At 40.1% G+C, this 144179-nt stretch overlaps 2 protein-coding genes across 2 annotated transcripts; one reads left to right on the top strand and one right to left on the bottom strand.

Annotated features, from left to right (window-relative positions):
* The first annotated feature begins 13556 nt into the window (after positions 1-13556).
* Positions 13557-15197, top strand: LOC149298898 (protein FAM241B-like). Its single transcript, XM_089487000.1, has 2 exons — positions 13557-13634; positions 14937-15197. The coding sequence occupies exons 1-2, from the start codon at positions 13557-13559 to the stop codon at positions 15195-15197; spliced, it is 339 nt and encodes a 112-aa protein (XP_089343126.1).
* Positions 15198-66484: 51287 nt separating this feature from the next.
* LOC149298899 (cGMP-dependent protein kinase 2-like) lies at positions 66485-115210 on the bottom strand. The gene is made up of 18 exons (XM_089486761.1): positions 114765-115210; positions 113060-113226; positions 111994-112107; positions 109137-109242; positions 106897-106960; positions 104762-104839; positions 102267-102361; positions 100636-100704; positions 99525-99626; positions 83715-83865; positions 82710-82846; positions 79805-79894; positions 76232-76373; positions 75240-75403; positions 74645-74767; positions 68969-69031; positions 67052-67118; positions 66485-66580 (listed from the first exon to the last, which is right to left on the bottom strand). The coding sequence occupies exons 1-18, from the start codon at positions 115208-115210 to the stop codon at positions 66485-66487; spliced, it is 2274 nt and encodes a 757-aa protein (XP_089342887.1).
* Positions 115211-144179: the final 28969 nt, after the last annotated feature.

The raw sequence follows: 144179 nt of genomic DNA on the forward strand, positions 1-144179 counted from the left end.
TAAATACTTGAAAAAGAGTCTACATATAAATGTATTCCCCGATTTTCTTGTGCTTCCAAACACCTGTATTTGCAGCGGACTACACACAGCCGAAGTAGTATAAGGATGAACTGGGTGGAAAAAGCTAATAAACTTTTTAACAAGAATAAATTATAACCTATTATTGACCATTGTTTACACACTGATAAGAAGGTCAAAAGTGCTTTGGATCTGAAGGTCCAGCAAACCGTTTAAAGGTTCAGGGTTACTACAGGATGTGTGAAAGCAAATGTTTAACTCAAACTGCGAGTTAAAATATCTGTCCATTTATTGATTACAGAGTCATGAGTTCTCTGCTCTTCTTGTGTAAGGATACACAGTGGAGTATAAAAAGGACCTGTTATTAAAGGTCTACAGTCTTTGATGAGCAATGTTACCATTTTTAGCTGGTGATAAAGCACCTGCATACCCCATGCTTTTTAGTACATACGGTACTTTACAAGACAGGTTTATACCTGGAAGTATTAGACGCAAGTAATATGGACCCATGGCTGGATTCGGTGTAGGCAGAAATATTTACAGCAATTGTCATGCTTGAGTAGCTTTTACAGAGATTAACTAGCTGATACTGTTTTTTGTGTTTTTCCAAGAAAAGCCAGCCCCACTATATTGGTCACTTAGATAACTACCTAGCGTAATGACCTGGTGGAGACGCCACTGCCAGGTTCTCCCCTGTTAACAAACACATTAACAAATTCAAGGGGTGCTGGATATAAATCACACCTAGATCATTAGAAGCGTTAGGGTTTGCTCTGTTTCCAAGCAGAGCCCTAGAAGAAAGTGGTCTCCTGTAGCTCCACTCTCACAAAAGCAAAGCCTATATTGTTGTGCATTACACAAAATTTATTGGAACGCATTGGAACCCAATGAGGACCCTAAAGGGGTAAACTCTTGTTTGTGGTTTACAGTCAGAGCTGTATGAAAAATCTTGCCCATCTCTGAAAGTTGGTAGAAAGTAGCCCCTTATAATACTCGTATAAGAAAAAGCCATGTTTCCACATATGCATTTCTGTCAATTTATACATCATGAGCATCTTTGACTTTGAATAGATTGGCACTCTTCATTTGCAAAGACAATTAAATATAATATTTCTCTAGGACCATACAGTATTCTTGCTAAGATGTGCATTATAACACAATTAATCTTAGCCTTGTGCATGCTGACTAGGGTGGCCACATTTTATTTCTGCCATTCAGGGACACCCAATGAAAGGCATGAGATCACACACACAGGTGTAAATACATTTTATATATATCTCACATACACACTGATTCACATATACTATTATATATTAATTATTAGGAAGCCTTGGAAACCATATTGATTTCAGATTTAATAATATACATACACTCATTACAGACTTGAGCAAATTCAGAGTATTAACCCCTCTATTACCAGACATGAGCAGATTCAGAGAATTAACTCCTCTATTACCAGACATTACACACACGCCCCTTTGTCCCCTCATTTACTAAGCCATAAACTCTCTTTTACTTACTCCCTGTAGTTCAGGTATAGATCAAATAAACACATAAAACAGTACTTGCATGTATAGATCAACTGAATAAGACAAACCCTATATTTGCAGGTATACATAAACAATGTATGGAAAGATAGCATAACAGGTATAGGTCAACACATTAATACACAAACCCAGCTTTGCATGTATAGATCAATTGAAATTTACATGTGACATACAAATCCTGTATTTACAGGTATGCAATAATAATGTGTGGAAACAGCATTGCAGGTATAGATCAACTGGAAATCACATGTAAACTCAGCACTGAGGATATAAAGGGTATATTTTACACAAATCATTTACACATATTCATTAATGCATTCTCACAAATTCATTAATTCTCTCACTCATTCACACAATTCATACACAGATTCATTCTTTCATTCTCTCACTCATTCTCACTCTTTATTTATTTGAATATTCTCTATACTGAGAGTCAATAGTCAACACAACGTTACTGAACTGCCTATATCTATCTATCTATCTATCTATCTATCTACAAACCGTTGGCTCCTTGTAACTTCGATACCATTACTTCCCAGTGTGTCACAATCACATACATCACTAATTACCACTATATAGTTGATGATAACATTAACAGCAGTATTCTAATGTAATCTTATGAAAGTGGCATGTAGTATGTTGCAGAAATAACAAAATTACATAATCTCTTTCATGTGTATATAGAAAATGTGTCAAAGGTCTCCATGAAACCCTACAAGGAACCACCGAATGCCTAGCCTGGATACCTTGCTTTTAACCTTTTAACCTTTTCCAATGCAGTGTGAGACCATGGCTCATCCATCACTACTACGACTGAAAAAGGAGAATAATCCTCTCACAATTTAATTCTGAAGTCTCCCCTCCTTCCTTCCTTGCCTGTTATTCCCCTTATCCCTTTCCACTTGCCCCTCATTTATCTATTCATTCCAGAACAGGAGATTTCAATTAGTTCACTCATTCGTCAGCTGAAGTGAGATCACAATAGACCACATTGAGTGGACCTCACCCCAGCCTGCCATAGCTTTGAAGCAGTGATTTGCTCACCCAGTGGAGGACCAAACAAATGCTAATTTCACATGCGCCTTGGCCCTTTTTTTTTTTTTTTTTTTTTTTAAAGGGAACTCTTTCTTGATCTGTGCTTTTTTTAAATGAATTTACTTATTTTTCCCCAGACTGGCAGTAAATGGATGAGCAGTCACGCTGGCTCTAGCAATGACTATTGGACAAGGAGATTGCTTTTTAATAGATACCACACAAAATTCAACAAGCATTTGAAAAAGCCATTGGCAATTTTAACAAATGGTTGTGATGCATTCATGAGCAAGTTATATTATTTATTTCAGAAAACTACTGACTGTCTCATTGTATGCAATGTAATGCCAAAAAATATATTCTTCTTCCTCTTATTATTATTATTATTATTATTATTATTATTAACTCTGGTATGCTCCATTGCACTAGAATGAAAACAAGTTAGTTTTGTTTTATAGCACCATTATCCAAGGAACTGTATGAGCTTTAATAGGTGGGGTATAACAAGTTAAGGATAGTGTAAACACAACAGTATAGAGGCAATGGGTGAGATACTGTAGCTAGTGTTACACTTAAGGAGACAAAGGATAACGAACATGAAATTACGCATCTGCTACTATGTTAGGCTCTAGTAAATGATACTACATAAGCAAGATAGATTTATACCTGCAGGTATTACGCACAAAGAATATGGACCCATGGTTGGATTCAGAGCAGGCTGAAATATATAAGCTTTAATAGCTTTTACACAGACCCACTAACGGGTACTGTTGCAATATATAGACCACTTACGCAATAGCCTTTAATTCCATTTTTGGGGGGTGGGTGGCAGGGGTGGAGATCACCTGTGGTAGGTGTTACTAATGCCTATAGATATCTGGGATGCAGATCCAAGGCCGAGTGTTCTCCTATTATTGATGTAAGCATGTAACCTTAATATACACTTGTGAGAGACATAAACTATGCCTTAGAAGAGGGTAGACTCCTTCAAGCCTGAACTTAAAATCATTCTAGGTTCTCAAATGTAACACTTTTATTTATCACATTCTGTTATATATTTAGTGCATACTTGCATGTATACATATCAAGTGCATACTTGAAGTAAAGAGAGCTGTAACATACTGTGGATCACCGCATTTTGTACACTGAGCTCCTACAAGGCTGGCTTCTCCTGCTGAGTGCTAACATATGGCCCTAGCCCTCCCTCCTATTCATTCCCTTTGGATGGAAATGAAGGGACAGAGCTAGAGAGAGTCGTATCCATGGCTTCTATTCAAAGTGTTGTGTGTGGTGCTTGTGCAGAGAGAGAAATCAGCTCTTTTCAAATGAATGGAAGTAAAATATTTTTAATTGCAGGGAAAGTGATCTCGCTGTATGTTGGAAACATATGCATCAGGTTGTCTGCAGTAAATAACACCCAAGTCTAGTAAAAGCAAACTGCCAAGTAACGGAATATAATACTAAAGATTATTCATATTCATTGAGGAGAGAACAGCCATGTAATGTTGCCCAGGTATTATTTTTTAAAACAAGAAAAGTGTTTTTATTTGTGTGGTGTGGATCTTCCGCAGACTACTTTATATTTTATATGAAGACATTTACAGATACTCTTCAAATGGCATTAATCACTCTGTCCCGAGCTAGAAGATTGTGTCAACTAAACATTTCTGCATTACTTGTTACTAAGTCCCTATTCAGCTTTGTGTTGTGCCTAGTTGACAGGGTCCATAAGCCTTACTATTTGGACTATGGCACATTGCCCTTAAAAAAAGTCCAAGTTGTTCCTATATAATAATAATCTTGGAGAGCATTTTTTTTAATAATATCTACTGTGTCTGGTATTAGGGTGCTTCTATTGACTACATCACTTTGCCCAATCTGCTATTAGGGTGACCACATTGGCCATGTTTTCCAGGACATATAATTTTTACATATTGCTGATCAACCCAGATAAAATGCTTCCCTCCTATCTGCCTCAATATTTTGTTGTGCAATTTCAAATATGTAGTCCCTTTGGAAAGCTGTAAGCAATACAAGTCTTGGCTATCCGTTATATTTTCATGGACATGCCCACACACACGCTCAGCCAGGCAGGCATGAGTTGAATGCTATGTCCACTATTGACCCCCCACCCCTTTCCTAGCATCCCATGCTGAATGGTCTATTTGGTAATCCCTTTTGTGATGTAATTGGATTTCCCTCCTTGTTAGCTGCAATGAAAGTGTCATCTATATAGGTGGAGTCCAATTCATCTTAAATTAAGGTTGTTCATTTCTTTTGTGAGTTGTGAAACTATTCACCCTGACACAGCTGTAGAGAGGAGAAGCCTTGCACCAAAGACATATTCCCCCAAAGTTCCTATCCTGCACTATTGTTGTGAAACTGAATTGTGTGTGTAATTTACATCACCTGGTGATTCCCTCTCTGCTACATAGGAAACAGTGAATATGTCAAAGGATAATTGTATTAGTGCTTGCAAAACACACAGGAGTGCACATATTCATCTCCTTAAATGGTATTGTGCACTGGGCCACATTCCTGAATAGACAGTGACCGAAAAGGACACATTTTGAATGGGGCAAAGATGAAAGATGTGTGGACGTTAAGATCTGGGGCTAGAGATGCCATTTTTGTTGAAAACATGTTGCATTCATTTATAATTGTTTTCATAGTTTACTATTGGCCAGGACTGCTGGTTTCTGTGACAATAAGTACCATATTTGCTCGATTATAAGACAAGGTTTTTTCCAGAGCAAATGCTCTGAAAAATACCCCTCGTCTTATAATCGAGGTCGTCTTCTAATCAGACCTCAAAAAAAATGTCTGCTGGAGCCAAGCTGCTTACCGGGCTTTGGTCGCGAGCAGCGTCTCTGCTACTAGCAGCAGGAGAACAGGAAGCTAGCACAGTCCTCACATAACTCTACCTCCCCATCCTTCCTCTCGGGGCGGGGCCAGAGAAGTTGCTCGCACAGCCGGGCCCCTGCAGAAGTCTGCGAGTGGGAGATCTGCAGTTCAGGTAAGGGGGTGGTGGAGGGTTTTTGAGCAAGTATGTGTGATTAATGGAATGAGTGAGTATTTAAATATTTGTGAATGAGTGTGTGTGTGATAGCATGGATGCGTAAGGGGGGTGGGGGTGGTAGCATGGCATAGGGAGGCTGTAATCACACTACTATCATCCCCAGGTTCCAGCATGTACTGGCTGCCTTGGCTTGATAGGAGTGTGATTGCTGTTAGCAGTTTTTTATATATATATATATATACCTCCAGAAATGCACTTTAACCCCCTATATGCCACTCAGCCCCATGATATGCCTTTTAACCTCCTATATGCCAGAGTGGCATATAGGGGTATAAGGCATATTATGGGGCAGAGTGGCATATAAGCGGTTAAAAGGCACATCATGGGGCAGAGTGGCAAATAGGGGGGTATAAGGCATTTCTGGGGGCAGAGTGGCAAGCCTGGGGGCAGATGTGCATAACTGGGGGGGCAGGTTGGCAAATAAAAGGAAATAAAAAAAAAATATAGTTTTCTCAATCATAGCTTTTATTAAATATGAAAAAATAGTTTACATGAATTAATATTTACTAGTAAAACTTTTTTCCTATAGGGTAGTCTTATATTCAGGCTTTTTGTTTTTTCCTAAATTAATATTCAGATTTTGGGGGGACATTTTATAATCAGGGTCGTGTTATAATCAAGCAAATACGGTAGTTTAAATGACCCAGTGGCAATAGGGTCTATATGTCTCATTCCATTCCAGGGCCTTACAGATTCACTGACCATAGTCTGGCAGTAAAATAAGGACAGGATAGCAATCAATAGCAAAATGCACACCAGAACAGGGCTGAATAGACATGAAATAATCTGAAGTATGGAATTAATAAATAAAATGGTGGACTAAGGAACCCAGGCCAAAAGCATAGCCTTTAAACCCCTCCCTATGCATTGATGGAATAAACAAGACCCTTTTCCCATCATTTAAAAATCATGGGCCAAGTAGGATTACATCATGTCTACAGTGGGGTTGATGAAATGGGTATACAAATAAGTGCTCTATTTGACATTAAAGACCATCAATACATCAATGCCATGAACAGATTAATGATAGAGCTCTTTAGTCAAATACTAGTCTCATAGTTTTTATTAATTATAATCTGTAAAACAAAGAAAATGTGGATTTGGGATTGCACCCAGTTTTGTGACCCTTGGTAATTATTGATTGTCTAACCTTCCCAACATGATCTTATTTATGCATGAAAGATCACTATCCCATACATACCAGGCTTAATAGGGAAAGGGAACAAAGCTTCATGAACAAAATCGTATGTCTGGAAACCTAAACAAGTTAGAATAATGAAGTATAATTAACAGTATTACTATAGGCATGACAATAAAGTATTATAGTGGAATACTGTCCCATGACACTGTACTGTTGACGGTTTTTCAAGAGTACCTCACAAGGCGCTCAACTGTCAAGGAATTAAGGAAAGGTCCTGTCCTTTCTTTGTCCTCTGATTACTCTACTTAGTAAATCCTTGGGCGTTCAGGCGATCTGTGTGGGCCACCCCTGTGGCGCTCCCCTATCATCACCCCCCACAGTCCTTTTGACCCATCTTTCACTCTGCTACACCTCTATTTTTCCTCCCCCTTGTAGCATACATCCCCATATACCATATAGATCAGCTGAATTACACATGCAAAACCAGTATAGCAGATGTAGATCAACTGCATAACATATATTAAACTCTCTAGTTGAGGTATAGATCAAATACACAACATTTGGAAACACAGAATTGCAGGTATATATCAACTGAATAAGACATATGTCACAGTAACTGCCTGAGGAACATGAGGGTAGATTTGAGTTTGGGAGGAGGGTACTGATGGATTCCTGGGGAGACTCCTTGCCTGCCTGCCCACTCCTCTCTTATGTCTAAGTAACCCTGTGTTCATTGGGGGCACAGGGTGACCGGAAAACCGTGTCTGGTCTGCCCTAATCAGACTCCCATGAACTAGCTGGCTATGGTAGCCATCGACAGGGAGATATAGCAGCCGGTCCGTCTCTCCAGCAGCAGACCAAAATTCTGGGAGCAGAGGAACCTGTCCTCCCTCCCCAGCGGCAGTTACAACACCAGGGAGAGGATGCAGGCGGCATCACTCCCCAGCGGCTAAGTGGACTCCTGGGAGAAGGGGCAGTCGACACTTCTCTCCAGCGGCGAGTATTTTCATCGAGAGAGGCAGAGGTTGGCTGGGTGAGCAATTGGGCTAGGGGACCAACTGGGACTGCATAGACTGACTAACTTCAGAGTCAACCTGTCTGGGGCACATGGAGGTAAATTTAAGTTTGGGGGGGACACTGATTCCTGGGGGACTCCTTGTATTTGCAGGTATAGATTAACCCCTTAAAGACTAGGCTATTTTTTACATTTTGTGGACACTTTGGGACCAAGGCTGTTTTAACATTTTTGCAGTGCTCGTGTTTACCTGTAATTTTCTCCTTACCCATTTAGTATATAAGTTATGTATTGTTTTTTTCAGGACAAGAAGGGCTTTCATAATATACAATTTTTTTATCATATCATCTAATTTCCTATAGAAAAATAAAATAAAATAGGATGAAAAATCAAAAAAAATCCCACTTTTTCTCACTTTTATTTGAAAAATCTTTTACTCATCCAAAAAAGCTAATGAAAAAAACCTGCTAAATAGATTCTACTATTTGTCCTAAGTTTAGAAATACCCAATGTTTTTACAGTTTTTTTTTTGTTTTTTTGGCAAGTTATTGGGCAATAAGTACAAGTACCGTTTTGCTATTTCAAAACCAATTTTTTTTTCAAATCTGGTCATTCTGCCCCATGTGCTATTCTGGGTATTTTTAATGCCAGCCAATGCAATTTACCCCATCAAATCATATATTTTTGAAAACTAGACACCTCAAGGTATTTAAAATGATGGTATTTTAATCCTTCCCATGCACTAATTCTACTACTACCCTTTGTCAAACTTTGTGGCAGTAATTTATTTTGTGTTTTTTATCACACAAAATTGCCCTTCGAGTATGGATTTACAGCTCATGGTGTATGTCACTGTCAAACAAGACTCCAATATTTGTTCAGCAACATCTCATGAGTACAGTGATACCACTCATGCATGGTTTGTCAGGTTGTTTGGGAGGTAAAATTCCACATTTGGGAAGTGCGCATTTTTCCATTTGGAACTTTAACATCTGGTCCTACTGCCCCCATGTCCTAAGTGGGCCATCTTTGAAGCCGGCTAATTCAATTTACCCCATCAAACCATATACGCTTGAAAACTAGACACCCCAGGGCATTTGTTTTTCATCATACAAATTGTACTTCAGGTGTAAATTTACAGCTCCTGATATATGTCACTGTCAAACAACACCCCAATACGTGTACAGCAACATCTTTTGATTACAGTGATACTACTCATGCATGGGTTTGTCTGGTGTTTGGGGGCTAAAAGACCACATTTGGGAAGTGCGCTTTTTTCCCATTTTGGTCAGCCTGTGCCTGTGCCCTATCTTTGAACCTGGCCACTCCAATTTACCCCATCAAACCATTCATTTTTTTAAATTAGACCACCTTTGGGTATTTGAAATGCTTTTATTTTAACTGTATTTTGACACTTTACATGTCAAGATTTTTGGGTAGATACAGTAATTTGGATTTTACTTATTTTTTTTCTTTTTGGACTTTTTTTTTTACATTCTGCTGGTGACATCACTGCATAATTATTTTTTAATGTTACCACATTTATTTATTTTTAGCTATTTTTATTTTTTCTATATTTTTTTTATTATTTATTTTAATATTTTACTAATCACATTGTGGAGCTGGGCTCCATTGACTTGCATGGTTGAATGCAGTATTCAACCTGCAAGGGGAGCCACAGTTCTCAATAACCAACTTTTTTTTTTTGAAAGGATGCCCCACATCTTGTGAGTGGCAAAGTTTCTCACAGTGGCGGTTGTGATTGCTCTCCAGAGTGCTCACAGCGCATCCTGGGGTGGGAGTTCGGTGTTGCTGAATGCCTGGCATCGAGGCATTACAGCGACATCGTTGATCGTCTCCTCAACTCTTTTGAAACGGGCATCCACCTCCTTACATTGTAAGGCGGACATTGACACCCCAGGGATGAGCCAGGCATGGCCCCTGATGCCGATCTCGGGGTTGCTGAATGACGTCATTGGTCGTTACCTGATTGTTTTTGTGTGACGTGCCTGGCCCGTTATTGGACGTTAAGAGGTTAAACATATCATTGCATTCACATGCAAATTCAGCATTAAAGGTATGGATGAAATAAATACATTGGAATCCTAAATTCCAGGCTTACATCGCACACACCAAAGGCCAACTCCAGCACCCAATATTGCATTTACAGGACTTGCCTGTAAAACCACAATGGTCTCCTCTCAGAGCCTCAGGTCTCCTTTTAGTCAGACTCTAGTTGAGCTGTGCTCCCCGCACTCTCTGGAGTCTGTGCGCCTGGAGGTCATGTAACTCCTGACACTCTTACTTCTGCATAGGTGGGGGCAGAGTGGCATATCAGGGGGGGCAAAGTGGCATATCAGGGAGGCAGAGTGGCATATCAGGGAGGCAGAGTGGCATATCTAGGAGGCAGGGGGGCATAAAGCATATCAGGGGCAGAGTGGCATGTCTAGGGGGGTATAATGCATATCAGGGGGCAGAGTGGCATATCTGGGGGCAGAGTAGCATATCTGGGGCAGAGTGGCATATCTAGGGGGGTATAATGCATATCAGGGGGCAGAGTGGCATATCTGGGGGCAGAGTAGCATATCTGGGGCAGAGTGGCATATTTATGGGGGAAGAGTGGCATATCTAAGGGGGCAGAGTGGCATATCTGGAGGGTAGAGTGGCACACTTGTATGTGCTTTTATAGATGGAAAGACAACCAGGGAAGTTGCAAATATATTTCATTATATTTTAAATTTAATAATAATAGAATTAAAATGCACAATAAATGTAATGCACTTGAAACAAGCCCAAAATACCCCGTTCGCGGTCCGTGGAAAAATTGTCTTCCACAAACCGGTCCCTGGTGCCAAAAAGGTTATGCTATACACAGTGTGATTATTGTCAAAACTGAGAGCCCCATGTGTAGTGTTTGTGATTCTTCAAAATAGATGAAAGGAGAGGGCTTATAGCCCAACAGGAAGCCTAAAACAAACAAAAAACTCCCATCATCATACAGCTTATTATTCTGATGTTATCCAAGATGTTTTGATGATATGCACTGATATGCTCGTGCACTCTGTCTTGCATATTCAATTGCCCACATCTGACTTTGCTACAATGCCCCTGTATAATATCCAGTTGCAAGAATGAAAACCCCTCTAGACTGTAAGCTTGTTTGAGCAGGGCCCTCATCACCTGTTGTTTCTGCAAGGCAAATTATTATTTTATATACTACTTGTAATGTCATGTTACAGTGCAAAGGAATATGATGGCGCTATATAAAACAAATAATAAGAAATAATAAGAAACTACTTGTGGAGGAATTCTAAAATTGAAGCAGGAATTGTCTTTTCACTTGTCTTTTTTTTCTTATGGGAAAAAGACAAATACAATTTTTAGATACATTTAACGAAATTTACAATAGCATTTTCACAGTCCTAATGAAAATCAAATATAGTTTCAGTCATGCTTTAATGTGAAAACCACAGGGTTCTGGAACGCGGTCTTATCCTGATAAAAATTAAAGGAATCTTTTTGGCGATTGGACCATTTTCTTTTTTACCTCTGGTGGTAAAACCTGCTTTAACTCTTGCTGCAGGCTGCAGAATCCAATGATATGATGTCATATCTGGCACCCAGCAACAGGTGGCACACAAACCTCAGAGCAGGAAGTGTTAGTGGCGAGGTCTGTGCCATAGGATGACCACATCATCCAACACATATACATTTAACGTATTGACAACCAGCACAACTGCTGCTTTGCAGTATGAGTGATGTATAACCTAATAGTTGATTCACTTTTGTGAGTTTATTTTATACATTCAACATGCGACAGGGCAGCATTTTACATATGCTAGTCTACAACATGTGAAACGTATATACGTCCTGGAAAAATTGGTAGATGTGTTCACCCTAGGGCTCTGGCTTGGCAGTTGAATAGACCTCCATCTCCGTTGCCCTTTAAACTAATTGAGCCATAGCAGGGAAACGTGCCATAGGCCCCATTATGTGTAAAGATGTGATTAAAAATCTTATATGTACACAGTTTCATGTACACACCCAATTATTTGTACGCATAGTATTGTGCTTACGCATATAAATATCATGCACTTAGAGAAGAGGGGCATCACGGGAGGAACAAGGGAGTTAGCCATTTAGCCTTAAAGATAGACACCTGTGAGATTAGGGTCATCATTCTGGTTATTTTCTGGGGTATTGCAGAGAATGTTTTGGAACATAACTGGAACTCCACCCAAATATTCTTGGCAGAGGCAATTAACAGGACATTATATATACCTGGTCACACAAAGCTTATTCCTGTTACAACATTCAATACAAAAAAGTTGCAGTTGCAGTATACAAGAATGCCGGCAGAGGGAGGTGCTGAGCACAGCACTGAAAGGGAAGCTGTTGCAGTCAGCGTCGGCGAGGCCCGTCCCTACTTCCTGTATCGTAGCAGGAGCTGTAGAGCTGCGGCCTCTGTCAGGAAGTAAACGGCATTCCTGTGCGTGGTAAGCGTGTCCATTCTGTTAGAAAAAGTCCTGTCCTCGACACAGTGTCCGCGTGCCGTGCAATATGCGCTTCCGGTCAGGCTTTCGGTACCGTTCCATATGAGAATGTAGCTGTATTCCTCTCGGATCGTGCAAGTTAATCAATGTTACGGCCTCCCGTGAATTTAGGTTTTTATTAATTAAAATAAATTCATTTCATGGAGAGTTGAAGTATTGGTGATTTTAGCTAATGCACGTTACTGTATAAAGAGGGATTCTGGTGCAGCGTTTGGACAAAGGTCTTGTCGCCATAGGAACATAGCAACTTCCGCGGTTGTTATGGAGATAATACCTCTTCATTCAAACGCTGCACAGTAATCCCTTTTTATACATAAACGTGTAATAGCCAAAAATCCCCAAGCTGATATATGTTAAAACACGCTTGTGAATTTAAGTATATAAAAAGGGATGCTGGTGCAACATTTCGATGAAGAGACAGGACTGCAGATAGCTTGCAAGCAGGGCTCTCTCCACCTAATGTATCGGTTTGTCTTAGTCTGACAATTCTCGTCTTGTCATACCCCTTGAATATATGCATTGTATTAAGCGCTGCGTAAATTGTTAGCGCTATGTAAATAAAAGATAATAATAGTAATAGGATCGCTTCCTTGGTTGTTATGGTGATAAGATCACATTTTAAATTTGCACCAGAGCCTTTGCTAACGGCCTGCTGTAAGTTAGAGGTTGTCTACAGGTAGCGTTCCAGTTGAGCTTTATGTGAGTGGCAGTTGCACAACAGCTGGATAACTTGTGGACCGTACATTCTTACTAATTTTCACCCCAAGGGGCCTTAGCTGAGTTTGCTGTATTGTGAGAAACATTTCTGCGTGTGTTATTTTGTCACATTGTGCAGTATATCTTTTGATTGTTTTATACAAATATTTATCCGCAGCGCAAGCTAACATATGGGTATTAGGACTGTGTTCTTTCAAATAATCTGCTTTTCGTGCAAACAAAGAAATGCGCATAATGTGCAATAACGCTGAGACTCTGGGTACTATTACTGTTGCCGGTCCCAAAAAAATCACAAGATGCTACAATAACTATGTATGTTAATGAGAAAGTGACTATTGTAGGTTGCTGTTTTAATCTAGTAAATCATTAAGACTAATGGGCCAAAGTACACTGTAGTATCGGACATCATTAAATCAGTATTGAATCATTTTATATTTCACTAGGTACATAGAAAATGGTTCGAATTTTGGCCAATGGAGAAATTGTCCAAGACGATGACCCACGGGTGAGGTCAAGAGAGAACACTCGTCCGGTAAGTATTTAACAGTGGGAGATTTTTAAATTGAAGGATGTTTTAAATTAGCTGTAGCGTGTTTAATGTAAACTTATTTAGTTCCCCTGGCTCCTCCATTCCGTCTGCCTATAAAACAAGTCAGTTACTATTGTTTTTAGGGTACACATCGGCCAGTAGAATTTTCGACCTCCAATGTCTATAAAACCTAGCTGGGCTTCCTTGTGCAATAGGAGAGAAGACTGGAGCTCTGGATTTTTTAAACAGTCCTTTAAAGCAACAAAAATAATATATTTAATCCAAAAGAAGATGGAGAAAAAGTAGATTTTTTTTATTTGACAAATAAAAAAATAGATCTAATAATAACTTTATCTGAGGTTAAGCTCCTTAGGTCCAGAAACCATATGTGACTTCATGTTTTTATTTTTTGGGTTTTTTTTCTTTGGCGCCATGAAAGGTATCAAACTCAGCTAAAAAGCTTTAGAACAAAATTATTTAATAAGCATCCCTCTATTGCATTGATCACAGACAACAGAAGCAGCTCTTCATTCCTACTGGTTTTGCCATTTGTTGGCACGGATATAATTCTTTAATGCATTGCCTTGATGTGAAGGGTTTGAAGGATATGTCTTGGCTGTCCTCTTTTTAACTTGCTTATTGTTGCAGCAACAATATCTCAGAAAGATTCAGTCTGTGTTGTTTAGAACAATTCTTAGTGCTTAACAAGTTCAATCAGAAACATTGCTTGTTTATATTGCCAGCGCTACTTCATGTAAGCATTACCAGATCTTCTATGCATGCTTTCTCACCTTGACATTTGTGTATGACAAATCTTTTAAAATTATCTCAAATATTACTGTTTGTCTTTTCATTAAGTACTGTGCATTTTCTGAACTATATATGAAATAGTGCATGACATTTTTTCTCTGAATACCTTGCAACTTGTTCTGGGAATAGATGTATATATTACTATTATTTGCAGGCGTGATCATTGTGCCATCAATAATATACGCAGATATCTTACCCCTGCATACACAAACAAAACAAATTATATTATAATAGAGACATTTTTAACTTTTGGTTAAAAAAAAAAAAAAAAAAAGTACTAATCTTACTCTGTTCTGCTTTTCTTTAACATTGGCAGTCGGGAATTCCACAGAAACAAACAGTAGTTTCTCTTTTTTTTGTTTTGTAGTAGAAGTATTTGTTTTGTAGTGGCACTATTGTATATTTGTTTTTTATTAATCTTACCTTCAAACTGAGCACATAATTTCAGTTATAATACACTAGACCTTGGTTAGTAGTGTCTCTTATTTCCCATAGGGATTTTTTAACACAGCAAACAATGCTGGAGCAGGACGTCCGCAAGCTCCAGGAGATGGGGCAAGAGAGAACGGCCGATCTCCTTTCACTGATATTAACCAGCAGCTGGTCAACATGGGCTTCCCTCGATGGAACCTTGGCAATCAAGTGGTGGAGCCAGTCATGTCGATACTTCTGCTGTTCCTCATACTTATGTTGGGTGTCCGTGGTGTGCTTCTGATAGGCTTAATATATGTTGTTTCACACCTAAGCCAGCGATAAGCTAGGAGGAGGTACTTTGCATACTTGGTGGGGGTTTTTCCCACCATTTTTTTCTAAATCATGACAAATGCGATATTTTGATTTCTGCAGCACAGAGCTGCTACTGCCAAAAAGTATCACAATTGGATCTACTTTGAAATTTGTACTTTGAAGACCGATTCTACTATACCTTATAAGATATTGGATTATCCTATATATATATATAACCCTGCTCAAAACTTTTTTGTTTTTTTACAGATAAGATGTTGGCTCATTTATGTAACCCCTTTCATTTAATATGTATAGTGTACCTGTAAACAAAAACAAAGACATTGGTTAATTAGGAGTGCGTGCAAATTACTGATATTTTGTGTTATCATTTTTTTACCATACCGTTTGTTGGTATTTGTAATTAAAGATTTTGCTCAGCTGTTGTGAAAGTCATTGGGGATTTAAGACCTATTTCCCCTTTTTACAGTTTTTGTTTTGCATATATTGGAAAAAATGTTGCAGAGTTTAAAAAAAAAAAGCCATTAAATGAGCATTAGCCTTATTTCCATGTCAAAGACATTTTGGAGTCCATTATGCAGAGCAGGAACTTGGTATATACTTGGGATATATTATGTGCTTTTGTGCAAATTTTGGGTGCAATACGAACTGTTGCCTTTTGTGATTCTGTCACAATATGCTTAAGAAATGCAAAGGTATTCAAGCTGTACTCCCCTTAAGGAAAACACAAACATGGAAACCTATGCAGTACCACCAGAAAATGTTATGTAATGTCTGGGCCCAACAAACCCCAGATGCCAGGTTGCTATGGTGACAATAAATCACTTCCTGGCTAGTGTTTTGCATGCGACAGGCCAGGGCTGCCTTCAGGAGGGTATGCCCGGTGCATGGTCCTAAAAGCAATGACGCCAGGATGCACTGCTTGGCTACAGGGGGTCACTGAGGCGCCCAGTAGCTGAGGTGCCCAGTGGGACCACATAACTTGCGTTATGTTGTACTGTAATGTTAGAATCAGTGTCTATGTGTATATGTATAGTGCCAGAATCAGTGTGTGTATATAGTATTAAAGTGTGTATATTATGTATGTATAGTGTAAGTCAGTGGGTATACACACTATTATAACCAAAAGTATGTGGACATCCCACTCCAAGTCCATGAGTTAATATAGAGTTGGCCCTCTTTGCAACTAAAATATTTTCCACTCATCTGGGAAAGGTTTCCACGCGATTTTGGAGTGTTTCTGTGGGAAAAGAGCATTTCTGAGGTCAGGTGCTGAGAAGGCCCGGTCTGCGATCTGCTTTCCAATTCATCCCAGAGGTGTTCGATGGGGTTATGGTCAGGGCTGAAAGCAGGCCACTTGAGTTCCTCCATACCAAACTCCCTCAAACCATGTCTTTATAGACATTGCATTGTGAACAGGGAAAGGGCTCTCCCCACACTGGTGATACAAAGTTGGAAGTGTACAATTGTCTAAAATGTCTTTGCTGTATTATTAACTTCACTATAACTATGGAGCCTACCCCAAACCCTGAAAAACTGTCCCAGGTGATTGTCCCTCCTCCACCAAATTTTACAGTAGGCACTATGCATTCTGACATCTGCCAAACCCAGATTCATCCATTAGACTTCCACTTAGTGAACCGTGATTCATAATTCCAGAGAACATGTTTCCATTGATCGAGGGTCCAGTGGCGATGCGCTTTGCACCACTCCAGCTGACACTTGGCATTGTGCGTAGTTCCTTCCGCTTATGTACAGCTGCATGGCCATGGAAACCAACTTCATGATTTTTACAAACTTCACACCTCAGCCCTCAGTAGCAATACTCTGTGAGTGGTCTATTGCTTTGTGGCTGAGCTGTTGAAACTACTAAACACTTCAATAGCACTTACAATGGGCTGGGGCAGTTCTAGCAGGGCAGAAATTTCACAAACTGACTTGTGGCATCATATCACCCTTACGTATAACCCATTCCGCTGCCAATGTTCGTCTATGGATATGTCATGCCTATGTGCTTGATTCTTTTAACTCTGTTAGCAATGGGTGTAGCTGAAACAACAAAACTCGATAATAAAGAGGGGTGTTCACATACTATTGGTCATATTGTGTTAAAGTCCGTGTGTATGTTAGTGTATGTTGTTGGATAGTGTGTGTATGTTTATAAGAGTGTAGTGTTAGTGTGTATGAGAGCGTATGATCTTGCCTGTGTTACTATATCACATTAGTGTGAGTGCAAATGTCAGCATATGGTGTTAGTGTATGGTGTTTGCATCTGTATGTTACTGTAAGATGTTTGTAAGGATATGATGTTAGTGTGTGTGTGTAAGTGTATGTTAGGGTATGGTGTTAGCATAAGTGTGTGTTTAGTATTTGGTGTTAAAATGTGTATTGTCAGTGTATGGTGTTGGAGTGTTAGGGGTGAGCCCAGGGTTAATGGTGCCTGGGAGACGGGGAGAGAATGTATGTGTATGACATAAGAGCGAGTCTGGATGTTAGTATGTATGCATAGTTATGGGGTGCACCGAAGAAATACCCAGGCATTACTAGCCCTAACCTCGTCCTTGCTGTCAAAAGATGTGCTTATGAAAGGGGTAGAGCAGTGGACTGGATAATGGTATTGACATGGAAACCCAGGCTCTATGTCTGTACTGATGGTGGTCCTGACACTGGCTGTGAAACTGTGTAAAATAAACAACGTGCACCTTTACAGGTGGCTTGCTGCTGGTATGACCGGGGGCGGTAACACCTTATCACGTGACATGCAAGCACAGAGCATACAGAAGTGACAGGCACACTGAGCCCTGTTCCAGCTACATTCAGGTTGCATTTAATAATGTACTACTGCATTTGTCAACTTTATTTAATGAACATTGATTATTTATCAATTATTAAGAATAATTTACTGTATTAATGTATCGGCTTATTAAATGGATTCATGTTTTCATTAATTTATCAATACTTTATTAAAAGCTTTTTCTATTTATTACCTATATTTTGTAATAAATAATGTATACATTATCGTTAATATGTGGCATATTTCTTAATTATGATATATAATATTAAGGGGACTTGTGATGCTGTGACCAAAACTTTAAATATGTGAAGATAATACAAGGAAAAACTGGCTCCTGCATTCTTTGATCATTCCAAACCAAATTAGTCAAACCCTGTAATAGGTATATATTCTCTTTCCTTGTTGTTTCACAATGCCTGATTCTTTAATTCCAGAAATATTTATATAGCCTGAATTATAAGTATATTTTGTCTGCCTTTTTGATACAAGTAGGCATCATGTATGTACCCTTTAGCTAAATAATGTGATTTTCTTGTTAATAAAAGCTCTTCAGTTCAATCACAACTCTGGTAAGTGTTGCATATAATGGAATAGATAGACCTACAGGTTTATTAATTTTAACATGGGCATGTTCCCTTTACACTTCTCTTGTAATTTAAATCAACTCTCTCCATTAATTATGTTTCACAGGACTTCTCCATTCTTATGCACAAAGCTTGGGTAACATTTTATCTGAAAAGCACCAACATTTTATTTGATGCCAGATCAGAATATTGTCAAGAAGATATGTTGCTGCAACGTATATAGTTTTAAAAGTAATTTAAAACAAACAGGCAAGGATAATTAGAATTAGAAGTTGGGGCGCAATGACATGGAAGGGAAAACATTAAAATAGCGTAATATAGTTAGGTAAAAGGGTGAATATTTGTGAGTGGTACACCTCTACATAAAGTAGAAATATCAAGCCCATCTGATGATTCTTTAGAAAAATCTCTTTAATATCTTCTTAAAACTCTAAAAATTGATAAAACAGACCGCAATAGTGATAGTAACTCTGATCATGGAATTTCCAGGAAGTTGAATTGCACTTACAATTGGGTTAAGCGCAAATGGCAATAACCGTGTATAGTAATTTAATGTCCCTTGATCCTCTCAGAGTTCACAGCACAGTCCAGTAAAAAAAAAGGGTTAAAAATGTCTTTTAAAACTGTTCTCTCAACGCGTTTTGCTCTTGGCTTCCTAACTAAATTGTACTATTTAAATTTTTTTTCCCTTCCATGTCATTGCGCCCCAACTTTGGATTTATTCGTATTGTTGCACTCTGAGGAAGAGTGATATTTGGGCAGTCGTAGACACTGGGAAGTATTATATATTTATAGCACTTCTGTACATGTGTTGGTGGGGATCTGGGTGCGTTCTAATTTGAATTTTACATCTGTTTTCTTGCAAAGGCATTATGAACTGTTCAAGAAGGAAGGGTATTAGTAATACAAATCAAGAAAATTGAAATAGATACAGTCTCTCAGCAGAAGTGATAGAGGCTAATACAGTGAATGAATTTAAGCATGCATGGGATATGTATATATATCTATACAGTTGCTAGAAATCATAGAATCAGAATTACCAGCATTTATGTATAAATTTGTCTTAAAATATATGATCTTCATGTAAGCTATAATAATAAACAAACACAATTGTATTGTTCTTGTCCATATTCAAGACATCATTCAAATATTCAAAGTATTGGTTGGATAAAGAAAAGCATGTGAACCTCTTGGCTAATCACTTCAACAAAAACTAATTGGAGTCTTGGAAGCAAACCTTGAGTCCAATCAATAAAATTGGATTAGAGGTGTGTTTTTAGAGCTACCTGGTCTTAAAAAACAAAACAAAAAAAACAAAAACTGACATTTTGAGCTCGCTATTCTCAAGAAGCATCTGCTGATGTGAACCATGCCTAAGAAAAATAAATCTCAGAAGGCCTACAATCAAGAATTTTTGATTTGCATAAAGCTGAAAAGGGCTACAAAATAATCTCAAAAAGTTTATATATTCATCAGTTCACAGGTAGACATATTGTTTATAAATGGAGACGATTCAGTACTGTGGCTACTCTCCCTAAGAATGGCCATCCAGCCAAGATGACTACCATGGGCACAATGCTCAATGAAGTGAGAAAGAACCCATGAGTAATGTCTACAGGCTTGAAGGAATCATAGGAACCAATGAACAGCTCTGTCCATGAGTCTACCAAATGCAAAACATTAATCGGGCTTGGAGTTCATGGGAGAATACCACGTAGGAAGCCGCTGCTCTCCAATTTAACTGTGACTCGCCTGAAGATTGCAAAAGAACACATTGACACTCCACAACACTACTGGGGAAATGATTTGTGGACCGATGAAACTAAGGTTGAATTGTTCAGTAAGAATACACAGCACTATGTATTGCGTAAAAAGGGCACCACATACCCCGATGGAAGCTTCATCCCAATTGTGAAGTGTGGAAGAGGCATCATGATTTGGGGATGCTTTCTGAGGGCCTGGAAAGCTTGCCATCATTATGAGGACAATGAAATCCCAAGTTTATCAAGGTATCATACAGGTTAATTTTGGAGTGGCTGTTAGCTGAAGCTCAGCAGAAGTTGTGTAATGCAGCAACACAATGACCCTAAACATCTGCAGAATGGTTTCAAAAAAAAAATCGGGCATTTAAAGTAGTCCAGTCAGAGCCCAATAGAGATGCCGTGGAATTACCTCAAGAGAGCCGTTCACACCAGACATCCTAGGAATATGGCTGAGCTCATGCAGTCCTGTATGGAAGAATGGTCTAAAATTCCTCCTGAACATTGTGCAGGTTGGATTTGCAGCTACCGGAAGCACTTGGTTGATGTTATTGCCACCAAAGTAGGTTTGACAGTTAAATCCAAAGGTTCACTTAATTTTTCTGCCAGCACTGTGAATGATTAATGGGTGTGTTCAATGAAGACATGAAAGATTATCATTGTGTGTTATTAGCACATTGTGTTTGTCTATATTTGTTACTGTTGGTCAGATCACATTTTATGAACAATTAATGCAGAAAACCAGGTAATTCCAAAGGCTTTACTTACTGTTTCTTGCAACTGTATATCCTGAGTATAAGACGAGACCAAGGACTGATTATGGTGTGAAACTTTACGGTAGGGCCAGGGCCGGATTAAGGGTTGCCGTCCATTAGGGTGACCACAATGCATTGTCCCTGAAATGAAACGCCGTCTTTTTCAGCGACCGCTCAGTGCCCCTCAGTCTCCTCCACGAGGCCTTTAGCTCGGTCACGGTGCCGGTCTGTAATGCTGAGCTCAGCAGTGAAGCAGCTCGCACCGCAGCAGAGCAGGGAGACAGAGGCCTTGCGCTCCCACCGCACAACTTCTGGAAGGTAAGTGAACTACAAAGGGGGGAGATAGTGAGAAAGGTGGTAGTAAGAATATTGAAATAAAGCGTGAGAATGAAAGAATTAATGTGTGGATGAATTGTGTGAATGAGTGAGAGAATGAATGAATGTGTGGATGAATTGTGTGAATGAGTGAGAGTATGAATTAATGTGTGGATTAATTGTGTGAATGAGTGAGAATGAATGTGTGAATGAGTGAGAATGAATGTGTGAGAATGAATGCGTGAATGAGTGAGAATGAATGTGTGAGAATGAATGTGTGAACGAGTGAGAGAATGAATGTGTGGATGAATTGTGTGAATGAGGGAGAGAATGAATGTGTGGATGAATTGTGTGAATGAGTGAGATAATGAATTAACGTGAGGATGAATTTTGTGAATGAGTGAGTATGAATTAATGTGTGCATGAATTGAATGAGGGAGAGTATGAATTAATGTGTGGATGAATTGTCTGAATGAGGGAAAGTATGCATTACTGAATATGTGTAAATGATTTGTGTGAATGAGTTAGAGAATAAATGATTGTGTGAAAGAATTACGTGAATGAAAGTGTATATTAGTGAGTGACTGTAAAAGTGTTTGTGTGTATCATAGATGTATAATTGATTTGTGGAAAGGAAAAGATGGCACAAGCAGGGTGTTTGAGCCTTGTGGAGCAGTATGGCACAGGCAGGGTGTTTATATGACAAAGATGGCATAGGACAGGCTGTTTGGGGACAAAGTTGCCTCATGCTGGGCTGTTTGGGGACAAAGATGGCAAGTCTTGTGTGTGTTATCTGGGTGCTGGTCAGGTTCTTTGTGGGCAGTGTGGATGCTAGGGCTGGCTTTGGGTTGTGCAACCTGTGATCTATGCCTATAATTTAGGGGGTTTTATCTATACCTGAAATTCCAATTGCTCTATACCTGCAAAGCTGGGTTTGTGTGTTGTTCTGTTAATCCATATCTGCTATGCTACGTGTCCATACATTATTTATGTATACCTGCAAATACAGTGTTTGTGTGTCTTATTCAGTTGATTAATACCTGCAATGCTGTTTCCATGTGTTTATTTGATCTATACCCTCAGTGCTGAGTTTACATGTGATTTCCAGTTGATCTATACCTGCAATGCTGGGCTTGTGTGTTCTGTTGATCTATACGTGCAATGCTATGTTTCCATACACTGACTGCAGGATTGTTCAAGTTTAACCCTTCATTTGCTATGTAATTAATCCATGTTCTGTGTATTTATGTTCAGCTGTGTTTGGTTATGTTGTATCTGTCTCCCCCACCTGAAGCCTATTCCATTACCACACCTGACCTAACAAACAAGCTTTAGTACCCTGCCTCCCTCACCTGAGCCTATGTCATTCACACCTGACCTAATGACCAGGGCTATATCTGGACACTCCCCTGTTTGTTAGGTGCCTTTGCATTGAAGTTGGTGTACCATTTTGCTCTGGCCCTGTGTACCTGATTCCTGACTTGCTATTTGGCTTCCTGAGTACCTGATCCTGAATGCTTCCTGCCTTCAGCCCTGTCCAGTGGGCTGCCTGCCTTCAGCCCTGTCCGGTGGGCTTCCTGCCTTGTGCCCTGTCCAGTGGGCTTCCTGCCTTGTGCCCTGTCCAGTGGGCTTCCTGCCTTGTGCCCTGTCCAGTGGGCTTCCTGCCTTGTGCCCTGTCCAGTGGGCTTCCTGCCTTCAGCCCTGTCCAGTGGGCTTCCTGCCTTCAGCCCTGTCCGGTGGGCTTCCTGCCATACTTACAGTTTAAACAATCTCTTAGCAAGAAAATGTATTTGCTTGTCCTGCCATAATATACAATACAAAGCATTACCTGGAATTCTACCTGCAGTGTATTCCTTTGTGCCTATCTGTCTTATCCTTTGGTTAACATGCATCGCCGTGTGCAGAAAGAACCCCAAGTATCCCCTACCATGAGGCTCCTACCCAGCCTGATTACCCGGGCCCTGACACTATTATTGTATACCTGCAAATACAGGATTTGTATGTCTGATTCTATGCCTTCAGTACTGAGTTAACATGTGAATTTCAATCTATCTATACATGCAAAGCTGGGTTTGTGTGTGTTGATCTATACCTGCTATGCTATGTTTACATACATTAGTTATGTATACCTGCGAATATAAGGTGTGCATGTCTTTCAGTTGATCTATACATGTAAGTGCTGTTTTATGTGTTGTTTGATCTATACCTATTTGTTGGTGTGGGAGCGGAGGGAGTGATTGCATGCTAGGGAGCGTGGCATCAGAGTCTAATATATATATATATATATATATATATATGACAGCAGGGGCTAATATTAATATATATCGGCAGCAGGGTCTAATATTTATACATGAAAAGATATAAAATTTATGAAAATGCAAGGGGTGTACTCACTTTTGTGAGATACTGTATATATAAATATTCATACACACCTGTGTGTGTGACCTCATGCGCTTCATAGTGTGTCCCTGAATGGCAGAAATAAAATGTCCATATGTGTTTAGAGATGTCAAGCGTCTTTACCGGGGGCCTCACAGTACCTGTAGCCCAGGGGCCTACAATGTCTTACTCTGGCCCTGACTAGGGCAGACTAGATAGGGCAAATGATTGTTGTCAGATGTCAAATTCTGTTTCTGTAATTGTAAATATTACAGAGACTCTTTTCAGAAGATAACTGGAAGCAGCAGTATAAACATTTTTTTGCAGAGCGATACAAAACGTCTGTGTTGGCGTGGTGTTGTGTATATTCTTCTATAGAGTATGGATTCAGCATACAACATAACAGCTGATCAGAGTCAGTATAGCTGACAATTCATACAGGGTTCAGTCTAAGGCAGGGTTCGGTCTAAGGATACCTAGGAGTGGGCTAAACTTTATTGGATCTCTACATCAGGACGCCTAATCAACAACCTTAAGAATAAATTCATATTCAAATTGGCTGTGTGTAAATTGTGGTTTTGACTAGTCATGTGCCACATTTTGAAGAGCTTATCTCTTAGCATTGAAACAGATATTCTCTGTTTGTATTCCTCAAATCACAAGGGGAGGGGTGAAATGGGACTGGATTAATGAATTGGTTGGCTTTACAGAACCACTAAAGAGGCCAAAATATAGCCCATTGTTGTTAGTGGTCTTTTCCGAATCCTTTGGGCTATATGCTTGTTTTTCACGTTATTTAATTAATACATATTCCCCAAGGTCCTAGAAATGAGCCTGTTCCCAAAAGTGGTGTAGCTGAAGAAAAAATGGCGGTGCGCTAAGCTAGTCACGGGCTCAAATTATACAAATGTATAATACGAGGCCTACCAAACAGGTGTAAGCATGCTGCAAAAACAGTGTATTGGCTGTACAATGTATACAAAAAACAAAAACTGTCTGCGCTTCTTACCCTAATAAAGTTGGCAACAAATATATAAACATAATATAAATGAGAGGTTTTGGTTATATGAATTGGCCATAGCGTAATTAAGCTCACCCGCCACTTCAAGGCACACTCTCAATAGGGTGAGAACCTACTCTCACCTCTTACATAGTGGGCACACAAAGCAGTTTATACTGCTACCAAAACCTTATTAATGTGTTGGGGGAGGTGCAAGCAACAAATATATAAACATAATATAAATGAGAGGTTTTGCACCTCCCCCAGTTTACCCAGAAATTATCATGATAATATCTAATGTTCTAGAATTGAAATAATCACTCATCTGCATCATCAGCTTGGTAATCGGACAAAGGAGTATAAATCAAACCATTTAAATTGATTAATAATCTCTGTTTTATATAGCATAATGCCTTTTGACTGGTTTGTCATCTGTTTTTCTCATTGTTTAGGGATTAACATTAAGTTGTTGCATTTGAACTCTATAGTATTATGACCATTGAAGCAGACTGAGAAATCCTGGGTAGGGATTTGAAGCTTGGACCTCGCCATGTTTTCAGTGTCACAGCCTGGTATTGTCTAGTTTTACAAAAGGTTGTATGTAATAACTCATGGACACATGGGGATTGATTCAGTGACCCTTCTTTAGCTTAATTGATGTCAACTCCCTGACTAAACCTAAAATAGTCATTAAAGACGTGTATTTTTACTTTCATTCCAATATTTGATATTTTTTAGAGCTAACTATATGTTTACCACAGTGGTAAATCAACACGAAAACAAGCATCTGCACACAGCATGTAACTGGCTGTAATGAGCTGTTGTGACAATTATGAGATAATTTTACCAAGAATAAAAAGGGGTAGAGTACCAAAGGGATAGAGTGCCATTTTCATCTCGTACACATCCCTCACCGATCAATGTAAAAAATATTGCTCTGCATTAGACCCTTAACCAAGTACCACGAGCTGTCTATATTTGGGGCATATGTTTCTTCAGACACCTAAAAGGAGGATGCAGCTAAAATAATGAAGGAATACGATAAAATGTGAAGTCCTCATGTCATCTGGACAAAATATTCACTTGTATATGGTCTCTAAATCTGATGTTCAGCTGGTTAAATAAAAAAGGAACACTTTTAGTGAGAATATTAACCAATAACGTTTTTGAAGGTATTCTTAGATCGTGTTATTTTTCAAACTCCACATACTTTAGTGAGATTGTCACCAGTTTTGTGATGCAGAGGTCCTGGAGTAAAACCACCATGAGAAGGTGTTGTGTAAGGTGTTGTGTCTCATTGTATGCGGTCCCTATTATGAGCTGCAATGATGGCAGTAATCTTTCTCTAATTATTATTCCTGGAATGGCAGAGGGGAGGGCTCAGGGAGGTTAAACAGCCCATAGGGATTAAGGGGCATTAAATAGAGGTCTGTTTATCTCCTAACAATCTCTTTTTCACAAGTATGATGCCAGTGTCAGGTTGCATTTACAGCATGGTTGCTTACACGGCAAAGATTTCAAAAATAATTACGTTTGTCAGGAAAATAATCATTTACTACCCAGACTACATCCCATACTACCTGCAACAATAAATGGATTTGCGTGGCCCATTTTAACAATTAAGAAGACTATAATTTTGTGGAGCAAAATGTAATCTGCCTTGGTTAAGTATGTATTTTATAGTATGTATAAAACCACAGTTCCTGGCCTAAAAGAACATTATTAATTGTTGTTTCGTAGTGACCTGCTAGATCACAAGATCAGGGAGGGCTTACAAGTTATGTAACATTTGAATGTTATTAAGTACTAGAGTTGTGTCTCACCTCATTGAAATGTTCCATGTTGTAAAAGCACGTAGTAGCATTTCTTTGTGTGGTTTTTCACACACCTTGTGCTTCGGGTAGGAATTTACTGCTCCTAGTATATGTCACTGTCAATAAACACCCAAATATGAAATCAGCAACACTTCCTGAGTACATGGATATCTTACCAATTGAAATTTTGGCATGTGGTCATTCTGCCGCATGTGTTTCTGCCAATTCAATTTACCCGATCAAACCATATATTTTTGTAAACTAGACACCCCAAGGTATTTCAAATTCTGATATTTAACTCCTTCCATGCACTCATTTTATCACCATCCTTTGTCAAAGTTTGTGGTAGTAATTTTTTGAGTTTTTTCCACATACATTGTACTTCAAGTATGAACAGCTCCCGGCAAATGTGACTGTCAAACAACACCCCAATATGTATTCAGCAACATCTCCTGAGTGATCCCACCCATGCATAGGCATTTTGGGTTGTTTGGGGTCTAAAGGCCTCATTTGGTCAGTCTGTGCCTATGTCTTATTTGGGACATCTTTGAACCCAGCCAGTTCGGTTGACACTATATGATTTGATAGTGTCAATTCGATCGACGCTATAAATCATATAATTTTTTAAAACTAGACAACCTGTTTCAAATGCCAGTATCTTAACTCTTTCCATGCAAGGGTTTTTTTTTGAAGATTGGGCATTAATTTTAGTACTTGCTCATAAAAATACACTTTTTTGTGATATATATTTTTGTACATTTTGTTAAAACTGGTTTGTTCCCCCTGATAGTGACATGAGTGGGGAATTATTGTTTTATTTATTTTTTGTTTTATTTTTTCATTTATTTTACTAATCACATTATGCTTAGTGAGCTAGGCTCCATTGACTTCCATGGTGGAATGCAGTACCTGTATTCACTGTATTCAACCTGCAGGGGGAGCTCAGCATTCTCAGGAGGATCTAGAGGATCTAACTAGTTTTTTTTAAGGCAAGCAACTGCTAAATAGCATCCGTGTGATACTTGTGGTGGCATGGTAAGGTTTTATACTTTCACAGCGTGCAAGCGTGTGTATCCAGCTTAGAGACGCAAACTGCAACACCTAAATGTAAGGAAACGCTGCCATCAGCCTGTGGCCCACCATGCATTTGCCTGATGTGCCCAGTCTAGGCCTGGTTAATTCCACATTAAGCTGTAGTCTAAAAAGTTTATTTTTTTTTCTCTTTTTGCTACCACATTGCATCTTTATTCATGTCCCTTCCAGTCTTAAGTTGTTCCAAAGTGGTTGGGTTACGTTTCTCTAGCTAATACTAGCTAATGAGATAACCCTTTATTGAAAATGGTGGGGTTGAGACACAGAGGATAACCATACTTGGGAAAGGCCAGTCATGGGTATTTTTCTTTCTATACACATGAAAAGCTTCCTGCACAGGCAGCTGGCAGCAAAGTAAAATGTTCCACTGCTAACCCCTTAGAGACAGCCAAACTTTATTTGAGCAGAATGGATGCCCACCAATATAGATGACATTTTCATTGCAAGCTAACAAGGAGAGAAATCCAATTACATCACAAAAGGGGCTCACTAATAGACTATTTTCTGTGTGGTTCTGTTTTTGAGATGAAGGGGTTTTTTTTGTTTTTTTTAAAGATGGCTGCATCTAGCAGAGCGTAGGGGTAATCCATCAGCAGCACAAAGCAGACTGAAAAAAAACCTCACACTTTTGTCTTTTGTCAGTGTTTAGGGATAAAAGAGAATCATTGTAGCATTAAGCAAAGAAAAGCAGTTCTAAAATAAATAAAATTTTTATGGGAATTGGACCACATCTCTGAATTTCATTATTTGCTTGTCAAATTAACAAATTTGGCAAATGTACATTTGTTCTCATAACATGTGTTTTGGTGTGCTTTTAGCATTTTGGATAGCCTTAGTTGATCAGTCTCCATATGTTATAATTGTTTATTTAGTATAAAGAAATTTAAGTCGAAGCCTAAACGTGTTACTAATTAAATAATATGGTTTCCACCAACCGTGTTTCTGTCCATATATGGTATAAACTTGCAGATTATCCAACCATTGAATGTTCAAACAAGATACCGTGAAAAGTTAAAACAGAACTTGTTCTGGAAAACAAAATTTGTTGATGCAAAAATATGTATCAAAATATTCAAAAATCTACATCGTTGTCACCTGATTTTGCTTAAAGATGCTTAGATTCTTTCTTTGTAATTCTGTCAATGTAGACACTGTCATCGTTATCTTCCTCATCTTTATCTTTGTCAGTGGTGTCTGCTCCATCATCTGCAAATCATCTTCTGTTGCCACATACCCAGACACTAACATACCCAGGGCTGGACTGGTTGAGGAGCAGCATTGGGGCAAAGCTGACGGGCACCTAATGTTATTAATGCGACCAGTGATCTAACAACCACGCATGTAGTCCCACAGCAACCTCTCTTTTACCACCTCTCTTTTACCTCCCCCCTAAGGGGTAAAAGAGCTTGAAGCTGCAGGTGAGGTAGGGGGACTATGAGTAAATGAATGAATTAATATATGTGTATGTTAGCATGAATGTGGATGTATGAGTGTGTGTGGAGGTATAGGTATTAGGGGGCAAAGATGGTACAGGCAGACTTAGGGTACAGTTGGCAAAGACAGGCTTTTTTGGGGGGGATAAAGATGGCCCAAGCAGGCTGTTTGGGGGTAAATATGGCACAGACAGGCTATGTGTTGGGTAAAGGTAGCACAGACAAGCCTTTTGGGGTAAAAGGCGTTATAGACAAGCTATTTGGGGACAAATATTGCACAGAAAATCTGGGGAAACAGATGGCACATAGAAGCTGTTTGGGGAGCAAAGGTGGCCCTCACAACAGTTTGGGCGTTTTTAACACTTTTGGTTCCTGGGATTTGAATAAAGTAGTATTTTGTTATGATTAGGGAACGATTTAATATAATTTTTAAATTAATTTTTAAACACACTAACTGCATACACTAACACACACACTAGGACACACTAACAGACACACATTCAAACATGCTACTTACTTCAATGCAGCGCTCACAAAGGGCAAGCTGATGCACTACAGGGCCTGATCCCTACCCTCGAAGCATATGTCTTTCACCAAAAATCTGGAAAACACATTGTCCTGAATACCACATTCTAACCACCGTTTGTAAGAGTATTTCCCTTTGTATAATGGCAGTATATGCGGGTGTTGCACTTTTCTAGGGGACAAGTAGCCTGTAAAACTAAATGTAAAGGTTAATCCCCTCCTCCGTAACCATAAATATGCACTCCACCCCTCGATCCTCGGTTCTTTCAACAACACGGGTTGTTGTCTGGGGGTAGCCTTCCTCCGAGTGCTCACCAGATGTGAGCAGAGTGAGGTCTGGCCTGCCACGCGCTACGGAAGCAATCTCCATCACAATCTTTATGCGGCATGCAGTGGGAGCATGCGTACAGCGGTGGAACGCATCCCTGGGTGACGCTGTGTTCCACTGACGATCCGATCACACTACGTAAACGCAGGAGATCCAGATCCTCTAGGTCAGAATTCTCAGGGGAATGCTCACAATCTTCGGTTACCTTTTCATTTAGTGACAATTCTGAAGAAGAAGCAGGGTTTCTGTCTCAGGAACTAAGGAAGTTCATTAAAGAGGTGACAGAGGCATTTTTTAAACAAATATTTTAATTGTAATGCATCAAAATAGGAAAAATGTCCGCAAGTTGTGGGTTCACAGCAATAGCTTCCAAACGCGAATGCCGCACCTTGAATCGACTCCAGACCTTTTACCTGCCTAATTAATGAAGAAATAACTAAGAAATAGCCCACACCTGTCCATGAAACAGCTTTTGAGTCAATTGTCCAATTACCTTTGGTCCCTTGACTAAGAGGGGCTATATATTAGAGAACTGGAATTCCTAAACCCTTTCTTCAACCTGGATGTAAATACACTCAAATTAAAGCTGAGAGACTGAATTTATTTTGCTAAACAGCCAGAATTACAAAACTTGTGTCAGTGTCCACATATTCCCAGACCTAACTATGTGTTGAGCACTATAAACGCAAGGACAACTTATCCATAAAAGGAACCAGTTTCCATGACCTTTCTCGACAGTCCTGTTATATGCTAAATAATTTAACAGAAACAGAGCTACATAGATGCTTGTCAGGCTTTAAGGAGGAGTTGCATTTTTTCACTCAGCAAATTATGTTAGCCATGGTATAACTGAATCTTTAGTTAAAGCTGATATGTTTCATTGTGTGAACATCATTCCTTCTGAAGAAGAGGTCTCTACATTTTTTGTGTTGGCCCAATAAAAAGGTATCAACGTCAACTAAAGATTTCTCTTGGGCTAATATAGCCATATAAATTTTTCTTACTACAAATTTTTTTTAAATATGTAGGTTCATTTGGAGCACACTACAGATTAGCTTTTAGTTGCTTGTGACCTTGGAAATGCTATATTAAGAAGTTTTTAGGTTTGAGAAACTAAACCTAGACAATCATGGCTGTTCTTCTTGCACCCTCTAGTGGACATAATTTGAAACGGTCAAAATACATCCAATTGAATCAAGATACAGATGGTTATTCAGATATTCTGTAAGTTGTGAAACTCTTATTTAAATGTAATGCTTTACAGGCATTTTTTTGCTTAATTAATTGTATTTGATATAAAGCATGAAATCCTGAGGAATAATCAATAGGGCTAATGAACAATTATTGCATTATGTCCCCAGAGCTATGTAGAGGTGTGCATACCCTGCAGGTATATATGCTGCCCTTTTACTGCTCGTATATGGTATAGATCACAAAATTTTGATGTATAACGGGTATGTTAATTTAACACTCAGAGTTTACTTTATTCACTAAAGAGTGAGTGAGCAGTAGAGTTTGCAAGGTAATTGCCTTTTGAACTCACAGACATCACTATACATTTTGAAGGTCCACTCACAGACAGCTTCTGATCCAAGGTGTTTCATGGTATGATTGTCTGGCTCTGTAAAATGCATAGTGATGGATTAACTATTCATTATGCAAGGTCAGCTAACCCTTTCTTGCAGGAAAACCTTGACAGAGATGGCCATTTATCATGTGAAATTAACTCAGGTAGTTGAAACTCAACTTAAATATGCTTTATTAAATACCGTATTTTTACCAGTAAATGTTAATTCATCTAAACTATTTTTCTTTAATAAAAGCTATGATTGAGAAAAATATTTTGGTTTTATTTCCTTCTATTTTCCAACCTGCCCCCCAGTTATGCACATCTGCCCCAGAAATGCCTTATACCCCCTATATGCCACTGTGCCCCATGATATGCCTTTTAACCCTATATGCCACTGTGCCCCATGATATGCATTTTGACCCCCTATGTGCCACTCTGCCTCCAGAAATGCCTTATACCCCTATATGCCACTCTGGCATTTAGAGGGTTAAAAGGCATATTATGGGGAAGAGTGGCATATAGGGAGGTTTAAGGCATTCAGAGGGTTAAAAAGGCATTTCTGGAGTGGCATTAAGGAGGTTAAAAGGCATTTCACAGAACACTCTGCCTCCAGAAATGCCTTATGCTCCCATTTAACACCCCCCCTCCCTCCCTCCCTCCTCCAAACTTACCGGTGCTTCTGACTTCCCTGTCATGTAGCCGGGGTAGCGTGTAGATCCCACGCACTTACGCTGCAGCCGGAAGGAGGCGTGGCTAGCAGCGGGGGTTGTCTGCGTCCATTGCACCGGTGCGGGGAACTCTGATCTCTGACAGCCAGGGAAGGTCTGCGAGATGGACGCAGACAACCCTCGCTGCTAGCCACACCTCCTTCCTGCTGCAGCAGAAGTTATCTACGCGAATCGCGTAGACATCTACACGCTGCCCCAGCTACACACCGGGGACTCAGAAGTACCGGTAAGTGGGGCGGGGGAGGGGAGGAGACAGAAGGATCCAGGTCCCCTGCAGCTGCGGGGGATCTGGATCTTAGTCGTCTCATAGTCAGACCTATTTGAGGTCTGATTATAAGACGACCCCGATTATAAGACGAGGGGTATTTTTGAGAGCATTTGCTCTGAAAAAAACCTTGTCTTATAATCGAGCAAATACGGTATATTCTGACAGTGTAAACCCCAGGGAGATGCTTAGTTTGGCATTTGGGTACAGGTGCTATCCAGATCATAAATATGGGTCCCTAGGGTGGAGCAATTGGACAGCACGGTAGGCCAATGCGCTGTTTCCCCATTCTGTGGAAAATCCATGCTGGGTTTTCCAGGAGGCTAGAACTCTGCAGGATCCGGTCTGGGATTCCCATGGGGCCAGTATCAGGCACAGGTGCTGGGCATTAAAAACCCTAGAGTCTGATAATCAGGGGGACTGTTGGGGAAGAGGACATTTCCCTATGCTCCCAGAGCAAGGAGAGGCCCTGAAGATGACCACCCCTGAGCCAAGTGTGGCAATACCTGCCTGGACCTTTTGTGTGCTGTCTGGGGGAGGTTTTCCAGACCCTGGCTTAGCTGGGTCTGGCTGGGAGGTCAAGTTGATGGGTGATTAGGCTGGTCAGTCTGGGCCAGCATCGTACAGTTAGAGAGGGCTCCAGCTGGGAGCTAGGTGTTTCTTTTATGATTTTGTTTTGGGGTGTTGCAGTTAAAATAAAGCATTGTTTTGTTACAAGCTGGTGTTCCTGACTGAGTGTCCTAGAGGACTCCTAAATGTGACATGTATGGCCCTCATGCTGCAGGGTTTGTCACAATATATATATATATATATATATATATATATATATCTCAAAGTGTGGTGTGAGTAACCCAAATGTTTAGATAAATAAATAGTGAATAATTATCCCCCAACGTGCAACAGCCCTACTTATGCACTCTTCACTGGTATACACGAAGGAGCGGTCATACAAAGGGAAAGAAAAAAACAATAATATTGTAGAATCTCCAATGAAAATTTTATGCGATGAATAGTGGTGCACTCACAAAAGAAATTGTGCAAGTAAGATGAGCTATCTTACACAATTTCTTTTGTGAGTGCACTACTATTCATTACACTATTATTTTTATTAAATATGCTTTATACAGGACCATCCAATCTATTGTTGGAGCAGAATGTCACTGGGGTTTGCCCTTCATAATGTAAAATTAAGCCACTTCATCAAAGAAGTTGTACACTCCAGATTCAACACAGTGAGTTGTATGCACCGGCCACCTTGCTAGTATACATTCCTGTGAGATTTTGGTCCATATGGACATGATGGCATCACACAGTTGCTGCATATTTGTCAGCTGCACATCCACGATGCAAATCTACCTTTACACCAAATCCCAAAGGTGCTGTATTTCATTGAGTTCTGGTAATTGTGGAAGCCATTGGAGTACAGTGAACTTATTGTCATGTTCAAGAAACCAGTTGGAGATGATGGGAGCTTTGTGACATGGTCCATTATCCTGCTGGAAGTAGCCATTATTGTTACACTGTGGTCATTAAGGGATGGACATGGTCAGCAACAATACTCAGGTAAGCTGTCGCATTTAAACTATGCTCAGTTGGTACTAAGGGGCCCAAAATGTGCCAAGAAAATGTCCCCCATACCATTACACCACCACCATCCTGAACTGTTGGTACATTGTCTTATTTTGGGGAGCCTGTGCAAATTGTAGCCTCAGTTTCCTGTTCTTAGCTGACAGGAGTGGCACCGGGTGTGGTCTTCTGCTGCTGTAGCCCATCTGCTTCAAGGTTCGATGTGTTGTGCATTCAGAGATGGTATTCTCCATACCTTGGTTGTAACGAGTGGTTATTTGCGTTACTGTTGCCTTTCTGTCATCTCGAACCCATTCGTCTGCCCATTCTCCTTTCACCCCTGACATCAACAACGCATTTTTGTCCATGCAACTGCTGCTCAATGGATATTTTCTCTTTTTCAGGCCATTCTCTGTAAACCCTAGAGATGATTGTGAGCTAAAATCCCAGTAGATCATCAGTTTCTGAAATACCCAGACCAGCTCGTCTGGCACCAACAACCATGCCACATTAAAAGTTGCTTAAATCCCCTTTCTTCCCCATTGTGATGCTCTGTTTGAACTTCAGCAAGTTGTTTTTAACACATCTACATGCCTAAATGCATTGAGTTGCTGCAATGTGATTGGCTGATTAGCTACTTGTGTTAACAAGCAATTGAACAGGTGTACCTAATAAAGTGGCCAGTGAGTGTGTGTGTGTATATATACATAAATGAATAGGATAATGTAACGTTTGTAGTTCATCTGTGTTCTCGTTTGGGAAAATAATCTATCCGGTACAGAAATGTATAAATGATTTAGCATTAACCAAAAGTTTCTGGTTCAAAACATCAAAGACAAAGCATTATGGTTTCAACTAATTGGATAAGCTGTGTGCACAGTAGTGCAGTGAAGACTGTTTTAACACTTTAATTAGGATTTCTAGGAACTTAATAGGAAACATGTAGCGTGTTGTACATTTAACTGTCAGAGTGACAAAAGGGGATGTTATGCAATCATGTTATAGAGGTTTCATATATTTTCTACAGAATGCATGCCAGTCAAAAACATAAGGTATTCTGAATTAGCTATAGAGCTAAATCATGGGATGCTTTTTAGAGGTGAGCAGTGTGTTTGTATATCTGGATGATATAAGGATGTTTTACACTTTATGACCAAAAATATGCAGACACAACTACCGTATATTCCGGCGTATAAGACGACTGGGCGTATAAGACGACCCCGACTTTTGCAGTTAAAATATAGAGTTTGGGCTATACTAGCCGTATAAGACTACCCCTCTACCCAGTATACAACAACCAGCCAATCACGGCAAGCACTGTACCTTGTTGTTGTTGTATACAAAGCCTGCTTGGATTGGGTGGGTCAGCTCTCCCTAACATACGTACACACCAGCTTACAAACACACATATACACATACACTGCCCTTACACACACCTGTCCATACACATACACTGCCCATACACAGACATATACATACATACACTGCCCTTACACACACACACACACACATATATATATATATATATATATATATATATATATTACACACTAACATACGCCTGTCCATACATACACATTTATACACTGCCCTCACCACACACCCCTGCCTTTACACACACACACACATATATAAACACACACACACACACACGGTATATATATATACACATCAGCTTACAAACACACCTGACCATACACATACACTGACCATCTCACACCAACATATAGACACATACACTTACACCCCTTTTTCCCCATCTCTTACCTTTCTCATCTTCTATCTTCCATCCAGTTGTGGGAGCGTGAGGTCTGTCATTTCAGACCTCTGCTTTACTGCTCCCTCATCACTACGCGCCGGCAATTGATGCCGAGCGCCGGGACATGACTTCATCCCCTCGCTCGGCATCAATAGCCGGCGCATAGTGATTAGGGAGCACGGAAGCCGAGGTCTGAACAGCTCCCTGTTGGGCTAGTTAGAGGGAGGTCGTGATCTCCCCAACCAGCCCTGCTCATCTTGCACCTACCTCGGCGCGGCCCTGAAGACCGGCCCAGGGGAGGCGGCTTCTCCGCTCGCCCCTCCCCTAGAGATACGTGATTCTCCAGTCCGGCTTGGTAAGTACGGTAAGTATACCCGGCGTATAAGATGACCCCCGACTTTTGAGAAGATTTTCTCGGGTTAAAAAGTTGTCTTATACGCCGGAATATACGGTACTAATTATTGAGTTTATGTTTCAGCCACACCCATTGCTAACAGTTGTAGAAAATCAAGCCATCTCCACAGACAAACATTGGTAATAGGATGGGTCATACTGAAGAGCTCAGTGACTTGTCCAATTTCCGCCCAGCTAGATCTGCTTAGACCACTGAAAGTGCTATAATTGTGAAGTGGAAGCATCTAGCATACAGTGGACTCTGCAGCTGTAAAATCATGTCCTCTGGAGTGATGAATCATGCTTCATTATCCGAAAGCCGGATGGACGAATCTGGAATGCATAGTGCCTACTGAAACCCTTAGTTCCAGTGAAGGTTGATGTTAATGCTTCCACACATATACAGTGTCTCACAAAAGTGAGTACACCCCTGACATTTTTGTAAATATTTTATTATATCTTTTCATGTGATAACACTGAAGACAATATAAAGTGGCGAGTGTACAGCCTGTATACCAGTGTAAATGTGCTGTCCCCTCAAAATAACTCAACACACAGCCATTAATGTCTAACACCTTGGCAACAAAAGTGAGGTTTTTTTCTTCTCTCCACTCTCCAATAATTTTGCAAATTATCAAAACACAACAAAGTCAAGATGCCTCAGTGGACCATCTCTGCCATGATTAAAATCATCTTGTCAGATAATGTCTATTGGGAGTTAATAACACAGTTCATTTTTAAGCTTTTGTCACATTATTCCCTTTTGTGTATCAAGTCTGACAGAACGTCTTAATTAAATAAAATTCCAAACGTTCCGCAAATGCAGCCATTTGGTTCATAGAGACGTAAAAGGAATTTATGACTATGTGATGAAAATGTTGAAGCTCTGTTGCTGACCTATTTGGTCGATGATGGACCTGAAAAGTTTTTCTGTACCTTAGTCTACCAACTCTCTCCATAATATTTATGTTTTATTTTATAGCTCAAGAAAGCTAAGGACACCATAATATGTTTTCACTTCTGGTAAAATTTACTTTTTTATGGCTTGATTATGATGATGGTCTTGAGTAATGGGAAGGAATGTTGTACGCTTCCCTGAACAGGTGGGTTTTCAGAGAGGTTTTAAAAGTTGCGTATGAGGCAGAAAGTCTGATGGAACGGGGAGGGAATTCCACTGGAGGGGTGCGACGCGGGTGAAACCTTGAATACGGGAATGGGAAGAGGTAACAACAGTAGAAGATAGCCGCAGGTCGTGAGAGGAGTGAAGGGGCGGGTAGGGGTCTATTTAGATAGGAGGATAGAGATGTAAGGGGGTGCAGAGTTGTTGAGGGCTCTATAGGCCAGGCTCAGAAGTTTAAATTTGATTCTGAAGGGTATGGGGACCCAATGAAGTGATTGGCATAGTGCAGCAGCGGATGAGGAATGGCGGCAGAGAAAAATTAATCTAGATGCAGTGTTGAGAATGGATTGAAGCCCTGAAAGGCGGGAGAGGGGGAGTTGCAATAATCCAGGTGAGATATCACAAGGGAGTGGATTAGTAATTTGGTGGTTTCTTGTGTGAGGAAAGGGCGGATTCGGGAGATGTTTTTCAGGTGGAGGCAGCAGGATTTGGTGAGAGACTGGATGTTAGGGATGAAGGAGAGAGCAGAGTCAAGGCAGCGAACCTGGTCTGTTGGTTGGATAGTAGAGTTGTCAACAGTAATATAGATATCAGGAAAAGTGGGCAGAGCAGATGGCGGGACTGAGTTTCATCTTAGAAATGTTGAGCTTTACGTAACGGGACGCCATCCATGATGCAATTCCTGATAGACAGTAAGTGAAGCAAGTTTGAAGAGAGGGGGGGAGGTCAGGAGCAGAAATATAGATTAGGGTGTCATCTGCATATAGGTGATACTGGAAACCAAAGGAAGAAATAATTTGTCCGAGGGAAGAAGTGTAGATGGAGAATAGCAGAGGCCCAAGAACTGAGCCTTGAGGAACACCAATAGATAGCGGTAGGGGAGAGGAGCAAATTTCAGTGAATGAGACACTAAAAGTACGGTCAGAAAGGTATGATTTCAGCCATGAAAGAGCCGTGTCACGGAAGCCATGAGCATGGAGGGTTTGTAGGAGGAGGGGGTGGTTGACTGTGTCAAAGGCTGCTGAGAGGTCCAAGAGAATAGCCAGTGAGAACTGGCTTCTTGTTTTAGATGCGAGGAGGTCATTAATAATTTTAGTGAGTACAGTACTGAATGCTGTGGATGGAAACCAGATTGAAGAGGGTCAAGTAGAGAGTTTGAAGAGAGAAAGTTTGTTAGTTGATTGTAAGTTAATCGTTCCAGCAGTTTGGAAGCTAGCGGGAGAAGTGAAACTGGACGGTAGTTTGATGGGGATGTGGGATCAAGGGAAGGTTTCTTTAGGATGGGGGAGATGATGGCATGTTTGAATGAGGATGGGAATATATCAGAGGAAAATGAGAGATTAAAGATGTTGATTAGGGTTGGGGTAAGGACACTAGAGGGGGGGTAGAAGATGTGAAGGTGCAAGGTCAAGGGGACAGGTGGTGAGGTGGGAGGACAACAGGACCTTGGAAACCTCAAAGGGTGTAACTTGGCTGAAGCAGGTGAGGATGGATTGAGGTCAGGAGGGAGGTTGAGGTACCATATGATTGACACTATGGGAGAGGATGTTGTCCCTGATGGTGTCAGTTTTGTTTTTGAAGTAGGTGGCAAGCTCTTGGGCAGAGAAGTTGGAGGGCAAGGGAGGTGCTGTGGGCCTGAGAAGGGTGTAAAAAGTGGAGAATAGACGTTAAGGGTTATGGGAAAGAGAGGTGATTAATGAAATGAAATGAAATATGTTTGTTTAGAGAGATGGAGGGCCGATGTATAGGAACGGAGCATGAATTCCAGCTGCGACATTCAGATGACAGGGTCAGACTTTGGCGTAAACAACATGAAAGCATGGATCCATGCTGCCTTGTTCAGGCTGGTGGTGTAATGATATGGGGGACATTTTCTTGGCACACTTTGGGCCCCTTAGTACCAATTCAGCATTGTTTAAACGTGACAGCCTACCTGAGTATTGTTGCTGACCATGTCCATCCCTTTATGACCACAGTGTACCCATCATTTGATGGCTGCTTTCAGCAGGATAATGCACCATGTCACAAAACTTGCATCATCCCAAACTGGTTCCTTGAGCATGACAATGAATTCACTGAACTCTAATGGCCTCCACAGTCATCAGATCTCAATCCAATAGAGCACCTTTGGCATGAGCTGGAACGGGAAATTCCCATCATGGATGTGAAGCAACATATCTGCAGCAACTGCGTGATGCCATCATGTCCATATGGGCCAAAATCTCTGAGGAATGTTTCCAGCACCTTGTACAAAGTATGCCATGAAGAATGAAGGCAGTGGCCAGTGACTGTTGTAGTAAGGTACCTATTAGGACACTGCTAGAGTAGCAGGGACAGGAGGAGAACCAATATGTTCCCAGGCTTTTATTGCACCAAATCAATTGAACAAACACACAAAGAAAAACCTACTCCTATTTAGGAGGCCTACTAAACAGTAGTTTTCCCTGACTAACAAAGAACTGGACAGCTAAGCTGGTTTCCAGTATAATATAAAACAGAATATACATCAAACGGATTTCCAAAAGTCCTCTCTCCTACCAGCCCCCCTTGTAGCACACTGGAACTCAGGTACACCTCCTGTTCCTTCCAAGATGTAGACAAATTTGCAGTGGGATGCTCTCGGTCAGAGAGAGAGGCTGTTTCCTCCACCCTGCGTTTATCTCACAGTGCATAGTTAAACCGGGTGCACCTTTGTTAATAGGACCAGCAGTTAACCCATTAGTCACTGGGATAAACTTCTCTTTCCAATCTCCTGCTTACATAGACGCCATCTTTCACCCTGTCACAATGTATATGTGTATATATATATATATATATATGTGTGTGTGTGTGTGTGTTTATCCCATAACTTCCATAGAGTTCTAAGGAAGACCGTAACCATAGTGATCTAATTCCTTTACCAGACAAAAGCAGGAAACACTACACTAGCCTATACTATATAACATTTAAACTGTTATACTGTATGCATGTTTTAATAATAATATCTCTAGCCAACCTATGGCCCTATCAGGCAGAGACACTATGTTTAGGGCTGCATCATAGAACCCTTAGCTCCAGCCTTTGGGCTTTGGAGAACAAAGAATGTGTTACGAAAAATTATTATATATTCAGTTGTCTCCAAATGAAAATGCTATGTTCAAATTTGTAGCAACCCAAATAAACAACAATGAGCACTAGGATAATTAAAAAGAATAGCAATGAAGACCACAGCAGGGGCTTTCAACTGAAATTAGAGCTGAAACTGTGAGAATTATGTCTTTTGCAGCCTGCCGACAGAAAGCTATATTCTAATTGCTGGTGTAGATAACAGTTTAAATGTCTCTGTAAAAAGGAGCAGACATACCTTTATCTTATTAAGATGGCTGAAAAGCATGTGTTTCTGTGTTGCTAATTCCGAGATAGCAGAAACACATTAACTAGCTCATTGACCGCATATGTATTGATGCATATGCAAGCTACAAGTGTAGTACAAGATTTCTTTTCAGGTACGTTCCTAATAATATATATATATTTATACTATATTATAATATAATATACAACATTGTGTTTTCCACATACAAAATGGTGGACGCTAACCATTGGCAACCATCCTCCGTCCCCCAATCCACTCTTTGCACACTTGGAGACTCTCAGAGATAAACAAAAAATAAAAAAAAACAGAGAAAGTAGGAGATTGTCTAAACAAATAAGGATTGCTAGCTCTTTAGGACAGATTGGGGATATTAACAGTATGCGATATTCAGTAGGATTCCAGAGGACGGTAGCACCTGCGTCAGTGACTCTCCTGTAAAATTATGAGATGTTCTGGCAGTTTTAAATAAATTCACTTTGCAGCTGAAGACTGCCGATTCAAATCGTGTCAGAAGATGGTGCTATTATCATGGCCATATAATGCCAGTGAAACAGAAAATGTAGCCTACAGGTATTAATTATTGTTTTCATGCTCGTTGCATCAGGCTGCTGGAGGACCATCCAGTGCTGGGAAGCAGAAATGTGACACTATTCATGGCTGTTAATGCATATTTCACTGAGCAATCCAATTCTAATGCATATACTAAGTCTACTAAATAGCAGCTTCAGGTTATTTCATGTAGAGTTGAAATATATTCAGCTAATGGCCTTTCTTCCCAAGTCTGCCATAAGCATGGTCACGTAACACTTGTGTATACCTATCCTTTTTTTCCCTGAAATATAGATTATCAGGTTTGCTGTCAGAGGCAGAAATCATCAGGCAGCTGAGCAGATGTGCACTGTAACTCCGACAATCCTCAGTCAGCCAAGACACATGGTATTCATAATGTTGCATTGGCTAGAAGGGCAATGATAGTGCATAGCATCTGAGCTTATTTTGAGCGAAACCCTGCAAAACCCCACAAATGTCCGGATCATTGAATCCACTCCTACATCTTGGTCTTCCCAGGGATGGTCAGGTCATATGCAGGTCATTCTGTAAAGCTCCAGTTCCCACTGTAATTCCTGCTAAGGTAAAAGAGTGTATTTTAACCTTTTAGTGTCAGTAACATGAATAAGACCTGGTTAAAAAGTGGATCCAGAATGCCAACTATGTATGCCATATGTGGTGGCGCTGTAAGTTTCTTTGAGTGATATAAAAAAGAAAATATTTTGTCCCGTGCATCCCACTAATAAGCATGTTAAGGAAGAACCCTGGTTTATCACATGCTCCCAGCTTGACCTTCGATTGCATTCATTTAAGCAAGCAGGGCTCAGAAGAAGACAGATATATGTTAGCATTGATCTTAGCCCATTAATAGCTGCTGGGCCTAGAGTGACATATCAGCCATTTTTGTTCTAGTATGTGGTGATGGGTAACTAACTGATTCTTTCCTATGAGGTTATACATCGAATATACTACAGGTTAGCACATGTGTTGGTAACCTATGAAAAAATGGCCAACATCCTCACCCTAACCGGACCTATGGGGCTAGGTGAAGTTGTACCCCTGTCTCCCCTGCTTCTGAGAAGCCCACCCTGTTGAGAAACATCCAGTATTTAATATACGTCTAATCCAGAGGCGTATCTAGGGTATGGCAGCTATGGCTCCTGCCATAGGCGCCATTTGAAGGGGGCGCCAGTGAGCGGCTTTCAAACGCCGGCTTTTTTTTTTTTTTTTGATGCGGAGGAGAGAGAGGGCAGTTGCTCGGCGCCTCTCGTTCTCCCCCGCATCAAAAAAAAAAAGACAGCCTTTAAAAGCCGCTCGCTGGTGCCCACTGCTTCAGTGCTGAGCGCTGAAATATGACGTCATATTAAGGCGCTCAGCAGTGAAGCAGCGGGCACCGCAGCAGTGCAAGAAGGCAGAAGCCTCGTGCTCCCGTTGCTGGACCTCAAGGTGAGAACTACAAAGGGGGAGAGGGGTTAAGGAGTGATAAGGGAGGTAGAGGGGTTAGGGAGTGATGAGGGAGGGAGAGGGGTTAGGGAGTGATGAGGGAGGGAGAGGGGTTAGGGAGTGATGAGGGAAGGAGAGGGGTTAGGGAGTGATAAGGGAAGGAGAGGGGTTAGAGAGTGATAAGGGAAGGAGAGGGGTTAGAGAGTGATAAGGGAAGGAGAGGGGTTAGAGAGTGATAAGAGAGGGAGAGGGGTTAGAAAGTGGTAAGGGAGTGATAAGGGAGTGATAAGGGAGGGAGAGGGGTAAGGGAGGGAGAGGGGTTAGGGAGTGATAAGGGAGGGAGAGGGGTTAGAAAGTGATAAGGGAGGGAGAGGGGTAAGGGAGTGATAAGGGAGGGAGAGGGGTTAGAAAGTGATATAAGTAAAGAGTGGATAAATGTGTGCATGCATTGAGTGAATGAGGGAGTGCATGAGTTAATATGTGAATGTATTGTCTGAATGACGGAGAGCATGAGTTAATGTGTGGATGAATTGTCTGAATGAGGGAGAGCATGAGTTAATGTGTGGATGAATTGTCTGAATGAGGGAGAGCATGGGTTCATGTGTGGATGAGTTGTCTGAATGAAAGTGTGAATTAGTGAGTGACAGTAAAAGTGTTTGTGTGTATCATAGATGTATAATTGTGGAAGGGCAAAGATGCACTAGCAGGAGGTTTGAGCCTTGGGGACCAAGATGGCACAGGCAGGGTGTATATGGGACAAAGATGGCACAGGCCGGACTGTTTGGGGACAAAGTTTACTTGTGCTGGGCTATTTGGAGACAAAGATGGCAAATCTTATGTGTGTGTGATTTGGGTGCTGGTCAGGTTCTATGCAGGCGGTGTGGACGCCAGGGCTGGCTTTAAGGTGTGTAACCTGTGATCTATGTCTGTAATTTAGGGGGTTTTAAATATACCTTTTAATGCCGTGTGTGTGTTGATCTATACCTGCTATCGGCAGCAGGGACTAATATTTATATATATATATGGGCAGCAGGGGCTAATAAATGGGTTTTAGATATTTGGACAGGGGCACAATTTCAGTGCTTGCCATAGGCTCTATTTTCGGTAGATACGCCTCTGGTCTAATAATATATGTAGATGTAATTCTTTCTTCCCACCTTAAAGTGTTGGTTTGGTCACAAAAAAAAAAAAAAAAAAAAAATTCTACTTTTTTAGGGAAAACATCTGTTGTATATTCAAATCTATGCGTATGATTCATTTTAGCTAGTTGTCTACAAAAAAACCCCATAATGGTGAACAAAAACTCTCAGTTAGGTTGTAGCTAGATCTTTAGGTATGAATCCTTTAGAGAATGAGATCACCCAACAGCGATAACATTTTGGTGGCTAAAGTAACTTTGACCAGTGACACATAATGTGAGTAATAGATTTTTATAGTACTTGTTGAGCAGAGAATAGATTTACAATCTGAACTATAATTTGTGTTTTAATTACTTCAACTTCATCCTGTAGGATGTATATAATAAATATTTATATACACACAATATATTTTGATTTGACCTATAGTTTGTCCCATATAAAAGAAATGTTTAATCAGCCTATTGATCAAATGTCTATATTTTCTCCCTCCAAGCATGGAAAATACAGATCAATTAGGTGAATAGATTTTATTCACCCCTTCCATGCCATTCAGTGGCACTTGTCAAGTATGTGAGTATTGATACCCTGTCACTATGATGTGGTTTCTATAGCGATGACGCATCTCTCGTCCTCCATTTCTAGCTACTGGACCCCATCAGTGGGGGGTTGCCATGACGACTCTCACTTCATGTAAATAATTTCTTAGGTTTATTTGAAGAGTATCTTAACAGGACAGCTGTGGGGATTTTGTATGTTATGCTTTAACCCCTTAATTTGCAGTATTTCCAGCTGCAAAGCCTCTGGACGTAAGAGTCCTATCTGTAATCTATTGCTCATCACTTTTAGCCTTAAATACCGTATTTGCTCGATTATAAGACGACCCCCCAAAATCTAAATATTAATTTAGGAAAAAAAACAAAAAGCCTGAATATAAGACTACCCTATAGGAAAAAAAGTTTTACTAGTAAATATTAATTCATGTAAACAATTTTTTCATGTTTAATAAAAGCTATGATTGAGAAAAATATATATTTTTTATTTCCTTTTATTTGCCAACCTGCACCCCCCAGTTATGCACATCTGCCTCCAGGGTTGCCACTCTGCCCCCAGAAATGGCTTATACCCCTATTTGTCACTCTGCCCCATGATGTGCCTTTTAACCCTCTATATGCCACTCTGCCTCCAGAAATGTCGGATACCCTCCTATATGCCAGAGTGGCATATAGGGGGTTAAAAGGCATATCATGGGGCAGAGTGGCATATAGGGGGTTAAAAGGCATTTCTGGAGGTATATATATATATATATATAACTGCTAACAGCAATCACACTCCTATCAAGCCAAGGCAACAAGTACATGCTGGAACCTGGGGATGATAGGAGTGTGAGTACAGCCTCCCTATGCCATGCTACCACCACCACCCCCCTTACACATCCATGCTATCACACACACACACTCATTCACAAACATTTAAATACTCATTCATTCCATTAATCACACATACGTGCTCAAAAACCCTCCCCCACCCCCTTACCTGAACTGCAGATCTCTCACTCGAAGACTTCTGCAGGGGCCCGGCTGTGCGAGCAACTTCTCTGGCCCCGCCCCCAAAGAAGGAGGGGGAGGCAGAATTACGTGACGCTCTGCTAGCTTCCTGTTCTCCTGCTGCTAGCAGAAGAGACGCTGCTCGCGACCAAAGCACCGGTAAGCAGCCTGGCCCCAGCGGACATTTTTTTGAGGTCTGATTAGAAGAGCATTCGTCTTATGATCGAGCAAATATGGTACTTTTTTTTTCTAGCTATAAGCTATACATTCTTATTTGATTTTGATTATTTTAACCCTTTAAGAGACAGGGCAAAAAGTATTGGGAATATAATGTATATTATGCTGCCAAAATAAGGGTAATTTGGATTTTATTTTGAGTATTATTATGACAAACTGAATATGATATATTATGATCAATTAGCAGTAATAATTTACCAAGACTACATGTTGACAGTTGCAGGCACCCATATTTCCAATGATGCTCCCCTTAGAAACTTGTAGTATAGATAAGCCAGTATGTGGGGTTGCCTATGGATTCTCTTTACATTGCACATTCTTTTTTAAAATCAGAGTGAAAACATGCTGGTTGTCATAAATACTGCAAAATGGACAGGGAAAGCACATTTTAGAAACATCAGGGGTCTCTAAAAAGAAGTCAACTGAGGAAACAGAGTGAACATAGGTTCCTACTGAAAATAGAGAAATACAAGCACATCCTGGCAACCTTTACTTTAGGTATAAACTCATATTGTGCACTTTGCCCCCAGACTTACTTCAATTTCTATCAATTTCAGCTGTCTAGCCCTAACGGGACAATGTTCCAGAATTGCACATATGTGGCTTAAATCTATTGAATTATTTTGGAAAGTCTGCCTAACGTGCGACCTATAATGTAATTACCACTAGATATGTGTGGTTACATTCAATTTTTTTCAAGTAAGTCCAAACTGATTTATATGTATGTACGTCTGATTCAAGTCCATACTTTTATTGCTGTCATGTCTGTGTTTGGTAACTACATATAGTCATAATAGTCCGTAAAATAGTCAAATAGGGTTTATGATCTAGTTTATAGTAAGAATCAGGTAAAGGCACCTCCAGTCTTTTTGTTCGATGTCTTTATAATTGGTGTTCCAGGTGTCAAGGGAACCTCTGTGCTAATGATTGTGGTAGATATCTGTGTTCCATAATAATGATCTTCCTTCTCATCAGCTTTTGTTAATTAGGTGCAGTGAAAATCCTTAAATCTCCATAATAAGCATAAACAAACTTTGCATTTCTTGACAGTGTTCTGTTCCATCTAACTATAGTAACACATTGCTGTATCAAGCTTCCACTTTTTCTTACAATAAAAGCCTGATATGTTACAGTCCTTCTTGAGACATTGCTCATCTTTTGGTTCTTTATTGATTACATTCAAGATCCTAGGTTTTAGCTAACAATGTTTTATTAACCATAGTGATCTAATTTATTTTGTACTTTTCTGGCCATTTTAACTAAGTGTACGCTACTTGAACATTATCAGTAGTGCAACTGATCAGTGTTCAGATGTACACACTATAACTCTAACACAAACTTTCTCAAATGTTGACACAAACACACCTTCACTCACTCAGACTCTTACCTTGCACAGAACATGACCCCAATGACTGTCTCAGTTACAAGTGTGTGGTGTACATGCCTTAATGTGCATATGCCACTGATACTGTGTTTGGCCGAACACATCTCCTACACGGAAAATAGATGTGGGATAGGCAAAGAGGCAACCACATATGGGTGAATTCTGCAGAATGCTCCCATGCATTTTTACAGGGAAAATCATGTAACTTTAAAGGGTCCTGTCAGTTATCATATGCATTAAAGTGCATATGGTGGCTGGAGTGTTCCTTTAATTGATATAGAGAATGGATATACAAATCCAATCTGTCAGAATGCACAGTACATTATTTTAAATGCCCTCTAGACAAATGATAAAATACAATTTAAATGAATGTTCTTGGTAAGAAAATAAGGAAGGGCTCTGAAATCACCTAATATTAAAAAAGTTACAATTTAATACACACCTAGACATTATCAAATAATAATGACATGAGTATGTTATTTTTATATAATATACCAGAAACCTATGCAAACACACTAAGGATATGGATATACTGGATGCTTTTAATGTCAATGGCTACTACATTCATGTTTAGGGATAGTTTAAAATATTTCTATGCCACTTCACAGAGATACTTTCTGTTAAAATATGAGGAATATTTATTTAAAGCAACTAACACTCAATAGGTGCACAGATTACATATTCTGTCTGTATGTCCCCTGTATTATAAACAGTCGTATCATTTATGTTATATGGCTGACATGTTTCATACCAGTAAATACAAGCAGAAACACATTTCTACATATAAAAACTATACTAGAAGTATGCAAATGTAATTGAACCATTAAAGACAACATTATGTTGAATGAAAAAAATATGGTATCTTGTTTTCCTATGTAAATCAGGATTGGTTCACAGCAGTAACACAGCAGGACCCCTGGTTATATAGGATTATTCTTTAGGAAGTAGAGTATTTGAAAATGTTTAAGAAATCAGATGTTTTCATTACAGTGATGCTTTAGGCAACAGGCAGAAGAAGAAATGGCACAGCTCATTAACATGCTGTGTGGAATGCAGGGGGCCTTTAAGCAAACTACTCCCCCCAGAAAACATGTTTACTTGTGTATTTACTTATTTTTTTGTTATTGTATTTGATACCACGTTGGCTAGTAGCAGCTGTGTCATCTCATGGTTTAGGGGTAGGAGTTGATATGCAGGTGCCCCCTGTGGTGGAAATTAGAAATTGCTTTTCTTTGGTATCAATTTAAAGGATTATATGAAAAATGTTGACATAAAAAAATAATAATACTTGTAATATTAATGAAAATATTTATATGTAAATAACCATTTATATGTGAATAACCATTTACTATAACCATGCCTCTATATATATACATGTATCATTTATCATGATTTTTAGTATTCAAATCATGATCACATAGCAGCATATGTCTAGTACTCTGAATCCATGATCCATACATTTTCAGGGTCTTTAGTGTAATCTTACAGTAGCTAACTTTTTTTTTTTTTTTTAAATCACCATCCATAGTTGTCTTGGGCAGTATACAACTCTTCAGAATTAATTATTGAGTTTTTACTTTTACTGGTTTTGCCCATGTTCCAGACAGAGGAACCTAGTATCAGAAGGCTCAGCACAAAAGTATAACTAATACATATTTTCATAGTTTTGAAAGTAACATGGTCATAGGCTGTTTTATCTGTACAGAATAAAGGTTGTAATTATTAATACTGATGTGCGCTGCTCACAGGGAACTCTCACATAATCAATAAGCTTTTGAACTAATACCTTCAAGTTTTTTTAGCGTTGCTACTTTTTATTTGTTTTGACATTTGAATTCCTATGAAAATAGATAAGCAAACATAGCAACACGGTCAAAGGACGGTATTCTGCTATTAGAAGTCAGTGTAAATGTATGTCCTCAGGATATTCGTGTTCTTCGGGGATCAAAATTACGTCTTTCATCCAATATACAAATGTTTGTGTCCTGTATTTCTTTCTGATTTATTTATTTCTGTAAACCCACATATATGTCAATGGGTTCTTAGCAGGTTTCTGCTTAGTTGGCAAGAACCTACCATGCCTGCATAAATCTATGTACATTGCATTATACGTGGTTAGCGGCCACTAGACACTATTTTCCTCATGGCTTTTTAAACACATATTTACTTTTGGTCTTTTGTTAAAAGACAGGTCTTGCAGGTAATTTACTAAGCATATTAAGATAGCTACAATGTCAGTGGTTTTAGGCAACCATGCAAATAGATTGGATGCTTTGGGTGCTTTTGACGGCTCATGACCACCTAAACATTCTGAGTGCATTAATCAATACACATTCTGATTAAACATTACTATCTTTTCACAGAATGCAAGCCCTAAGATATATTTTATATATCCAACTGCATCTTAAAATAGATCTACATGCCTTATTTGCAAAGAAAGGATATACAATGGATAAAGACATCATAATTAGTATTGGATCCATAGTGTAATGGTTTGTTGACCAAAGAGTTCTCAAACATATCTCTTCACTTTATCTTTTTCAGTTCACGTGGTCACTTGGACTGCACCACTTATTTTATGTAATGTACCGCAACTGGTGCGATCACTTCTGGATTTACATGCATAATCTATGCCAAACACCAGTTCTTTACAAGCTGCTTCTCCCAGTAAAATGGATTTCACCTGTGTCCATATAATGGAATGCACTGCTACATTTTCTCTATTGATCAGTACAAAATACTGAAAGGTACTGGAATATATATATATAAATATATATTGACTTGTAACACAGAGCTTTGAGAGATTTATTGAAACCAAGTCCCATGAGTGCCGGCAACCATTTTTGGAATATATATATATATATATATATATATATATATATAGCAAAATATTGTCCTGATTCAATAACATATATTACTGGCTTTACTTCGGGAAAAGCCATGAAAGCATTCTTTTCTAATAATATAAAGCACTATTCCATGGAAGAAACCTACAAAAATAAATTTGTATCAACCAGATATCCTGCATAATGTAGGACACATGGCAAAATGTATAGTACATGTTTAAACTGTTCTCTGTGTTTAATCTCTTAAAATCCAATACCTAAAAGGTATCTTGTAGCAAGTAGTGCAAAGTCATAATGTCTCATTGAGAATGTACATACTGATGACCTCCTCTGTGATTAATGGGTTTATCCATTAAAAGGGGTATTTTACAGGAAAGTTGTAGTTTCATCTTAAAGACTTCACAGATAAGGACCAATCCCAGTGAGTTTCTGCTCATGAACATCAAAGATGGCCCTTTGTAAAGCTTATTTAAATAAAAAAATCTCCCCACAGACTAAAGTGTACATTATGCAGGGTAAATTCTGCCCTTCTCACAGAGAAATAACCAAAGGTTAAAATACATAGCAAATTCTGGAAATTGATACCACCACTTTAGTGAAGAAACATTTTTAAGACCATAAAATAAATTCCTATATCATCAATTTAGTGAACATTCACTGTGGGGTAGATTTTGTAAGCCCTGAAATGCTACAAAATGAAACAAAATGGAGCTCATTAAAGTTGTATTATCACAAAATGAAATATTTCAATGCTACCTTGTTTCAGTTTTGTTGTTTGGTGTTGTTAAACACATTGCCTCTATATACGTATCATATTAGAAATACATAGCTTTTATTTTCCAATTAAATTTCACAATTTTTTTCAATGCATGTAAGAGTCCATTTGTTGTGGACTCAAATGCACTTTACTACTGTCTCATTTTACTCCTCTCCTAGCTACCTCTACTTGAACCAGGAAGAGTAAATATTAAGCAAACTTAAGTCTACTTCCTGTCAAGTTCTCAATGCAATGGGTGTAGAAACATTCAGTTTCATGTATGGTCATTGAATGTCAGCCCAAGCATGACTGCTATAAGGGACTGGGCTAAAAAACAATACCGACAAAGACATACATTCAAAACATTTATTATATCAATGACAACATGACATAAATACATCATGCAATTGCATATATATAACCTGACATTGGAGCTAACATAACCTGCTATAAAGTGTGGGGTGGGAGCGGCCACAGCACCTGGCTTATGTCTTGCCTATAAAACCAAATTTTGTAATCACCATCAATAACCATGTTTATAACCATCTTTTAAATTCTACTCACCACATATAAAACTGCCCGCCACGAACCTTCGTGGGCGTGTAAAGAATGCCCGCCACTTGTCACTCAAGTGTGCATGTACCAAATTAACATAAGAGGCAAGAACAACCGCCACAGCGAGTTCTTCCTAACCCCTTAGGAAGAACTCTGCCCCCAACCCAGCACTAACAGCGCATTGTCAATCCCATCTTGTAGACCACTCAAAAAGATGTCCAAACCCACATCGTTTAAATGGACTCCATCTGGTCTGACAAACAGTCTGGAATCACCTTCCAGCTCCCGGTGACGGACCACAATTCCCCCAGAGCGACGCACAAATTTGGAAACCCGGACATTAAGTAATCGCCTAGCTTTTTCTATTGCCTGGTGACTTTTTGCCCAACGCCAATAACACCTTGGTATGACCTCTGACCACACCAACAGACAAGAGGGAAACATTGAAGAGAATTGACCAAAATCATAGCATATTTTATTCAACAGGTCAATAGTCTTGACTCTCCCCAAGTCATTACCCCCAGCATGAACCACGAGGATCAGCTGACCTTGAACCATACCTTTAAGAGCTGCTGCTACAGGGAGTAATTGTGGCCAAAGCAAACCTCTGACACCTTTCCAGAAAACGCGCAGGCCATTGAACCCCAATTGATTATCACCCGGACGTATTTTTGCCCTTTTTTCCGCCCAAAAAACAAATGAGTGTCCTAAAATCCATACACATGGGGAAAGGAGACCTGCAACGACAAAGATTTAATCATAGCATATACGGGCGCACATAACTCCTAAATCTGTGAGATCGCCAGCGACCACTCCTCCTAACATCATTCTCACATAAACCCGCCCGCACTGCCTCGGACGCTGCCCCAATGCGAAATGAATGTGACCCGAAATGCCCCGACGCACCCACCAACCGCAAGCATTTATGAAAGACCTTGTTAAATTGAAAGCGCGACAAAGGCACACCATCTGTCACGGTCAGGACTACTTGCCAAGCCGTGACTGTGTGGAGGGCGTGGGCATGAAGGGGTTAAAATCACCAGGCCTCTGGATTTACTAATTTGACCCCTTAACAAGGCATAAGCTATACCAAATTAACCCCCAAATCCTGCCTGTATCCCCCCAGGTAGTCTGCCACCACTCACGATTTTGATACCGGATTTGTGAGAAATCCGAATTAGAACCTTTATCTCTATATATATATCAACCCACCCCGGGCAACTAACACATATATATATATATATATATATATATATATATATATATATATATCTATATCTATATCCTGTAAAACTTAATAACAATATGGTAACGTGTTATCCTCTCTTAGGGTTTGTGGATATCGATACTAGAGCCCAAAGACAGACTTGGATTATGAATATTTTAATAACAAAAAGACAAAGATTACACAGTGCCAGAATTACAAAAACAAGACATACAAAAGAAAAATAAAACAGCAAACAGTTCTTAAAAACAAAGGACTTAAACACAGGACCCTCACTCACGAGTTTCTCCAATAAGTAGGCCTGTGGGAACTCCTTAAGTCCAGATGGTTTCTTACGATGTTGTTCCGATCAGAGTATATCATGGAGTTCTCCTTTGAGGTCGCTGCATTGTCCCTAAATCAGACTTTTGCAAGCAAACGCCCCTCTGACCACATGACTGATTATATGACACCATCCCCAAGAATTGGGTCCCATCTTTGATGTGCCAATAAGTTATGGTGGGGTAAAGGTGATGGAAACCCCTCCACTTAAGATAGGAATGGAATTCCTATAACTAAGGATCCTTATCAGTTAGGCCATGAATCACCACAGGGGTCCTTTGGGAAGATGACACCTCTAGCCAGAACAGATACAGAGGGCATGCACAAAAACACATTTACATCAACCTCAGATTAACTAATTGAATGCCTAAACAAAGAAACTAACCACCTCTGCTGGGTTACCCTTCCATGCATCCACTACGTTATATGAGTTAATCATGACACCATCCGCATGCGATAAAAAATTATCCCCTAAATTGGGAACCTGAAAAAATTCTGAAACTGCGCGCCACGGGCAACCAGGACCTTGAATGCGCATCAACACTAGACTGTGACCCTTACCAATTGTGTCTGTTTTAGACCGTCTAATAAAAATTGTCAAACAATTGGTCTCCAATCTCACGTCCTGTAACAGAAGACCCCCTGGCCTGTGTTTACTAGGTGCCACTAGCTCCCCAAGCCGTAGGGCCCCGAAAAAGGCTAAAATGAACGCTGTGCGAAACAGCAAAACCTCGAAATGGGACAGACAAACTTGAGGCAAAATAGCAAGTATTTGCAACAATAATGAAAATGAAACTGGCTTGCGTGAGTCAATCGACCTACAACAACGTTGCCAACCCTTTAAAACCCGAGTGATAAAAAAGAGTTTTGTGATGTCAGGTTGTGCAAACATTTTGAACCAAAAACTTAATGCTGACATATATCTTTTCTGTAGCCACTGCCTTACCCGACTGGCGCAAATCTTCTAAAAATGTCAACATCACATTCACCATCTTATGGTCTGTACCCAAACTTGCCCCATTGACAGTCTCAAGCCATAAACCCCATACTTTCCTGTAGAAGGACCAAGTACCCGGAGATAATGATGACTTTGCGAACCCCATTAAGTTCCTGAAGCGAGGGTCCCGGTGCCAACTTCCGAAACTCCTGCCAACGAAAACGTGACAAAGCATCGGCCATGCTGTTAAAAACCCCAGGGACATGCCTCGCTTTAAACCACACATTCCATTGCAAGCACCGCAAAACCAGATGTCGCAGCAACCGTATCACAGGCAATGAAGTAGAGGTCATCTTATTAATGGCATATACAACAGCCAAGTTGTCCGTCCAAAATACAATCTCTTTATCCTTCATCTGTTCACCCCACAACTCCACCGCTGCCACAATCGGGAATAACTCCAAAAGCGTAAGGTTACGTACTGCTCCTGACTCCCTCCAACTATCCGGCCAGGGTGCTGAACACCACTTAGAACCCAAAATTGCGCCAAAACCTGTAGACCCAGCAGCGTCGGTATAGAGCTGCAGATCACCATTCGGGATTTCCTGGTGCTGCCAACAGGACCTTCCATTGTAAGATCCCAAAAATTCTTGCCAGACTCTAAAGGTCCTCTTTGACCTCCCGAGTAACTCGCACAAAATGATTAGGATTAGCCAATTCTTTCATCAGTAATGACAGCCTGCGACCAAAAACCCGACCCATTGGCATAATGCGGCATGCAAAAACCAAATGGCAAACCAATGGATTGCAGCTGCCGAAGGGTAATCTTAACCGAAGACAAAGCCCTATCAACCAAGCATACTAATTGACTTAGTTTTTCTGCTGGTAACCGAAAAACCATTTCTACGGAATCAATCTCGATCCCCAGAAAAGACAAAGTAGTGCTAGGCCCTTTGGTCTTATCAGGAGCCAATGGCACCCCAAATTTCTTACATAGCTTCTGAAAGGAATGTAACAAGAAAAAACACTGAAAACTTCCACTTGGACCAACAAACAAGAAATCATCTAAATAATGAATGACAGCCTGACAACCTGTTTTAAAACGCAAGACCCATTCTAAAAAGGAACTAAAAACCTCAAAATAAGCACAGGATATAGAACAACCCATAGGCAGGCAGCAGTCCACGAAAAATTGATCACGAAACATACAACCAAGCAAGTGGTGACATTCTGGATGAATCGGGAGCAGGCGAAAGGCCGATTCAATGTCAGTTTTCGCCAACAAAGCCCCCTTGCCTGCATCCCAAACCAATGCCAGCGCCTTGTCAAAGGACGCATAATAAACCTGACAGTCCTCTTTACTTATCCCATCGTTCACTGACCCACCTTTAGGATAAGAAAGGTGATGAATTAATCTAAACTTGCCTGGTTCCTTCTTAGGGAGAACACCCATTGGAGATACCCGTAAGTTTGCAAAGGGGGCCACATCAAAAGGACCAACCATCCTCACAGCTGCAATTTCTTTTGACAATTTGTCAGCAACCACCTCTTCCTTGTCTCGTGCTGACTTCAAATTACCCGCAAATGACCCAACTGGGGAATACACAAATGGAATCCAGAACCCTACCATGAACCCATTTCTAATCAGGCTTGCGTCCTGTCTCCGTGGGTACCGCTCTAACCACCATAGCATCCCTTCCACGTTCACCGGGGATCTCCCCTTTGGAAAATTCACTTCCCCCACCTGGAGGCAGCAACTGACGTCCCTTTCTAAAACACCGCAAGGCTGAATGTCCCAAACCACAGAGGGAGCATTCGTGACGAAATTTGCAGGAACTGAAAAACTTGCAATGTGACTCATTATAGGCCCAACACGTCCCAGTTTTCCGGCCGGCCGATGCTCCACTAGCGGCACCAGCCGTTCCTGGAAAGGGGTGCTGTCCTGAAATTGAGTGCAGCTTCTGAGCCATCATGAGCCGCATCCAAACATCCGTTGCCTTCATGTTCCAACCCACACCCGGGCAAACCGCTAGCTTGCGCCGAAATTCCTCATCATATTTCCACCAAGCACTACCTCCAAAAACTTTACATACACTCCAAATGAGATCCACGTAAACAAACAGCTCGGAACATTTACCAGGAAACTTCTCACCGATCACACTAGCAAGCACACAAAATGCCTGTATCCAATTCCCAAACGTCTTAGCCACCCTGGGTTTACGATCATCCCCTTTTTCAAAACGCCTCTCTTTATCAACTGACACCTGATCAGCTGAGATTAACGACCACACATCCACATACTCATTCTCCAAAATTTTCATTTTTATCTCTTCAGACAAATGCATACCTAAGGGGGACACACCACAGAAAAAGGCTTCTTTATGGGTAGCGCTACTTACTAAACCTGTGTTATCTGGCGCCTGCGCAACTGTAACCACTGAGGACTGCAACTTCCCCAAAAGGTCCTGTAACAGGGTTTTAAGATCCCCAAGCCCCAAGCCCCGGTAAAGGCATACTCACTGGACTGCGAATTTAGGGGCTGCACAGTTACCCTGTGAGCTTGATTATGGACTCCATAAGGGGATGCCTCGGATTCAGTGTCATCTGAAGATTCTTTGTCCATCCTCAGTGAGGAGCGCCAAGGCTGCAGCTGGTGCCTCCTGTGCCCAGAATTCCCCTCATTCGTAGCCAATACTGGCTGTACTGCTTTGTGCCCAATAAAATAATGTGAGCGAGCTCCTCTAATTCTAGAGCCCTCAGACTGACTTAAACTGAATGATGCTGGCTGAGCCTGTAAAAGCCTCTGCAATGTGGCATGTGTTCTGTCATGCTCTGTATTCACCTGTAAAGGCCCCTGTGTGACATCCTGAAAGTCCTGTGCTGCTGCATTCACCTGTAAAGGCCCCAATGTGTAATCCTGACACCCTTGCGCTGGTGCATTCACTTGTATAGGCCCCTGCGAAGCACTCTGAGAACCCTGGGCAGAATATACCTGTAAAGGCCATTGTAAGCTTCCTTGTGAAACTTTTGTCCCTGCATCATCCTGTAAAAGCCTCTGTGATCTGACCTGAGACCCCTGTCCCTCCATATTTGCCTGCGAAGGCCATGGTGTTTCCATCTGGTTGTCAAAAGGCCCTCTGTAAGCCTGTGTGGGCCCACTTGACGAATCCTCGACCCCCACTATTAGTTCCTCTGGAAAGGCATGGGTATTCATCCGTGCAGACCCCATCAGAGTAGCAGGACCCCTGCTCCACCCTCCCTCTCCAATATAGAGACCCCTGCGACTGTTGAGGGACTTTGTATGCCTGTGTAGGCCCACGTGAGGCATGGTGCTAGGAATGGGAGGACTCACCCCTTCTCTGTCGCCGGTTACTCCCTCTCTCCTCTGCACCACTGCTCACTGGGTCCAGTGAGGTGCAGGCCTGTGCAGGCCTGATTGTTGCGGCTGCCTGTTTTCTCCCCCGGAGCTCCGATGTAGCCTTGACCTGTGTAGACCCCGCAGAGACTGCTTCCCCTTTGGAGCGACGGCTCTGTTGAGAACTGCTAGTCCCAGGACTGGGGCGCAGAAGTTTTCTCCGCCATGGAGGTCTTGAACGGGTCGGCACACGGACAGAAGGATTCTCCACAACAGGCTGCCCTTGATTTGAGGCAGCACCAAGCAAGCTCAGCAGCCAGCCAGTACCATCGCGTTGAATCTTCCCTTGTATAAGGGCAAGCAGGCCATCCTCATCTCCCAAGGCCGCCATGGTCTATTGACGCAGTAGGACTAGCTAACGGTAAGTACTATAAAGCGTTTACTACCATCCAAAGGTAAACTATAGCTAAATTAAATATATAGCAGAACAAACTGGGTTTAAAAATTATATACCTTAAAGGGTCCTACTCACTCAACTGCAAATTTCTTTCTGATTTAAAATCTAACTGACATATATTTAACCTATAAGCCCCTCCCCCTAGCAACTTCCTTATCTATTCTGCCCAGATACATACATTTAACCCTTTGCATCCCTGGCCCATTCCCCACAGTCATGAAAGACCTTCACAGGTCTCCCGGACAAGCGTGTTTGGGTACGTCGTTTGCGCAGGAAGCTTAAGTATGCTTCCTCTTTTAACTTCCTGGTTTGAATAAAGAGTGCAAGTACCGGTTTTCAGCAGAATGCATTTGAGTCCATGCAAAATGGGCTACAATATGCAAATTTTTACCTCAAAATATGGCTTATGTGGTTCTTTAAGTGGGTTGTTTCACTTGCAATAAATGCATGAATATTATCCAACACATCTGTGTGCAGCATGCACAACTTTAATGCCAATTAATATGTAAGATATAATCTATCCCAGATTGCGGAAATTATATTTTATACACATGCAAATGTGTGCATTCAAAAACTCCTTTGCCACCTTTACTTACTTGAGATGAATCCTTTTCATATGGCTAATTAAAGCAGAGCCTAATTGAGGAAACATCCCTTTTATAGATAAATCATTGTGTCTGTTTCTGTAATTTGTTCTTTCTTGAAAGCATATTTTCATAATATCATGGAGAGAGATGAAAATATACACTATATGGACAAAAGTATTGGGACACCTGACCATTACACCAACAGGGACTTATATAACATTGCATTCTAAATACATACACATTAGTTATGTAGTTGTTCCCCCCTTGCAGCTGTAAGAGTTTCCATTCTTCTGGGAAGGCTTTCCACAAGATTTTGGAGTGGTTCTGTGGGAATTTATGCCCATTTATCCAGTAGAGCATTTGTAAGGTCAGGCACTGACATATAAAATATGTCAGAAGAAAGTCTACACTCCTAACCATTATCAGCTATCCAATAACACCAACAGGCCTCGATTGACCATTGTTACTAAAGAGATGACTGGCTATGGCAAAATTGAGTAGGGTAATCTGATCAGAGTTTTTAACCAGTCTGTTTATGCAATTATATAGATAATTTAAAGATGATTGCTAGCATTATGCCCTGGTCCCTCAAAACAGGATGTGGATATGTGAATTGTGGGCAATTTAGCATCATGTTTTGTCAACATTGATTGATGTATTCAGACAGTTGATCACTACATTACCATCAGAGTTACTTTTGAAATAGACCACTGTGGCAGCCCATCTGTTTTTACCCTAGGTTATTTTGGCCCCATACCTGTTTTCCTGTGTTACACCCCATCCCTGTTGTTTTCACAAGGATTAAAGTTTCACAGACCCTGTATACCCCTAATGTTGGTCAGATTCCACATCCCCCCCCCCCCCCCGGGCTTGGCGCCTGACTGGGATCTAGCTGCAAATTCATGGAACTGTGTGCCGGCTAGAAAACCCGGGTGATGCCCGCCAACAATTGAAAGTGTGACGCTACGGACATCCTTTGTCCCACCACGTCGCTCTTTTGAGGTTACATTAAACACGTGGTGGGCAATACTTGGTGGTGGTCACTGAGAGGGAGCTCATTTGGGAACCCTGGTTTTTATTACGTCGCTGTATCTGGATCACCCTGAAAAAGTGACTCTTTGTCGGGTGGGCATTGCTGGCCATAGAACTGTATGGAAGCGCCAGGCTGTCTGGGTGGTGATGAGATTCTACCTTTAATTCTATCATATTTGTGTGTATAAATTCCTGTTCTGTCCTCAAAAAAGTCAGTTCTGTTTTTACCCCTACACTAAGTCTCGGCTAGTGCTTGGGGTAATATGAAGGGTTAATCCCTTGAACAATTAAGCTTTCAGTGGCACGGAAGATTTCTATGGCAGAGCTACTCAGTCCGAGGCACAACCACCTTTAGACTTAGAAAGGGATTCAAGGGCAAAAGTCACAATCTGGGGATGGTACAATGTAATTGGGGGACATTTGGTCACTCTAGATTAAAGGTTACTGTGACAACAATACATTTCTATATGGCTGTTTAACTGGAAAGAATATAATACTGCTCACCTCAAATCTGAAGTTATAGACCGGTGTTGATTTTAAAGATGTTAATAATGATTGCTCACATTCTCATATAACTACCTTACTAACTATAAGATATTTAAAGACATCCAAATCACCAAAACAATTGGAAATTGTTGAAAATCATCTCAGTTTCTCAGAAATGAATGTAATTTCAGAGCAGCATTGAGTATGATTTTTTTTTAGTCTGTTTACCAATAAAAGTGCCTCTCAAGCATTTTGTATCTAGTGGCCTCTTTACAATGGCTCTGGAATCAGAGGAATTTTCATAAAAATCTTTGGTATTCTGCTGACTGACCATATCCAGAACTGCCCCAAATTTATGTTGTGGCTTCTGATAATAAAAGTGGCAAGCCTCCAAAACAACTGTAAACCGAAACCATATTTTACAAGGAATTAAACCTTATTGCTGAAATGTCATATGAAAAGATATAGGAATTCTTGGCATATTGATATAAATGTTGTGCATATATTTTTCTATATCATGGCTCTCCTCATTTGTCTGGTAGCAGCTTTTTGGACTCAAAAAACACAGTTGTTGTTCTGAGTTTCAGAATGCAGTGGATAAATAGAAAATCCGTCTACTGTGCTCTGTATCTGAAACCTCTCCCTAACCCCATACGTGTTTCATGGAATGGAGATTTTTGTTCTACACACTATGAAGTGTATGTCTTCTAAATCACACTGATGTACACAGTCTAGAATATTTTTCTTGTTACTAAACAAATTATTTTAATGTTTCTCCATTTAAATATTACCATGATTTGTTTTCATTCTGTATGTAACTAGCACAAGGTTGGACATTACAAGATCAAAAGGCTTGTATGAGGCTGGGATTGTATCACTGGAGTTTGTGATACCATTTTTTCTATACATGTGAGATTGTAGATTAGGATGAAGAAAACCATACCACAGATATAAACATACAAAGACATTGCAAATGCACAAGAAAATATGTCACTGTTCTCCAGTGGAAAGTTAATATAAATAGCAAACAAGCTAAAGTTAGAACTTTTCAATCCCATTTGCTTCAATGTTCCGACAGCTGAAATGGATATGGTATAGTAAAAATAACTGCATTATTGATTTTCTCTTTTATGACCCCTGCACATCAGAAGATCAGTATTTTCTTAAAGCAACAAAGTCAGACAAAAAAAAAACGTGTTTTGTTTAAGACAATAAAATTACCCAAGGGTGTTAAGGTGAATCTTAAATCTAGAATTCTCTTGCATCTGGTTTAATCTTGTCACAGATCTTAAACCATTTCTTATTTGACTGCTGATGATTCCCTTGAGAAAAGCATTCTCCTACGTGCTTGGAATGATGATTAGTTAGGTTCATATTTCTTATTTCAGCTGGAGTTCATGGTAAATGTTCATTAAAGGGATACTCTAGTGTCTTAGGCAGTATATTCAATATATATATATATATACTTAGTGAGCATCTCAAACTTGCTTTGTATGGTATTTCCCCTTGTGCATGGGAAATTTACCTCACATCTCAGTTATGGACTGCCCTTGGGGAAGAATTAGACTTGTATGTTGATTGAGATTTTTCCTCTATAATGGCACAAGAGAGTTAAAACTTGAGATGCTCCCAAGCACAGACGCATTGTAGAACAGGCAAGAAGAGGCTGTCCATTCTTAGTGAGCATCTCAAACTTGCTTTGCATGGTATTCACCCTTCGAGGATCTCTTGGTGCCCACCATGAGTAGAGACATGGACCTCCTTGCTCTCTTGTGCCTACAGGGATATCACCCAGACCCCACTGACGAGGCTCATGAAGGCCTATGAACCTATGTCTGGGGTTGTTGCCCCCCCCTAGGTTATTCCTTGCCTCCCTGTTGCCCCCCTGCCGAATTTGTAACCACCCAGGACAGTCCCAGTCAGGTGCTAACGACGGCACCTTGCCGTCACTAGCACTACCTTACCTTGATGGAGGTCTGTGGACCTCCATCACCACCTACCCCGGCGATCTGCCCCTCAAACTGAAGGGCATCACCGGGGCCACCCGATCCGCCCGGTGCCATCTCGCGCAATGACGCGATGACGTCACCGCGCAACTTTATTAACAACTGACAATTGTCAGTTAAAGAGGTATGGGGGCATGCTGCTTAGATGCCTAACCTTTTCCGGTAGATAGATTGTAAAAAAGAATAACAAATATTAAGTTAAAAAAATAAAAATTGAAAAAAAATGATTTGGGGGTCTCTAAAGGCAGATAAAAAAAGATCAAAATTGCCTAGAGACCCCCAAATTAAATTATTTAAACATAAAGTAGTTTAACTTTAAAAAAAAAAAAAAAAAGTTTAAGTATTTCAGCTAAATGATCACTGTGGTAGCCAATGTTACCACAGTGATCATATAGCTATAAAAAGTTACATTCCCTTTTTAAAAATGGCCGATACTAATTTTAAATCCTATGATGCCTTTGATCATGGGGTTAAATTTAGCCAACGGTAGAGGGAGGCAATTTTTGAAATCCTGATGAACTGCAAATATTATTAAAATCAGCCATTTAGCCCGTGCGGTACTTGAGTAACCATCTCATCCCTGGAGCGCCTTGCATTTTTGCTGTAAAAGTGATTTTTTTTTTCTCCCTTTACCATCATTTCTTTGGGATTGTAACAGGAAAGAATGGTGTGTGCTTCTGCGAGTGAATGGAGATATGAAAGGCGTGTGAATGGTCAGTAATTAGGGTTAAAGCCTTGACGTGGCATTACTGCTCACGTAGGAAGTTAAATTATAGCACAAAAAGTACACATTTGCAAAAACGACATTCCCTTGGCGCATCAAATGAAGGGCTGCATGTGTTTCTAGTACAAACCTGGAGTGCGCAAGACAAAAATGAACATCTCGCTATGGTTAGAAAAAACATATTTTCTAGCCAAAGCGACATATTCCATCATTATTTGTGCACTCAACTTTTGTCCTAGAAATACATGTAGCCCCTCATTTGAAGCTCCAAGGGGTGTAGTTTCTTAAAATGGATGAATTGTGTGAATGAGGGAGAGCATGAGTTAATATGTGGATGATTTGCAGGGCCGGCCGAAGACTTAACGCCGCCTGGGGCGAAGTTTAAAATGCCGCCCCCCGCCGACGCCGGGGGGGGGCGGCATTATCTACCCCCCCGGTACTTACCCTTAAACAGTCCTGCGGCGAGTCTCCCTGTTCTGCCACGGTGCCGGCTTGTAATGCTGAGCGCCGGAAATTCGCGTCACTTCCGGTCGCTCTGCATTACAAGCCGGCACCGAGACCGAACAGGTAAACTCGCCGCAGAGGAGAGAGAGAGGGGCGCCGAGCGGGTAAGCGAAAATCCGCTTCAAAAAAAACAAAAAAAAAACGCTTGGGGCGGCAAAGTGCCGCCCCTTCTGAAGTGCCGCCTGGGGCAATTGTCCCAGTCGGCCCCATTGTAGGGCCGGCCCTGATGATTTGTCTGAATGAGGGAGAGCATGAGTTAATGTGTTTGTGTGTATCATAGATGTATAATTGTGTAAGGGCAAAGATGGCACTAGCAGGATGTTTGAGCCTTGGGGACCAAGATGGCACAGGCAGGGTGTATATGGGACAAAGATGGCAAATCTTATGTGTGTTATCTGGGTGCTGACCAGGTTCTATGTTGGCAGTGTGGTTGGGGTGTGCAACCTGTGATCTATCCCTGTAATTTAGGGGTTTTAAATATACCTTTAATGCCGTGTTTTTATGAGAATTCCAATTGATCTGTACCTGCAAAGCTGGGTTTGTGTGTTCTTCTGTAGATCCATATCTGCTATGCTATGTTTCCATACATTATTTATGTATACCTGCAAATACAGGGTTTGTATGTCTTGTTCAGTTGATTAATACCTGCAATGCTGTTTCCATGTATTTATTTGATCTATACCTGCAATGCTACATTTCATATATTATTATTGTATACCTGCAAATACAGGATTTGTATGTCTGATTCACTTTATTTGATATATACCTTCAGTGCTGAGATCACAAGTGAATTTCAATTGATCTATACATGCAAATCTGGGTTTGTGTGTTAATGTGTTGATCTATACCTGCTATCGGCAGCAGGGTCTAATATTTATATATATTTATATATATATCGGCAGCAGGGGCTAATATTAATATATATGGGCAGCAGGGGCTAATATATATATATCAGCAGCAGGATCTAATATTAGGCCCTGAAATCATTTAGTGCAAAAGTTAAGGTATTGTGTTGTTTAAAGGATTTCAAGGATTAGTCTTACTAAATTGTGGCTTCAGGCTTCCCATGTTGAATGTACAAGTATTGTATTGGCCAATAACAAAAGTATCATTCCATAGCACATTACTTTTGGCTATATATATATATATATACATATATATATATATATATATATATATATGTGTTTTTTCAGTGGTATGATTTAATGGTGGAAATTATTAATGCCCCCCCAGTTTGACTGTGGTATCTTGTGTGCCCCCCCCATATATTGTTTCTAGAGTCGCCACTGGTTGATTGTGATGCTCCCCAGCACAGACACATACTAGGACAGGCAAGAGGAGGCTGTCCATTCTTGGCGTGCATCTCAAACTTGCTTTGTATGATATATTCAATAAAGAATGAATATTAAGTAAGTACCTCAAAACACATTCTTGAAACCTACAGAAAAAAACCCCAAACCACTTATCTTTCTTAAGTGTCTTGACATTTCATGCCACTGATTCGTTGCTGGAGCTGACTATAGGTAAGTAAATCATTGAGTTATATATAATGCCTGGAGTGTCTGTTTAAACCACATTGTATATTTATCCCACCACCCACCCCCCTTTAATATTAGTATTTTTTATGTGATGCCCCAAGCCAGCACACCCTGTGGAATAGCCCCAGCCAGCCCCACATTGTGTAGTTAAGCCTACCTGTGGCATCTTTGCTTCCACTTACACATCTATGCTATCACACACATATTAATAAATTCAGTCATTCACAAATATGAATTCACTCATTCACAGATACTCATTCACAAATATTAATTCATTCAGATACTCATTCATTCACTCATTCACAGATACTCATTAATTCCCTCATCCACAGATACTCATTCATTCACTCAATCACCCATACTCATTCATACAGCCCCCTCCCATTACCTGAAAGGGAGATCTCTCTGTGCTGCTCACAGACTTCTGCAGGGGCCTGCTGCTTCCCTCTGTGTTGCTTGCACTCTATGCAAATAACTTGTTTTACTGCCCAGGGGAAGCAGGAACGCATCAGGGTCATGTGACGTAACCTAACGTGACGTGACTCCTCTGGGTTCCAACATGCCCTGGGAAGACGCTGCTCGCACAGTGCACAGGTAAGTAGCGGACACACGGGGAAGTGATCGCAAGGGTTGTCTGGGCCCCTTAGAGTGGCGGGCGTGGTCACAGTTGCAACCCCCACGACCATGGTTGCTGCCCCATTTGTCCCGCGAGCCAGACCAAATGATTTTGCAGGCCTTATACAGTCCGTGGACCGGACATTCACCACCGCTGGTTTAAAAAAGGATATAATGAGGCACCTCTTAGGTGGGTTATTTTTGAGAGATAACTGTTGGCTCTTATGGGATACTGGGCAAATATTGTTTATACAGTATTTATCATATACTTTCAAATCTGTTTGTTACACCACACTGAAGACTATGACACCTCTGTTTGGAAAATATGAAACACAACCATTTTTGTGATACATTGATTAAGTTAAAGCAAATATATGTCTGACATTTACCAGACCTTTATGTACACAATATTTCATATTACACAGGCATTAGTCTGTGCCTCAGCCCCATCTAGAAAAGGCACATTCATGAACACTTCTACCACACAATGAAACAAACCTGAGACACGTGTTGTGTTGTGACTGCAGAATAAACAAAACATTTGGTTCTACTTGAAATCAACAGATGGTTCTGCTCATCCATGATGATGGGCTATAGGCTATGAACGCAACAACATTAAATATAACCCAGTCACCCCTAGAGGGCCCTTTGAACTGTTGACGTCAAAAAGACAGAGAGCAATAGTAACTTTGCTCATGCAGCAAACATACAGCAAACAACTGTAGTAAATTTAATATGGAACTAAAGTTTTCATTAAAAACCCTGAAATTGTTTTAGCAGATATATGCCAAGGGTACCATTTACATGGAAAATGCAATTGGTAACCAAAAGAAGCAAGTAATGTTCTCTAAGAATAAGAACACACCATTATTGGCACAGACCAAAATGTAAACCTTGAAATGGCACAGTATATATGCAAAAACTGATGTGTGTCATCACTACTCCATACTGTAAGGTTTATGTATAAGGTAAGTTAGCGGTTGTCAGTTCCCTATAAATTATAGGCTTTAAATTTTGTGGAAATTATAAATGACTCACATACATTCAAAAAGGGTCATTAGCATTTGTAGATCACCAAAGTTGTTTAAAACACGGGCTCCTCATACTAAAAGCAGAAGAGGCAAATAAACAATATTTAATGTATCCTAATGGTTTGTATGTGTAAAAGTGAGATTAAAAAGCACTCCTGAGAAATACTCTTCTAGCATTACTTAACAAAATGGCTGCCTTTTATATGGCAGTGCATTTCTAGAAGCATCACTGGGCAATCATATTAAATGAGGTGGGAAGAAATGATGTTGGTATGTCTTATGATGCCACCATAAAATGTTTACTCTAGTCTGAGATGAAAAATATCTATGTTCTTTTTGCTAAGCTCATTCTTCATGTAGTCTTACTAATGCTGGATTTGTTTGAAATATGAGTTGTTCAACTGGTGCTGTAAGTTTTTGCTGTTCTCAGATCTAGATCCACTGTATGTTGTAAACAGGGATATCAGAGTTGCAAAATAGTCACAGCATATCTCTTCAGAAGTTTTTGTCCCATCCTGAAAGTTCATCTGGTGGGTCTTCAGCTTCAGGTAAGAAAGAGTCAAAGTAACTGTGATCTGTGATCCCTTTGATCTGCATGAGAAAAGATAAGTGGTCACAGCAACGTTATGATGATCTTTGCATTACTCTGACCTTTCAGGCAAAGGGACTTTAGGCTGTGAGTGGTTTAGCAGCAACATCTGTCTGAAAAACACTGTATTATCCATCTTAAGGTGTACTCTCTAAACAGACATACTGTATGTATGCTATTTACCACCAGTTCCATGCCACTTACATGACAGCAGTTATGATATGACAGCAATAAATAGAAGCCAACTGTCTGCAGGCCATCACTTATTAAATATGGTAATTATATGTTTAGGCTTTTGCCATATGTGTTCTAATGATTTCTAAGATTAATCAAGATTTATTGGTTACTACTCAGAGCAAATTATTAGATCTCATATAAAATATAGCTTTCATTCAATATTGAAAATGATACTTTAAATCTAGGAAACAAAATGTTTGAGAGACTATTTATAATAAAGCAAGACAAACACCCACCTCTCTTTTCAGTGGCGAGATCAATTTACGATTTCGCAAGCCCTCCCAATTAAATCCTTGGAACCACCTGTAAGACAACATTGCATTTACTTCCTATGTAGAGTTGGTTTTGCTCATTCAGTATAATTTACTTATTCTGTTTTCTAATGTTATCAGTTTAATTTGCTGCAAAAACCACCAGTACAGCTTTGTGTACTTCTCTACACTGATGGGAGACATGATTCTGTTGAACTGATATAATAGCAAGTAGAATAATACGTAAGGCAATGACCATGCATTATTTAACGCTATAATGCTAGGTTTGATATTGAAGCTGAATTATTCCAAAACTAATTTATATAATTTATATCATGTTAGATGCCATTGACAACATTTACAGGTCAATTATGATAAATGTTGGTATCGGTCTATCAAACAGAAATTCCTGAGCAGAGGCATTCATGTGCAAAATAATAGCAGGAAAGTAGTAAGTACTCAATAATTTAATATAGCCTTTACTATAATCCCAAATAACAACAGTACAACAGGTATATTACACATATGTGTAATGTATTTTGTTTTCCATACATCATTTAGTTTGCAAGTGTCTGTATAAAATTTTGTTGGATACTGTCAGAGCCGGCCTTAGGCGTTGTGGCGCCCTGTGCGGACTACTCCTCTGGCGCCCCCCCTCACTACCCGCCCTCTCTGCCCCTTCAAACTACCCGCCCTCTCTGCCCCTTCAAACTACCCCCCCATGCCCCTTCAAACTACCGCCCCTCAAACTACCCCTCCCCTCTGCCCCTTCAAACTACCCCCCCTGTCCCTTCAAACTACACCCCCCCTGTCCCTTCAAACTACACCCCCCTCCCTCTGCCCCTTCAAACTACACCCCCCCTCTGCCCCTTCAAACTACACCCCCCCTCTGCCCCTTCAAACTACCCCCCCCTCCAAACTACACCCCCCCCCACTTACCTTGTTGCCGGAGTCCTGCGGTGAGAGCGTGAGGCATAGTCCGGCGCTCAACATGAGATGCCGGCACAGCGACGGAGTCACGGAGAGTAAGGGGCGCCGAGCGGTTGCCGAGAACTTCACGAGCAACCGCTCGGCGCCCCTGACTGGGACATTGATTTAAGCATCGTTTTTTTTTTTAAACTTTATTTAACATGAATGATGTTAAATAAAGTTTAAAAAAAAAACACAAAAAAAAAACCTGATGCTTTAATCTAAGTCCCGGTCAGGCGCCCCTGCAACCATGGCGCCCTGTGCGGTCGCACAGGTCGCACACCCCTAAGGCCGGCCCTGGATACTGTACTGCTTTTGCAGGCAGTGGGGTCATGTGCCAGCTTGGGTATAGTCTGATTTCCCTTGACCAGCCTGAAGAGCTATAAAATCAATGGAGGACTGTGCTGTTACACCACAAACTTCCATTGTAGCTTCCACGTAGCCACCTCATAACATTCTGAAGATGAGTACTACGAGGTGGCAATTTGCGCAAGGTGGGCAGGGCAGGCATGCCTCTGACCTCAACCATGCACCTGCTCTTCCTTGCCTCTGGGGTAACCCAATACCGATTTGGACACCTTAAATGGGGGGGGGTGATATAATAGTCTAATGGCCAATTATAAGGTGATGGTTCGGCATCTTCTTTTAAAGACAAAGGGAATTACATGGGGTGCTCTCAGGTTATATTCATGATTATGCTGTTAGAACAATATTCCATTAACATTCTACTGAATTGGAAACTGTTGTATGCATTGGTGAAATCCACCCTTTCACTCGAATGAGTTTACATTGCACTTGCTTACTCTTGCATGTGCTTCCTATTTTAACCATATTTTAAATAGTCCACTGCATGAAATATACCAGAAATGTAATTATTTAGAATGTTACAAAACTCTTAAAGATTGATTGAGCAAATTTTGATAACACGCTTACTTGTGTTTTCTAATGTCACTGATGCCATTTTTCCGATTTCCAAGTCGTTCTGCTGGATTAATTCTGGAAAAAAGTGACATAAAATATTTAGTAGCAGATATTTACTGGTGAGGTTATTATGTGTGTTCTCTGTACAAAGGGTAAATTTTAAATAACATAAATTAGTGTTGCAATAGGAGCATATGCATCAGTGCTGCCATCTGCAGAAATGTAGAAATAAGGGAGAAAAAGACTCTATATAGCATGACAACTAGTATTTATATAGCACCTTTCTCCCAGTGGGACTGCAAGTGCTTTTTGGATCACACTCTCAGAATAAATAATGTTATAATTACCCAACCGATGGGTAATAATATTTATTTAAAGAGGGGCAGGCTATGGACCATGCCAAGCAGACTTCCAGTACATTCCCTGCAGGGCACAAAGCAACAGCCAGCCCAAACTGGCCACCCCATATTCCCAGTGTAAAAAGCCGGCACCACCAAGTTATTTTTTAGGATATAAAACCCTTGGATGGCTTTGGTCACCACCAATATACTTTTTTCCAATTATGGCAAATGTACTAAAAAAATTGCTTCGATAATCCAATTACCATACCTGGAAACTTCTGGGCTCAGGCTACCCGGAGCCTTCCCTTGTGGGACGTGGCCAGGACTGCACACTGACGTCAGCGGGCGGTCGCGCTGACGTTGGTGGGCAGTCCCGCTGATGGGCGGGGAGTGGGGCATGTCAAGACTCTGCTCCTGAGACCCGGAGGATTTGGGTCTTGAGCCGGAGAACCGGAGGAGCAGCGCTAAACCGGCAATCTCTGTGTCAAACCCTGGTAACGTGGGATAAAGGTCCTTCTCCGAGCTGAGTAAAATTAGAAAGCAAAGACAGAGCTGATTAATTTAATTTTTAATCCAAGTAAAATGTTACAGTGCTTTTTATGCAAAAATGCATACAAAAGAACACGTATACAAGTACCAGTAAATAAAAAAAAAACTCTTTCCAAAGTAAACAGGAATAATAGAATATAGGTAAGCCATACCAATGTATAGTTCTGTGGGAGTCTCATGCACTTTTGAGTGTCTGAAGAGCACACTGAGGTCTTATGAGATACTACATCATACTCTGTGTTGATTCAGTCACTTTTCCAAAGTATATCATTTCTAGGACCATGATGTTTGCACTATATATTCTAGTATAAATCTTTTTGGTGCTAGGCACAGAGATAAGTACAAGGCCACCAACTGAACCCCTAGGAACAGGTTGCCCTATTCTAAATGGTGTGAAATCCAACCCTGGGGTTGGGCATCACATTGCAATAGCCAGCTCATCTGTCTGGGACAGAAAGTACTAATGGAAGATGAATCTGAGACATTGGCACAATATCAACAACAAGAGAACCACATTTTATATTAACCTAGTGTAGCAAGATAGAAATGATATGCCTTGGCTACAGAATTTGAAAGTAGTTTACAGAAAGATAAATTTATAGAATAACCCACTTTCTTTGCTATTATGTGAAAGCTGGAACATTTGCACATTATGTGGATTTCACTTTCATGTTATTTTTAAGTAGTTTTCATATCCACACGAAAGAGGAATTACTCCTTGCATTGCAGATCTAATTCATATTGAATAATCAACCTCATCTCATCAAGAAACTGCAGCTTTAAACACCCTTATGTATGATATATATACCTTCTAAGAGTAATCTAAACTATATGACCATCCCACCTATATGAGCTTTTTCAATGTCCCATTCCAAAACCATGTGCATTAATATGGAGTTTCACCACCTTAGTGGCTATAACAGCCTCCACTCTTCTGGAAAAACTTTCCACAGGATTTTTGAGTGTGTCTGTGGGAATGTGTGCCCATTGAGCCAGAAGAGGTTTTGTGACGTCAAGCACTGGTGCTGGATAATAAGGGTCACTTGAGCTCTTCCATAACAAACTCGGAAAAACATGTCTTTATTGACCTTGCTTAATGCACAGTCATCCAGGAACAGAAAAGGGCCTTCACCAAACTGGCAGAAGTTGGACACGTAAATTGTCTAAAATTTCTATGTATGCTGTAGCATTAACATCACCCTTCACTGGTACCAGGAAGCCTAGCCAAAACCATAAAAAAACAACCCCTGACCATTATCTCTCCCTCCACCAAACTTTAGAGGTAGGTATCGTTCTCCTTGCATCCATCAACCCCACATTTGTCCATCAGACTTCCAGATAGTTAAATATGGTTCATCACTCCAGAGAACATGTTTCCACTGCTTTAAAGTCCAGTAGCTTTAACATATTAATGAATACTTTATTTAGGATATTGAAAATAGTATATGCAACAACAAAAATGATTTCTTCAAAAATCTAATATCTAATATATAGATATTGTAGAATTTAGGGCTTATTCCAAATCTCTAGTTTTATTAATTTCTCTAAAAAGATACCCTTTGTCTAATGTAATTATTTTAGTTCCATTCAGTGCAATTGCTTGCATTGCCTTCTGTTCAATGTCTATACTCAATATGCATCCTTGGACATTTGTAAATAACCTCTGTGTTTTCTATCTTTGGGAAAGGGACTGAAAAGCCTAATAGAAAAAGCTTTTCAGTCCCTTTTTTTCATTTTATTTTTTTCTGCACAGCCAAGCGCTCATTTTGATTTTATGATAGAGCCAGCAGTTACATCACATGTAGAGTATAGCTCTAAAATCAGCAGGTAAATTGCCTAACGGGCAGAATGGAGCTAGGCTTGCTATCATAAAGGGAAAGAGTAATTAGAAGAGTGATGTGGCCTCGTAAAATTAATAGTTTACATTTATGTATCCCATTCTACATAGATTTTGAATTGATATTGTTGTGAAGAATTTCACACTGTCAGTAATTGAAGTCCTCGAGATTGAGGGCATCAAGTACACTCAACGAAATGGTGTTCAAGCAACCAAGACTGTGACACTGGCCATAGTTTCTCAACAGTACATCTGATCTCTGTTTTTCAAACCTGTATGAATAGTCACTCTTTAAGAGGTACTTCAGGACACAGAGGAGCTTTGGTAACTCCAAAAGTGTATTCATTAACAGTTACTATGTTCAGTCAAACAACTTCCACATTAGTCAATTAAACTTTTTTCGAACTAGTTAATAAGATTGACTTGTCCAAGCTGTGCAGAATGGTCTTCAGTTTTTGCTATCTACAGTAACACCATACCTGCAACTCAAGGCATAGCAACCTCCGGAAAGCATGTGTGTTGTATTTCCTTCAAGTGCAATAAAAAAAAACAACCCAGAGCACCTCAAATGCATTCAAGTTGTATTCCTCTGTGTTTTTGTATGCTGTGAATGACACTCGTAACACACTTTGAAGATTATGACTGATTCTTTTGGTACAGGTTCTTAGTGGTTCTTTATTGTTTCATTAATTAACAATCTCTTGTGATGCCTTGCTAACTGCTGTTTACATGTCTAGTAATATCTTCATATTAATGGATACATTCCCAAGACCAATTTTGCTGTAATTAGCAAATCCCAAGTCCTTTGTTTAAATGTGTGTACAGAATACCGGTAATATAAAGACTTATTTGAGTGGATATGGGCTGGTGACTCATACTGCCATTTTTTTCCAGTATAAGTTTTAATTCCCATGAAAAATAATTTAATCTTTGTGCATTGATTACTTATTACATATTCTGCAGTGACTCATATTTGCTACGCTGTGTCTGAAGCCAACCTCTCCTTAAGTACTGTTTAGGAATATTAATTGTACAATGAACCGATTTAATGATAGCCTAAAATAGATGCTAAAAATTGTGATTTAAATTCAACTACTGTTACAATACTAATGAATGCCACATTAAAATTTATCGCAAGGTTTCCAAGGACTTTTAACTGCCAGTAAATTGACTGGGTAAAGAAAACAATGAAAAAGTTAAAACTGGAAATGTCAATAGGAATGTTTATTTTGGAATAAAAATGTTATTTTTATTGGAAGGTTTGGAATTTTATCCACAGACACCTTCACTATATTGCCAAGGGAAGGGAAGGACCTGTTGCAATTAACCAATCTTTACTTTAATATGAATTCTTCTTTAGTGGAGTTATCAGGGGCAGGTAATGCATCCCTCTTAAACGCATACAGTACAGATGGAGAAATGGTGGTTTGAATGTCCATGCTTTCAACAAAGAAAAATCATGGTTTAGTGTTCCTTTAAGGTCACTGAAAAGTTTTTATTAAAATAAAAAGGTTTTGTTTCAAAGAATCAAGGTACACAGAGTAAATAATTGAGTTACCAACAATAGGATGGCAAAATGCATTAAAAGTGATGTGAAGCTTGAAATGCATTAAGGTAGAATGCTTTATAAATATATTTTGCTTCTGTGTTTCCCATAGTGTTTTGTTTATGGGCTTATTCAGAGATAAGGACAACAGTGTGTTTCAATTTCATTAAATACAGGAAGCATACAAGTATTGCTCTCCATTTGCTGTTGTATTTTAATGAGGATGATGGGAGTTGTGGCTGTACTATGATTTGTATACATATCCACATATGCACATCAATAGACAGACAGTTGGTATAAGGATACTGTTTTGGATCCTGCACACGTTTTATAAATATTTTTGCTCATTTCCCTAGTTTATGGCTACTGACATGGTTCAATCGACACCAGCTGCCAGTGTTTGTGAAGAATCCAGTAACCGTGCACAGAAAGCATTAACTGTGTTATGTTCAGCTTTTCGAAGCACAACTCAATTGAAAAAAGCACTCACTCCCTAAAATGTAATCATATTTATAATATTGTGAGTTTTGCTTTAAACATTTTTTTTTAGCTATCAAGTAAAAAGCTGAATTAAAAGATCTACCTTATTTTGTTCCTTTGAATGTTTGAGTACTTTGAGTGTTTGTAGGGGCACTCAAATTAATTTTCAATCGGATGTTAGACATGCTTGCATGAAAAATACACAATTTACCCCCCTCAACAATACAACATTTAAAAGTTGATTAAAAATGGTGTCCTCAGGACCCCCTTTTAGCCAGGGGGATGCTGGGTGGTAATAAACCCGGGGGTTATATTCCCCATATATACTCAGGTGAAATGGGGGATCTTAAAACAAAATACATGTTTTGAAGGCTCTGGTTGCGTAAATATGTATTTGTGTACCAGGGGCCACCATTGTTTGAAAGCTATCCTCTATAGACTGGAATAGGCCCCATTAAAGACTGTTAAGATATCTCAAACTGGAAGATAATCTGCATTGGACCCACTGACATCAGAGTGTACATTGACCAACTTTATTACTATAGGTCTGATGGATCTAATCAGGTAGTCTTTCCAGTCTCGTAGCAAAAGGAAGATAGCTTTTCACACTCCCAAGCGGGGCCTTAATATTTCCCTCTGGTGGTGGTAGCTACGTTTGTATTTTGTAGTATATAATGTAAGTGTTGGAGAGCTGAGCTAATTGGCTTTAATTATAACGATAGCGGTTTATTTTTTACAATGTAATTTCTATTTTTGTCTTCTCAACCACAGCATCAAGTTTTTATATTTTTGAGAAGCAGCCTGGCGAACATTCCCACTTCCTCAGGGATAGTCTTTGAAAGAACCATTAACCTTTCAGCGAAGAAGCTCTTCTTACATTTCCCCTGAGTATGCTATCTTTCCAGACTCAGAACATGCAATTTAGCCACAATTACCTGCACAGCCTACGGATTAGGTCCTCAGACCGCCGTCCGACGCGATGTGGGAAGTCTACCTTCTCAATTCCTTTCAACACCATGTTATAAATTTTGATGGGATCTGTTCCGGAAAATGGAGGGCTAAGGAAATAGATTGATAGGTAATCTGAATGTGTGAGTACCAACATCTGATTATTTAATGAAACATATTAGCTCTTTAATTTTACCTAATATTTAAAATTTCTACAGCAAAGGAGGAAACCAACGTTGCAGTTTAAATTTTTTTTTTTTTTTTTTTTTTTAAAGTTTAAAATTATGTCTGCCTTTACACCAAATTTAATGTTCTGTTAATAGTTAGTCATGACCAAAAATGAATATGTAAGTATCAGAGATACTGACCCAGTTACATTGCGAAGGTCTGTGCGAGCTTCCATACCAATCTTACTTGGCGTTGAGGAAATAAGACAAGGAGCGCTCCGCTTAGAGAATAGTTGCTGTGGAGGTAAGTGTCTCGGGATGGCTGGTGGTGCACCCTGGGTCAGGCCTAGGGTAGCGGTCAGAATATGCCATTGCCTGACAAATAATTGTGTGTGACATAAATAAGGAAGCTCACCTTCCTGTCAGTAGCTCGTAGATGAGTATTCCAAGAGACCAGTAATCTGCCCCAAAGTCATGCCCTCTGTTCATGATAATTTCGGGAGCCACATATTCAGGGGTTCCACAGAACGTCCAAGTTTTCTTTCCTGCCCCAATCTTTTTTGCAAACCCAAAGTCCACCTACAAAAAATTACTTATTTCAGTAGGAAATAATGTTGGTAAGGCAGAGCAAATTAGGTCTCTAATACACACAAAGAATTTCTACCAATGTAAAACTGATCGAAAAGGCTCCGCTTACAAATAATTTGACAGCAGATAAAAACCATTTGTATGACAACTTCATCCTTCTGTTAACAAAAAAAAAAACCTGGCTCATTCTTCTTGACTTGTATTAAGGTCAGCTTTATGGCAAGCCATGTATGTTTTAATTCCCTCACTGCTTTAACTTCTATCCTTTCTGCTTGAAGGCATTTAATACCCTCTCAGTGAGTAAAACTTCCCCTCTCAATGTGTATGTTCAATTTATACAAATTTAAACCAAAAAACTTCACATAAACATATTCTTTCAATCCTTTTGCCTGCTGTTTGTTTATGAGAAAATATAAAGGTTTTTTTCATGTATAACACCATCTCTGTGCGTTTTCCATTTGATTAAAATTTGTATTTTTAATCAAAATATCTTTGTTTTTGTTGCTATAAAAAAATCTGAAACATAACACAACATTTTGTAATTATGCAGTTTTCTTCCAAGCTTGAAGATAAACAACCTTTCAGGCTAGAGCTTATCAACTATTTAAATAGCTTCAAAGATGCAGAAGCAATATTCCCGCAAATTGTCTTAAAAGCGTTGCTAAGTAAACATAACCTTAGGTGTCTCGAAACACATTCTTAATAATGGAGATATTAAGCTTGTTCTCTATGGAGAATACAGGCTTTGGAATGTATAATTAAGATTCATTGTCTCCTCCAATAACCTTTTTTTTAACGTAAGACATTTCAAAAACCAACCATCTTTATATATCCTTCAGAATCCAGAAGAAGGTTTTCAGGTTTGAGGTCTCTGTAGACAATTCCTCGATTGTGTAGGTAATCAAAGGCCTCGAGAACACAGCCAATGCAGAATCTAGCAGTGCCTTCCTCGAAGGAGCCCCTTGTGTATAACATAGAATACAAAAAAAATACATCTTAATCTCTTCAAGACCTAAGATAAAAACTTTGCAAGTTTGAATTTCTGCTAATCATAGTACTGTTCCATAATTTCCAACATTTTGTTTTACACTGTTATGTACCACCCACATTGCATGGAATCATCGTGTCATACCATACCCACACTCCATGCACATGAGTCCCTCTTTTAATACTGTGCTGACCACTATGCTAGTTTACAGATAATGAATACCTATTTTTAACTAATAAAATGTGAGGTCTACAGGCTAGATCAATGGATGCTTATACCCAAGACAAACTGTAAATGTAATCTGGGTTTGGTGTCCAGCAGATCTGACTACCTTCCCGTGGTTTTCACAACCCATATAACGTATGTTTATTTGTTCATATGCTCATTGAGAAATACACAGTCAATGCACCTATATAAGTACATGTATCAGTGGAACAATTAGTTATCTTGCTTATCAAGAGTTTTGTTATACTGTTAATCTGAGGGACAGACATTTGCATTGCACATTTAAAACTCACTAAATTGATCTTTAAACCATTCCCATTGATGGGAACCCTTGATGCACTTACATGCATTGACAGACAGTACATACATAAATAACAAATGTTACATAAATAATATTCTGCCTCAGATGTTAGTTTTTCTTAAATATGCACCAAACAATATATATCGATACTGTAAATTATTCAAAACAATAATGTCAACATGTTGAAACCAAAACTCTTCTGCAAACTGTCCTGATATCCCTCCCTTTGGTTGATACATGGAAGTAAGGCCCCCTAAACAGCTTATTGTTCATAGTTATTCACTAAGAAACTGAGTGGTCAGTCTATGGGTTACTGACTACACTTGCCTGAGGTTGTATGCTTTTGCATACTAATACTCGCATAACAATGCACATCCACTTAAATGGACGATCTTTTTAAGTCCTTAGGACTTAAAAATTTTAACATTTCAGGTATCAAAGCCTGAAACCCATCAATCCTCTCTTTCTGTCCAAGAAAAGAGACCATCCAAAATGGATAAAGGCCAAAAAAAGTAAGTCCTTTGTGCCCAATGGTGATGAATAATAAAATGGCTACTGGTTGTACAGTAGCATGTGTATGTAATCCTGTTCTTTTTCTAGTGTCCTAATTGTCTCCATAGGACAGTGATGGGGGAAGGCTAAGGTCATGGGATGGAGCCCTTGCCTCTCTAAAGGCTTTTATAGGCAGACAATATGTAATCAGAAAAATAGTCAAAGACAGGATTAATTGCCAAGCCACCTCAAAATACCTGATTGAATTTGCCAAATTAAATAAAATGATAGGTTTTTAATGTCATCTGTGATATACCGGCATTTGTATCTTCCAATACTGAGGTTATGAGGGAGCACCTAATTAAAGCTAGCAATTATTGAATCACAAACCATCGTTATTGCTTTTCTTCATTTTTTGCAATGAAAGTGTAGTTTTTTCCAGAAAATTATCTGCATCAATGCATGGATGTATAATATAATAATATAACTCATATTGTATGCATCTGTTGTAATGGCATTATCTACCATCTGGAGCCAGTCAGCTGAACAGGTAATCTGTCATCATGTACACTCAGCGCATTAACTCCTGCTCCTTATGGTTAAAGTTTAAGGTCATTTTGCAGTCACTAACACTAACCATAATGCTTAAAAACTAGAAGACTTCACTTTTTTTTCAATTAGCTTATATGGTCTAAGAAATTATTGGAGCCTGTGGAGTTCCAATCATGTTATCATTTATTTTTATGGTCATTCTAGTCGGTCACTGCACACTTCTACTGACACCACAAAATGGAACATGTATGTGGTTTTGTTGTAGGCAAATTCTAACTATTTTGTTTTCATTTTAGACATTAATGTGAATTTTTACATTAAGCACTAGATATATTGGCACCCTCATTACAAATAAATCATATAATGGCTGCCTCCACCAAGTCACTGGTCTACATCGCTTGTAATGCATTATTGCAGTGTGTGCGCAGAAGAATATGTGATCTTTGCTGGTTACTGTTGGCTTTCATTGGCTGTCGGGCTCCATGTCTGGCGTGATGCCTCTGTGGTGTTCATTCAGTTGCCTCTATGTCCGTACCTGTTTTTGTCTCTCTGTTGCTTGTATTTAACCTGCCCCACCCTGCTCCTCTGTTTCCTACCTGCTACTGGCAAGGACCTTGGTCTGTTTCGCCTGTTAAGGTTTTGGTGTTCTGTTGTTTAGTTAAGGGTAGGTTTTAGAGCTTGCCTAATTTGAAGTGGCATCATGCTTACATCTTACAGCCAGTGTTCCCTCTAAGCTGTGTGGGTTGTTTTTTTCAGTTTCAGTCAAGTGAATGCTGAATTTTTTAGTCCAGAATTTTCATTTCAGTGCATCCCTATATACTAAGCCAGACACTGAAGCGGTAGGCCTACACCACATCAATGTTTGGCTTAGTATATAGTGATAGGGGTTATGCTACATCATTGGCAATGTCTGGCTCAATGTATAGTGATAGGTGTTGTGCTGTACCACTGTCAATGTTTGCCTCAGTATATTGTGATAGCAGTTATGCTGTACCACCGTCAATGAGTGCCTCAGTATAAAATGATAGCAGTTATGCTGCAACACCGTCAATGTCTGCCTCAGTATATAGTGATAGGTGTTATGCTGTACCCCAGTCAATGTGTGCCTCAGTATATAGTGATAGGTGTTATGCTGTACCCCTGTCAATGGTTGCCTAACGACAGAAAATATATAGCTCCACCCTCCTTGCAATGTGATTTTTTTTCAGCTCCACCAATTTCGCTTTATATGGTCTGTAGAAGCATATTGTGCGCACAAAATTTTGGCTCTGGAATTTTCTGCGCACACCACCCAAGAAAAATTAGAGGGAACATTGCTTACAGCCATATGATAAACGAAATCTTCAGATATTTGCAGTAGTGTCAGATACTAGAGCTAGCCGGTACTTTTCTTGTTTTGTGTTTGCCTGTATGCCTGTCTTTCGCTCTTGTTTACCATACTTGGTTGTCACCTGGATCCGCCTACATACCTGTACCACCAGCACTAAACATGGATCCTACAGGTATAGCTTATATTAATCTTTGTTTCTGTAGTAGATACCTACTGCTATGTACCCCTCTGCTTCCTGGACTCCCTCTCACAACACCAAGATCCCTTGAATGTTGTAAATCGTCAATTAACTATTGTATATGAGTTCCCATAATGTCAGTCTAAGAAAACTAAAGGATACCAGAAATGTGAACCTATTTCATAGTGTTTATATTTTTATAATGTACACTGATTTCTTTATAAGAAGCACTCACACATCAGCTGTGTATACTCTTGGATTTAGACTACCAAGCTAGCATTGTTAAGAAACAGTAGATAAAGTATTTTTTCAAGTTAATAACTCACGTGTCTCTGAGAATAGTCCAGAGCTCTCCCCCAAGACATACCTCCAGCAGCATGTAAACATACTTGGCATCCCTGAAAGTTCTGTAGAGCCTAAAACAGAAGCACAAAAAAAAACACTTAACATCTGCCACCCGCATTAAGCTGCCAAGATTCAGCAAAAGTAAACGGCAAAGTCCTGTTTTAAAGTCATTCATATCCCACTGAGCCTAGTGTATGCATAAGCAGGCTTGTGTATTTACTGTACAGTCTTATAATTATTAAGGATGCCTATTGTACAAGCATCTGCACAGGCTGAAAATGAATTATTCTGCCATGAATTCTTTCCCAACACTTGTGTCAGGGAAAATGACATATGTCTGGTAGTTTGTTACAATGCAGTCTGACAGGCTTATTGTCTACACGAAAATTACACTATATACGTAACAGTTGGAAAAGTGAAGCAAAAAAATCTATACAGGCGGTTCTTCTTTTCATAGTATTTAGCAATAGTGATTTCTAGTAGACTTGTGCATTCGTCTTCGGGCAAACATGAAAACGAACACGAAGAGTGCGTTTTCGTGTTCGTTCCGAAGACACGCCGAAGAGAAGACAGCGGCGGTAAAACGTAGGCGAAGACGAAGACACACACCACGAAGATCTTCATGATCGTCTTCGTCTACTATTCCCCCCCCCCTTCTAACTTACCTTGTCTTCGCGGCATCGCGGCAGTTCCCGTAAGTGGAACGGCAGTTCACGGCAGTTCGCTGTCACGGGTTACAGGGCAGTGCGAATGAGCCTATTTGTCGCCTACAGGGACCTCCTCTGGCATCAACCAATTGGTTGATGCCAGAGGAAGACCCTGCAGGTGACCAATAGGCTCATCCCACTGGTCTCCCTCCATGTTCAATTAGTTAAATGTCCGTACGAGCGACCAATAAAGTCGCTCGTACGGACATTTAACTAATTGAACAGGGAGGGAGACCAGTGGGATGTGCCGGGTAAGTTACGGCACCAGGAGTTTAACAGTCCGTACGAGCGACCCTATTGGTCGCCAGCAGGGGGCTCGTCTGCCATCAACCAATGGCAGACGAGCCCCCTGCTGACGACCAATAGAGTTGCTCATACGTACATTTAAACTCCTGGCGCCAGACCTGCGTTAACCCCGTATTAACCCCTTAACCGGGGAAACGAAGAAAAACCGAACACAAAGAATGTCCACGAATATTCGCCCGAAGAGAAGACAGGAACAGGCGAATACGCGGAATACGAAGATTTTTTTCCCCCCCGAAGACGAACACGAAGAGCCCCCTGGTGCCCAAGTCTAATTTCTTGAAATTTTAAGGAAGGGTTGTAGTATTTGCTCAGGAAACTGTTAAATTGAGCTCTAACTATAACTCCTAATATCAAAGGGTACTCGAAGGTGGGGAATGAAGTGATTGTGACATATTTGATAAGTGCATGTGGAGTTAAGGGTGTCCAATAAGTGCCACCTAGATTGTGAGTGGAATTTCTGAGACAGTCTTTTAAGAATGTATATTGAGTGATTGTGTGAAGAACTGTTGTGGGGTTATCATGTAAAAATGTACATGAATGACCATGCGGAGATATGGCAAGAGTGAAAAGTTTGTGTGGGGGGCTGTGGAGAATGCACATGCATGTTTATGGAGTGATTATGGGGAGGTGTGAGGTGGTGGCAAATTCCTTAACACGTGCATGGTGTGAATGTGGGAGATGTGGTAAATGTGTTCATGAAGCTAACATACGCATGTGTGATTAGCACAGACATGCAGTGACTGTGGTGGCAACAGGAAAAACTAAGTGTTAGGGGCAGAGATGTATTTACCTCTGGGGCTGCCCTATGCCTGACCCAGGGCAGACCCTGCAGCTGCAATCCTCACTAAAGATACCCTGGAGTCATTGGCGTAAGGGGAACATGACCCTGCCAGCACTACAGGACGGTGCACATGGTATTAGGGCAGGAAAGGGTTAACCCAGCAAGGGTCAGCACGAGGAAGGAAGTCACAAGGAACGTGACTGTAGGGGGGGTTATAAAGCCCCTCTAAGCACATGTGCAGGGGGCAATTACTGAATACCACAGGGGCAGTTTCACGCCCACCCCTTTTGTTTTTTGGGCTTTGTGTTTCCAGCTGGCTGGTGTTTTATTTCCCCCATTCCCTGTGTTTTTTCTGCTTCTTTTGCAGGGTACATTATCTTTGCTGATGGCAGAGGAGTTCCCTGGAGAAGTTTGAAGGATAATGGGAGTGGGTAGCAATTTATTTTAGGATGATTCGTGGCAATGGAATGATTGTTGGGTGGTAACATAGCTCAAACAATTGATGTATGGACTATGCATGGAAGTATTGCTGGGGTGAATAGTGTGAAAATGAATGAAAAAGAGTATATGTGTGCTAATGGAATTACTAGAGTGACTAATGAAAAATGGTTGTTTGTGAATCTCTCGACGAAATCCTTTGATGATAGCTTTTTTCATTCGTCCCTCTTTTTTTTATTCTCCCCTCTTGATATATTAGGTTTACGTAGGGAATAAAATATACCGAGGCAGGTTGCAGTGAACAGATACACAGGAGAAGTTACATAGGACTGTTGGACAAAAGTCTGTATCTGAGGGTATAGGGTGTGTAGACTGTAGCTGCAGCTATGAAGGACTAGAGATACAATTATGCCTTGTCCAGATGGAGGTTACGGAGACACAAATTGCCCCTTTCATGTGATATATTGATCTCCACTTTAGTTGTATCTTAAAATGTTATGTTTTATCAGATAGGACTGTTATTATCAGCTAGTAGGGTTTTAGCACCTGGTAATCTTTTTTCTGATATTCAGTAAAGTCATTATTTGAGTTTTTTAATCTACGTGGAATGAACTGGTGGGACTGGCCATGGAATGATTGCCTGGGATTACTTACCTGATGATAAATGGACAGTTAATCTGCTGTAAAATGTTCTTTTCCCAATATACGTGTTCCTGTTGATGAGTGTCTACAATATGTTTCTTCTTAATACACTTTAGTGCAAAAGTCATGTCTTCATCTTTCAATTTCACCTAAGTAAAATGTAAAAGAGCCCTTAATTTCCAATGTTCCTTGAGCAAAGATTGCTTTGGAATCCCACTTTTTCTAAATTGCATTAGAGCATCTGTTTCAACTATACATCTCCTCTACAAAACTATTTTCTCAAATATTTTGGAAAGAAGCAACATTTTTTTAAATATATTATATTGAAGAAAGGTGGCAGCTTACATTATATTGACGAAAGGTGGTAGCTTATATACACATTGCAATATACAATGATAGATGCCATTTTTATGTTAATACTGAAGACAACAGAAAAAACAAGGTCAGCATGTTGTATTGCTAAAACCATTGACCCAAGATAAGATTTTGACATATGGTAACCCCCTGAGGCAGAGGACACATGGGGGCAGGCTTCAGTTTGGGAGGGGGGCCACAATGGATTCATGGGGAGACTCCTTGCATGCCTGCCCAGTCCCCTCTTATGTTTAAGTGACCCTGTGCTCATTGGGGACACAGGGTAACCAGAAAAACTTTGTCTGGTCTGCCCTAACCAGACTTTCATGGACTAGCCGGCTATGGGGGCTCTACGTCCATTTTTGATTGGACGACAATTCAGCAGATTTCCTTAGCTATATCTTGCCTTTATCAAGTCTGAAGCAATACTGTATGGCTTCATACTTGAAAAGGGAACAAAACAAATCCATAAATCACATTTTTGATACTGGCCTTATAACTAGAGTATTATGCTATATTCCGGAATCTTCCCTTGTTTTATTAGTCGTTATGTTGGATATTTGTCTTGATTTGACTGAGATTATCCCAGTTATTTCACATAATTTGTTAAAGGGAAAACTACAATATCCCGAATCCCCCTCCAATAATAACTGCCAGTCTTACCAGTTCAACACGTCCAAATCCTCCTGTTCCTAGAGTTGTAATAACATCTAAAAAGCGAAACGGGGACGTGCTAGAGAATCTGGAAACCAATTCCCGCAGCTGGTTGACCTCTGAATTATCCCGAGACATTGAATGATGAAGGCTTTTTCGCCTACAAGGCAAAAACAAACAATCCACTAAGCTCACTTAACAATGAAGATTTCACTATTTCCCAAGACAATTTAAACCAACATAAAGTATATGTACATCTTTGCTGTCTACTGGAGGTAGTTTGGGTTGAGTCCAGGAATAAACAAATTCACTCAAAATAATATTCCAAAACCACATCACCTTCTGAATACCTTAAATATTTTGACTTTGTTTAAGGCTCCTTATTAGCCAAAGCCACTCATAATGTCAATTTACCATATATATTTACTTTTGTTGGTGGAAAAATATTATCATTACAAAGATTAAGGGTTTGTACATCCTTGGGATATCTGATATATTTTCAGCATGTTATGATATACAGGGAATCATGGGGAGAGGGGAAAAAAGATGACTTAAATACTAATTTGTATGCCTACCTTGAGAATCCTTAAGATGTGTGAGCCCCATTGATGGATCTCTCTTACTGAATTTATCTGCACTAAACACTATTCCCTAGTGTAAGATGCATGCAATGTAAATGTGTTGGATGTAGAGGGAAATGCAACAAAGGAAAATAATACAAATGGGTTCATATTACTGCTTCAAGGGGGTCCTCACAGGAATATGCTATATGACACAGTACATATTGAGTTATTAACAGAGCTATGCTAGAAAAGACAAGAGTTGGTCTATATTACAGTGGCTTTCAGGTCTCATTTTCATGGGTTTTGGGGGGTTTTCAACAAATCTTTCACATTATATGTATGGCATATATGAGACATTAACAGATGTTGCTTCTGGAAGATGGAACATGTATAAATATGATTTTTAAATATTTTAATCTATATATTTTAAGATACAGGAAGGGTAATCTGTAGACATAAAGCAATGAGAGTGAATGATGATGAGAGTATTACATTTCAAATAATTTTAGCCATAAAACTTGTATGGTCGAAATGAGGAGTACATATGGGAATGGAACACCCAAGGCTGGAGAGACCTAGCAAGGTCAAAACATTTCCCATTTTTAAAAGTATCTGAATAATTCTGCAGCTATAAATGTCTTGAGATTATTATGAGTGCCTGTTTGTTTCAGGAGTAATGGTGGGACCCCACTAATTCGTTACCAGCAACTGCTTCTAAACTGTACAAATATATTTGCATTGGTAGGGGGCTTCTACAGATGGCTTTATAGGCACAGTCCTAGTCTTTCTAGTTGAAAATCCAGCCCTGACCTCTGAGTTGACCTACCTTCCAAGTCAACTACTATGCACAATGCAAGCAAAGTATAAATGTCTGCTAATATATTTTTCTTTTTTTCTGTATACCTTATACTTTTTCCAATTGTGTTATGCATCAAAATAAGTTGTAACATCACTGAAGTCCCATGCATGTCGGGGCAAACATGGTGCTTAAAGAATTTATGCCTTCAATTAAAATTTTAACTGCATCACTTGCTCAGATTAGGGGAGAAGGGATGTGCGTGACGTAGGACGCACGTATGCATCGTTCCCTGGAACTCCGCCTCTGTTTGGTGCTTGATGCCGACACTACCTCCGGATGTCAGTCCTCAGCATTGATCATGCCACTGCTACTGCTGATGCTGGTATTGCTGCTGGAGATGGTTGTAAATCCTGAATGCACTTAACTCGGTGGCTAGCTCTGTGTCACGGGGTCTGGGAGAGAAGAAGGATCCTACTATGCAGATATGCACTGTAGAGAAGTCCAGTAAACAGTCCGCGATCAAAGGGCAAAGGCAGGCAGCGAGGTCAAACGTATCCGAGGTCAAGGCAGGCAGAACAGGAGCAAAAACGGGTAAACAGGTCCGAGGTCGTAGGCAGGCAGCAAAGAATCGTGGTCAAAAACAGGCAAAGGTCGGTACACAAGGCAATAGAGATAATACAGGAAACAGCACACCCAAAAAGCATAACACTTTGAACAGGTGAAGACTGGAGAGAATAATGGGGTTTAAATAGGGAGCTACTTACAGGCCGCGACGTTGCGTACGTTGCGTACGCTGCGTACGTTGCGTATGTCGCGTATCGACCGACGCTGCGTCATAGCCGCGTTCCCGTCGTTACGCGCAGGAGACGCGCCGGCGCGTCCACGGCGTGCAGGCGCGATCCCGGCCGAGGTGGAGGAGGCCGGACTGCCTTGCTGGTGTCGGATCGCGGCGGAGGCGGCGCACGGCGGCAGCCGCAGTGACGGAGGGGTCGGGAGCAGGCGAGGCAGCGCGAGTACCCCCCCTCCAGAAGCGCGAGACGGAGCCGGACGAAGAGGGTATAGTGCGTGGAAACGAGCGACACAACGGGGGGCGCGAACGAAGCGAGCAGGCACCCACGTCCGCTCTTCAGGACCGTACCGCTTCCAAGCCACGAGATACTGCAGGACGTTACGAACCCTACGGGAATCAAGGATTCTGTCAACGATGTATTCCTCATGACCTTGGATGTCGAGTGGGGCAGGAGGCTTGAACGGAACGGAAAACTGGTTGGATGTGTTGCGTAGATAACCAGACTCTGACGCCCAATTGATAATCCGGAGGCGGTGACCTTTTGGCGTCAGCAAACCGCTTACAGCGAAGTTGGGCTTTCAAGAGGACCTCCCGGAGATTCTTCCAGTGCTCGTCCATGTCAGATACACAACTGTCGACTGCGGGTACCGTGGAGGAGGAACGAGAAGAGGGAGGAGGCAATACGACAGGGTGATAGCCTAATGCAGCAAAGAATGGGGTACAGCCGATGGACTCATGCAGGGAGCCGTTGTATGTCATCTCTGCGAGCGGGAGAAGAGACGGCCAGTTGTCTTGGCGTTCGTTGCTGAACATTCTCAGGTATTGTTTGAGTGTTTGGTTTGTTTTTTCTGTTTGTCCATTGGTCTGCCGATGATAAGCAGACGATAAGTGGAGCTGTATCCCGAGTCTTTGGCAGAGGTGTCTCCAATAGCGGGATATGGATTGCGTACCGCGATCGGACACCATGTGGAGAGGAAGACCGTGAAGACGGACGATGTGGTTGAGGAAGACATCGGCGAGTTGCAGAGAAGATGGCAGGCGCGGCAAAGTGACGAAATGCGCTTGCTTGGAGAAACGGTCGACGACCACCAAGACAGTTGTGTTACCCTGTGATTTGGGTAGATCCACGATGAAGTCCATTGACACGTGTGTCCAGGGAACCGTGGGAACAGGAAGAGGATGCAGGAGGCCTTGAGGACGTCTCCGAGAGGTCTTCTGGCATGCACAGGTGTGACAGGCGGCAAGGTATGTTCGGATGTCTTTGGTAAGTGATGGCCACCAGAACGACCTGCGGACGCGGTATTCCGTCTTCCAAAACCCTGAATGACCTGCGAGAAAGGACTTATGTCCCCAGTGAAGAACATCCGTGCGAAGACCTGGAGGAGGACGTCCAGAAGACGGGATGGCCTCTTGGGACATACGGATTCTGCTCATCGTGCGAATGGACAGACCGGCGACAAGGCGTGTGGATGGGATGATGGGCTCGTTGGTGTTTTGATCTCTGTGGTTGTCGTGTTGTCTGGAGAGGGCATCGGCTTTGATGTTTTTGGAGCCTGGTCTGTAGGTGATGAAAAAATTGAACCGGTTGAAGAATAGTGACCACTGTGCTTCCCGAGGGCTTACTCTCTTGGCGCCCTCGATATACAGCAGATTTTTGTGGTCTGTCAGGATGACCACGGGTTGTTCTGTACCCTCTGAAAGGTGGCGCCACTCCTCGAGTGCCATTTTGATGGCTAGGAGCTCGCGGTTACCGACGTCGTAATTTTGCTCTGCTGCGGAGAAACCCTTGGAAAAGAAGGCACAGGGATGGTATTTCGTGGTTTGGTCGTGACGTTGCGATAAAACAGCCCCTGCTCCGGTTTCGGATGCATCTACTTCTAGGAGAAACTGTTTGGACGGATCTGGCCATCGTAATATGGGAGCTGAGACAAAGGCTTGTTTCAGCCGTTTGAACGCCTGTCGGGCGTGTGTGGTCCACAGAGACGGATTGGCTCCTTTTTTCGTCATGGCGGTGATAGGAGCCGCTATGGTAGCATAGTTCCTGATGAAGCGCCTGTAATAATTGGCAAAGCCCAGGAACCGTTGGACGGCTTTGAGTATTCGTGGAAGGGGCCATGCGGTGATGGCCTCGAGTTTAGCAGGATCCATGTGAAGCCCCTCGGAGGAAATGATATAACCCAGGAAGGGCAAACGGTTCTTCTCGAATATGCATTTTTCAGCCTTGGCGTACAATCCGTTCTCCCGTAGCCTCTGAAGAACAGCCCGTAGGTGGAGACGATGTGTGTCGAGTGTCGGAGAATACACGAGAATGTCGTCCAAGTATACAATGACATGGGATAAGAGCATGTCCCTGAAGACGTCATTTATGAAGGCCTGGAATACTGCAGGGGCGTTGCATAACCCGAAGGGCATGACTTTACATTCATAGTGCCCGAAGCGGGTGTTGAAGGTCGTCTTCCATTCATCCCCGGACTTGACACGAATCAAATTGTAGGCGCCCCTGAGATCTAACTTAGTGAAGTACTTAGCTCTTTTCAAGAGGTCATAGATTTCCGTGATGAGAGGAAGCGGGTACCAGTTTTTTATCGTGATACGGTTCAGTCCCCTATAATCAATGCATGGCCGTAAGGAACCCTCTTTCTTGGCCACGAAGAAAAATCCAGCCCCGGCAGGTGAAGAGGATGGGCGGATGAACACTTTGTCCAGGCTTTCTTTGATATATCGTTCCAGAGCCTTGTTTTCCGGTTCGGAGAGAGGATAAGTACGTCCCCGTGGTGGATCGGTTCCAGGTAACAGGTCGATGGCACAATCGTAGGGCCGGTGTGGTGGTAGCCTCTCCGCGTCTCTTTTGGAGAACACATCCAGATAATCCCAGTAGTGTCTAGGTACTAGGATTTTGGGGTCTGTGGGTGCGATTTCGAGGACAAGATTGAGTCGCCGACAGGGCATGACACAGGTCTCTTGACATTGGTTGCTCCAGGCTAGTATGTCTCCTTTTACCCAATCGATGTGTGGGTTGTGTTGACGCTCCTTTGCCTACTGGTGATCCATGAATATGCCCGCAGCTCCGGAATCTATGAAGGCGCGGGTGGCCACTACGTGTTCCTCCCAGCGGATGGAGATGGGCACCGTCAGGCATGTAGCGGGAGGAGAAGGAAAAGGACATGTGCTTAGGGTGCCTTCTCCGGTGCAACCTAAGCATTGTCTTTTACAGGCTTGAAGGGACAGGAGGGCAATAGATGGTCGGCTTGACCGCAGTATAGACAGAGCCCCTGTGTCCGTCTGTGTTTCTTTTTGGCCTCTGTGAGTCGGCGAACGGTCCCTATCTCCATGGGTTCGTCGGCCACGGAAGAGTAGGATGTGGCAGACAGAGGCCTTGTGGGGCCGGAGGTGAACGGCCCTGGTCTTTTTCCACGGCTGTGTTCGTTCGCCCTTTCTTGGATGCGTTTATCCACTCGGAGACATAGGGCTATGAGATCCTCAAGATCCCCGGGGGTATCGTGGAAGATGAGGGCATCTTTTATCTTCTCATTGAGGCCTCGTCTGAAGGCGGCTTTGAGAGCGCCTTCTTCCCAGTTGGTCTTAATGGGCCAGGGTGAGGAACTCCACAGTATACTGGGCCAAGGTTTTACGGCCTTGCTGGAGGTCAAGCAGCGAGGACTCCGCGGTTTCTTTATGACCTGGGGCGTCGAAGACAGTCCGTACGGCTTCCATGAAAGCGGGACAGTCCTCGAGGAGATATGATTCCTGCTCCACGAGGGGAGAAGCCCACAGTAAAGCATCGCCTTTGAGCAGTGATATGATGAACGAGACCCTTTTGGAGGATGTCTGGAACGCCTGGGGTTGGTTACGGAAGTGGAGCATGCATTGATTAAGGAAGCCACGGCATTCCTTCGGATCCCCAGAATATTTTTCTGGCAGAGGGAACCTGGCAACAGACCCCATGCCCTCGTAAGGGGCGTCTCTGTGATGGGGTGATCCCACAGTTGGGAAAGACGTCAAGGAACGCAACAAGTCCGTCATGGCATCCACCTTCTGTTCCAGGGACTGTAGTTGGGTGGCCTGCGCCGCAAGACGCTGGTCCTGGAGGTCTTGGCGTGCTTGCAACCGCGCCATATCCGTGGGATCCATGTTATTGACCCGTTCAAAATTGTCACGGGGTCGGGGAGAGAAGAAGGATCCTACTATGCAGATATGCACTGTAGAGAAGTCCAGTAAACAGTCCGCGATCAAAGGGCAAAGGCAGGCAGCGAGGTCAAACGTATCCGAGGTCAAGGCAGGCAGAACAGGAGCAAAAACGGGTAAACAGGTCCGAGGTCGTAGGCAGGCAGCAAAGAATCGTGGTCAAAAACAGGCAAAGGTCGGTACACAAGGCAATAGAGATAATACAGAAAACAGCACACCCAAAAAGCTTAACACTTTGAACGGGTGAAGACTGGAGAGAATAATGTGGTTTAAATAGGTGAGCTACTTACAGGCCGCGGCGTTGCGTACGTTGCGTATACTGCGTACGTTGCGTATCAACCGACGCGGACCTTCGCCGCGTCATAGCTGCGTTCCCGTCGTTACGCGCAGGAGACATGCCGGCGTGTCCACGGCGTGCAGGCGCGATCCCGGCCGAGGTGGAGGAGGCCGGACTGCCTTGCTGGCGTCAGATCGCGGCAGAGGCGGGGCTGTGACACTGCCGTGTGTGCACGGCGGCGGCCGCAGTGACGGAGGGGTCGGGAGCAGGCGAGGCAGCGCGAGCGCCGGAGGTAAGAGCCGCCGCGGCGGCGCGCGTGACACTCGTGTTTGTTTTTTTGTTTTAACCTGTATGGATAAGGCTGGCAATGCTGTCTCTGGTTGTGCCCAACTGCAAGTATTATATACTTCTGTAAGGTTGTAAACCCTGTTTTTATATAAATAAAAAACTGCTTTTTGATGGTGGGGGGAGGAGAGGAAGAGAGAGTCTTTTTTAGGGGAAAAAAAGAAGGGTAAAGAAATAAAGGAGGAGGGAAGAAAGCAGGGAGAGGGGAAGGAGGTAAGTAAAGAAAAAGAAAAAATGGCTCCAAAGAATAGACCAGAGTTTTGGGGTAAGGAGGAGAGGAAGAAAAGACAGAGAAAATTGGAATTTAAGGAGTTAAATAAAGATACTCAACAACCAGAGATCTCAGAGGTGGAATTAGAAGCAACAGACACTGATGTAGATACAAATATGGACTATTTAAAAGACTCTGTAAATATAAATGACGTCTCTCTAGGTTATGCATCGCAAGGATTCTTTTTTAGCAATATTATGCTGGCTATTTCTACGTGTCAAGTTACAGTGAGCAACAAAATTGCGAAATTAAAATAGATATAAATTTAATCCATGAAAAATTGGAGGGGTTGACAAATAGGGTCCTGGGAATGGAACACAATTTAGCCAACCTTGAAACCCGTTGCAAGACATTGGAACATGATTTACCTATGTGCCAAAATAGGCTAAAAGATCAAAAAGTGGAAAATAGACAAAGGAGAACAATATTAGGCTAATAGGTATACCAGAAAGGTCTGAAGGTATTGTTGCAGTCCTTGGCCTAAAATAATCTTTATTTGTTGAGCGGGCACATCGGGTTTCATCCAAAATTCCTCTGCCAGGAACAGGACCTAGAGTGATTATTGTGAAAATATCAAATTTCAGAGTAAAAAAATAAAATAATGAGTATTACAAGGAAGAGGGAGAAGCAGACATATGAACATTTTCCCATATTTTTCGTTAATGACCCAGAAAAAAACCACAAAGTTTTATTGAGCTCAATGTTATATTGTCATTATTACATAATGTACTCAATGTTATATACAACCAGATTGAAGATAATTGATGCCGGCACCCCTTTATTTTTTTTAAACTCCAGAAGAGGTGTCAATCTGGCTGGATTATGGAACTAAATAAAAGCATCTTTCCCCCTCCTCTCTCTTTTACCATTTATCTTTCTTTTTTTATTTAGATATCAGCTATGAAAACTGGTTATTTACAAAGAGGGAAGGTGGAGCTCAGGAAGAGAACGTTGGGGTGGTAGTCATCAAACTATGTTTTTTATTAAGGTCTTAAAATCCAGTGAGGGAGACTGGATAGGTAGGGGGGTTGGAAAATTCAGGCAGAGACCTTTGTTTCGTATATAATATTGTTCTGTGTTCACTGCCAATCTGATTATTTGTTCAGGTTTAGATTTATATATTGGGCATTAAGGCCTGACAAATGTTCAATTGAATACTGTGATGACTAGGGAATTGTAAATCTTCTCTTGGAATGTAAGGGGGAAAAATGATAGTTGAAATAGAGCTCTGATATTTAAATATTTGATGTCTTATGACCCACAAATTGCTATTTTGGAAGAGACACACTTGTGTTGCAGGAAAAGCTCGACTTTAAAGTATTGGGTGGGCCACCAGTTTTCTCCACTTTCTCAAGGGGTGTTTCAGTTCTGATTCATAAGAATTTACTTTAAATAATAAAAAAATTGGAATCAGTCCCCTCCAAAAGCCCCAGTGACGGAAGGTTCTGTAACATTTCTCACCCTTCCGACTGGGACTGACCCAGGAGGAGACCCCAAACGGGTTGACTCCATAGTCAGTCAGTTCACTTGGCCTATCAATGCCCTCCCAAACAATCTGCCCTTCCAAGAGCAGTACTCCCACACTGGACCTCTGCCTCTCCAGAAAAATACAACTGCCGTTAGAGAAAAGTGCCAACTGCACCTTCTCTCTCTGGAATCTTCTCAGCCGCTGGGGAGACGACAGGGTGGCAGGGGTCCCTTCAATCCAGGGTTGAGGATCTGACCCAGCTGCCCAGCATTTCTAGGGACCAGAGGTGGCGACCACAGTCTCATCCACCTATATGGGATACATGTCCCCCAGTGCTGGTGGAGTCTCCCTGCTTCTCTCTAGTTGCCAATACTTCCCACAGATTAGACATGCCGACTGCCCCTTCTCCACTCAGCCGCTGGTAGTGATGCCGCCTATGATGCTCTGCCCTGTTGCCAGCACTTCAGCTGGGGCTAAGGGATCTTGTGGTTCGGCCTGCTGCTGGGGAGGGAGGACTGCTTCTCCCACTCCCATCTGCCGCTGGGGAGGGAGGACAAGTTACTCTGCTCCCGGAATAGTGAGCTGCCGTTGGGGAGATGGATCCTTGTAGCCGTTGCAGGTGCGGGGCAGAGGCCAGCAGCGCTCTGTCATGTTGCCAGCGCTTCAGCTGGGACTATGGGATCTGCCGACTCCAGTGTCATGGAGAGGCTGTCTTCCAGCAGACACAGGTAGTCCATCTCCAGGTACCATTCCCTGTAGACTAGCCCTTCTAAGTAAGCTTTCAGGGTCAGATCCTGGGATAGCGGCAGCTTTCTGGGATCATGTCCCAGAATCTATAGCTCTCTGAGCTACCAAAGTCATCTTCTTCTACAAAAGCATCCCAATCCAAGCCAGGGACGCTGAAGTCACCACCTCCTGGAAAATAGTGACTTTCTGACCTCGATTCCTGCTGGCCTGCAGCCCAATACAATGCTCAGTCTAGAACAACTTTTATTACAAACACATAGAACTTATATAGAGCCTTAATTATGTTAACATTCCTTTAACAGACGTTCTCACTGTATACAGAACCCAACCCCAAATCCCATCAGCTAGGGGAGTACAGAAGCAATGCATCAGGTAAGGGGATTAAGGGATACAATGGGTTTCCCCGCCTGTTTTATTCACCCCCTGTAGTGAGGCCGCCATCTGGACAAACAGGGCTGAGCTGGCCGATTAAGAGCTCCAGCCAGGTTACATGATTGTCCCTTTGAAGGGCTGGAGCTGCAGCCACATTCAGTCTAAGCATCTGACGAAAGTTTTTGAATTTTCTAAACAATCCGGTTCTCTTCCAGATTCGATGTATGAAGCTGATTTAATTGTGCTTCTGAAACCTGGAAAGGACCCGGCCTTATGTGATTCATATAGACTGATATTACTACTGGGAGCAGATATAAAGATTCTGGCAAAAGTGCTAGCAACCAAAATTATAGACAAATGTATACATGTTGATCAAACAGGCTTTATGCCTGGTAAATCAACTGCCACAAATCTGGGGAGATTAATTACTTTGCTACAAACCCCAAGATATGCTAATGCTGCTACAGTAGTAGTTTCTCTTCATGCAACCTAGGGCAGTCCTTGAAAAATTTAATTTTGGCCAAGGCTTTATTAACTGGATCAAGATTCTATATAAGAAACCCAAACTTAGGGTATATACTGGCTAGGCTGTATCAAATTGGATTGATCTGGGTAGAGGAACTTGCCAAGGTTGTCCTCTTTCCCCAGCATTATTTACTCTATTTATTGAACCGCTGGCTAAATATATATGAATATCAGATAGGATCAATGGTTTTAGAGTGGGCTGGAAAGTAGAGAAGGTTGCTCTTTATGCTGATGATTCTTTATTATTTTTGGAGGATCCATGTTCTTCATTGGTGAATCTTTTAGAGATTGTAGAAGAATTTGGGGCCTTATCCTGCTTAAAGATAAACTGATCTAAATGGAATATTATGCAACTTGATAAGGGAGCTAGGGAAAGGAGCTTAGTTACTCTAACTTGGACTGATGATTTTAAGTATTTGGGGTTGTGATATCAAGTGATGTGACATCATACTTTAAACTAAATGTCCAACCAATACTGGAAGAAACGGTGCAAAAGCTATCTGTTTTGAAACATTTACCTATCAATGTATCTGGAAGAGTGAGTTTGATAAAGATGATGATTTTTTCGCAATATATATATATATTTTTCAAAACTCTACGATTGCTTTCCCAAGAATCTTTTTTGTAAAGATTAAATCGATTGTTAATGCATTTATTTGGACAGGTAATAGAAGACGAATTGGTAATGATTTATTGACTCTACCAGCTGGAAAAGGTAGTCTGGGTCTTCCCAATCGGTACAACTTATTATATTTTGGCTCAATTGACTCATCTCAGGGGTTGGTTGACAAATAATGAATCACTTTTCTCTGTTCTCTTAGAAAAAGCTATCTTATTGAAGGAGTATGATTTGGGAAATGTAATTCATACATCAACAAATTATTTTAGTTTTCAAACTACACAGATAAAGAACCTTTTTAAAGTTTGGTCTAAAGGACGGTGGCTTCTCAATATTGATCAACCATCTTACTTACTTGGGGAAATACAAATCTGAAAGAATTTTTAGTACTGATGCAGCCAGCTTTTGGGAAACATGGGATGTTCAATATCTGGGGTAAGATTCTTTATCTTGAGGAAATTTTACATTTTACAGGACTTGCAAGGAGGTCTGACAAAATTTAGATATTTTCAGTTACAAAATATCATAAACACATCGCAAGTTAAGTTGCCTGTCCCTATGGGTTCGGACTTGGAATGTTTTTACAATCAACAGCGGCCAAGGGGCTTATGTCTAAAATATATGCTGAGATACCAAATATGAGAGGGCTAGATAGACTTGAATGCCTAAGAAATAAATGGATTGGTGATATTGGTGATCTAGAATGGGCTAGGGTGTTGAGTCTGACGCAGAAAGTTTCCGTCTCTGAATCTCATAGATTGACCCAACTCTAAATAATTCATAGAGCACATACGACACCAAGTACGTTGTTTAAAGCAAAGTTAAGATTGTGTGATATCTGCCCGCGCTGTTTTTGAAAAGTAGGCAATTGGGTCCATATGATATAGGAATGTCCCAGAATCTATACATTTTGGTTTAAGGTCTTGCAAAATTTTAGGGTCATGTATTTACTTGATAAAGACCTCATTGTGAGGTTGAAACGTTGTTGGTGTTGTCCTTCAATAAATCTGCCTGAGCTGGAACCCTTGAGTGCCTGGAGCCTTTATTTATTTTGATCTACTGGGGAGCTGGCCCTTCCTGGCACAGTTAAGCACCTCAGTTCCTTTGGTGTGTGTGCAGATTCCTCATTCTGGTGACATACTATCTATAAAAACATATATAGGTTTGAGGATTCTTCTTTTTTTTGTTTTTGTTTTGGACGTGTAGATTGGTTAGAACACGGAAGATAACAAAATAATACTAAAATTGTAGGGTCTCTACAACTGGGGTGAGGTGGAGGAAAAAATGGGATTGGGAGGCAGTATGGGAGGGGTGTATGAATTCACTCAAGGATGATGAATTATAATCATTAAACTCAACTGAAAGAATGAAATCTGAGAGCAAAAAAAACCAAAAACCACTTGCCCAGATTGGTGATTTTGGGGAGCCTTTTTTTAAATAACTACTGTATCTTACAGTTTATTTGTTAAAAAGCTTTAATAACTACTTGATTTTTTTCAAAGGGACTTTAAATTTTATCAGACACAAATAGATACTAGATTACATTTGCAGTAGCGATATTTGGGAACTTCCCAGGGTGGGTGACCCAGAGCTCCTCTGCTAGAGTGATTTCATATGGTGACTGGCCCAGCTTTGCATATGGCCAAGTCTAGGCCCAGGCTACCTTGTGAGTGCTGAGAGTAAGAGGGGGTATGGCCAAACACTGCTCCCTTGCACAGAGAAAGGAGGCTCTCAAAGAGTTCTCCGGTATGATGATGGTCATTGGATAATATGCATTCTGAGAATTTTGAAAAATATAAATAGGCATAGCGTAGCATTCTGGCACTCTAAAAATATATTTAAGTTTAAAAATAGTTATTTCAGGGATCAAGCATTTTGTCCTTTTCAACTTTAAGTTGTCAAAATATGTCTGAAACCCTAAATGAGCATTATCACACTGTGAACCATTTTATATTAAAGTATCCAATTTCCCTCAATTTTAAAAAGTCACTGTGCAAAGAGTATAAGAGGCACAAAGTAAGCTTTACCAGGCTAGGTTACAATTGTTCATATTGAAACAATGCAACTATGTAATAAAGAAAATTGTACCACTAATTCACTCATCACAAATACACACTGTTACTTTACACTCTAAACTTTTATTTCAGCAGGAAATATTGGCCAAAATTATATATAGCCAAGCTTGTTTGGGAAGTAGAACCAAGAAATCCAGAAAATCTTCAATATTTTAATGCATGGATTCACAGGTAAATGGTACATTTATCATAGATGTAGAAATGGTCATGCCTCCTGCCTTCAATTTGCATGTTAATGAACAGAAATGACCTTTAGGCTAGGTTTCCACTTGGTTTTTTTTAGCTAAAAACGCCCATAAAAACGCCAATAGCGCCACCTGGCGTTTTTTTAGTGAAAAAACGCAGCAGCCAGATGTTAGCTGTTCTTCAATAGGAAATCGCAGAATGCCATATCCACTTGGCGTTTTTTTGTTTGGCGTTTTTTCAGTCCTCTTTGGCGTTTTTCTGCTTTTTTGGGCTCTGTGGCAGTTTTTAAAAATCGCAGCATGTTGACACTCTGGCGTTTTTTGCAAGGAAATCTTGGCATTTTTCTCCAATAGAAGTCTATGGGAGAGAAAAAACGCCATGAAAAAGCCATGTGGGTTTATTGCCTTGGCGTTTTTTATGGCGTTTTTTCCACAGTTACAATGCAGAGGATGGACCCAGTATCTGTGTGTCCTACGAGAAATAGGCTGGAAACAAACAGTTTCACACAAAACAAAGTTCATATTGAATTCTACACCATTTGGAACAAACATGCCATTACAAACAAACACGACGCATCAACTGGATCCTGCGTGCCAAAAGCAACAGCAAACAATTTGCACCATCATTTGGGGCCAATCTTCCTAGAGGAGCAGACATTCGGAATAAAGCATGCCTTACAAACCACAGAAAAGTGACAAAAGGGTCCGCCGGGGCGTTTAAGTAGAACTCTACCAAGTAAATGACATCAGGGGGCAGATACTTGCCATTTATCCTAATCCCTTTTAGCTGGGTGCAATTTCCACAGAAAGGCTAAAACGCCAGAAAAAACTCCAGAAAAAAACGCCAAAACGCAGGAAAATGCAGTGGCAGTTTTCTTGGCGTTTTTCATCAAGAAAAAAAACGCAGGACAAAAACCCAAGTGGAAACCTAGCCTCACTGTGAAGTATTCTGTAAAGTGGCAGAATTGTAGAGTATAAAATAAGGTGGAGGTGATAGAAATAGTAGAGGACAGTTTGATGGATCAGTGGAAGAAATGGGTGATAGAGGTCCACTTGCTGGAATGACTTGCAACTTTAATTCCCACGCCCTTCCATGACCTACCTGCAGCTGGTTTATAGTGGGCTTAAGAAAAAGGATCTCATGAATGTAAATCATAGTTATGGAACATTTTGGTATATGCATCTGGTTCCCCTGGCCTCAAGCTTGGTGTTTTCAATCACTGGGTGGGGAGCAATATTTGGTTGCACCCATCCCTTACCCGATTCCACTGCTTCATGCATGGTATGTGCCACGTCATTGACGTGACACAACTTTCCTGCCTCCTACAAAAAGCAGGAGAGGGGGAACTCTGGGCAGATACCCCCAGATGACCACTGCATATTTTTTTTTAGATCCATCAGAACAACAAAAACATTATTTTGGCCATCTTAAATGTCATTATTCCATATCACTCATTAATTCTAAACTACTACTAAACTACTACTAATATACCTCCTAATCTGTCACATATATTTCACCATTGATTTTGTATTTTATGAAAATGTTATCGTGGATGGTGCTTCATTTGCCGTAAATAAGGATTTATTGCTTTAAAGGTACATTTCATGTAGTAATTTACAATCCAGTAATATAGTTGCCTTAATGAGAAATCCAGCATCAGTTCATAAACAATTCAATTGTAAGGCAATTTTGAGCAATCATGCTTGCTATGAAAGGACCTCTTATTAATGCATTAAATGGACAGCGCTTGTTGCTGTGTTACTAGACATAAGGCGTCGGGATGAATTTTTAATGTTGTTTGTGGAGTTTAGAAAAGCATTAAATTGCATAGAACATTTATGACCTGCAATGGAAATGAAAATCACTTGGCTCCATCTGAGAAGCTAGTTGTCTATTTGCTTTGATTACAGACATACTGTATTTTCTTCATAATTTTAATGTTGATCCCACTGAAAAATCATTAGGTGCATTCTAGTAACATTTTCAATTCCAGTAGCATGCGACACATTAAAGTATCGATCTCTAGTACCGATTGTCATCGGTACAAATAAGACCCCAGTAGGAAAGTTCATATAGTACTTTAAGAGTAAGAGAGATAACATCTGTTTAAATATTCTTTGGTCACACATTAGAATGCATCTCACATTGAAATCATTGAAGACATTGAAAACATATTACATGAATATATTAAGGATCTATAAAGACAAACTACCCAAGATATCACTTGTGGTCTTATGACGCGTTGACCAAGAAAAAACCTGATTTCTCAAATGATTCAAATCATTGCAACCTAGGGAACAATGGAGTTTCTGGACATTCCAGTTATTCCTCTATTGCTAGTGCTACTGGACAGTGGAACTGAGGCTCTTCAAGATGATAGGAGCAATGTAATAGGTTTAAACTAGAACTTTGTCGGTTATATTATTTTACAATAATCTGAAATGTAACGTAAATAAACTTAATGATGACCTACATTTCAAAAAAAGAGTTGGGTTATGGTTCCCATGGTCCAACTGTATACATCAGTCATAAAGCACTCAACATTTAAGAACCTGTCATAAAATATATAAAGCATAAAGTGATATATTTCATTTTACCTTGCATTTCTTCTGTCGTGGTCATTGAGTGCAAGCTGGAACACATATTCCCGAAGGTATGTCTGCAGCTCTTGGTATGTCCCAACCATTTGATTGAAAGTACTGATCAAGGAAAGGGAAAATAAAACCAAAAGACACTGAACAGAAGGCCATGTACATGACACATATGGTGCTTTTGTTGAATGATCAGACCTTACATTGACATAAGAAATTATACTAAGATAATACATGTGAATAAATGATTTAACTAAAAATGTTAAATCAAGAAAAAGGGGCCGTTATAAACATAATTCTCAAGGTAAGTGCTCAGTATCCATGTCAATTGTGTTTATGCAATAAAGTATCCCAGACTCCAAGCCTTCTGAACCTTTCCATGACAAAATCCATGCCATAGTGAGATTAATCACTATAATTAAAAATACATACCTAATAAATAACACATCACACATTAACCAAGTCTATATTGATTCCCTCTGCCCATTTTTGCATTGGACTAGAATCCTAGAAATATGATATTCTTCTAATTTCCGCCTAGGCAAAGGATTTCTGGGGATCAATGAGTATTAACTGAACAACAGCTGAAGATCTACAGTGTTGCTAACTTTTGACTAGTATGTATAATCCAATACAAGACTGGAACCAATATATTAGCATTATAGGTCAGGAGTAGTGATTTTGCCATACTCTCATCTTGCAGCCCACCTACAATAGAGTAGTTTATGTAAATGCCTGATATGCCTTATTACAATTCTAACACAGTGTTTATCTGCATATGTGATTGATTTTACCACTGTATAATGCAAGTATGGGCTTCTTTAAGCTTAGGTCCATACTGATGACATGGTGAATTTTGTTTAGTTTTTTTTGCACGAATGTTGGGCAAGCTCTGGTGGGTGATAATTTTTAGATGGGTACTTAACCATGTATTTTCTAAATGGGAGTGGAGTAGTGATTAGCTGACCGGCCTCAACTGATGGAAGCTTCCATTTGATTGAATGTTCAACTTGGTCCAAAATTTGGGAACTGTTGGGCTTGTAAAAGGCTGGGTAGTTTCAACAACGAACAAAATTATGTGAAATAGACCATGCGATACTTAGGATAAGAAACTCACTCTCTGTCAATCACAAGGCACTGTGTGTCATCCTCTTCAGCTATGATGTTGGCAGAGCGGACATCCTCGCTTAAAAAAAAATACAGTGATAAATCAAGCATTGGAGATTTTATTAGCTATGTTACTTAAATTATTCAATTATAATTCAAATGACAGGAACTTAATAGTAATAATATGATCATCATAAGTGTACAATCTCTGTTAATAAAGCCAGTAAAACATAAAACTATTCATGTACGGGTTTGCTTGTTTAAAACTTGCATTAGTTCAACTAAATCATACGGCCTATGTCACATTGACACAACTCAAGTAACACATTTTCCTTCTAAAACTACCGGTACTTTAATGCATGGCCTATGTTTCTGAACATTGTTACAATATTGGCAAAGAACACAGAATCCATTACTAAACTCCCACACAGCCTTAATCGATTGAGTTTGCAGCCGCAGTCTCTAGGTCCCTTTTCTCTTTCTCTGGGCAGTTAAGTAGCCATATTTTTCATTGGCTACTTTTCATTGTCCACACAAGAGATAATGTAAAAAGCACTTATTACCAAAGCCTATACACACTCATTCTTCATAAATTAATAGTCTACAGATACCCTATGGCATTGTGAATATAGGTTGTTATATGTCACAAAGGTCTACACTTCAAGAGACAATTTCTGATCTGTTGGTCAACCGAAGACACAAGGAGCAGATTAGTAGCAGCAGTGATTTCTAGCATGGTCTGACTAGGCCTAAGCCTAGGACTTCAGCTCCTTATGCAAAACCAGGGACTATGCTGAGGCAGCACAGCCTCCATAGCATGCTGAACTCAGCACCATGTGTACTTCTGGTAGACATTATATCCACCACAAATCTGAATGGACATAAACTGCAGAGGTAGGGTTGAAGGTACTGCCTCCAGACAGGCCTAGAGGAGCATCAGACATACATATACTGCTGATTGATTATTGCTATAATTAATTATAGCAGCCAACAACTATTTAAACCCCTGACTCAGGGTGCTGAGTTGTGCTCTCAATTGCAACCTAGCAGTCTGTCTGCGTATTCAAGCTCCACCAGTTCTAACTGCTACTGCATTCCTGTTGCGTGCTGATGACCCATCTGACCTGCCTAACCCTTATCTAGTACAGATCTATGGATCTATCTTCTGTGCTGCTTCTGTTGCCCCCTGTCTGCTGTCATTGTCCTTTGCCAGGTTCCCTGTTTCCTAGTCTTGCTTGGGACCATTGTTTCACATTTGTCTGCTTTTGTCTTGCATATTAAACCCAGGTGTTCTCGTTTACAGTAGTGTAGCTGTGTTTTCTCAGTAATAAGTAAAAAGATCTAATATATGCAGTTTGTATGAAAAAACATAATTAATAATTTACAGGGTTATGCAACGTGTCAGTTAGGTTATTGAAATGTTTTCTATGTATGCATGTAATGTGAAAAAATAAAGCATAAATCCCTAAATCTCTAACTGTGTGCAACTGTACATGTTTTGGATGCCACTGTGTAATAACCCTACTGATGGATGCATCTGGTGTCCCTTGGTTGCTTTGGTGAAGACAAAATTGCCTCTGCCTCTAAAAATATAAAGATATGTTTCATGCACAAAAACATATTCTGCCTTTTGTACAGTACCTAATTAATGCTTTTTCCCCAAAGTAGTCTCCAACTCCTAGGGTTTTGATTTCTTGTGGTTCCTGAGATCCCTCCACAGCTTGAGTTACACACACCTGCCAAAGAGAACAGAAACTTGTTTGTTACTATAGTCCACATATGAACAAATATGCTCCCTGTATTCTTTTTGCTTTCTTCCATATGGCTGTTAGGTTACCAGAACAGATTTAGTTTGATGAAGAAGAGCCTGCAATAATTATGGTCCCTGAGATTGTAACCAGAGTCATACTGAGACACAGGAACAGGTGGACTACTGCGAAAAACCCATTAAAAAGCAGTTAGCAACAACCACTGTTTGAATATGAAACTGGGTGCGCTGCCATTCCAATTAACAGTCTAAATTTTAGTCTTGAGAAATTGTTGGTTTTTTTCTCTTCATGAAAGTGATGTTGCCAGATGTGTCTTCAAAACATTGTTTACAAGGAGTCCCTGGAGCCTGCAAAGACAGGTTTGTTCATGCCTACTTGCATCCTTTATTCTAATGCAGAAGCTTTCTAAGATACAACCAAGCTCTTAATTACTAAAATTAGGAACTAGCAGATCACTGGCAAGCGAGAAGGCAACCACAATTAATTTGTATCAACACCAGAAGGGACGATGCTACAGTCTGAGCAGTTTGAGACGTCTCCTCTAATTCCAGTCTCTGCCAATAAACAGGTCTGCAGGAGGAGAGGATAGTGAATTGTTATCTGTTGTAGTAATTAACACAGTTGGAGCGGTATGTTGGAAAACAAGTTGCATCTTTAATCAATGAGGTTTTGTTGATTATACATGAAGTATACACAGAGATTTTATTTTTTTCCCCTAAAGTCAGTAGCTAATTTAGTAGGTTGGCTAGCAAGTGGGGGCTGCACAGGTGTCTGACTTGTTTATCTATATACAAGCAATCTATTTCGGCACACGTGATTTCATTTAACACTTACAAGTCTCCCTTTATTGACTTGCAAAAGAATAAATATTTTTTGTCCTCATTGACCTTTGTATTTAGTACAAATTAAGCAACACACGGGATGAATGTTTTGAAAGACCCCGACAAAATTCTTGAGCATTTTCTGGAAATTCAGTATTGTAAAACTCCTGGTATATATATATACCGTATTTGCTCGATTATAAGACGAGGTTTTTTTCAGAGCAAATGCTCTGAAAAATACCCCTCGTCTTCTAATCGGGGTCGTCTTCTAATCAGACCTCAAATAGAGTCTGATTAGGAGACTAAGATCCAGATCCCCCGCACCGCTGCAGGGGACCTGGATCCTCCTGTCTCACCCCCCCCCCCATCATACACACTTACCGGTGCTTCCTGCTGTATTGCCGGGGCAGCGGGTTGACGTCTACGCGATCCGCGTAGACAACGTCCGCTGCAGCCGGAAGGAGGTGTGGCTAGCAGCGGGGGTTGTCTGCGTCCGTCGCGTAGACCTTCCCCGACTGTCAGACTCCACCTCCTTCCGGCTGCAGCAGAAGGCGACGTCAACCCGCTGCCCCGGCTGGAAGCACCGGTAAGAGAGGGCTGAGAGGGGAGAGAGGGGAGAGGGGAGAGAGGAGAGAGGAGAGAGGAGAAGGGAGGGGAGGGGGGGGAGAGAGTGTGTGTGTGTGTGTTAGTTAAATGGGGGCATAGGGCATTTCTGGAGTGGCGTTAAGGGGGCATTTAATAGAGCACTCTGCCTCCTGAAATGCCTTATACCTCCCTATATGCCACTCTGCCCCATAATATGCCTTTTAACCCCCTAAATGCCAGAGTGGCATATAGGGGTATAAGGCATTTCTGGAGGCAGAGTGCTCTATACAATGCCTTTTAACTCCCTTAATGCCACTCTGCCTCCTGAAATGCCTTATACCTCCCTATATGCCACTCTGCCCCATAATATGCATTTTAACCCCCTAAATGCCAGAATGGGATATAGGGGTATAAGGCATTTCTGGAGGCAGAGTGGCATATAGGGGGTCAAAAGGCATACCATGGGGCACAGTGGCATATAGAGGGTTAAAAGGCATATCATGGGCCACAGTGCCATATTGGTGTGGCAAGCCTGGGGGCAGATGTGCGTAACTGGGGGACAGGCTGGAAAATACAAGAAATAAAAACAAAAAAAATATTTTTCTCAATCATAGCTTTTATTAAAAAAAATAGTTTACATGAATTAACATTTACTGGTAAAACTTTTTTCCTTTAGGGTCGTCTTATATTCAGGCTTTTTCTTTTTTCCTAAGTTAATATTCAGATTTTGGGGGGTCGTCTTATAATCGAGCAAATACGGTATATATATAATATATATATATATATATATATATACACAACTGAGAACTGAGTTTCACCCAAACGGTTAAGGTTGTCCCTTTTGCCAGGTCAAAAGGCAATATTATTACACAAGATTTTGAAGTTTCGGCAAAACATAACAATGGGATACAGATGCTACTTTTGCGCAAAAAAGCTTCATTTCTATGTAACTAGAGCTTACTTTTCCTTTGGCAATGATGAAGAATGTGTTGCCCTCCTCCCCTTCTCTGATAATATAGTCTCCCTTGTCATAAAAGTCCTGTAAGTAGAAATGAAATAAACATGTAATCATCTACGGTGAGCAAAAGAGAGAGAAGTTCTTCCCATTTAATGAGGATTACAGCTCAAATCTCTAGAATATTTTTCAGTGAATTGAAGCTGGGCATCAAGTGCCATTAGTAATCATTGAATGTAGATGTTCTGACTGTAAATTTGACCTATTGCAATGCAATTTTAACAAGAATGTGTTAACTGTTCCAATTCCCAAGAGGTTTTCATACAGTTATGCACAGACTGCAACTAAACTTGTGTTTTATTGTGTTTAAACATGTTTATTCATCTAATAAATATTTAACCTTTTCTTGAGCTTGAAAAATGTATTAGGCATTTTTTTCCCCAGATCACATGTTTAGCATCTTAACAAGAGCAACTAAATAGTTCTATTACATACCCAACATCGAGCAAGCCTAAGCAAAAGTACCAGTAGATATGTCAAATCATAGTTAATGAATAAAAAGTCGGTTGCTGCATCTTATGAGGCACGGTTCTTAATTAGATTCAAACTTAATTAATACAGAGGTAAGAGATGTAGTTGTTACTCATAGATTTTAGGATGTTGAGACCACTAGTTAGGATGTTCCACAGTAGCTGAGATCTTTCATTTCTAGAGCCAGCCATACCAGGGCTATACTTGGTATCAGGCCCAGGAAATTTATTCTACAGTTATTTCCTTGGTTATTTAATTAGGGAAACCTGAAATGTCTGTGCTAAATGCCTGTATTGCGTTAACGAATTCATTCTGTTAAGCATGTAACAGAGCCACAGTGTTGTACAATAGGAAAATAGCTCTCGAGTGAAGCACGTATACTTGTCCAGCCTTGAGCACACAACCATGCACTATAAAATATTCAGATTAGAAACCCATTCACTGAATTATTTGCAACTGTCTGATGGAGAATGAGTCATTTGCTCAGTGAGGGACAAACAATTAGTCAAGCAACGTTGCTCTTACCAGATCCTAAATTGTAATTGCCTCTTTTTATTCTTGATGAGGAGTTTGCATTGCACTGCGGTGTCAGCAGAATGCCAGTTCTTCACCCTGTATTCCCTAAAATGTTAATCATATGTGTTCCTGCAGTCTTCAAGCGGCATTGTTTGAATACACCATGTGAAACGGAGAGTTACTAACTTTGAAACAGCGGCAGGCCAAAAATAACACGTTGATCTAGCTGCCTGATGCTGCCCCCCCATTTGGCATATTTTAACATAGTAATATATTTTAACATGGTTAAAATATTGCTATCAAATATATAAACTATTACATCATTATCTGGCATACACAGTGTTAATATCATGGTGCTTTTAGTGTACAGGTACAAACCTCTGCTATTGTCATACCCCTCAACATCATGGGTGTCAACACATGGAGACCTGTGTTGAGGGGTGGGCAAGAGGGACCTAGCCCACCTTACATGAATAGCCCCCTCCCAACGCAGGATAGAACAGAATTTCATCTTAATGCATTCCAGATATTTTGTTACCACAATGTCATCTAACTATTCAATTCCCAGCTTCTATGTGACATTGACATACACTTATTCAGGGGCATTTTAAAGCACATAAAAGCAGCATAAAATAGTCAGGGGTGATTCTCGTTATGTGACTGTACATTAGAAAACATTAAGGAGACTTTTCTCTAACACAAGTCAATCAATTAAATACAAATTAAAGAAGATAGTAAATATATGTGTTTTACAAAAATTACAGAATGATGATGCAACTTTAGGGTAATATAATCTCCACCCTCTGTCTTCTGATGGCCATATACCTACATTTGCCCCTGTCAAAAGACAGACGTTGTCACCCGTGGCAGTTGAGTGCAACATGTGCCAAGTGTTCCAATTAAGATCCCTAAGTAAACTGGAATACCACTGTCGGTTTCTGCTTCACCGAATGATATTTCATTTAAAACCCTTTTTTAACATACTTTAAAAAATACAACCTGGTCATGCACATTATATTATTCCAATACTATATATCGGGAATACAGTCACATTTTGAATAACCACATTTCACTGGCAAGCAGCCAATACCTACCACTTCCAAGCAGTCTACTATCTTCGACAGTTTTTCTTCGGGTAAGTCTTTTAGAAGAGAAACACTAGAAAAGAAGCATAGGGGAAACAGTTATATTCTGTTAAATAACGACTCAAATGCACTTTGGCAGAACCATAATTCATATCTCACTTCCTGTCTCAGCTAATATAGATTTTCTCCAGCTCCGTTTCCTACTAACGTCCACAGTCCTTAATGATTTCTTGAAAGGCACTGTTGCTTAATAGAAGGGACTAGTTGATATTTCTGTGACACATGGCTTTCTTACTGTAATATAGGATGACTCTCACTGTCCCAGATACATAAAATTCATCCACATACTAGGTTTGTCCTTTTTGGTTCAATGGCTTAAAACAGTCTGGGGAATTGTTAATTTAGCCCGTAGGGGTCATTTAAGCAAATGACTGCAGTACTGTAATAACTCCGTTACACAGCCAAGGGTTGCATAGCTTTGCAACAATGCTGCAATCATTAAATGACCTCCTGTGTCTGGCATTGCAAACTTGAACAACTCACAGTGTCATTAACATCTCATCTGGTACATTACAGTAAACATGGTCTAAATACACTAAAAGGCAAGAAATCATTAAGGAATGCAAATACTGCAATATCTAAAAAGCTATATTTGCAAAATAGTGCATTGTTCAAACCGCTATATAGGAACATTTTCTATAATTGCAGCAAACTTTATATCCTTCCTTTCTCCGTGGGAAATATTTAATGTTAGGCTATGACCTCCTTTAGCTCGGGTTTGCATATTACTTTCTATAAATTTTAATCAAATAACAAAAATGTATGAGCCTTTTATTTTCATCGGTGTAGTTACGCATACTGATAATAAAAGCTGGTCTTTTTAAAGGGGAGCATTTAATGCGAATGGACCCCCAGGAAGGCCTCTGCTGAAGGGCCTACATCTTCAAACTAGGGTACCAGCCAGTAGTACCAGCCATACTCTCTGTACACCCCTACTGTCAACTGGATTTGTGCTAAAATGGGCCCCTATTTGTAGCCGATCAAGCCCCTACAGAATCCCATTTTACTGTCTGAGACGGAGACCCGGAACTGAGTACTCCGACTGAGTAGCTCCGCCGTAGAGATCTTCCTTGCCGCTGAAAGCTTAATTGCTCAAGGGATTAACCCTTCATATTATCCCAAGCACTAGCCAATACTTAGTGTAGGGGTAAAACATAACTGACTCTACTGAGGACAGCACAGGAATTTATACAAACAAACATGATAGGATTAAATGTATAATCTCATCACCTCCCTGACAGCCTGGCGCCTCCATACAGTTCTATGGCCAGAAATGCCCACCCGACAAAGAGTCACTATTTCGGGTGAGGAAGCAGTGTCAATCCCGGAGTACCGATGGAGAGTTCAGGGTCCGAAGATGTTATGTCCAAAAAGCGACATGACCTGACGTCGGGACCCTGAGCGACAGCGTCGGAAACTTCCCTGGGAATAGTTTTCGTGGTAGCCGGACCAGAGTTCCATGGTCGCGGCTGGGTAACCCCGGTCCTAAAGATTGGTAATAAAAACCAGGGTTCCCAAATGAGCTCCCTCTCAGTGACCACCATCGAGTGTTGCCCAGAGGATGTCCGTAGCGACATAGTCTCAATTTTCGGCGGCCATCGCACAGTTCCATGAATTTGCGGCTAATCTTGAAACCGAGCCATTGGATGTTATATGAAAACTATTCTGTTGCAAAGTTTGAAGCTTTTTACTTTTATATGCATTCTTCTTTAGTCTATAAACTGTCCCTTTAATAAGATGACTGATTTAAATTATTTGGCTCACCATCTAAGGTCACTTGCCTCTTACAGCTATCTATTATTATTTATCACTCGTGGGGTAGAGGTGGCTTTGGAGTACTTGTGGGTTTATGGAGATTCACAAGCATTGGCTCAACCAGGTCCCAAATAATATTAAAGAACAAAGCAATTACACTCCAATGTTCATACAGTTTTCTCCATTCCTAGCAGTACAACGCCTCAATATAGAGTGCTTTATCTGCATAGCTGCATTTTGTCTATGGCAGCTGAACCAGTGGATCATCAGTGTGACAAAAATGTATAACTCTTTCCCAAGTCAAAATATTGATGACCTGCTCTTATTTTTACATCCTTGGGAAAAGTATTATTACATAAGTTGTGTACTGTAATGAACTTGTGTACTATCTTTTTACTGGGATCATTGTCATCACGGGAAATTAAAAATGTTACCTGCGTAGGAAGCTGAAATATTCTTGATGTTGTGCCTGTGCTGAACTCATCATAATGCTTTGGAAAACCTGCCTGTCCAGCACCCATATTTTAGAGTCTTTAACAGCTGTGGAAAAAAAAACATTGCAAAAAAGACATTTAAAGGTAAACATTGGTCACAATAGAATCTCCTTCACTTTCCCAGGTTTTTAAAAAAATATATATTTTTTACCCATTTTTGTCTAAATGGATTTGTAATGGAAAACCAAATAAAAATATAACTACTAATTAATTATATTCTTATCTTCTTTATATTGCTATTAATAATAATAATTATTGTTATTCATAATTATTTTTGTATTAGTCTTGTAAGCAAAACATTTTACCAGTGTGCACCAGGGTCTTCTGATAATGGGGTCTCCAAAACTGTACACAATATCCAGAAATTTGTAATTGGCAGAATCACCTAATTCTGATACTGATGCCCCTTTCTATACAACCCAGTACCATGATTGCGCTATCCATTGCTTTATATGTGAACCACAAATTCTATAGAAATTAGATCCATAGTAAGGAATTTAAAATATATCAGAATATCTGCAAAGACACATATTGCTGATTTATTCAGCTTTTTAGAAACTGTGATTTTAATTGAAGATGCTTAAAGTATATGTTGGTACTTACATTACCTGTATCTTACATTTAGAGCCTATACTAAATACACCTGAATTTCACATTGACTGCTTGGGTTTGTACCTTTTTACACTACTGCATAATTAGAGAACCCCTCTGATTCTTATGCCCATGCATTTTTAATGATTTACGTTACACGTGTATTATTAAGACTGGCACACGACTTCTTGATGCCCTAAGTCAGGTATTGTAAAACCAAGCCTAAAGAACCATTAATTCAAGATTTAAGGAATGCTCCCCTATGCTCAAATGTCTGTGGGTATGGAAGGCATTCATAAAATAATAACACTGTGTCAAATTTACTCACTGAATTTTGTGCCATTCTGTATAATGTCCTGCCGGGAATTGAGCTCAGAACCTGGTGGCTACTAAAAGTTGTCCTTAACCATTGTAGCCCAGAGGTACATGGCACAACGTGCTGCACCTGCTTCTGTAAGAATTTAGGAACTACTCAAACTCCTGGGCTCCATATTAACTGCCTGCCTGTTACAACCTCTATTGGTGCCCTTAAACTAAGTATGGTCAGAGGGCCCCTTTCTGATGCAGAGTGGACCAGACGGCACAATTTAAATGTGTGTTTCTATAGTAGAGGACTGGGATGTTACACAGGTTTCTGTCCTATCAGACCCCCGAAGACAACAATGAAAAATAGGAGGGAGTGTAACAGCCTGCATCCTAAGCGTCCAGGCATTCCACTGTTAATTGCTGCCCAGTTAGGAGTGGCTGGTACTCACGAATAGTCAATCTTGTTAATCTACATCCAGAATGAAGAATCTACTATGTAACGATAAGGACTTGCATGACACAAGGTTCAGCTATAGGTTCATGCAGAGAATGTCCAAGGGGCTTCTCTTGGTATGGGTCTTATGGCAGCTCAGCTGATGTTTATTACTTTTGTTATACTTTGCCATGAATTTGATGCTGTTTGCCCTACGGGCCAAAAACCCTATGGGCCAAAAACGAACCAAAACGTTTCTCCAATTTGTTTTTGGCCTATTTGCACATGTTCATTACATATCCTGGACTATCCTGGACACTCCTCTTCTCCACAGTTGTTCTAAGTGATTCACCTGTCTTGGATTCTAATTAGCAGCACTATTTTAACCAGCCTTTGCTATACCCCAGTACATTATTTCAGCCGCATCTACTGGTGGTATCCTGCTTGTGGCTTGTTACTCGTCTTTCTGCTGTGCCTGTGATTGACCTTGGCTTGTTACTTGTGCTGCCACTTGCTTTTATCCTGTTTTTATCTTCTGACAAATGCTGGATTGTGCATTTCTGTTTGTGGTATATACATAAACATATCACCTTCCAAAACTGATAAGGGTTCTGCACATGGCTACTCAAAGCCAGGGGCTAAACAACTGGTGGACAGCAGTTACCCTGAACAGAGAACCCTTCACCAGATTCCAATCCTGCGCAAGGACAACCCTGACAGTGTGAATTTTTGCATGGCTAAAGATTCTAAAACTATTCAATTTATAGGTCAATTTAAACCATAACAATTGAATGAAATCTTGATATTCCTATATCTCTTCATATGTACAATGGATTATGTGATATTACTGTCTGGTTGTGTGCCTTGGGATAAAATTATTTAAGTCAATAAACTATTCATTAAATCTGCAGATAACTCATGGAGATCACTGTATCTGTTCAACATACCTAAACTGCTTACTAAACACTAGCGTGTGAAGGATGATGAGAATTATTCCACAACAAAAAAATATTACTTCATAAAATAAAAACGTCTGAATAAGGGAAGATACCGAAAAACTGCATCTCAATTTTAATACAGAAATTAGCCATTTCTTGATAAACTTCCTTTTTTCTTTCTACAGCCATTTCCTACTTTAATATTTCAAGTGCTTGTATTTCCTTAATGAAAAACTAATTAAAAAGAATAGCACAGGGGACATTTTAAATATTTTATGGGAGTGTGGCTCTCAGTCAGTCTCCAAGTTCTAGTAATGATTTGGTATCCTGAGCACAATTTTGGTAATCCCTAAATCCTGCACTATTAGCAATCCTTACAGACTGATTTGAAAACACACGCTTAAGGAAATAAAAACAGCTTCAAGACAAACCAGATCAGAGAAGAAAGATTTGTACTGCAATGTTTAGTGTTTTCAGCAGACTAGAGGCTAAATGTTTGAACTGTCAGACCTGTAAAAATGACTCATACCTTTGACTGTAGCTGTTCTCTTACAGTTATACAATATTGCGAGTTCACCAAATGCGGTCCCAGGATGCATTTGTCCAAGTAGTCTGCCGTTCTGAATCACATCAAGCAAGCCCTCTGCAGAAATTAAAAATTCCCATTAAAATGCTATTGTAACATACAGCAGATTTGTTGTGAGGGTAACAGTATACTTTGAATACTGGAAACAGACTATTGGCTTTGAATAACGAGTTAGAATAACGAGTGGAAGCCAGAGCCATCTCTTATGAAGTGCACTTATGAGCAGTGGTGCATTCTGGAATAGGTTAACTAAGCCTACGTCTAAGGTGGCAAGTCCGGAAGGACCACAGCTCTTCTACTATAACTAGAAGGCAGATCAATCAGGCACCCTTGTATGCCTCTTCTCAATGGGCCCAGTTACAAAGAGATTTCTACTGTCTCTAGCCATGCCATTTCCACAATAGAAATAGCCTTAATAGCCTGCTTAGGTATAAATACCAGTATATACTCATTTACCACTGTCAGACAATAACTCTCTGTAATCCATTTTAAGTGCAGAAGGATTTTTTTAGGTGACAGGTTATTTAGGATTATAGATTTTTCCAGTCACAGACTACATGATTTAAATTCTTATGAGTCAAATGTCTATTTATTAGAAGGTCATTAATAATACATGCATGGTGGTTTATTTTTTTTTTTTACTATAAGTGAAATATATAATGACAAAAACGAGTGTAGTTGAATCTTTGTTCAGTCTTTAAGTTTTTTTAAGGATATGCACCCAAAATGATTGTGTTACTGCCATTTTCCCCCTAATTGTGCCTATATATATTTGAGTTGACTTTTCATCAGGGGCCTGATGGTCTTGCCCACATACTGTTTTTGGTGTTGGCATGTGATTAAGTACATCACACCATATGTAAAGCAATTCATGCGTTAATTAGTCACATAATCCTTTTGTGTGGAGATCTAGTAGGTTTGATAAACGTACAAGCCTTACAATGACCAATTCTACACATCTCCTTAAATTGTCCAATAAGTTATGAGAAAGTACTTTGCAATTACTTACCTGCCAAAACATAGAGATGGTTTCCTGCTGCTCCTTCCTGAATAACCAGCTGCGATTGGCTATATATCCGTTCATACATACAGTCCACCATTCGCCTGACATGTGAAGCCTCAAGCTGCCTCAAGAAGTCATTACTCATAATTGCACCAGTGATTAATTTCTTGGCACTAGGAAAAATTATACAGTGGTTATAAAATATTACTTTTTTTTATATCTAGTGTGTGTAGGTTGCTATATTGTTGCACATTGTTGTACTTTCCGACAGAGAGAGTTATTATTCCAAATGCTTTTTTATTTCAACAAGGAGTAAAATGCAGTGAAGAATAAACACAGGGTAAGGCAGTTCAATATGTTGGCAATAATTTAGGAATTTAGGGAAAGAGCTGAGCTGTATCTATTTCAATAATTTAAGCTTATTGGATATTTTATGCTCCTTAAATGCAGTTCTGATCTAGCCAGACAGCTTATTAAAACATCTTGCCAAATTTGGAATAACTTTGGCACTATCTTTTTATTTGTTTTGCCTTGGTAGGTAAGTTTCTACAGTTGAAGCGCAGAAAGACCAAGCAACTCATATGTACAGAAGCAGCTTATCACTAGAGGAGTGTCTTCATTTAGGGGCGGGGCTAGCTGAACATAGGGGCGGGGTAAGGGACATGAGATATAATATATGTTTTGGGTTTTTTTTATTTAAAAAGACCAAAATATCTTCCTTGACTAACATATTGATACAGTTCTGACTATTTAAACTGGTATTTACTGTTTCATTGCTGTGATGCACTGTTACACAATTAGACACACCACAATGATGGTGCACTTACTGATATTATGTTCTGTATGAATAGCAATTAAACATGATATATGAATCATTGGTTTATTGCTAGTTTAACTCCATAGCAAATGCAAATATTTGTGTTAGCATCCAAAGAACTGGAAAATAAATGTCATGGTGACCATATAATTTCTTAACTACAGAGAAAACGCTTTTGGATGTGTCTCCCCATGGGGGATGCACCTTATAATCTTCTTTAGAAAAGGCTCTAATGTTCTATTTTATATTCTTAAGCAGAAACGAAACAGAAATAGATTTTCTTGCAACCTCTGGAATAGTTCCAAATGGTTTTCTCCGGGGAGCCTGAATATACAGTATGATATTTTCAAATATGATCATTAAGGTCATATCAAAAAATGCTCAGTGGTACTGTAACCTTTTAACGTAAAAGCTAATCGTTTCTCAGCCAGGAGGTGAATGTTTGACATCTAAAGAATTAAACTGTAAAACACACAGAACATTCTACTGAATGTATAATCTATGTTGACCTAGAACTTAAAAAATTCAGATACCCCCATTTAAAGTTAAGCTTGTCTGTTAACCTTTGATTTGAGTAACACAGTTGGCAACTGCATGCCACATTACCTCTCCACATACTTACTTTTTCTCTCAACCTACCCGAGTTTGCCCTAGAATTGTACTTTTGCTAAATAATTCCATTTTGTTCTACAAAAATATTGTGAACACAGATTTATTGGTCGTAATACAAACATACTTGGTGCTTTACCCAGCTGCACAGATAACCAATGTGACTTATTGGTGTTATTATCCTGAAAAAACTTTACTGATGCCTTTGTCTAACTAAGACTCATTACTGGGGAATATAGTAGATTAGTAGATTCATGATATACACCAGTTCCCCCTTCAACTCACCTGGAATCTTTACGGACACATGTGACTGCAGGATTCTGTGATGAAGGATTGTAATAATTACGTGACGTTGGCTCTGCTGAGACTCCTTCCTTTGCCTTCTGCCGTCTGTGGGCCTCAGTAGCCTTTTCGTTGTACTGGGCTGGCCCTTGGTTTATGACACTTAGCAATTTCTTTTTCTGACTACCCTTTGGGGACAGCTGGATGTTATTGTACCCAATAGCATCTTGCAGCTTGTCTATCTGGATAGACTTCATTTCTAATTCCTTCTCAAGCTGTCTGATTTTATCATCCTTTTCTTGGAGCTCTTTCCATCTTTGTTTTAGCTCCTCTTCTAGAAGCAGTACAGTCTCTTGCAGTTTGCTGAAGGCCGAAGAAGAATGCTCTCTCCTTCTAGAAGAGAGACAGCTGTCCTCTCTTCTAGTGGCTCTGATGGTCCCATTTCCCATACTGTTTTGGTTGAACATCCCAAAGCCGGGAAAAAAGTCACTTGTTTACTGTTTATCTGAGTAGTTTTATGTTCATTTCAAAATTTCCAGAAGTTTTTTTTGAATCATGTTCTTAAAAAGTGTGTGTTTCAACACCAGGTAATGTCCTGTAAAATAGAAATAAATACAACAAATTATTATTTTCATATATACAATGCACTCATTCATGTGACTCAGGTCTTGGAATTTTGGGGTTCTTCATTATAATTCTATATACTATACCATTCGATATCAGTTATTTTAATCTTTTTTTGGACATGACAAGTTTTTGAAATATACTGAAATGTAAATTCTAATGTAAAGTCTAATGTTTTATATTTGTATTTTGCATATAGATGATTTTGTATTTATTACAAAAAATATGGCACACACACAATATGGTAGCAATTTCCAACAAATTGAGTAAATAAATTTAGGCTGAGTAATACATTTAGATCATTGATATCAGCCAAGAAGATTTTCACTTTTATGCTTTCCCGTATTGTGGAACTACTGCATGCGTGGGAAGTTAAAGCCTGCAATGATATCAAGAAAGGTTTTCAAGGAAAATGACCGACTAAGGAAGAAAATGTCAGAGTCTACCAATGAGGCAGAACATTAGGAATAATATTACTATAGCACCTTTTCTGTCCAATTTAATCTATAATTTCATCCTGCACAAAACAATTATCATAATTTATCTTTCCAACTGGCTTTACTCATCAGTATTAATAATCATAATTTAGATTATTATATTTATCACTCAGATAAAAGTTGATTAAAATAATTCAAACTGGACCATTTTTACAAAGGTTTTCCCGGAGAGATAACTACATATTACAACACTGTACCTTGAGCTTGATTAATGGAAATTAAATCATTTTTGTTTTTTGGGGGGAGGGGAAGCCTCTCTTGTATTAACAAACTCTATATAGATTGAAATTAGACCTCTTATCTTTATATTCATATGCTACAGGAAGTATGCATCCATGATGCTTCATTAGTATCTTATTTATATGAGACTAATTGCATGGCAATATATGTTATAGAGAAATTGCATAAGTATTACAAAATGTACGTAGTAAACCTTTGTACTGTGTGCAGCTGCAATCCTTTCATATAATGATCATCTGACATAGGCAGTAGCATTCGCCTTCAACTGTCATAGGCACATTAGCAATCACAGCAGCAAATCACTTCATCATATTGTGTGATAGAGACCAAAGTAGGAAACATCAACTGTCATAATTGCTAAAGCAGGTACCCCTCTAATGCTGCGTGACAGACGCAAAAACATGCACCATCGACTGTCATAATCACCCACTCCCCAATGACAGCAGACCGAGGTAATATTTTTCTTTTTTCTTCTCCCTGCATACGACTTTAAATGTGTCACAACGATATCAAGCAAGATTGGCTAATTTTTGCACTTCAGACAGGGTCGCCATCAAAAATCTTGGGGCCCAGTACAGTCTTAATGCCAGGGCCCTCATGCCCCTACCATCAGCCTACCCCATGTGCATCCCATTGGCCTACCCATTGCTCCACCCTTTAGTCTGTCTTAAGCAGGTCAGCTATCATGGGAGTACGCCTGGTACTGGTGTACCAGAACTGGCTGGACTGGGGAGTTACGGCAAAACTTTTTGATACTGGCTTTAAATGGTTTTTGGAGTAGAGCATATTGAAGGATATTGAATAGCTTGTATAAAGACAAGATATATGTTTATGCTTGTACAAAACAAGTATGCATTATGCAATGATAGGTAATAAAATGTCTATTTTCATAAACTTTTTAATCTCGCCTAAAATTTGCAGTGAAACTTCTGGACATGAGTTCACAAAAAATATATAATTGGGGAACAAACAAAGAATGGCAATTAATTTAATATATAAAATTAAATAAATCAAGGGACGTGATATATCTCTGTGTGACAGTCCAGTTCCTGCATCATCTGCCACTACCCAGATGTTTGAACCACAATCTTTGAAACCACAATCATTGGCTAAAAAATCCTAATACTTTAAGATCTCATTTTGAATTTACCAGGGTTAGAGAAGGACAGTTTAATTTTGGTGTGGCAGAAACCGTATATTAAATTCCCATTTCTTGTTAAATATGTACGGATTGTCAGGATAACCCTTTCTTGGACATGACCTTTTTTGTCTCATCATATTGTGTTTACTTACAATTTATTTACAAAAATAACTCAACCACTGTAATCTGAGTTTGATAAATTTAGTCCATATTATGGACAATACTGGAAAATTGCCATTTGAAACCTAAATATGTATTTTATTATTTAACATTGTTTTATAGTTGGGAAACTAACTATTTCTCATTATTTCTCTGATCGTAGCAGCGACGAAGTGTTGGCGAAATAACAGATGGTAATATTTCCCACAACAGCCACTAAAAATGCATTAAAACACTCTCCCACATACATCTTTCTATTTCAATATTTGAATAATTTGTGGAATAATTTACCAATATTGTCAGGCTTTGCAGCAATTACACAAATAAGTGGTAAGTGTATTATTATAGATTCACATGTGATTCATGTGTATTTCTCTGTGTTGCATAATAAGGATATTTTTATATTTACTTGCTAGGCATAGTAATTACTAGACTCAGGCACCGGCCAACCTTTCATGTTAATCTTCATGTTTGTCTTCGTGGGGGAAAAAATCTTCGTATTCCACAAATATTCACCCGTTCCTATGTTTGGTTCGGGCAAATAGGCGTGTACATTCTTCATGTTTGTTTTTTTCCTTATTTTTTTGCTTTTTTTTTTTTTTAGAAGGGTTTAATACAGGGTTAAGGTGGTAAACACTGCACAGCAGCTTTGGTGCCGGGATTTTAAAGGTCCGTACGACCAACTGGTGCACCTGCTCTTCATTGGTTGATGGCAGACGAGCCCCCTGCTGGCGACCAATAGAGTCGCTCGTACAGACCACTGGTCTCCCCACTCCAGGAGTTAAAGGTCCGTACGAGCGACCAATAGAGACCTTTGACAGTGAAAATCCACCTGGGGTCTCCATGCTTCAGCAGTTAAGGGTCCATACGAGGGACCATAAGCCAGAAAAGAACTATGTTATAATAATAAATACAATCTAAAATAATATTAATTCATAATCATATAAAATGTGGGAGAGAGTTTACTTGGCAAGGAGGGCATAAATTAATCAGGTGCATTACCAAAGCATTAAATCAGGCTATCATTAGTTAATGTAATACATTAAATATTAAAATAAGATTTGCACTATAGTAAAGAAGTAAGAAATAAGTAGTTTAATTCAATAAAAAAACACAGGAATGCAGCAAGCCAGCAACATCAACATATAGACACAAATGAACTCCTTTTAAACTCTGCCACAGATACTACTATGAGATATTGGAGGCACTGTCCAAGGCACCTGACACGTCACGCTTGCAGTCACGCACACCAACACACTTAGACTAACACACACCAACACATTGACACTAACATACCCCACACATGCATACCTCCCAGCTTGTACCCCTGGCAAACTGTGCCAACAGGGGCAGAGCCTGGGAGGTAAAGCACCACTGGCAGTGTGCGCACCCCAAAAAGTGGGACCGAGGTAGAGCTCGGTGAGAAAGCAAGATAGTTAGAAAATCGGGACAGTTGAGAGGCATGCACATGCACACACTAATATACCCACACACTCACACACTTGCAATAACATACACAAACACACATACGCATAATAGCGCACCCAGACACACATAATAACATACACAGACACAAGCTAACATACCCACACATTAAAATACCCCCACACAGGAGGCTCCCCAGATTGAGGTATTCGGTGCTCACGCGCCCAATGGACAGGGGTGGTCTCTCCCTTCCTGATTTCTTTCGCTACTATTGCGCTGCCCACTTGCTCTGACTACTCGAGTGGAGATTTCACCCTGCCCCTAAGATATGGATTGAGATGGAGCAGGCCTCCTTGCCATTTCGCTTGTCATCTGTCGTTGGGCTTCGTCCTGGTGCTCTCCGGCTCACGCTTTGTTTGAACCCTTTTGTGCGTGCCCCCTTGGGGGTTTGGCGCCAGAGGCGGATTGGTGGGTCCGTCTCCTCTTTTCCGTCTCCGCTGACTGCCATAGCTGGTAACCAGGATTTTGTTCCAGGACTGGAGAGGGGCTTCTTGGAGTCTCTAGGTCTGTCCCCCACTTTGAAGCTGTCTGAGGTCTGGGATGGGTCGGCCCCTGTATGTTTCAAAAGGGCTTCTCCCACTGCTCCACGCTCCATGCTGCAGTGCTTCCGCTATAATCAGATTGCGCGCTATGTCACTTCACTTCCGTGTAAACATAATCTCAAGAGAGATCTGACCCCTTTTGAACATCTCGCAGGGAGGGAGACTTTGCCCAGGGGTGGGATCTCCCTTATTTACCGCATTCTTCTGCTGCAGGACTCTTCGGTGTCCCCGTCGTTTATGGGATTCTGGCAATCTGCCCTCGGTGTCGTCCTCTCTGACCACCAGTGGGAGAAGATTTGTGTCTTGACGCACAAATGCTCCATCGCTTCCAGGGTCCAGGAGACTGTATACAAGCTCTTGACCCTGTGGTATCGTACCCCTGTGGCTGTTAGCAGGTTTTTGCCGGGAAGTGATCTGTCCTGCTGGAGGTGCGGCCTCGAACCTGGTACCTACCTGCATATTTGGTGGGAATGCGGCCGCTTGAAGCCCTACTGGGCGGGTGTTTTTCGCTGTCTGGGGGAGGTTGTGGGCAAATCAATAGTGCCTTCCCCGACTCTGGGTCTCCTTCTTCACTCTGAGAGGTCCTTGGGTACTATGAAACGCTCAGTTATACGGCATCTTCTCAATGCGGCGCGTTGCCTGATCCCCCTGTGCTGGAAACGCCCTGAGCCTCCCTCCCTACGCTAATGGGTGTCCCAGGTAGAGGAAATACGAGTAATGGAGGAGTTGCTCCACCTGTCCTACGACAGGATGGAGGCTTACACGGGGACCTGGACATGCTGGATTACCTTCCAGTCCTCTGCGGTCTTGTCGGACCTCCTTCGGCTGTAACACCTTTGACTCACCTTGGCCCTGACCTACTTGGACATTGCCATTCCTTCTACTAGGTGCTCTCCTCTCTTCCTGTTTGACCCCCCCTTTTTTTTTTTCTTTTTCTCTTTCTTTTCAGGCTTTCCCTCTCTCCCTCTGCCCTCTTTCCCCTCCTTCCTCCTCTTCCCATCTCCCTACCCTCTCTGTTCTCTGTGTTTGTGAGGCCTCCCCCCCTTTTAATGTGTATATATGTGTATGTATGTGTATGTATATATATATATATATATATGTGTATGTGTATATATGTATGTGTGTATATATATATATATATATTTTTTTTTTTATATATCCTCTCACTCTTCGTTGGAGCTTGAGTCCTTTACATATTAACCACAATGCTTTACACCATGCTCATTCTTGGTTTATTCTGGCAGTACAGAGCGGTGTCTGTGCTCCAGTGTGTACTTCATGCATTTTTTATTTATTTTTATTTTTTTGTACCTATTCTGGTCTATTTCATTTTATTTTCTGTTATAGTCACTGTTTGTTTTATCTCTCCCAAACTTATTTGTTTGATGTTTCTATGTCTTTGAAAACAATAAAATATGATTTACCTAAAATACCCCCACACACTAACAAATATACCCAGACACACACGCTATCATACCCAGCAACACATTCAAACACACCCATGCCACATACTTGCCCTGGTTCAGCCTATTCTTTAATGTAGCCTGCTGCACCTGTGGTTTAGGTAAATCAGGTAATGATCAAAGAGAGAGGGGGATGCTGCTGCTCAGAAGCAGTGTTGGCGCTGTGGCTAGCTGAAACATAACGTATTAAATCACATGTACTGTCCTGAAAAGGGCAGTGAGGTATTACAGTAGCCCACCCCAAGCATTAGACAGCACTAGTCTTAAGGTGAAAACAGGACTGAGTTTTATTGAAAACACACCACTATTTAAACAGTTCAAGGGGGTAATTTATATACAATAGTCACAGCAAACCACACATGGTTCTCCATCAGGCCCTCCTTTGCACATGGCTCAGTATTTGCACTCAGCCCAGTAGGGGGTCGCTATTGTAGTCTGTGGGGAGGATGGTAAACAAAGGTGGTTCCCTGATTTCTGCATCCACCTGCATGCCCTCTCTGGTGTTCCTGCTGCTGCTGGGGAGTTGCACCATCTCCCAGGCCCTCACTCAGTTGCTGGGGAATGATCCACCTCTGCAGTCTCTGCGAGGACTCGTAAGCAATCCCACTCCTGCCGCTAATGTAATGGGACGCCCTGTACCCCGACTGGGCACTCCTGCCAAGCTACTCTTTCTCCTACTGTGACACCAGCAGGCATCACCCAGAGTCCTACAGACAGCAAAGCATAGCCGCCCATTTAAGAGACCTAGCTGGGCTTGAGCTCACAACTCCAGCATTCCAGTCAGGCTCTCGAACCTCTGGTCCACTGGGGTTCTATAAATCTATACATTCTTGCTGTGTGGTCACCTAGTTCTGCTATGGACTGAACCCTGCCTCCCTCTCCTGAAGCCAGGGTTATCAGCACACCTGGCCTTGTCAACAGGCTTTAAGGGTCAGCCTCACCTCAAGGCCCAGAATCTGGTTGTGTGTTTTTCCTGCTGGATGTGCTGTCATTCTATGCTTGGTTTCTTGGACTTTGACCTCTGCTTTGCTACACTGTTTATAAACCCTGTCTGCCGGCCATGACCTCTGTATTACGTTTGACTCTGCTTCTGGATATTCCCTGTCTGTACCACATACCTGTTTGGTCCCTGTGAACACTACTCAAAGAAGTGGAGGAAGTGATTTCTCCAACCTGTTGCTCTGAGCAGTGTTATTTTGCTAGGGTGTGCGCCATCGACCCCTGGTAAGTCCTGGTAATTGGGTTGCAAAACGTCATAGGTATTGACAGGTTCTGCTTGTCGGTTGCTGTGCGATGAAAAGCAGAAGACCATGGCAGAAGGCGTGCCAGACATTTGAATTGGGTAACATGATCTGTTGTGATGGCCATATCTCTGGCCATTTTTTCTTGGGAATAAAGTGTGCCATTTTTGTAAATCTGTTTACAACGACAAAATTAATATTGTATCCTTGAGTGGGTGGTAGATCTACAATGAAGTCCATGGACACATCTACCCATAGTTGACTGGCAACTGGAAGAGGTTGCAAGAGGCTAGCTGGCCATATACGTGAAGGCTTAGCGCTGGCACAGATCTTGCATGCAGAAACAACAGAAATAACGTCCTTATACACAGAAGGGCCACCAGAAATGTTGTTTGATCAGTCCTTCTGTCTTTCTTCTTTCACGCATGAAGTAATCTTGTTATTTCTTGGTGGTACATTCGTATTATGGTATAGCAAACCATCACGTGGTGCCAACTGTGAGACCCCAGAAGGCTGAGTACTATGCGTAAGAAGCAAGTCCCACTTAGAAGGCCTGGTGGCCAAGGAATGCCCCTTGTGTAAACTTCTTTCTTCTTGTGCATTCTGTGACTTGTACATACGTTGCCATACAATCTCAGTTTTAGGGTTGCTAGGCTGTGACAAAAGTTATATTGGGATATCTTCCCAGAGAATTTCTCAGGTAGAGGGATCTGTGGTTCAGGAGCCTTGGCTTCTCCAGGGCAGGGGTTAGTTTGGCCAGCCCGCATTTCTTGCAACTGATTATTTAGATCTGCTTGACCTGCTTGTATGTCTTTGACAGTTTGTGTTAAAGAGGCCTGGTCATAGCCACAATATCCTCAGCCATACCTGCGGACTCCATAATGGACTCAGTTATTCTGTTAGGGTCTGAAGTAAAAGACTGGAACAGGAGTCCAATTTCCACAATACAGTCACAGTGATACTTCAAAGGAAAATTGCAGGCAGCAAGCAATGGGTAAATCAGGTCATGACCAAAGGGTCAATGGTAGGCAGAAGACAAGGGGTAAACCAGGTCAAACTCTAAATGTAAGGGGCAGGCAGCAGGCAAAAAGTTAATCAGGGCAGGTCAGATGCCGGTGCAAGACAACGGGTTAACCAGGAGACAGACAAGTGTCAAAAACCAGTAGACAATTAAACAGTTTGGGGCACTCAGAGAATACACATCCCATTGTGCTGGCAGCCATGCTAGAATGTTGCTCCTGACATCAGCTCCCTGATATCAGCTCAATATACGAAAGTTGGCATCCGATGCCAACATGGAGAAGACCGGAATCCTGCGTACCTGTACCTCCCCTCTTACAAGGGAGAAGACGTGAGGTATGTGCCTTACACCACCATATTGAAATCTGTATACTGACACCAACACACAATCCAACACACACACACACACACACACTGAAGACTAACACAGTTTAACATTATACAATTCCAACGACATACACACTCACTCTAACACCATACTCCAACACACCACACCGTCCAGAAATACACACTTATTCTAACACCATACACTTACACCCAACAAAGTTAAATATGGTACAATGACACCCCCCAAATCACACACTCAAACTGTGCAATGACACACACAAAGCATACTCATTCTAACAGTTCACACAGTCAAGCATTATACTCTAACACGCACACTCATTGTAGCACTGTGCACTGATGCTCCCCTCACACACAAAAAGACCTTATGCTGACACACACATTCTAACACTGTAAACTGACACATATTGTACCCAGTTTAACTTGTATACCATCACACAAAATTAGTTTAACCTTGTACACTGACACCCACACACACTAATTTTAGCCAGGAAAATGCCTGGAAATGGTTCATGGAGGATATTTTCACAGTTGCTGGACTTAGCGAAGAACACTATCATTGTTTTTTTTAATTTGATATGAATCAACTGATAAAACTTGCTAGCTTAAACTTGCTAATTGATGCAATCTTTATGACTTACTGGGGACCCTTAGACTACTGACATAGGCATAACAGTCCCTGTCTGGTGGATTCTTGCCAGTCATCAAGGATCTAGCCCACTGTGAGTCCAGCACTTAGCTGCTAGTGCTAGTTCCACTCAAACTAGCTGTACCTCAGACAGCTAAGTTCCGCATCGACGCCAGCCCTCTGGAAACCCCCACACTAGCTCTGACCCTAAACAAATTGTTGTGGCACATTAATCCAAAGCGGTCTGAAGTTAGTAAACTATACCTTTTTTACCTCTCCTGATTTCTGCTCTCAAACCCTTCCTAAGCTTAATTTATTTTGCCCAATCCATACTAACTTGAACCCTGGGCATTATGTATCTAAATTATATTCCATGCCCAATCAAGTAGTTCCGTATTAATACGATCTAACTCTACAGCCAAAACACCCCCTATGCTGAACCTATGACTCAGTTTCCTAATGTATTGTCATGCGCTCAAACAGACCTATTAATGCTAAAATCTTGGGTTCATAACACAATACCCAAAGAGATCTAACTACCCAAAAATATAAAATTTACCTTAACTTTATTAAGGTACAAAAACCGGGTTACGTAACTGCTCCCTACACTATCTATTCTGCTGTGGACTAATACGCTTTTATTGAAGCCTCACTAGTAGTAAGCTATACTGTAATGTCTATTGCCCTAAAACTAGAACTGGTTACATATATTTATTGACCATTCCATGCATTAATTCTTAATTCCAGGCTGTTCTTAACAGTAGCGGAAGGTAGCTAGAAAGTAAATTTGACTTTGTAACTCCATATCTCTGGGATACGAAGCACTACTGGCAGATAAACTATACCTATAATTTTAAAAAGAACTCAAGTTATAGCCACAAAATAATCTTGTGTACCAAGAGGATATAAACTATGCATGTACAAACAAAATGACCTATATATTACCCAAATATGATTTCTGCAATGCCCACAACGATCGTTTAATTAATTATCTCAGACCTACTGAGCAAATTAACTTGTGTCATTAGCGTCTATTATTATTCTAAATCAGTTTTGTTTGAACCATCAGTTGCCAGTAAAGTTGGAATGGAATTTTACTGGAGGCTGGACAATTTATTGAGGTTTTTTTCCATAGTGCTATAGGGCCTTTGAAGATAAAAATTCTGCAATTTATTTATTACATCTAGATAAGGAATGTTATTATAGCTTTAATGCTCAGCATCCCTTTGTGCAGCTGCTCAAAAGAAGAAAGAAAAATAGAAATATCATTAACTGAACGATATATAAACCAAAATGTACTCTGAATTAAATGTGTACTGCAGTGTAAGCATAACAAGTAAAAGCATAAAACAAAAGGACCTAAGAGTAAAGAAATACATTTGCAATGAGCTACTTTAAGCATGTTTAATGGAGTCTGATTTATAGATATTACATTTACAAAGGCACTTATAACGTCTAGAAATAGCCATTGTCTGATAAACTAACCTCAGACTTTACATCTTTAGGGAATATGGAAAGTCAGAAGACAATCTAAAGGTCATTATCTAATAGCAACAGATACCCTACACTCCAACAGACGTAATTGGCAACTTCTAGCCATCGTAGTTTGATTATCTTAAAAAATGATGGCAGGGACTGTGCTTTATAATTATATATAATGGGAAAAAAAAAATAATAATAATAATAATAAAAAAAAATATATATATATACTAGATGTTCATATTCAAAAACATATGTTTATACTGAAACTATTTTACTCTCTATTTACTTTGTCAATATTTGGTTCCTCAGTACATTATCCTCTGGCTCTTAAAATTATTAAAATAAAGTGTAATGATAAGTGGTATATAATTATATATATATTTGGCCCAATAACCTCAATAACCATGTAAAATCGTCATGTAAGAAACAGCTAATTCTAACCCGTAGACAGAAGGTTCTTGACTAAGTTGCCAGTACAATTCTTTATAATGTACTGAAATATCCACAGACAAGATTATACAAGGTACAAAAAGCAAGAGCTTACAATTTAGCAGTGGGGGCAGTGGCAAGCTGTTTACTGGCAGAGACAAGCTGTTTGGGGGCACTGACAGGCTGCTTGGTGGCACAGATAAGTTGTTTAGGGGCACCGACAAGCTGTTTGAGATGAAGATGATGCGGACAAGCTGTTTGGGGCACTGGCAAGCTGTTTGGGGGCACTGACAAGCTGTTTGGTGACAAACATGGCACAGCCAAGCTGTTTGGAGGCACTGACAAAGTTGTTAGGGACGAAGATGGCTCAGACAAGCTGCCTGGGGCAGTGGCAAGCTGTTTGGTGACAAAGATGGCATTGACAAGCTGTTTTGGGATACAGCTGGTGCAGAGAAGCTGTTTAGGGCAAAGATGGCACAGACAAACTGTGTGGGGGCCCTGACAGGCTGTTTAGGGACAAAGATGTCACAGCCAAGCTGTCTAGAGGCACTGGCAAGCTGGTTTGGGGCAAAGATAGCACAGTCAAGCTGTTTGGAAGCACTGACCAGTTGTCTGGGACAATGATGCAGACAAGCTGTTTTGGAACAAAGATGACACCAACAAGCTGTTTAGGGGCAGAACAAGCTGTTTGGGGACAAAGATGTCACATAGAAGCTGTACTAGGAGAAAAATGGCATAGACAGGCTGTTTGGGGGCACTGACCAGTGGTTTGGGACAAAGATGATGCAGGCAAGCTGCTTGGGGCAACTGGCAAGCTGTTTGGGGCAATAACAGGCTGTTTGGTGACAAAGATGGCACAGACAAACTGTTTGGGGCACTGAACAGTTGTTTGGGACAAAAAATGGCACTGACAAGCTCCTTGGTGGCAAAGTTGGCAAGCTGTGTGCAGACAAAGATGGCCCAGATAAACTGCTTGAGGGCAGTAATAAGCTGTTTTAACACAAACATGGCATAGACAAGCTGCTTAGGGACACTCACAAGCTGGGGACAAAGATGACAGAGACAAGCTGTTTGGTGACAAAGATGACACTCTGGGACATGTTGTTTGGTGAAGTCCTCATATGCAAGAAACTCATTCCAGCATGTTTAGTAAAAAATATTATAATTAATATCACATTATTACAAGTTAAATGTATTATTTAGTCTGTATGTTCATTTCTTTAAAAGTTGGCAACTTACTGTAAGCAATGTAGTAATAGTAATAAATAGTATTATGGTTAAAGTGCAACTTCTCTTATCTATTATTTTAAAATAATAAAGCCATACAACACCCGTACATTCTTGCTTAATGTGAAAACATTTCTTTAGATGGCAAACCTACTATTCATTCAAGTCTTTTACTAGTTTAAAGAATCCTATATCAAACAACTAAATGTATACAGTATATAATGGTCAGTTTTTACAAAACATGATTTTGGTGAAACATTAAAGCCACAATTGCAGCCAATATGCTTTTCCTGCTGATTGAACCGTTCTATTTGACTTTTCAAACTTCTGCCCCAGAACCCTTTTTTTTTTTTTTTTTTTTTTTTTTTTTTAGAGATAACACCCGGTGCTGCTATTTGGTCTGATTCAAAGCTCACATGGTTGACTATTTCACGAAGTGTAGCAATGCTTGCAATTTAAAAAAATAACTTTTTATTATAGAATTATTGGACACAGCCTTAAGTTATCTTTACGCAGTATTTCCAGTCTTTCTTATTACTATTTTTATTTAATTATTTTCTGTGGTGTTGACATGTATTACATTTTTGTTCAAATAGAGCAGATAAGAAAAGATTTCTGAGGATTTTTCAATGTATATCACTGTTATGAGTTTTTGTTATTGTAATGCTGTGTCCCATAGTTTTGGTAATAAGAAGTTGAAAAGCATTGCACATTTATACCATACATTAATCTTGCTTATGTTTTAACTACAAAAATCTTATACATACAAAATGCTGATGCTGGTGCCTTTATATAAAGAAAAATTAAGAATGCAATTTGATCTGGGCTCTGAAGCACACCTACTCTGAATCCATCACAATCCATATGAGTTCAAATCTCATTCCACTTTATGATGTTCTCTAGTAAGGTAAAAGTGCTGATGACGAGAGGAAGGCTAGCGCAAACACAAAACGCTCTTAGTTCTACGATTCTATCACTAAAGCTTTATTCTCGGATTGCCTTCTGCGCCATATATGAACTGCTTTTCTTTTAGGCTAAAAAGGTGAAACATAAAAATAGCACTTTCTGCCTCTCAAATATTGGCACAACATCCTTAAGAACATTTGCCATATGCCAGCACTCAACACAGAAGACGGAGGTTATAAGAAAGTTACACATACACAATATTTTTTTCTCATGTATAATGCAACTGAAACCTGCCTTGATCCTTAACATGGCCTGTAAGATAAATACAGCTTTTTTATATATATATATATATATATATATATATATATATATATATATATATATATATATGTGTGTGTTTGTATATATATATATATATATATATATATGGCATGTTGGATTTGAATTCCTATGCAGACATTGTAAAGAATGATTTTGATTCCGGTTTCAGTTTATTTCAAGCCTTCCAAGAACTCCTCTATCTATAATATTGTGTTGATGGATCTGGATAGGCAAAATGTATGTGAACCTCTCTCTCTGCTACTCCTACACAGTAAGTAAGAAATATGCAAGCTCTCTTCCTTAAGAAGAGTGTTCCCCAGACTCAGTACTGGATTTCCTAATAGGCTAAGTAGACCTTCCTGACAGCTACATTGTTTTAGAACATATTTAATATCTTACTTCAGAATTCTAGACATAAGTAAATTCGCAAAGCCTAGTTAATTGGTTTTGTGGAATGAAGAATCAGATCTGGTGTTATGTTGTTATGTCTCTTTTAGGCCAGCACTGGTTTGCCTCCATATTTTTGCTCACTCCATAATAATTTGCCCCATATTTAACCGTGTAAATTCCAGACCAAGATGCAGCACACACCCCTTTGAAATTGGATATTAAAGCCATCCCCTATATCTGAAGAAGTCATTCAAAACACAACGTGTTATGCTTTCTCATCATTTTAGAAACTGAATTTGATGGCAGATAAGAACCATTGACCCCGTCTAGTATGGCTGTAAACACGTAAACCTTAATCAGCCCTTGGTCTCATCTGTGACTCAGGATAGTCATATGCATATCCCATGTATATCTAAATTCTCTCACTGTGTGTACCACTATACCTTCTGCTAGGAGGCTGTTCCACCTATCTACCACAATCTCAGTAAAGTATAGAGTGATAATGTCTGAGATATGTTTTCTGATTTTGTAACATACAGAATTATATGAGCCATAAGAAAAAATATACAACTGTGCTCCAAAAAATATAGCTATTTTGTAACATGTCATATGTAATATCAAGTGTTATTTTTGCCTCCAAAATGTTGCAGGTAAAGATTGATTTACAGTTGCGGTCTAAACAACGTAAGTTTCTGCTGTCAACTCTAACAGCTACAAGCCTGACAAAATGTTTTGTCCTAAGACAGATTTGGAGCAACAGGCAACATTTCTAAACCTAATATCAAGTACTTTAGGGGTTCTAAAAAACAGCAGATAAGTAAGTCGGTGTACCTGCCGGAATTTTATTAACAATTCTAAAGTAAAATAGAGGTTTTTTCTTTATTTTTTTTATTACATTTTTAATTACACTTTTACATCTAATAATGCTGCTTCTTGAAAGAAGTTTGCAAAAATCAATGTTACTAACCTTTATAATAAAGGAGTCATGAAGCTCTGACAGCAAAACCATCATGAATTGTATTAACTATTTTTTTATGTTATTTTGTTTGGGTTACTCTGGTATTTAAGACCAAACACATAGAACACATTAGATTATCATAGGTAAAATTTGTTATTTATATTTTTGGCCTGAGGTGTTGTTCATTTGTCTTAATGTGAGTTTGATTTAAACATATACCATTACTCTGTTTTTTGTAAATCTTGTCTTCAAATTTAGAAACTACCCAAAATTTGATTTCTGAAATTCTGAAATATCCCCTGGACAAAGAATCCATCGAAGCCTCTTGTGTTTGCCTTTGCTTATCTGTGGAAAATGGTTTATACGGTAAAATGGACACATTTTTTTTCATGACTTGGTAATTACATAATCTCCACAGACCCGTGACATATGTGCCCATATACTATCTTTAATAAGAAGCAATAACCTTGGTCCATGTAATAACAGTCACCTTGACAACAAACACCACAGGAATTATTTATTTACATCAAACTGCAGCAATTGGCACTTTCCATACAGCTAGCAAAACCCTTTAGCATGTAATTTTTATGTTACAAAAACCTACATTTTTAAAAATGTATTAAAATAGTGTGATGATATCTTAAATAAATGAGATAAACTTTCTTTATTTGCAGGAAGTGCTGGTCATTGGATTTTTACATAATTAAAAACTTAAAATAATAATAATGTTAATGTTGCATTAACAAGACTAAATGCCAACAGATCGTTACACTATGCACATAGCCCATTGCGGGTAATGCTTTATAAAGTGCTTTTCTGTTAATACAATTAGTTTCACTAATTAGATCACTGGTGTACTATTTTCTTAGTGTCGGACACAGGCATACAGACACATTCTCCACCAGTATGGAAATCCCTGCAGTTCTCTGTAACTGCAGGAAAACCCATATAGAGAACACTATACTGAACTGAGTAAACAAGCTATTTATGTGTGGCTACTTTCATGGGTTGAGAACCAAGTTTTCGGAGCCTGTACCCAGCAAACTTAGACATAACTTAAAACCTTTCCAGCTATAAAGTAGTTGGAGATTCAAAATATTTCTTTAAATACTTGGGTTATGTAGATAACAGCCTATACAGAATAGCATGCAGCAAATGTAATACGTATACTTAACTGCCCTCTGGACATATAACATACATTTATATATTTTTGTACACGTGTATTATGTACCATGTACTTATCAGGTCCATTTCCATTCTGCTTTATTCAATTGAACATCCTTTTTATTTTCTCTGGAGGAAAATCCCCCTTATTACAGATGTTGTCATCAGAGTCAATCCTCTGGGACAAAAGCTTAAATCACTCATCCTGACCTTATCTGGTAGACACCGCACAAACTGATGTCAGTTCTAGACATATGTTGCGCTAGGAATATCCACAGAAAACACTGTCACTCTGAACACAATACAGAAGGCAGCAGCAGCCTAGGCATTACTGTGGGTAATCAGTTGTCACACATGAAGAGATGTGCATTTCAGGAAGATGCGGTGTGCGTAATTTTTTTTTTCTTTTCGGAATGGGATAAAGACAAGTTGTCCTAGTCAATGCAGTAGGGAAAGAAAATGATGGAAAACACTTAAGAGAAGTTTGCTAGCTAAATGTACATGAATCTTACAGGCTAGATATGAAACCCACCTCTGACTCCATGAAATCCTTCCAGCAGGTTGACTGCATTGAGCCCAAGCAGACAATCTGTTTTTATTTTTTTTTCAGGGTGATCTTGAATATATCCAGTTTCTCTAAGGATATTGCACTGCGAGGACATCCTTTATTCACGTTTTACATTTTTGCATCCAGGTCTGATATACGTTGGCTGGCATTCCAAACATCACATCTGGGCATCAGGCAAAGAAACAGCAAGGGACGGGCTGAAAACGCAGCTTTCTCCCTTTCGCATTTTCTATCCAGCTCTGTGACAAGTGCAGTTAATATCAGGGCTTGCAGCTACTGAAGAGGCTTCGCAGCAGCTGTGAAAACATGAGGCAGGAAGGGTATATGGGATGGGGAACAGAGTCAGTGAGTGCCACCTGCAGGGAAGCATAGGCAGCGAGATCCGACATAACCCTTTGTATCCCTGTTTGCAATGAGGGAAAGGGTTAACTGCTTAGAATCTATTCAGCGTAACTCAATGGCAAATTACATTATTTGGAATACACTTAGTTACAGATGTCTGTAGATCTATTCGTTATAAGACACTAACAAACTTAAGACCTGTCACTTTAAATCTGATGTTGACTGGCTACGCATGAGTCCATGGATTCTATTTATTGATATAATGAAGCGGTATCATTCTAGAGTCACATTTTTTTTATTGCTTTTCTCAACATTAAATATTTCAAGATATCACTTACGAACAAAAATATTGTTATGAGAGTCACAAAGATACACATTTTATAAATGAGAAACAATGATGAATAAGTGTTGGAAGAAGGCTATATGTCCTATTTTTGTTTTACGGTAGAACACATTCTGTAGACAAAGGTTACACAAGTAAACAAACCATGAAAATGTATATATTAATTATTGAGCAAAGCCTCTATAGATGAAAATATAATTTATATAGACATAATGTTATAGACATAGGCGCCTATTGCAAGAGAAAAGTTGGGGTCTTCTTTCTTTTATAATAAATATACAAAAGAGTTTGACAAGCTCAGTGGGGCGCAGACAATATTATATAGCTTGCCATATTTAAGCCCACATGACACAACCGATTAAATATCTTGACCAGCATATCAGACCAATCCTTCCAAGGGGAATCTAGAACCAAAATGCAAGGCACATTTCCTCTACCAGGAGTAACCAGCTACCCTTGTTCAAGTCCTTTGGAAGAGTGAACCTACTAAAGTCGCCGTCAAGGGGTGATGGCAGCCAAAAGGCAACCAAAAACAAACCTGGTTCCACTATGGGATTCTTAAGGTGCTCTTATCAGCCAAGCTGTGAGGTGCATAAATATTGGTCCACACAGTATACCCAAGTGCTCAGTGCCTTGGTAGACCAAACCAGGGGCCTCTGTAAGTACCTTGTACAATGCAACCTACTCTGGCTTAAGGCCAGAGGACCAAGCTTTCCCTCTCACAGGTACTTATTTGATCTTAGCCTAAAGACCGAGAAGCAATCTTAATTTTGGCCTTCATAAATCTAGTCAGTGAGGTACAGAGATCATACCCCAAGGCTCCATGAGACCATCATATGGCTTACCCTCTTATCATTGGGGAGAGCCCCTTGAGCTAGCTCTCTGAGAACAGACAACAGAAAATAGCTTGCCCTGCTCAGGAGTGTCTCAGATTTTAGCTGATGTGCCATTACAGTAGAAAATTCTCCATCATTACATCAGGCTAATCTCTTATCCATAGGGCAAATTTCCTTTGCACAAGGGAACCAACAACTCTGCCTAGTCTCATACTTTATTACATTCTTTTCCTTGAAATCCAGAATTATATAGAGATTTTTTTTCTTCACACAATATTTCAGCTCCTCAAGATCACTGGGTCCACACTGCATCAATGGTCATGCTATTAGTGGCTGCATTGTTTTAGACGGCCTATGATTAAGTCTCCTCCATAGGAACAAATGCATCAGGCTAATCCAAATTCGTAATGTCTGTGTATGAACTGCTTTTCACTGTGAGGCAGTATACCAAATTGGTGAATGGATTAAAGCATGTGCCTGTGCTATTTCTAGTACAACTTCTACTCAAGCAGTGTCTCTGATAATCAGAATGGGGGAACAGGCAATCTGTGCCTTCATCACATAAAGTAACTAAGTTCTGTTCACTCACAATACGCACATCCTGTTAGTGACAGAATGGTATATTACGTCATACCTACGTTCATAAGCCCCCCAACTGGAAGACCACAAAGGATCAAAAAGGAGTAAACCTGTGCCGTGGATGCCCCCTTAGAGCTCACCCTGTAAAAGCCTCACCCCCGAGACCCCAAACAATCTGTGTCTAGTACTGTGATTACATTACATTATTTTGTTTAATGTTTGATGACAGTGCTTTATTCACTAAAGGGAGAGTTGTCAGGTTTCAACTCACTTCACTATTGATTGTGAAAGCCAACAGTAGGTTTCTCCAGCAGGAAGGGCAGAGCTGGCCTTGTATAATGTAGGATCCTTGTGTATTAGGGAGAATATGATGCCTTCTTCCATAATGTCTATTACCAATACATTGTAAACAGTATTGTCTGGAACAGTCTACTAGCTTTCACACATACATAGGCAGCATATACAAAGTGTACTTAGTTGCCAAGAACAAAATTTGGTATACATCGGATAGATGTTTCCCATCTTATTTTGTCATAAAATGTTCAATAGGCTGTGAAATGCCCAATGCCCATATCCCTCAAACACTCCTTAAATTAATGATTTAATCATTAATCAGTAATGATACTACTGATTTAATAGCATGTTAGGTTTACAATAATCAACAGAGAAAAAAAATTAAATAGTCTACCAGCTTTAAAGAAACTCTCTTCCAATGTTGCCAGCTTATTACAATTATAAATGATGCAACTCCACCTTACCCTCATGGCTGTTTTTTGTAATATGCTCTATAACCAGTGCATAAAACAGGAAATAAGAGGGTGCCCTGAATGCCCATTGTTTAATGGTCTTCACATTTGTCAAAATATGTTAATGATTTAATTTTAAGCCATGAATTTTAAAACATTTCCCATAGCATATATACATTTTTTTCTTTAGATGGGACCACTAGTGGATCACTAGTACTAGTACTATAGTAGATGTTACAAGTAATGGATATACATCTTTGTGGTGTATCATTGACTTAAATGGTGAGTTAAGTATGTTACATGACCAGTTCTTTCACCATACATTAGAATAATCATTTTTTAATTATGCTGTTGGTAAAATGCCGTTGAAATAACCTATAAAAATAATGCATAACACACCCAATTCAGATTAAATTTGACATTTACTAAGAAATGTCAAGTGGATTTCCTCTTATGATGCATTTTACGGTGATATTTTACGAATTCTTGTCCCAGCTATTCAGTGCTCAGGAGACATTTCTAATAAATCCGATGAGGAAACCGTTTCTCCACTGAGCGGCTGCATTTATTAGTTGATGATCAGTCATTACCAATTAGCAAAATAACCATGTTTAACCTTTGGATTGCTCCAAGCACTGAGCATTTTACCGCATACATTCTATAAGGCACTAAAGGGGTTCATTTTGATAATGTGAAACGTACGTGCAAGTTATACTTCAGAATTGTGACGTGACTTCTTCAACGAAAGTGTATGGAGCTTCTGGTTATGATACAGTTAAGAAAAGTCTTAATTTATCACAAAAAATAAAAAAAATTTAATTCTTAAAATCAAAGCTAGTTTCCACCACCTCACTTTACTTATAATGGCTGCACCCTTACGTTTAATGTTTGTCTGTATACCAATACACTAGTGTTCAAAAGTTTGGGGTCACTTAGCTATTTCCATGCTGCGTAACATAATTGCAAAAAGGTCTTCTAAAGATAATTTAGCCCTTTAAATGTAAACTTAGATTAGCGAACACAAAGTGCCTTTGGAACACAGGAGCGACGGTTGCCGATAAGGGCCTCTGTACTCCGTTTCCAGCTACATTAGTCATTTACAACATTAACAATGTCTACGCTGCATTTCTTATGCGTTTCATGTTATTTTAATGGACACAATTTTGCCTTTCAAAAACAAGGAAATCTTACAGTGCTTAGATGAAGTTGTGCCCAGGAAAATTACATGCTGGGCCTTTAGGGAAGATGAAAAAGACAAATTCACATCACTATGGCTTCTTACAACAGGATCCTTAGATGATCTTGTTTCCTGTATTAATTGTCTAAAATGTAAGCAGTAAACATGTGTTTTTCCCCCTATAACACACAGGAAAACCATGCTTCTGCTTCCAAATGATTTAAAATGTTTTTTTATATATTTTGACTTTTATTTTTATTATTTTTCATAATAAAACAAAACAACTAAAATAAAGGAAAATAATAGAAAGACAAAGGATAGAACAAAATGATAAACATAATGGGTAGGGCAGCTAAAAAAGGGCTAAATAAAATGCAAACAAGTCAACCTGAAACACTGCAGAAAATACCATCAATTAGCTTGTAGATAAGGGACAGCCATCATTTCTACAAACAATGCAAATGTGGATGTGACATTTCCAAACACATATCACTAAGGGTTTCCCTTTAAATGCTACTAGGGCATAAACTAATAGGGATGCACTTTACATAAAGGGTATACTCTAATTGTGTGTGTATCTGTATATACTGTACATATTAAATATCTTCTATCTCTCGCATCCTTTAGCCATAAATGTGTATTTATTCTTTTTATGATGGCTTCCCCTACAATATGCAGCAATGAATATGTGCTGGCATGCATAATGCAGAATCCAGATGAAAAAGTAAGGTTTCTCCCGATGATTATGATATAAAAAGATTGTGCATGCATTTTCACAATCCCGCTTTTCATGCTTAGTAAATCTCTCCTCCCCATGCTATTATTTATTTGCAGGCAAGCAATCCATATAACACAGAACATGTTAGGCAGGGGAAAAAAATCTGTACTCTCCCTTGTCATCTATCTAAACTGCCTTTATGCAAACAAATACAAGATTGTTTAACAATTTGCTTTCATTAGCTTATATGTTCACTAGACAGACAAGCGGAATTTTTTTTTTTGCTGTCTAGATATGACCATAATATTTTAAAATTCCCAGTTCCCTGACATACTCTTGTAAACCAGAGAAAGTAGGGTTGTGTTCAAGAGGCACTTCCATCAAATTAAATGAAACTGGGTTTCAGTGACAGTGCATATAAATTAGAAAGGTAGCTTTCCCATGTCATATATCTTAGGAATGTATTATACAGCATAATGTTTAAGGGACTTGGACACAAATACTGCAGGTATTTACAAGGAGCATTCTGCAAGTTGAATTTGCTCTTGACATATCCTTAGTGCTGGCTGGCAACAGGCCCAGAAAATTTCCCAGCAGGTTTTTAACCACGGGACAAGACAATTATATGATATCATAGATTTGGCTGGAAGCTTCTAACACAGAACCTTTATAACTGCATTGATTCCAACCACTGCACTGCAGATTAAGAGTCAATGTGGTAGTGAGACACGGAAAGGGGGGATAGGCTTTTATTCTAAAAACTGCAACCAGAGTGACGAGCGGTGATTATAACATAGCACCCACATAAAGGAGTGGTGCTGATTCTGCAGGTACATTCCTTTTTGCTGCGTTTAATGGTCAATATCCAGGGCTTAAGGTTTTGTTTTTATTTTCTTCTTTGCTGTCTGGAGAATTAATTTCTTTTTAATTGGCATGGTACAAACAGTCTGCCCTTGTCTTTAGATCTCTAAATATAGTCATCCTACAGTATATATATATATATATATATATATATATATATATATATATATATATATATATATATATATGTGTATAGTCCACTATACAGTCATGTGAATACAGTCCTGTAAGAAGGATTGGACAGAGGTTAGGTAGTTAGTTATGTTTTTATTTGCATTGTATTTAATTGTATGTAGATTTCAAAAACTATTTCATTCAAATACACAATCAATACAGCATTTTGCATAGTCATTAAATTGCTGCAGATACACTTCTTGTGCATGCAATGGTATAATAGAGAATAAGCCCCTTTTTGTTTACCAAAAGCAAGGCATATAACATTGAAATAGTTAAAAGGACAGTTTAGTCCCTTATCATAGAATAATAAGTAATAAGTTATAATGAGTACTTTAATATGCATTCTTCAAAATGTAAATATATCTAAATAAACTAAAATACATCTTCACTGTGGTCTGACAATTTGCGCCACAAACCGAGGCAATAGCAAGAAGAATAATGTGATTTACACAATTTAATATATATACATATATATATATATATATACATACACACATTTTCTGTTTATATACATATTTTTGTGCGTAATAAGGACTCATGAACTAAAGTAGAAACTAAGGTAGACTCGTGTCTACCAAACATTTGAATCCAAAAGAAGTCATATACCTACTACTTCGGGGGTGCCTTCCCTTTAAATTCAGTGAGGTTTTAGTACTGTGAAGTTGCCACTTAATCCTGCATTGCCACAGTAAGTATATTATAAATCTATTGACTGATACACGCTTGTAAGAATCAATAATATACAAATCTCCCTTTATGATGGGATCTGTGAACACACTGCTAGCAGTACCGTATTTGAACCTAGAGTAAAATAAGTCAGTTAGCCAGTGCTCCGATCAGAGAAATTTAAGTCAGTATTCTTCATTTTGTTAATGTGGGAGCAGTCTGCCATTGAGAACTGTAGCCTAGGGAGAGACAACTCCCATGTATGCAATGCAGTAGAACATATGGGTCATTCAGAAAGGCCAAATCTGGTCTTTAGGTCTCCAATTGAATAGTTATCTATGGGGGCTGAGCAGTGTTGGAAACTCCATATACAAAGAATAGTCAAATGCAGTCTTACTAACACACAATGTTTACAGATGTTTATGGGCGTCTTTATATTTTCAATATAGTTCTTGTTATAGAGTTTTAGATTCATGAATAATTTTATGTTGGTTCCATAGTACATAATGGGAGGGCCACCTCTAAAAACATGGCACGGTCCATCATCAAAATATTATTAGATACATTGTTGCAACCTACATCTATTAAATTGTGAAGCAGCTGTCGTGACACAGGGGGTTAAATAGGCAAATAAGGTGCACTTCCCATGATGTCCACTGTGGGGCAGCAAAACACCAGTCTTAAGTCATAGCCAATCATCTTGAAATGAACTGCCATCAAATGCGATATATTGTAGTGACCAATGAGCAGTTTAACTACAAACAAGTATATTAGAACTCAATGCAGAATGCTAGTCTGCCTGTTTATATTTATAGAAAAAGCTCACACAGTTAAATGTGAATGCACGCAGACTATGACAAAAGCAATACTTCTCCTACATGTGTATGTTCTCCATTTAATTTGGGGAAAATTAGCTTTAACATACTCAGTCTGCATATGTAACAGTAAAGCAAACACAGAGGTTTATGTGTGAATACAGGTATAATAATGTTTAGGTAAGGATAAGTAGCAATGAGTACAGCTGAATGTACTCATAAGTAACTCTCTGTTAGGAACTTCAGCTAATGAAATTCTTGAACAGCATTACACAGGGATGATAATAATAATGTCACCTTTGCGTTACTGTGAAAAATGTCTGTTAAGCTTTGGATGTATAAATAATAATTTTTTCTGTTCTCCAAAAAGTAGTTGCCTCATAAAAATAGTTTCTTAGAGGTCATTAAAGTTCTAACCCAACCAATTTAGCTGATAAATAGTAAACACTGGCTAGAGAAATTGTTAGTGTTTTCTAATAATTGTTAAACATTTATAATACACACTTGCTGCAATGCATGCTGACATCTTTGTTTTTGTTTGGTTTTGTGAGCAGACATTAGTAAAGAGTCTAGTAGTAGAAGGGGACCAGAACTGCTACCGAAACACCGGGCATTGCTGCTAACTTGGCACTTATAGTAGTAGTAAGCTATACCACCCTGTGCCTTTGTATATCTTTAACAAAAATGGTATAAAGACAGAAACTGACAATTACTAACACACAGACAGCAGCCACCTTGGAGACCAAACATATTTTTATGGTATAGAACTAGATATATATAATTTGTGCATACATTTACATAACTTAAAATATTTCAAATCGAAGGGCATATTTTACATATATACATGTTTACACTAACAAGGCATTACGTTTTGAAGAACCAGGCAGTGGGCAATAGAGAGGTCTCTTGTTTATGGTTTTGTAGGTTTCTTCCAAAGTCGCTTCAGTTTCTAAACATTTGAGTACCCTCAAAAGGATCTCCTGGGCAAGATCCTTCATTACAAATAAGTAAATCTGAGAATTCACATTGGCCATGGAAAAGTGGAAATGGTTGATACATTTAAAGAGAGTCCTTCCACCACCATCATGACCAGTGTTACTTTGACATGGCTTACTGTGATAAATGTTAAGTGCTAACAGTAGAACTTTTAATGTTCAAGGAGCAGAAAGCTTAACGTTAACATCATTACCAAGCTTTTCCTAGCGTGGTCATAAACTTGCTCCTCTGTAGGAGGCATGTTTCAGTGTGCTTAACTGTTGTGCTGTCTTACAGTGTATATATATCGCTTTCAATTGACCCCTCCTATCTTTATAAGAACATCAAGCTGGTGCCTATGATAACTATCAATTCCATATTATTCTGGTACAGAAGCTCAAACTCTGGTCTATTGATCAGTAGAGGTGGGCCAAACCTTTTGCTCATATTCTACAAATTACAGAAATGTCAGGTTCTGCCCAACTCAAACTTTAGTGATTCCATGGGCAATGATATTCCCATGGATGGTTTCACAAAACTAGGAAGGCACTGGAAGAAAATCTTTTGCCCAGCTCTAATAGTGAGACTCATGTTTCTTATTCTCGACAAGAGTAGTACCATATGCAATCTGTCCTTCTTCTAGTATGTACATAGCCATTTCTAGAATCCACATTAGACCTGTTCAACAAAAATAAGTTTGTTATTAATTAATTTTTTCTTTATTATTTACAAATGAAGATGCACTGGATTATTTGCATTATTTATGCAATCACACATACGTCTCCACATCGAATACATTCATAAATATTCTTTGTACTTTTGTTATCTTTGTTACTTACAACAGCAAGTATAATTGATTTGCAACTATATGGAGGATTTAATGCAGAATTAATATAATTAACTCAACATCTCTCAAAAATACAATCTGTGGTACCATTGAAACGAGATCTCAGAATATGACGTAAACAAACACAAGAAATAAAAGGCACCATACCATGAAAAGATCAATATGTTCGTCACTGTTCAGAACTGGTAAAAAGTACATTTTTGGAGGGTTAACCATTCGTTCTGTTTCAAAGATAAGAACCCCGCTCTCATTTTAGTTGGAAATTTGTACATTAACCCCATCAGTGCCAAGGTTTATCCAATGTGCTACAAGCCTTCAGGAACTTAATCTTCTTAAGCGACGATTACGGTTTAAATGCCCTTGTATGGAATTGACCTGAATTGAAAAGGACTTCTTCCATTTAAACTCATGTTTAACTGGATTATACTTTTTGCATTCATGCACACAACCATTTCTTCCCTTCTTTCATGCGTTTTAATCACCAGGAAGTTAGGAAGCAGTAGGCACACAGGAATCCACAAAGTGGTAAAAAGTCTGCTGCACTCTTTTGTTACAATTGAATATTTTGGTAGTACTTGAGTTGTTTAGCTTTGGAGCTAACGACATAAACAAGAGGAACATAACATGGCCTTAGCTTTACTAGGAATTATCAGCTACCTCACTATCAAGGAATGTTAAACCATCACAAACGGTGACAGGAGGAGGTGGTGTCTGCATAGAGAGGTACAAGGAAAATGGATTGTGTTAGAAAGGAGATGGGCACATATGCCTGCTTAGGTCATTTTGCGATTTATTATCTTAATGTATTTTAAGTCCTTTCATAAAATAAAATGAGGGTCAAAGATGCTATTGGGAACAACTTAAAAACGTATTGTTAAGAAAAAATATACAATTAATTTATGAAAACATCAGAATGACTTTAGTAGTCTAATGGCCAATAGTAATAATTGCTTTGCTACCAAAAGGGTTATAGGCAACAATATAAATGTCATTTTCTTCTAGTGTAAAGAGAAAGGATTGTACTGTGTTAGCCCAAATCAAGGTATTTATATTATAAAGAAATGTAAAACGGATACCTTTAATTTCTAATTGAAACAAACAATGAGTCCCTTCCTAGGGACGGGCTGGCCTGTGGGCAAGTAGAAAATTGCTACTGTGCAGGTCCAAAAGTCTTCATAAAGAGCCGAGCCAATCTGACCTGGACCAGCCCTTTGTGAACAATTTTGGAAAGGCCCCAGGAGGCAGGAATTATGTAATGTTACATGACCCCATGGTAACAGCATGGCTTCTGGCACAGGGAGCAAGCTTCATAAAAAAAGCTGAGGTTGAGATTAGGGGAGGGAGGAAGCAATTGAGAGGGTAAGGGAGGGAGTATGTGTATGTATGTTAGAGTGAAGGTGTATGCTTAGATGTGTGTGTGTTTGTGAGCGTGTGTGGGGCCCTTCTTCAGATTCTAATTCAAAGCAATGTACAGTATCTCACAAAAGTGAGTAAACCCCTCACTTTTTTGTAAATGTTTTATTACCGTATTATAAGACGACCCTGATTATAAGACGACCCCCCAAATCTGAATATTAATTTAGGAAAAAAAGAAAAAGCCTGAATATAAGACGACCCTATAGGAAAAAAGTTTTACCAGTAAATGTTAATTCATCTAAACTATTTTTTTTTTAATAAAAGCTATGATTGAGAAAAATATTTTGGTTTTATTTCCTTCTATTTTCCAACCTGCCCCCCAGTTATGCACATCTGTCCCAGAAATGCCTTATACCCCCTATATGCCACTGTGCCCCATGATATGCCTTTTAACCCTCTAAATGCCACTGTGCCCCATGATATGCCTTTTAACCCTATATGCCACTCTGCTTCCAGAAATGCCTTATACCCCTATAAGCCACTCTGGCATTTAGAGGGTTAAAAGGCATATTATGAGGAAGAGTGGCATATAGGGAGGTTTAAGGCATTCAGGAGGCAGAGTGGCGTATAGAGGGTTAAAAAGGCATTTCTGGAGGCAGAGTGGCATTAAGGGGGTTAAAAGGCATTTCACAGAGCACTCTGCCTCCAGAAATGCCTTATGCCCCCCATTTAACACTCCCCCGCCCCCCCCTCCCAAACTTACCGGTGCTTCTGACTTCCCTGTCATGTAGCCGGGGCAGCGGAAGGAGGCGTGGCTAGCAGAGGGGGTTGTCTGTGTCCATCGCGCAGACCTTCCCCGACTGTCAGAGATCAGAGTTCCCTGCACCGGTGCGGCATCGGCACCGGTGCAGGGAACTCTGATCTCTGACAGCCGGGGAAGGTCTGCACGATGGACGCAGACAACCCCCGCTGCTAGCCATGCCTCCTTCCTGCTGCAGCGGAAGTTGTCTACGCGAATCGAGTAGACATCTACACGCTGCCCCAGCTACACACCGGGGACTCAGAAGTACCGGGAAGTGGGGCGGGGGGGGGGGAGACAGGAGGATCCAGGTCCCCTGCAGCTGCGGGGGATCTGGATCTTAGTCGTCTCACATTCAGAGGTCTGATTATAAGACGACCCCGATTATAAGACGAGGGGTATTTTTCAGAGCATTTGCGGTATATCTTTTCATGTGACAACACTGAAGAAATGACACTCTGCTACAATGTAAAGTAGTGAGTGTACAGCCCGTATAACAGTGTAAATTTGCTGTCCCCTCAAAATAACTCAACACACAGCCATTAATGTTTAAACCTTGGCAACAAAAGTGAGTACATCTCTTAGTGGAAATGTCCAAATTGGGCCCAATTAGCCATTTTCCCTCCCTCATACTGGTCACTGGAAGTTGAACATGGCACCTCATGGCAAAGAACTGAGGATCTGTAAAAAAGAATCCTTGCTCTACATAAAGATGGCCTAGGCTATAAGAAGATCCCCAAGATCCTGAAACTGAGCTGCAGCACGGTAGGCAAGACCATACAGAGGTTTCACAGGACAGGTCCCACTCAGAACAGGCCTCGCCATGGTCAACCAAAGAAGTTGAGTGCACGTGCTCAGGATCATATCCAGAGGTTGTCTTTGGGAAATAGGCATATGAGTGCTGCCAGCATTGCTGCAGAGGTTGAAGAAGTGGGAGGTCCATCTGTCAGTGCTCAGACCATACATCGCACACTGCATGAAATTGGTCTGCATGGCTGTTGTCCCAGAAGGAAGCCTCTTCTAAAGATGATGCACGAGAAAGATGGTGTCAAGCGTGTGTGGCAGCAACCAGGTGAGGAGTACAAAGACAAGTGTGTCTTGCCTACAGTCAAGCATGGTGGTGGGAGTGTCATGGTCTGGGCCTGCATGAGTGCTGCCGGCACTGGGGAGCTACAGTTCATTGAATTCATATTTACTAATGAAACTTTTTTCTATAGGGTAGTCTTATATTCAGGTTTTTCTTGTTTTCTAAATTAATATTCAAATTTGGGGGGTCGTCTTATAATCGAGTATATACGGTAAGTTAATATTTTTGTAATGCTGTCCCTGAACTGTCTCTGTAATTAAAAAA

This window comes from Sceloporus occidentalis, unplaced genomic scaffold (genome assembly GCF_023333645.1).
Source record: "Sceloporus occidentalis isolate IW3139 unplaced genomic scaffold, rSceOcc1.0.p SCAF_30, whole genome shotgun sequence".
In the NCBI taxonomy this organism is placed as follows: Eukaryota; Metazoa; Chordata; class Lepidosauria; order Squamata; family Phrynosomatidae; genus Sceloporus; species Sceloporus occidentalis.

Excerpts from the sequence above, each read along its gene's own strand:
- LOC149298899 (XM_089486761.1), bottom strand. The coding sequence starts at position 115,210 with ATGGGAAATGGGACCATCAGAGCCACTAGAAGAGAGGACAGCTGTCTC. Across the intron at positions 83,866-99,524 it reads CACGACAGAAGAAATGCAAG|GCGAAAAAGCCTTCATCATT; the intron begins GTAAAATGAAAT and ends TTTGCCTTGTAG. Across the intron at positions 82,847-83,714 it reads GATTTGGACGTGTTGAACTG|GTGAAATTGAAAGATGAAGA; the intron begins GTAAGACTGGCA and ends CATTTTACTTAG.
- LOC149298898 (XM_089487000.1), top strand. The coding sequence starts at position 13,557 with ATGGTTCGAATTTTGGCCAATGGAGAAATTGTCCAAGACGATGACCCA. Across the intron at positions 13,635-14,936 it reads CAAGAGAGAACACTCGTCCG|GGATTTTTTAACACAGCAAA; the intron begins GTAAGTATTTAA and ends TATTTCCCATAG.